Below are 133,780 nucleotides of genomic sequence, written 5' to 3'. Positions count from 1 at the left end.
ACAAAGGCTTTTATCCACTAAGACTTAACATTCCGAGGATAAACGATTTACAAGCAGTTTTGTCTCGACGTGTTAAGACTTTTGATACCGAGTTCCGTAAGCGTTTTCCAGCAGCGAACCCGATAATCGGACGGTTCCCAGAAAAATAACCCAACCGTTACGTGCCAGTGACATCTTAGTCGGTTTTAAAAATTAAAGAATAACACAGTCATATACATTGGCAGTTACTCATACTTCTTGACATTTCGAGCGCGTGTAAGGTAATAGCCAAAATCTGCGAAATCCAATGAAGAAACCAAAACTTTAACTGCAAAGCTTAAGTGTCCGACCGATTTTGGTATCGTTTGCCCGTGTCTATTTAAAAGAGACACCGAAAAGCTTTGATGTGGTAAGATAACTATTTTAACAAGTTTACCCGTTCGCAGCACGGCGCTGCTAATTTCTTCGCGGTTTTCTCGAGGAAAATTTACAAATTGCTTAATCTAATCCAAAACCGCTTGCCAAGGGATACCTGTGTTACGTCATAAGATTGAAGCAAGAAATGAAAAGCTGTAATGGCGCTACTTACAAATTTCGTCTAAAATCTATCTACAGAGCAATAAAAGAAATAATTTAGCCCGTATTAGCCGCCAGTTAAAAGACCAGCAATTGTTTATGCTTCTTAAACAGCTTTTTTCCTGGCTGGGGTAATCAGTATAATTAGATTAGCCAGGCACCAACGAGTTGTTAAACTGGCCAAAATATCGTGAGGTGAAAATCGATTGTTAGCTAACAATTAAAATAATTTAATTTTCCGGGCTAAACTCACATAAGCGATTTTGCTCAGCACAGCGCTAGTTTAGAAAAGTAATTAAGCACTTTTCACGTTACTTTTGGCAGTTTAGTCTTTTTGGGCCTTGTTTTTTTTAAGTGAATGATCTTCTGCGTACGCAACGAACATTTATACATGCATTCGAGTTTGACCACTTTCAAACTACATGCGTTGTTCTCAGGAAATTGCCGTTGAGCTTCAAACAAAATGACTGACAAGCTACAAGTGACAAATTTGACAGAGAGTGGTCAATCAAGTCACAGTACTGCTTGTACTACAACTCTGGAATTGGCCCAATTGAGCGGTAGATTGACCGAATGCGTAAAGCGTTGCGTAAAACCTTTTGGTGTCATCGTCACAGCGTGAATTTTTGTCAAGGTCGACCTTATGAACCTCATTCGCGGCTTGGGACCCGGCGCCCCACTGCATTATGACGTAACACAAAGCACGGTTTCGTCACGCGCGAACTCATGAATATTCGTTGAGGAATTCAGAACTGAGTGAGTCGATTTGTAAACAAAAAGTTTAAAGCAAGTTCACAACCTGTGTTATTTGCAACGGCTTGACGCAAGTTGCCACGGACTTTATACCCATCTCGTGCAAAGGAGGGTTATTCAAGAAATGTCAGTTGAGAGGCTAAAAACGGACTTTCCGTTTTCTGTTCTTGTTGTGTTTGGTTTTGTGGTGTACGGTTTAATCATATATCATTTTATATGTAATTGGATTTTTTGCACAAAGAGGAAAATATGTAGATAACTGTACATTTCATAACCAACCAGCTGACCTATCATTATTTCTTGAATGTGTTAATTAATTGTAAATGAAAGTTTACTCCTACGTTAATTGTACAAATATTTTTACAATTATATGTCTCAGTTCGGAATCAACAGGTAACGTACATCATTTCTCGCGCAAGTGTCGTAAAGACAATTCTTTTTGTTGAAATGTAAAGACTGTAAATACCCTATACCGGCGATTGAGTATATTGAAACTTACCCACAAACGTCGTTATAAAATCTTTATTTTTGTGTACGGCAAAGACACCTCTGCGAATTTTCGGCCGGCGATCTTTTCCACCTCGAAGACGCTTTTCAATTAAAAGCTTCCGTTACTTGTTGGTATTGAACAGAGAATTGCTGCCATGAGCTGTGCATGGATACCCTACACGAATAACCTAGACTTGACATCGCAAAGCAAGCAAAGATTGTTTTCACAATTGCAACTGCGAAGCGTTGGCACTTTGCGCGGTAGGTTGAACTTGCATGACCGTTTAACCTTGATAAATTTACTTGTCAACAACCGTGCCGGCTCTCCTATCACGTGACCGGAAGCAATTCTCACTTGGAGAAATTCGATAAGAGCAATCGACAAAGTTCACCGAACCCGTGTCATCCCCGCAGATATTCCCGTACTCACATATGTTTTCATCATAAAAAGTCATTAATAAATATGAGCGCCAATGGTGTACGTGCCTACACTACGCGAGTGAAAAATTATCAACTCATCAGCATTGCTTCCTATATAGGAAATACAGGCCATATGGCGCAATCAGCGCGGTTTTTTTCTTACCAAAGCATGTCAAAAACAACCATAAAAGCAAGTTTGTCTCTATTCATGACCTGACGAATACTACATATTGAAATTGCCACATACTCCAGTAAAAAGTAGCCATGTAGCTGCAAAAGGCTCAACGAATCCGGATCACATTTTGACAGCGCATGAGAAAGACAAGAATCGGTTTATCGAATACTGCGTCAGAGTTCAATATCCTTCGGTCCAACATTTTGCGACAAGCTATTATTATCAGCCAAAACATGTTACAAGCCGGTATCCTAACACGAACGTTTCTGTATACGTAATGTTAAGTCGGTAGGGACGATGTAATACATTATCTATTTCAAACAATGTCACCTTATTCTGATAACTTACATTGCGCCCGCAAAACTTTGGGTGAATTAAGTATGGTTAATTGAGGAAAACAACGTAAATAGCAGAAATAATACAGTAAAACCATTCTTGAACTGGTTAATGCGTTTTGTAAAATATTTCCGGCGGAAAACATATTTGCTCAGGTTGGCAGGAGAAATAACGCAGGAAAACAATAATCAGTTCTAGAGGCTTCTGTAAGCATGCGCAATTCCACATTCTAGCATAAATTTTTCGTTTCAAACAACAGTTCTAACCGTTTGATCACTCTTGACAAGGGATAAATTTTTCTCCTTCTGCGGCGCCTGGCTCCTGTCACGTGGTCATAAATGATTATGATTAACGCTATTTTGCAGTGAAAATTTATCGAAAGTCGTAACTTTAGTCATAGTTGTGAGACGTCGTGAAAGTCGCGAATTTATGTCTCTAAAATCCTTTTTCAAATTGATTCAGCTCATAGCAAATAAAAACTGACAGAAAAGGTCGTTGTGTTCTACGTGGTCCAATGTCACTACCTATAATCATTTGAAATCTTGTAAATTTGTACCTGCATCGTACACTCACACGTGCCAATGACATTAATAGGAAACGGCATTGACCAGGAATACGTGCTAGCGACGCACACCACGCGCAATATGTCGTACAGGATATGACAGGTATCTAAAAAGCAGCAAAAACAAGCACCGCAACACGCTTACAAGGCTAATAAACGTAAGGCCGTCACCCAGGCTATATACAAACATTTTGCCTTGTTATGGGAACAAAGTTGGTGGACCTAAGTTCTAGTCATATAGATTCTATTGCCAAGATGTTGCTTTCACTTGCAATATGAAGCGAGAACGTGGTCGTTTAGCTCGATAACTTTCGCAAGACCGTCGCCTGCTGTTGTTTATGGCCTTACAAATCAAGTGGACGACACATTTTCGAATAAACAATCATAAATATAAGGACTAGATCGTCGAAGCTTAACGACCGTCACATGAGGTTGCCACGGATCGTTATATACCGCGTCAACGCGTTGGTCATCAAGCTTAATTTATATGTTTAGTTTCAACTATTCTCTTTTCTTCTGATGTCATTTATCCGAGTGGAAGATAATGCAAATACTGTTATTAAAGCTTATTGGTCTTGTTCTCTGACGAGCACAAATCGTCGTTAAGTCGTAAAACTTTGGCCGATCAATGCTGCAGCTCTATCTGTACGTTATTGTTGAAAATTACGTGTAACTTATAGGAAATTTTGCAAAAGTGGTTTGGTGTGCTTTACTTGTAGTTTGCAACCTACTTCATTAATATGTTATATAAAATCCGTAACGTGGTTTGTTTATCTAATCACAACCAACAATTTTGTTGTTGTTTATTGCCTTAGGAAATGCTGCAATGATTTGTATGAATGAATAACCAAACGCTCTTAACTCAACCTACTTTATATCTTTATTTTAAGTTCTTTTAATAAACAAACATATTATTCTTTAGCGAAGTGAAAGCATCGACAGTTTTTAGTGTCACGCGGACTGATGAACAGCAGAAACCCGCAAAATGTTTGAAATAAGATTGCTTAGCCAACGATTATAGCGACAGGATCGCGCTGTTAATGTACAATACGTGTCGCGGCCGATGAAGCAACATTCTGTATTTTCCATAAATTTCAAACTACAAAGAGCTCGACACGATGACACAACAAAGAAAGGTAGAAACAGTAGACAAACATCGATTAAAGCTTGGGTAAGCTTTGCACAAAGAACAACCATTGACGACCATACCGACGTTAAATTCTGCTCAAACGAAAACGAGATGATAACCGTACATCATGCCAAGTAAAACCTAAAAATAGAGCTATAAATTTGGTGACCTTTTCGCGAAATAAATTAATAGAAACGCGTAAAAGGGGCGTCGCGGAAAGCAATTGTTATTTATTGTTTCCATGTATCTAGGAAGAGGTGTTTAGACAGTCACCACTAATATGTCTTACTGGCAATTAATCTTGTTCCAATCGGAAAGAAAAGGGAATGTCGGCCACATTTCAAAAATGTTCAATTATTTTGAAGGAGGCCGCATTTAGATTTGCCTTTTAAATTTAGATTTCTTCTGCTTATAAATGTTTGTAAATACGTCTGCGAATATGGGAATGATTGTTACAAATTTGCAAAAGATATTACCATATTCAGTTGTTACTTTTTTCAAAAAAACGTCTTCGCGTTTTCTTCAAAAATTCCTTCACAATTAGAAGCAACGGATTCCAAAAGAAAATGAAGATAATCTTTGATCCATTAATTGATAAAAACACCCGGCTTAAATTAACCTTTGAAGCAGACTTGCCACGTCAAAAGCTGTTTACCCTTTATGCACATGGCGGTAGTTCAACGTAATTAAATCGTTAACCCTCATAAAGTGAAGAGTTTTATGGAAATAAATCATAGCAATATTTCTCGAAAAACATTTCCGCATCGTTTGATGTTGCGGGTGTTATATATCACGTATATGATTTATTCATAAACGCCCGTTTCATTAATAACATACCTAATCGATGACCTCATAATCGATTGGCTGGGCGGGCGCGACAAAGAAAGGGGGCTCAAACACGAATAAAAGACAGGATAAAATTTGCATTGTCAAAGTTAATTCACACAGTTATTTCTAAAACTTATTAATGTCTTCAAATATTTTTGGACATTTACATTTATCGGTCAGTTCAAGGAAATCTCACACATCTGCTTTATGTTTAAAATAACACAGGTTTTTCCACCCCAGCACAGCGTTGCCCACTTAGCTGCTGCGGTTGTCGAACTAACAAACACTAAAAGCGTTGTAATCGTTCGTTTCCATCGAAGTGTGATAAATAACCTATTCGCGGGCAGTCGGCAAACATAAGATTTTACGGCCATCTGACACGGCTACGTGTAAATATCGGTCACCAGTATACGCTACCCTGCCTTGCGTTGCCGTAAAACATGTCCAACCCGATAATATAATTTACGCTTCCTCTGTTAACTGACCTAATGGTGGGATGCCTTCCATTATGGAATTGAAGTATAAGAAAGGAGGTATAGGAATTTGAAGAAAAAAGCAATGCTGGAAATCCATTGCAAGCTTCCCGATGTAAGTGTTTGCATTAATCTTTGTTTTGTACTGTGAGTTGTTTTATTGGTTTTATTGGTTTATGAACTGTCAATTGTACCAAAGCATATTTTTTTTGATGTAGATAGTATATATCACAGAAACATATAATATAAATTTAAAAACATATTTGTATTTTTATAATATGTTTCACAAAAGAGTGAGCTAAAGAAGGCAAAAAATGCAAAAAATTTCCTAATAAAGCAGAACTTTTAAAATAAGTTTTACTTGACAAACGCAAATTATTAAACTAAATGATAAACGCAAGAAAACCCGGTTTGTTTTACCAAAGAAAAAAAATCGAGAAACTTATCGGAAATTTTAGACAGCCTTAAAACAAAGCAGCTGGTGTGAATGGCACTTGCGTCACTAGGTCGTTATAAATTTTTTAGGGGGCGGAAGCAGTAAACTTTAGAGCTGGAACAAACGTACACACACGCACATAACCGAGCACGAAACGTCCGACAAATTACCAACTATACTTTAACAGAGGCACACGCCAGTATACGGGCATTAGTAGTCACAAAAACGAGCAAAATGGTGGTGGTTAGCCCTGGAGAACAATAAATGATTATAAGGTCGAATATAAGAAAAATGTCGTTTTATGTACAGTCGTAAACTACTCTGGTTACGAAATAGTCAACTGGTTGCCTAGCCACCTTCAGTTTACATAAGTTAACGACAAAGCTTATGTTTGCACCATCCATTCATCTCCGACACAATTTACAAAGCAAGGTACAGTCTCAATGAAGCAAATGATTCGACGCCATGCATGCTTCGACGCGCCGGTGATTTCTTTTTTTGAAGTTTAAGGTTGTTTAGAACTTTTGGAGCTCCCAGGCAAAATAATTGAAGGTATTAAAAATCACTAAATTAAAAATGTTCAAGATTAGCCAAAACAATCACCTTTGACTTTAATCTAAAAGTCGCATTTAGGCTATAGGCGTGGTGACAATAATCAAAATAGGCTATATATAAAGTTAACTAGATTTATATGAAATAGGTGACAGTTCCTTACATTGGGTGTAACTCATCTAGCATTGTAAGTCTTTATTTAGGTTCAGTTTACCTGCTGACACCTTGGCAGTTCGCATATTCCTGTTTTATGACATCATAAATAATACCTTTTCGTAGAGTTTCTCCATACTACAAGGCGGTCCTACAATTTAATAATGATTTTGAAAGGTTTGATCTGTACTTTGTTGCCTAAAATTGAATAATAAATCTGCCAGCTGGGCCTTATTACACTTTCAGCTATTTTGCCTTTCCACAAGTATTTGTAATCTAAAGTTAAACAAACTTTCAAAAAATTAGTTAAGATTACGAAGCATTGACGAAAGCCCATATCACTTTATTCGGCGAACATTACATTTCAAGAAAGTAACGGGCAATCTTTTTGACGGTTTTTGGTATTTGAATGACAATTTAAGTGATAACGAATTCAACTGTCAACCAAATGAAAAGCATCATAATTTAAGTTAAGTTTCGATTTGAAGTCGTTTCTCTAATTACACAAACTGCAGTTGCATTGGTCAACAGGGAAATGCCAAGAACATTCTTTCCAGTATTTTCTAGCATTCAGGATAGTAGGGAACAGTACAGTACTGCAACATTGTGAAGTATTTTGAGAAATAATGTAGAGTGCTGTCTATGCAAAGCAAACGAGTTACCATTCAGGCTATTTACAACCTTCGCTACAGCGTTACGTATTTCAGGGTTCGTAAAAATCGTATAAAAGGTTAAAATGAGTTTACGCAATTAGCGTTAAAAGCAACAGGCATTTTGCAATTGCATTCCGTTGGATTTGTTTAATTACGACTCCCTAAATTTCAATTCTTATTTCCAGTGGACCATGAACAGGTTTTATTGGCTATGCAGTTGATTTTATCCTCACCGCGGGACTCATAAAACGGCGCGTACGCGGCAGTTAATAACACAAATGCGAGTGACTTTTGTACCCTCTGCGACCGAGAGTGATTCCATGTAATAACACCATCACGCAAAGCCGGTAATCGCTTTTTTGCCAGTTGACTAGGAATAAACGTAACACAACAAAAATTTGAAACTCTCTGATATAATTCTGTGAAAATGATTAGTTTGCGGTTGATGGTGGATTTCGCACTTTGCAATCGACAGAAATTACACCCTGTCGAAAAGATAATGTTAAGTAGTTACGCTGGGTAACTGCTACAACTTGCTCTTCCAAATTTCTTAACCGTTTGCCGTTGATTAACATATAAAATTAGCAATACCCCGCGTGGAGGTGGCTCATGTCTGGTATGCTGGCTATTGTACTGTAGATACAAAATTATTAATTAAATGTAACCTTTATACTGCATCTGTAACAAAAGAGCAATGGTTGCTTACAAAGACCAACAAGAATTTGTTTAATTGCTTTAACATCTAATTTGTGTTCAGAAAAGCTTAACAAAAATTATTAGGTAATGACGCATGAGCTTTTTCAATTACGCGCGGTTGAGGAATCACTTTTGCAATAAACTTTTTGGTTTAAGTTACTGTTACCCACACCAGTCTCATTAGGTCTTCGACAAGCTATAACCAACTCTATAATCCATCAAACCGTTCATAGTAATGAGCTCAACAACATAGTTAGTGATTTCGTGTTTATTTTCCAGCACAGCTTCAGTTTTGGGTAATTTATAAAAACAGCTTCCAAACGACATTTTCTCACCTAAAAATGTTTTTCCCACCAGGAACATATACACAGTGAGCATATTCCGTGTAAGGTGTCGAGGAAAATAACCTTTCTATAATCGGTTGTGGTTAAAATTGTGAAGCGAAGTGACCAAAGTTATTTTTGATGCCCGATATGTTCGAGTGTTGGTTCTATAACCGCTCCAGAATAAATATTTCTTCAAGAAAGCCAATCTTGAATCGATAAGTGGGAGGAAAATTACAAGAGCGGGAATTAACGATTTCCAATCGAACGTGGTGCGAATGTGAAATGACTGGGTAATTACACCGATTATAGGATGTGTGTTTGTCCATTATCGACCAAGGGTATAATTGAAAAAGACGACATGACGCTTGTATCTGAATTGTCAACCCGGTAGCGACAACATGAACGTGTTGGACGCCTACCAGACACTTGATTGTAATCAAAATGTCTCTTCTCGACATAAAATTAAAAGTAAAGCTTGGATAGTTTATTGCATAAGTTTCAAAAACTTTGCTTACTAACCCATTAAGGTGTTTTTTCTGCGTAAACCATAGTAAAGAAGCAGTAAAATATGTGAAAGATTTTAAAATACGTATAGCTGTTATAAGAAATAAGGGTGAATTCAGTATTGGCTTACATTGCTGGCCAACGATACAACAGCAGCGCCAATTTTTCAAGAAAGCATTACAAATTAAACAAAATATTTCCCCATTTCACGCTCCCGGTCTATCGGCTTATTTGCACGTTACACTCCTTATCTTGGCCAATCCAAGCGAAGGCCGTATGGGAGGCGAATTAAACGATTAGTCAAGTGGCCTTGTAATATTCGTCAATAATTTAAGTCGTGCTAACGACATTTTAATTGAAACGCAAATCCATTGGTCGGATATTTTACCTGGAAATATTAACTGGTATTACAATGAATAAAGGTCAATTTCGCACGTGCCAGCAAATGAAACAGAAACAAATGATAAATTATTTTTTTGAACGTTCCATGCGGAGTAATTAGCGGTGTATTAAGCATTTATCTGCTGGGATTTGTTGTTGTAATGAAAGGTTTTCATCCATCGGAGCATCAAATCTCACCATCAGCGTTTTCAAAATGCATGGCAGTATTTACCGTCAGTAAATAAGCATATAGAGTGAATCATGGACGTTTTATACGGCTATATTTAATGCGTGTGGCCCAATTGAAATTAAAGCCTTTGACAATTACACATAGCCGTGCTGTATTTCACTTACGCGTTGTGATGCGTGCTTATCGTTTAAATTAAGCGTTTTGGTTCGCTAAATGCAGGTTCCTACTGCATTTCCACGTACTGGCCTATCGCACTAATTAAAGAACCCTGGGTATAGTTCTACTTCCGAACCAAGGCGCCAATCACTGTTGAACACGTCGAAAGACTTTGCCAAATACGCTGCCGATACGCAGGCATTAGAACGTTTCAATACAATGTTTCAATTTTTGTGGCTTTCTTTACTCTACCCGTGTTTGCAATTATGACTTTCACTATGGTAATTGTCAGCTGGCATATATTAGAATTAACCGCTCAAAGAAACTGTTTGCTTTCATTTGACCTATGTATTTGTATGTGCCTGTTGCCACAGTAAGTGTTTGTAATATAATCTTTTGTATAGTGTTGAAAAAAAAATTTGACAGAGAAGGTTACAAGCGTTAATCAAAGCATTTTTGGATTTTTCAAAATGTGTTCATATGAAGTTTAGACTTAGTTTGAAATGATGATTAGAAATAGAACAAGCACTAAAGACAATAAACTCACAGCATAAAGTTTAATGCTACAACACTAGAGGTCACTACAGCGCTAGATAAAATCGGTGCCTTGGCAGAATGAGCTTTCTACTGTTTGAAAAACACAACTAGGAAGGGCTGTGCCATAACCTTAAGTTAATGAGCGAAAATTGTGGTGAAATCGCCTAATAAGGTACGTCATATATCAGGAGATAAGAAAGAAAAATATTTTTAGCAGCTTATTTGCAAAAATATCATTTTTCCTACTGTTTATTGCAGACCATATCAATCAAAAAAGTTAGCTATAGGCTAATGAAAACCGACGCTGATGGGCAAATGACAGAGCGGAAAATTCTACATAAATCACAATCTCTATCCACAACTCAGACTCCACGACTTCACTCACCGGAGTCGGCTAGCTGCATGTTTTCATAGGATAGATTAGCTCTTTACCTAATCCTACTGACGCCTCTATGACAAAACAAGCGATTAAAATTTTCGAGATAAAAATCACTCGGAACGCGTCTAACCAGCAGGGAGGTTACCTGTTAGTTTTTTCCTTCGTCGGGTTGGGCAGCGGCAACCGTTTAACATTTTTGGCCAAACCTCTATAAGTCTATAGCTTGATGCAGTAGCAAAAGGGTTAGTAAGAGCCTTGTCGAGGAAAGTGTTAGATATTAAAGAAAACCCGGTTAGCGGCGTCAGCCGGTCTGCCTCTGATCTTAGTTCGACGCCACTTTCATCTATCAAAGCACAATTTAACGCCTCGCTGCGCTTTATCCTAAATGACGTCACAATAAAAAGGCGTAATTTGCTCCTTGTTACAAGTTTATGCTCACAACCTGGGGAACAGTCGAATAAAAAAAATCGGGATGGAAGGGCTCCCGCTGGTTATGCTTTCTCGCTAAACAAACAGTTTATTCGGTAATTTTGTCAAACAAACAAGCTAATTTCGGTGAACGAAATCAATTTATTCAAATAATGTGCCCAAAAGCGGCAAAATTGGGTTCTGGTCCTCATGAGGAAAGCTCGAAAGTTGATACGGTAATTTGTTTTTGTAGAAATCAAGTCTTTTCGATTTTGCTGCGAAATATATGGAATAAAATTATGTAGACATCGCTATAACTTCAATCTGTAGAGTGAAAATATTTCTTTTAAAAAATCAATTGTTATAAACGTTAATTGTTGATGACACCGTTTTGTAAAAAAACGCTATTGATTTTTGTCGAAAACTTGTTCCAATAATTCGTTTGCTTTATTTGCTGAATTAATGTTATTCTTCAATGTTTGCCAAAGAAAAAACGAAAGAAAATGTTTGTTTTACGCATGAGCGGCTCTAAACAAACCTCTGTGATAAGCGTGGCAAGTACATTCTAGAACATGCCATACTCGCGAACGAGAGAGAGGGCAGCTATGCGCGGTGCAAAAAGCAAAGTGCATGCTGCGTCGTGAGAAAAAAAGAGCGAGCTTCGTCTGTTCGTAATTGCGAATTCCCGACACTGGCTTGGTCACTTTCTGCTTGATCGCTTGGAAGTCGGATAGAATCGGCTCTACCAGTCCAGATACGCGAAGTTTGCTCTTACGGTTCGGACAGCTCCATCAGTTGCTTCTATTTGTGCCGTTTTAAGACAAAATTTTTCTTTTAGTAGGTTATTAGGTTATCTTCGAAAATTTCGTCTTAAATTTGAATAAGACAGAATTTGAGGCAGATGTGACTACAGTGGTATAGCTTACCAATACCACAAATTAAAGAGCTATCTTTAATAACTTTGATTTCAATCATAAGAAGTAAGCTGATAATGTGGTGTGTATTTATAATAATCGATGTAGTGTGGGATGCGGTGTAAACGCAACGAAGTTCCCTGTATTACAAGTTTAAGGAAAAAATTTACAAGAAGAATGCAAATGGTTACAGAATTTATTTCTAAACTTTGTATGATGAAAAAGATACAAAAATGATTGCTCTTAATCAATTAGTGACTCCTGAGAAATTGTTTCCTGTTTAATTTCAAAAAAGAAATAATTGTAAAACTGTTTTTTGTTTGTAGGTAAAGGTGTGTAGTTAAACGTGGGAATTTAAAATCACCTAACGATCAAAGTTGCCAAGGAAAAAATATTTGATTCGCAAAGATCCTGATTTGAGGTCTACACTTGAAGCAAATTATATCGACTACTCTATAGCAAGCTGAATATGAACTAATTTGACCAGCACGTATTTTCAACCCTATCTGAATGTGTTTAGAAGATACCAGCAGTGATAACTCTTATTCACCTGGAACGCCAGACTACGAAAAGACTTTAATTTTACATCGTTATCCCGAGGCTACAATGATACACGACACAATGAAACCGGGGCCCATTTCACCCTTGCAAGCGGTTATGACCGCATACAATCAAGGAAGCATGATCCCGTCGCGACCAGGGGTCGATTTGCCATTTTTTCCGCCGTCGTACCTTCCTGCAGCCTTGTCAATGACACACTGTGCATCCTCACTGATATTTCCCAAAGGCATGCCACCAACTGGATTAGGCCCAGGATTCGATCGAGCGGTCTGCGGAAATCAAGGGCACGATTTGTCGCAAGGAAAACTTTCTGACCCCGTCGACAACGAACCCGACGACCCGCAGGTGGATCTTGAAAATATGGAATTGTGGGAACAATTTCACCGACGTGGAACAGAAATGGTGATCACAAAAACTGGGAGGTAGACATTAGTTTGATTTTTAAATTATCAAATAGAACTGACACAGCCATATGATTTTGACACCACACATACAACTTAAGCAACAGCGATAGCGACTCTACACATCAATTAAAATTGGCGCCGTTCAGTCGGAGTTGGAATAAAAAAACAAGCAAATAAAACCATTTAATTGGCCAACTTTTACTATCAACAATTGAAGCGTTATCAAGCAATAAATCAGTGACGAGTTTACATAAGATATTGTATATAAACTGGACATAGTTTCAATTTAGTACAAGAGGGAATATTTTTCTGTATTCAATTCGCTCGCTCATTGAATAAATACGTCGGATCTTGCACGGTAACGTAGGCAGAAAAAAGCTTTGAACAGTCACTCACGTAGGGAGTGATTTTGATTCCATAATACTATTGTTTTACCGTGCCCATCTGAACAAACGAGCTTTCCAATATTAACTTCTAACGCCAGCGGCCGATGCACTAACGAAGCAAACACTAAGCCTCATATAAGGCCATTGCTTGTTAGAAAACGGAAACAGGAGTTTGTAGGCTTGAGTGTGGGAAGGTGGGTAAACATTGACTGACTCTGGCGTAGGTGTCATTGTACGGTTTGAAAATTGCGCGCTGGGTGACCAGAATATCACACCTGGCCCGTCCGTGACTTTTCCTTGCAAAATTAGCTGGTTCCATATTAATATTGCGATATGTGTATCTCAAACAGGTGCGTTTGTTTTCTATTGTAGTTGTTTGTGACGAAATGGAATCAAGTTATCGGTGTTTGTTGCGTCACAAAGCACCTGCGCATATCGCTAGTGTGATTGGTTGATAAGTCCTTTTATTTGGGTTTTTATCATTTTACATATTTTGAATAACTTTGTCGTTTCGAGTGCATGAAAAAGATTTACTCTGCTATATGTGCAACGTAAAATTGTTTTTTTTTGAACAAACAGACAGTTTGAACGTAGAAAATTTAGGTGTATGTCTTCGAAATTTTTGTTTCTTTCCGTTACAACTGGAGCAATGTACAACCATCGTCGAAGTTACAATAAAGTCCGCTTTTTCAAGGGGGTCAGCCATTTTGAAATTTTTGCAAGGGCGTCAATGAAATATTGACCGACTTTGCGCAGACCAGATATCGGCTGGTCAAAAATGTTTTCTCGATTAGATTTGCAATGGCGTCAGTGTAATACGAGAAGGCTGAATACGGTGTGACTCTTTAAACGTTAATTGTTGCGCATAGTTTACCTAAGGGTAACAATGGTGATGGTACAGATCTTATATTTGTACAACGAATAATGTCATGCTGGCTGCTAACACCTTACTTACACCATATCATAATATTTAGATGTTCGTAATTTGAAAACTATGCGCTACCAGAAATCATGTCATGATATCATAAATCAATCAAATTTAGTTTCTTAATTCAAAGTTTTGAAAGAAAAACAATAATAAATGCGAAAAGCATGTAACACTTCTTCTGGGTAATTTAAAGTAACTAGAGATTTAAATAAGCACTTTTCGATTCCTAGTCCTGACATGGAGATTATGAGTCATAAACGTTATTATGATGTCATAACCTCGTGTAGATACGAATCGTTACTGTGAGATTGATGGCTATTAAATAACTTGTATTTGAAATAACGTGACATTTTCTTTTGGCAATTACAGGTCTTGGCCAAAATGTCTTGATATTTAAAAATTAATCGTTTTTCTGTTCGATTGTTAACCTTATTCCATATGACCACAGAGACGCCATTTTGAGGCGTCACAATAATTCGAACAATGTACGTGATATGGTCTGTATGTATCCGAAGTTTCGCCTAAATGCGCTTTATGTCTCAAATTATTACATTTTCAATTTGGCCGTAGCCGCTAATTTCACGACAAAATTCTAACTTTTAAACAATCAACGCTGCTACTTCGACAATTATTATCATGTAATCGTGAGGCACATCTACCGCTATATTGACGTCATATTGAAAAAACAGCCAATTAAAGCAGATCAACTACGATATTAATTATTACCTTTTTCCTATAATTATCACAGCTTTGGTAAAACTGTCGTGTGTTTGTATCACGTCTATAGACAATAAATGAGCCATTTCTTGACCAATTAGAGGCAATAGTAAAAGCTAGTGATCTTAAGTGTCTGTGATTCTTCTGTTATTAGCCATTACACATCAAGTTCCTATTACTTCTTTTTTTTAATTCAGCAGGAAGAATTAATCTACACATTTTAAATTTAAAATTTTTTTTTTGTTGTCCTTTTACCCACTGTTTGTATGATAATAACGAGAACTGGTGAGAATTAAAATACAGTTTACATCAAAATAATAGTATATCTCAGCTAAAACCAACAAATAAAATGAAATAAGAGGAAAAAGTTGTTCCAGCATTTTTAACCGAACAACTAAAGTGGGAATTACGAAAGAATGTTACTTTATTCTCTTTTTCAAATTAAACGGTGAAATTGTAGTAGTTGGTAATAATGTCTTAATTAATTTTTGTTTTAATTGGTTAATTTAATAAATGCAACAAAGATTATACTTTTAATACTATCAAAATCGTTGTCATGCGTAAACGTTTACGTAAACACGTCACTGCTTGCGTAACCTTGTTCGCCCAGGCGACGCAAAAATTAATTTGTTTGCTTACTCGTTAGCGCAAGTACTTGTTAAGACGAAGGCGCTTGAAAAAAGTGAAAGGTGGTTTTCTTGTTTAATTTGACACTCATCCATTGTGATCAATTGTGGAAAGGCGCCACGCGGCCTGTCCCTAAGAACAATGACAATAGGTGTTGTTTTAATCCTTCATTGTCTTTCGTTAGAACGGCGGAAATAGTAGAAAGCCGGTCCTTGTGCATTAATGCTGGCGGGTGTCTTTTTTGTTCAAGACAACGCTACAATGTAATAGACAAGCGCAACGTGCTATTAGCGTATTAGCCCCCGTTGCAAATTTCACTCATTACTTATTCATGGTCGTATTATGTCCTTCCCCGACGCTTATCTGTTAGCCATGGCCCTCAATTGACGAACTTTTATCGTACAGACAATAGTAATTTGCCAGTGTTAAGACAGATATATAACTAATCAAATAATAACTTTAAATTTTTCTCTGTCGATTCAATAAACGAGACGTTTTAAGGCGGACGTTGTTGAGGTTAAATACACAATGATAAAATCTTCTTTAAACTTGTTCAAATTTGACGGATAGAGACTAATAGAAATGCATCAGTGTCAGTTCGTGTCAAGATGATCTCTCGACGTATGTTGTGCGGCAACGAACGTTTATTTGCCATTCACGCTAAACAAGGTTTGACCCCCTTGACCTCGAGGTCAGTGAACCTTGTTCAAGTGAATGACAATGTCCACTTGCTAACATCGTAATGTCCAAATAATTAGCTTGCAATCAAATTTGAAGATGCTGCTTTGAACATGAGGCTCGACATATCTATAGAGATGTTTTTCTCGCAGGGTAAACAGAAATATTTAACGCTAAGTGATTTCATTCATCGAGCTGTCAGGTTATACAAAAGTGTGTCAACAAAACAGGTTAAATCATTAACGCCTAATCCATTAAAAGAAACTTCCATCTCGGGCGCGGTGTGTTTACTTTTTGTACATTCTGTAACAGTTACTTGTTTGAAGATTATCTCGGCTATGTTAATTTTGAGACTATCAGTGTCAAACTTTTTCTGTCAGGATTTTGTTGTTTTAACTTATTATCAGTTGTCGTTTGTGTTGTAAGCCATGTCATGTTTCGGAGGCAAAATTGGTAGAAAAATGCTCATCCATCACTTAGAATGAACGCTGCAAAAACCACTTCATTAGTCATTCGCATCACGGCCCGATATAGCGGCGAGTAAAATATGGTCTTCGGTACAGCAAGAATGCCCCACGCGAAAATGCCATTATTCTGTTTACGGCGGAACAGCAATCGGTTATATAAGGTATAATGCACGGTATCTTCTGTCGAGGCAGACGCGACCCAGAGGCGCTAAGAACGGCGGATTTCTCGCTTCCAGGGCGCGATTACAGTCGTTTATCGCAAATAGCTGACGCCAGAGATGGTCTAATCTCGCCGACGCCAGCACTTTAATCAACGTCAATTGAGGTTGTAGACTGGCCACTGTACTGCAAAGTTTTGGATGTTTTGTAAACCGACTGATGCTAAACAGACTTAACCGGTGACTATAATTAGAATTTTTGGCCCGAAACAAAGGGTTTAAATTAAAAAACAGGCTTTGCCGACTTAACCCCTTAAAGACAAATTATTCTACAGGTATTGCGAAAGAAGTCCACAAATATTGTAGGAGATACCACTAGCAGAATTACCAAACTAAATATGTACACTTTGCAAAAACTCATTTTAAAACTCAAATCAATGTTTTTCGAGCGCTCACGTTTTTGCCGTTGAAGGCAGCGATCTTGTACGCGGGTCAAATTTCGTTCAATGTAAGAGAACCGCCAATTTGGTAGGTTCCCTGAGAAATAGCGCTATATACACCGTCCGGAGACGACGCTATTTCCTAAGCAATGTTTTCATTCCCTTGTTCTCAGACGTTTATGATTAAGCCGCTATCTTTCACACGGTTGATGTCTCATTGTCGTCAACTCATGAACAGAAAACCTCCAATTAGCACATCACTTCAATCCAAACGATGCAGTAAGTGGCGACCACGAATGTACTCATTTGCACCTTTTACATTGGTGGATGCAGTGAAACCTACATCCAAGGTTTTGGGTTTTGAAGCGTTTTGCCAACATCCAGCTGAGCAGTGATAAATGTAAATGTAATTGGAGTAAACTAACTTTAACACGATCCGTACAATTGTTTTCAAAATGATTTAAGCAAACGTTGTTGAGATTACTGAGTATATAAGCGGTCAGTCGGGCAACGACCCGCGTCTTATAAGGGTCAATGAGGAATGTCTAGTGGTCACTTTTATGAGATCTTCAAAACCAATTACGACAGGTCAGAAATTACATTGACGTGACATTTCTGGTGGCGTTTTGTAAATACAGAAAAGTTTCATGTTTCCAAGTCCCAATTTCCATTCAGGATATCAGTCACGCCTTTAAGGTTCAATGATGACGTCATTAACAGCAATTTGCTAACTATTAACAGCCAAGCAATTGTGATGTAATTGTTAACCAAAGTCATGTAAAACATTGTGTGGGTTACAGATAGACGTTGTTTACGCCTGTATAATAGCCGCCCTTAAACGATTTAAGTGACCTACTTACAGAGATTTTCAGATAAACTTTACACCAAAAGAGCAATCAACACACAAGTGTGATTATCACGGCATGGCAGTCGAGTTGTCGAAAGTGTCGGGCGGACAATTTCCGCAAACGTCCGCGACGATTAAAGATTTAATTGACTTCGTAATTAAGTGATTATTGCGTACACGTTTCCCGTATTCGCGCTGACGGAACATATGTGAAATTAGGGTAAAATTTACAATTCTCACTCCTTCGGGGATAACGTAATAATGTACAAGGTGGTTATTATTGGAGTTGGAGAACAGTGGCTTGCTTGTTCAATAAAAATCCCGCTTATATGGTACAAATGGCGATAGAAATGACTTTTACACAAAGCTGCTGATGGAAAATCGTTTACTTGAACAGGCGAAGTTTTATTACATATATTGGTAAGTATGAACGGTCCCGTGCGAACCACAACAAAAAGTGCAGCAGGGCTTAGGCTGAAAAGTCATTGAAATTTTTTTACAAGTTTATACGAAAAAACTCGTAATAAAAAGTGAGACAACTGATAATTGTCGTGTAGGCAAAGTCACACGATCGCGCTCTTACTTGACTGACCTGGGCCTGTTAACCTGCTGAACATTCACAGCCTCCCTTATCAAGTCTCTACATCAAACAGGGTTTATTTTGTCCACACAGTTCAGAGGTAATACTGTTTAAAGTCGTTTCCTTTCCCTGCACACGTCGCTGTCGAAAACTCGCAAGTTAGTTTAACCCCGATGTAAGCTACGGCACGTTGCTCTTCATACAGTCTTTGCAAGAAAATGATTTTCCAGACTGTGACTGCCGCTGGGTTTGGTAGTTAGAGCATTATTATCAAAAGCAATCAATTTTATTCTACTACGTTTAACCGGCAAAGACTGTCATTGTTTCTTTAACGAAGATTTTATACTTTAACAATCATGCAGAAACAAATATCAATGATAAGTTCTTCTGCTATAAAGGGATTAAAACCATCTAAATGCGGTTGTTTGTGGCAATCGGTGGCGGTCTTGTTAAAACAGTGTATCGGACCTTTATCATTCACCATCATGCCGCCTGTGTGGTAGATAAAATCGGGAGACGACGACGTATTCGAGTCCGCTTAAGTCAATCAAACGGGAGAAAACTGAAGAGGCCGATTAAACCATCCTTTTGGCCGATAACGGCATTTACGCACATATTAAGAGACAGCTTATTGCTTGTTTATAGAATTAATTGCCGTTTCTAATTGAGGAATGACGTACGCTTAATTTAGTCGGCTATTTTTTGGCGCAATTAAGCCATGTATAATGAATGTTGTAAGACAAAATGCCCATTCTTAATTTCTTTCCTTCTGTTTTTTAAACAAACATCCGAAATCCGATCGCACACTCGAGGCGCCAAAACAACTAGGCGGGTCAACCGAAAAAGTTACTCGAATGTTTAAGGTCTCCGCAAAATACAATGCAGCGTTACAAGAACGGGTCAAAGGCAGATCAAAGATACAGCACGTAATTTCACGGATAATTTGTAGGCGTCAAGATCGTTTAGATTAGTGACATAGTCGTGTAGATATGCGCAAAAACTTGCTCTTCTTTGAAAATGCTGGGTTTTTCTACAACGTCATACCAGCGAAATACGAAAAAATGAGAGATAGTTTTTCTGTCGACCTAAAATCGTTTTTTTTTAAAGAAACACAAAGGCCCTGGCTTCAAGAGCGATGAAATCTATAGATACGGTAGACGTTAGCTTATAGATAATTAAAAATTAAATAGTTAAGCCCATACATTTTTTATCAACTTCTTCGCTGTGAACAGTAATTGGACACTTGCGGGTGAACGCTTAGAAGATATTGGGAACTCATTACCAAAGAAATTTTGCGACTAAGTATCGTAAATTTTTCGGTTATTGCGTGGTGAAATCATTACATAATACGTGTAACTGAGGCCTTTGTTACGCGAGATAAAGCAATATACTCCATTTCAAAATGCCTAAACCTCAAAGTGGAATACTGGCCATCCTTTATTACTGCTGCTTATGCAAACAACCGGTACGGGGAAATGCAAATGTATGTAAAGCTAATGGGCTTGACGCATTGCCACACACATCGCTGATGTGTCTATTTCCTTCGGATACATACTTTAAGCGGCACGTCCTGTTACTTTTCAGACCTAGCGACACCTTTCCGCTTGTGACCGAACGTCCGGGGTTACTCTGGTTCAAGCAAAAGTTCAATTTTTGTTTTTATAGAAGGGCGTCACGATATTTTAAATGGAATTATCTTGATCTGAAAGTAAACTAGACGGATAGAAGTGCGACAAATGAACGTATTATTTCTCGGCTTTTCCATTCTGGCCTCGGTAATTCCAGTGTCGGGTCAGAGCGTATCTATGCATGCTCAAAAACACAACGCGCCACAACAAAGACGACCACCTCATACATAATGTCGCTTCTTTCATAAACTCATTGCCCTAATGGGGTCATATCTTTTACAAGCAAAATATCAGCGCAACTTCAAGGGTGACGGCAGCATGTGCACTATTTTTAACGAATTTATTTCTTTTCTATTGCATTGTGGTCGTTTCTTTTGTGTATACTTAATACGCTCATAGAACGGCATAATTACTTGCAACGTTTCGTTCCCCGATGCACAAACATATTTTTTACTAAACAAACAAGCAAGAAAAACAGACAGTTATACAAAAGGACCGTACCAACTGTTATGTTATACGGTGAAGAACTTGAATAGCTCAATCGGCGCCAAAACAAAATAAAGTCATCAACCGACGCAAGAAAAATGGCTGCGGTATTGTTAGCGGCCATCCCTGCAATTTGCTACAGAGAGGAGCGAGCTGTCCCGCTGCGAATTCTAATAAATCACCAGATTCAACAAAGCAAAAACCTAACAAGTTTCCTTTGTTTTCAAGAATTTTACTAATCGACTTTTACAATTCGAGGCCTGTTTCTACAAAAGTTGATTTTAGTCTCTTATTAAAACCGCTAAAACAATGACCCCGCAAATAATCGTAATAGGATTTTTTTGTTCCGCTATATGTATATTAAATGAAAATAAGCCCTTGCCGCTTGTATAGGTTTTTATGATTGAGAACAAGACTTAATGTAATTAAAAGCACGTTGCAGACAGACCAATAAACAAATGAAGGTGATTTTTAACCATGAGAAAAAGCAGATATAATGTAAAAATTTTCAAGACAAACAATTAATTTAAAACAACAATGGAAAATTTAAACAAATTGAAACAAGAATCAGAGATTTTATACCAACAAATGGCTCTTATACGTTGCATCTCATACAATGCTCACAGGTAAGTGAGGGAAAATCTGTCTCGTGGTATAATTTTCCGTCCACATCACACGACAGATCTGGTATGCTGGGCAACATGTTAGGCAGAAGTAATAGTTACAAACACAGAACGTCGTAAATCAGCAACATGTTACGATTTCGTTTTAATTCCTGTGGGAAAGCTATTTAGTCGTTGAAATTGACAGCGCGATTTGCAATTGTGACATAAATCGCATTGCGAATTAGATAATCCTACTGTGGAGGCATGTTGGTTCTGATTTATCCAATGTTTCTCTAATGGCGCCCCAACAAACACGATTACAACGTTATCTCATCACACAGTGGGCCCAAGCGACTCAAATCTATTTACTTTAACATCAACAATTCAGCGGCCCCGTCACTAATATGTGACAAGTATCTATCGGATTGACGAAAAAAACGTCTGACGACAGCGTATATACGGTTGAAACGTAACAATTAAAGCTTTAAAACACCTTTATGAATAGATTGCATTAAACGAAAGAGGTATGTTTTTACAAACTAAAACTAAATTTTTCTTTTTTCAGACGCATGTTTCCGTCTTTCAAAGTCAAGGTGAGCGGCTTGAGCAAGAAAGCAAAATATACAATGCTGATGGACATTGTGCCAGCAGACGACTGCCGGTACAAGTTTCACAACTCAAGATGGATGGTGGCTGGGAAAGCTGACCCCGAGCTGCACAAGAGACTGTACATTCATCCCGACTCTCCCGCAACCGGAGAACAGTGGATGAACCGTCCCGGGATCTCATTTCACAAACTCAAGCTCACAAACAACATTGCTGACAGCAATGGACATGTAAGTAACCTTATCGAAGTAACCTATCACATCGCAAACGGAAAAGACTGTCGACTGACTCGCTCAACCGGTGTTCAGTTGACAGCTTAAAGTGTTTTTGTTTACAAGGAACATGGGTTTCTTTTTGTTGTACAGATTTGCTAAACGCTTGCCTGTAAATGGACCGAGAACCCATGTTAGCCTTGTTCTATGCGATATACGAAGCGTGCATAATGGTTTACAAATCAAATCAGTCCATAGCTCGCAGTTATGTTCTCAGCTACTGCCCGCTTCTGATCGATTAATTAGGGGGTCACTTTGAATTCGTCCTGGTTAAACCCTTGGCAATCCAATTAGAAAGAAGTGAAGCGTAATGACAACAAAGGCGGAACGCCAAGGGTGGGGGTGGTATGGGGTACACTAGGAGGGGGTCACGAACCTTCGGTATGAAATACTTAATTCTCGGTCCTAGTACCGGATTTCACCGGTGAAGTCCAATAAAGAGATCCGATATGGTACATACTTTTCTGCTCTTTTACACTACAACCATAAACCAATCAAATATAACAGCATATTATAGTGAGCATAAAATATTATCTCTCCTAGCTTAAGACCGAAAGCTTTGATAAACCTTATCTGATGTGGTTGTTGGGGAAAAAGCAAATCATCATCTGATTTTTGGAGGCGTCTGAAAGGCGAGCCTTGTAGCCATTATGACATAACCAGTTAGTTTCCTTAACTTGACAGAAGCCCAACCTTAGGTGTTCATTAAATACACAATGTTGGCGGCAGATGTCTCGAATTTATAAATGTTATACTGAAATATACAATATTGATATTTTTACATAACCACAGTAAAAAACAATACTCGTAATCTGTCCGTAACTTTATTAAAATGTGTTTTTCATATATCGAAAGAATCTTGCCATTCTGTCTTCGACAACGGCATGTCACTGTTACAGTTAAAATTTGCGGCACCCTGTCGCCTTTGTCCATCAGGGATTTCATTCAATGCACAGTGCTATAGCTTTCTGTCAGTTACTGGAACATATCAATTGTCACCTTGTCATTTCAGCTTGTGGTGTAATTGGTCAATCCCGTGCGGGATATAAAACCAGAATTTAAATTCGGTAGCATTCATCGTTGTTGCGGTGACTTCTGGACGCCTCTGCCGCTGTCATATTTTAAGTGGAGCACGTTAGACGGGTCATAGGCAGGTAGGACAAATTAGCGAGGCGCCATGATTTATTAAACGACCACCGCGAAGGAAAACTTTGACTCTCCCCAGGGATGAACCGGGGAGGAAATAATCCCAAAGTTCGACTTGCGGCCAGTTAACTTTTTAAGATTTTGATTTGATACATTACAAAAAGTCTTTAAATTTGTTTCATTTGCAGACTGTCCTCAACTCCATGCACAAGTACCAACCGAGATTTCATATTGTGAGATGTGGTGAGGTAGGCAGACTCCCTATTACGCCGTTCAGAACGTTTTCCTTCGCCGAGATGCAGTTCATAGCTGTTACAGCGTACCAAAACGAGAAGGTAATTTGCACATTACATTCCCCTCAAGCGTTTCCTTTTTAAATAACTAACATAATTTCAATCAGTGTATAATGCCACTGATGTTGAAATTTACAAGCGCATATTTGCGCTATATATTACTCAAAATCAACTCAGAAATGGAAATTTCCAAAATACATTTGCAAAATACACTTTAGCAGAGTAAGCGTTTGGCGGCGGGCAAAGAGTTAAATTACACCGCTATGCATATAAAACGACTTCCATTTGAAAGCTCGCGCTAAACCCAGCGCTTAGAGTTGACGCCAGGTAAATCCAAGTGCTTTTTTATAAACTACACCACTTTAACCGCTACTTATAGAGGCGCCGATGGTCAACGCGACATAAACGACATATAATAGGGCCAGCTATTGTCACTACCCCGTATAGAAAGAATGCGGGAAGCCAAAAATGCTGTTTTATATGTTGGATGAAGAAGACTACTTTTCCCTGACAGTAATTGGAATGGGAACTGCATAGACTTTGTATGGTTCCAATTATTTACCACATAGATAGTAAAATTAAACTTTTCTCGCTGATCTCGGAATAGCTGGAATTTTAATCACACTATGCGCGCTTTTATTTCGCCTTCGTGTGGCAAGGCAAGGAGCGTGGACAAAAACAACAACCTTGAATAACACAAAAGATAGGCGAGGGTCGCACAAAAAATAAATTAACACTTAAAGAGACCTTTAATATAGACCTGGGTGTCGTAAAAAGTCTTTGATCGTATGAAAGGAAAATATTTTATCGTATTTTTTGTCACAGGAAAGAAAATGAGATTTTATCAAAATTTACGTCTGTACAATACGATAAAATATTTTTTCATAAACCAGAGAATGTGTCACTGTTTGAAGCAATTAGAGCAACTGCGAAATATTTGCTTCGTGAAAGTTAAGTTTATCTCAGTTTTAACAACAGGTTTTCCAACTTGCAGTTAAAAGTATAGCGCTTAATAGCAAATACTAATTGCACTTAAAATTCTCAATATATGATAAAGAGACCAACTGACAAATGAGTGCGAAAAATAACACCATAGTTATACACAACTAGTGCAAACCGCCGTAAAGTGTAACGGCGCCAATGTGTTAAGATTTAAGTTGTTAGAGTTGAGGTGTTCAAGTCGGAAAATGATTAATTACTGAAATCACCATCATAAGGGTCCTAAGCAATTTTAGCCCGTAGCACATTTTAATGGTCGTTCAGAGCCCAGCACCGTTGCGTTACAATTTGACGCCATTTTCAAGGCACAGATTGCATGAGCGTCTAAGACATCTATAGTCACTGGTCTGACCGCTTTAAGCCGATTTTGAAACGGGTAAATAGACAGACAGTCAGACAGGCGTCGCCATTACAAAACACTCAGCATCCAGAAGTGAAGAAGCAAGATTCATATGGAAAATACATAAAAATTGAAAATATGCGGTACGCGCAAAAGCATTAGTAGTTTGCGTGCCTTACTGTATTTAAAACTGATGTAATCCGCGCTACGACATTTACCAATCGTTTAAGTACAGTCACTTGGTCAGTGGTGTGTCCTTGACCTTGGTGAGACTTTTTAGTGATAACGTGAATTTCAAATCCGCAATGTGCATATGCGCGTTGTGTAAAGACCTATGTAGCCTATTGATGCGCTAAACCGGATAACGTACAAAGAAATTGAAAGGATTCACAGATTTGATCTGGTATTTATCAATGACCTGTACATAATAATCAACGGGTGATTCATGCGAAAGAAAACGAGCTGTCATTGTGCAGTAAACAGTTTCTACGAAATGCAGCGACCTTATAAAGAGTTGGACGACGTCTGTCAGAGTACTATATGTATAATATTCTGAGATAAAAAAAAGTCATAAAAAACGCTGAGAAATGTCGATATTCAAGTATAATTAAATACACGTATAATGATTACGAGTGCCAACGTATTATCACATTTCCCAGCCGCGTTTGAGGAGCATCATTTTCGACTTTCGCTTCAACTTTCACTCGAAATTAGCGACTCTGGTATTAGGCAGAGATCCCGTATCGCGTCTGTTCCCATTTAGCGCGGTCGTGCCATGGCGTCAATCCGACGGATTTGCGCCATTATCACCGAACGCGCGACATGGTGCCGACGCCACCGTGCGTTTTCGTAATCGCATTTATTCTTCATAATCTGAGCGCCTGTTGTGAAACACTAGTAGCCACCTAGGAGGTCCCAGAGATTTATAAACCTATTTGTACACTTTACGCGGCTAACAATTCCGCTAGACTGACTAGAAAAAAGATACGACAAGTAAAGCAAAAACTATATTAGGTTACTCGTCAAACACTACTACAGCCGTTACATAAGTTAAGACATATTGTTTTATGTTTATAACTGCTTTACTTTGCTTCACTGCTTAAAACAGCTGCTTTGGTTCTTTTTGCTGAAGTCCAGATTTTCTTTTTAGATTACTCAACTGAAAATTGACCACAACCCTTTTGCAAAAGGATTCCGCGATTCCGGTAGTGGAAAGAGAGAAAAAAGGTGAAGTTACAATTACCAGCTTATCAGCAATTATAACCGCATTTCAAAAATAATTCGTTAGGTCTAATTCGGTGCTGAAGACTCTTACCCAGAGACAAAACGATATCTAATGTAAACTTGTTTCAGAAGGCAGCACTTTCATTTGCAACAACAGTTGCTTGGCAACCAGACAAGTGATTCGCCGCCAAGGCACAAAGAAAGTCATAGAAGTGACAGCCAGCAGCAAAATGGCTTCTCGAAAGGTAAACATGCTTTGTATTGGATCAATAGATATAAAGATTTAATGTTCTACGCTCGTACTAGGTATTCTTCGTTGATGAACTGCGATGATGTTTGAAAACAGTAGATATATTTAAATTTCAGATCGAAAGCCTTCCTTGGATGAAGATTCGCGTCAAACTCACAAGGCAGGAAGAATCACACCTCCACCAAGCGGAGAGAAGCGAAAAGCTGACGTCACTTCCGATGATCGCAGAGCAAAATGCAAACGTGAAAACGTTGATGACGATGCAAGCTTAAAGGACGAGAAGCATCGCTCCTTAAGAGAAAGCTATGAATCGCAGAGCTGTCGGGGGTACACGTCTCCTTACCGCAAGTCTTCCGAAGGCTCTTCTCCTGTGGAACACAGAACATCGACGTCTCCTAGCAAAATCATTAAGGACAGTTCTGCACCAACTAGTTTGACATCACCTATACAGATCCATCCCAATTTGCCGGGATTGGCTAATTACCCCAACGCTTTTATTCCACATTTTTCAGGTGGATATCCTTTTCTTCATCCGGGACAAATCAGTGTCCTTTCCACTGCTATGGGCAGTAATAACCCATATTCACACATGGGGGGGTCTTTTAACCCAGCTTTGTTGCAAGCAATGGCAAACGCCGGAGCTGTTCCAGCTACCCCACCCTCCCGCTCAGACTCAGCGCCCTCAGCACATACGTCCCCCTTTCTGAGCGGATTAGGGATATCTAGCCCGTCATCCGCCTCCCCTCTTTTCAATAATTCTTCCCCCCTGTCCTCCTTCAACCCATACGCTGGTCTATTCCCGTATAACGTCATGGGATCAGGCTACGCCCCAGGCTCAGCAGGGTCCAGCTTGTCCGCTAGCGGAAAAGTTGACGTCCCGGGAAGGTCACTCTCTCCACTGTCCTATGCCAATAGACTGTACAGACACGCTGCACTCGGTAAAGGAGATAACTTGCCACCGCTCAAGATTCCTGCCATTTCTGCTCCGTCAACGATATTACCCCCAAATCCACTTTCTCGGAGCGCATTTATGAACGGCAGCAAATCCCGCTTTTGCCCCTACGGTGTCCCTCCGTTTGGGTTTAACCTGGGGTCACATTTTGATCCTCTTCATCATTATGGAGATCCCTTGCGCCATTCCTCTTTCTATCGCCCGAGAAGACTGTCGGGAAGCGCGTCTCCATCCACGTCGGCAACTCCTCCTCCAGCTCCTACTAGAGCACGAACAAACTCCGACTCTTCGGACGCGCAACAGAAAAAGAGTGAGTCAACTCAACCTAGTCCTGTGGGCTCGGCAATGCAAGAGCTACGCAACATGCAGAATATGGTATCTGGGCTTGATCGTACGAGACAGTATTGTGACAGCCTAGAGAAAGCGTAGAAAGCTCAAAAGAACACACACTTTGACCATTACACCTTTCAGAGCAACAAACGGCTGGGCCATGGGACTGTGAAGGCGCATGCAGAGATCATACATACCTCAATATTTTTGTTTTATTCTTATCTTATTTTAATCGAAAAAAGTGTCCTCGGCGTGCGCATGCGCAAAGTGACACCAGACAAGACGTTATGGCGCGTTTTGAATTTAGCTCGGTGGTAGAAAACATCTACATGTTTTTGTTTAATACCTCATCCAAACAAATTTCTACTGACTTTACTACCAAACAGGTTTTCAAGTATAGGAATTTTTAAATTATGAAAATCCTTGTGTGTAAAAAGTATTTGCTATGAATGCCACCATACACACTTTATGGGTGTTGTTACAATTATCACAATGTTCCTCAAATGTGTTTGTTTTGTTCTATTCATCTGTGTCTATTCTTTTAGAAAGTGATTCTTTAATTATGTTTATTATTCACGTTTTAATTTTTAGTCATTCTTGTTTCCTTTTTCTCGTATTTAATATTTTGCTGTGTACAAGTTTCCAGCTGGTTTCGTCAAAAGTGGATCTACATATGTATAAAAACAGCACATGGTCGTCAAATGACAATTTGTTAAACAGCTTATAGTAAGTTTATTTATTGCCTTTGATATTGTATAGATAAAACAATGAAAGTGTATTCTGGCAGAATATTATGGCAATTTCTTGCAAATGTACTGAATCACTGTCGTGCAATTATATACCGTAAAAGCATCGTTAAATAATTTAATCTTTATTATAATTCTGTTTCAACGTGTGCAGTCTCATCGAATTTTATTTGTTGGTAAAAGCAATACATTATACTCAAACGATATCAAAACGACTGCAAAATTGATCTGGCACCGTTCGGCCAACCCAAGACTTTGGCAAAGCTTGATACCGGTTAAGATTATTATAAATTTAATAGGCCCGGATAGGCTTATAAATGTACATAGGACATGTTGAGAAGTTTTCCCAAAGGTGAAAATTTAAAGGCAAGGCGCCACTGCGACGGAATTAGGATGTCAAAATGTGCGTGGCGTAACTGACTTCTGACGCAAAGTAATTACAAACTATATTATGTTATCGCGGAATATTAAAGCGATGACAGCCATGAACGGGCAATGAATAGATGGCGAAGGTTAAAACGTACGAGACAAAGAACAAAAATATTGTTCTTCTAAAACCCACAAGACGACGTACACAGACCAAGTGTCTGAATACGCGAAAGACGTTTGTGAAAGCATTACAGTTTGCTTCGTAACGATTACCCATTCTTAATTAGGATATCTTATCTGACATGTGTTTAACACCTGACAAAATAACAGGACGCAAAGTCGAACTAAGAAGCCAATCACAAGTTCAAAACAGGATGGTAGCGGTTTTGCGGTTTCTTACGATTGGCCTGTTTTGTGGGAATACGGTTCGAACACATCTGAAAATAAACACTAATCTAGGCTGCAAATACAGTCGTCAGAAATGCCACATAACACTGTACGTTGGCTTTGGAAAGTGAAAAGATATTCTTGTCGCTGATTGTGTACTTATAGCTGAGAATTTCGTTCTTTTTGACGACCGACGAACGCAAAATTATAGACGACTTGTTGTTCCTTACAAAAGCATATAGATTCTCACACTTGCAGAAAATCTCTCTCAATCAACATCTTTTGATTGAGAAAGTTCCAGTTGTTCAAGTTATTCATACTGTTGCATACTGCCAAAAAGAATGTAAAAAAGTCATAAAATCGACGAAGCAATAAGAACGGAGAGCTTGTTTATAGAAATCACTTTTTACGATGTGGAAACATTACACTCACTTGACCCCGTGTAGCAAAGCGAGATAGACTGCTTGGTGATTACAAAATTTAGTTTAATTATTCTTTGAACCGTCTCAATAGTTTAACAAAATATGACCACTGTCAACAAACTGCAAAAAACTTCGCAAACCTTCCAAGCCACGAACGAAGCTAAGACTATACCTAAGACCAGCGTTAATGTCAGGTTATGCAATGACCGAAAAAATGTCGGTCTTAGGAGTACAAATACTTATACACAACTCAAACGTATAGCTGGAATCTTTCTAAAGTGGCAGGTATAAGCTACAAACGGGGAACACAAAATGCATTCAAGCGCACCTTACATCCACTTTGGATGAGAGGCTTGACGGGAAGGACAAGTGATATAGGATTTTTATTCCAGGCGGCAGATTTTTTATGCTATGCTTTATAAATTCGAGACGGAGGACTGTTTAGATAAACCAATGTCTTCGTTCACATTCCAATATATGATGTTTTCTTTTGCGGCCTATTAAAACGGCCATCAAAGTTGATTAAGGTCGACAGTTAAGTGCCATAATCCCCAAAACAAGCGCGCCAATTGATATGGAGTTGCTGCTGGAGTAGGTGCTTAGGCTCAGCCGAAACGAAGTTGTAAGCGGCCTTGCCACGAGCATAAACGATCCTAGGACCGTTGAAGGGTTTTCTAAGGGTGCTCGTTACTTATTTGAGGCTGTTGAGCCCAGACAAACGGCGCCAGAGGTGTCAGAACCGCAAGCAATCAAGTTTTAGGCTTCTACAAGGTGATGGATCACCAACAATCCGATTTGAATCTTTTAATTAATTAGTTGACTTTAAAGTGAGAATGGTCATTACATTAACTTTCCCAAATTACTACAGATGTCCACCGCGCTAACGAGCCGATGTAGAACAGTTTATTATCGTAAAAAGAACAATTCGTGTAATTCGATATTTGAGCAACAAAATCCTGTGTACAGTATACGTCATGGTTGTACTTGACATGTTTGCTGTGACCGCTACAGAAAATCCTTCGTTTTGACAACAATCTCACGGAGTCTTTGACAGCGCACTAGTTCTCACACTGGTTTGCTTATTTGCATTTCACTTGCAGTAATTTTGTCCAAAGACGTATTGCTGCCGTTTTACTTTGTTCCTCCCCCGGGTAAAAATCATAGCATAGTTTTACAAATAACTGGCAAGAAATAGACATAACAAATTAGAATATTATTTATGCGTTTATTGAAAGGTTTCTATGATATAAAAGAGATTGAAATTCAAGCGATATATCACAGAAAAGGGCGGTGGTGTAAAAAGTGCGCCAAGTTTGCCACGATCGAGGCTCGTCTCTCTTTTTGGCCGTCTCCTTGGCGCCACTTCGAAACTCTCGGGACCAAAAATTAGTGCTAAGGTAAACCAACAAGATATACAATAGATGGTTGTCCTCGGCATGCTGGTCGACTTATAACCGTTTTTACACCTCACCGATTGTAATAGATGTAACCGTATGTAATAGATTGTATAGGCGATAACGACGATTACGTCGCTACATGGAAAGCTAACAATCTCACTTAAATTTGGTGCCACTCAAGTACTTGGTGTATAACATCTTGTTTAGGAGGGTGATTGAGATAAAAGAGCGCTATTTTAAGGCGATAAACCAGCTTGGCCCTCTGGACTTCGACAGACAAACTCACGCACTTGCGAGCAGAAACGTTACCTTATTATAGCTTGATATTTAAGACATGTTCATTAGTATTGTGATATTTTGAGAATACAGAATGAGCAAAAAACTTTATTCTCTTTTAATGGGATAAGCTTGACGCCGTAAACAATTATTTTGACAAACTGTGACGTTTGGTTTATCCTAACTAACGCTTTAAGAATTACGGCAACAAATTGCTGGCGCCGCCTTTCACTGAGCGATAAAACGGCGCCATAACCACTACAAGGGGCCGTTAATTAAGAAGTCTAAGATTATATTAAAGACAAAAGTTACAGTTTGATAAAACCCTCCATCGGGACCTAAATGGGAATAGATGGACCAAGTTGGTTATGACATCACAAACGTTAAGCTTAATACTCCACTAGTGACATCATAAGCTAGCGAGGAAAAAGCGAATGGCTGTTCAGTTTATTAAGAGGTTTCGGCTTGGCGCCGGCCGGTCTCGTTAGAAGCACTTAGAACGTGACAAGGACCATTCTGACATCCTCGCATTAAAGCCTAACAAAAACAGAAGGTGTGAAAGAGTTGTACACCAACGTTGTTTCACCCCGTAATTACTTTTAACACATTGGCGACGCGAAAGCCGAAACAAAAATAAACGTGACCGATGAAACTCGAACATTCGTTTCTGTTTATACTGCAGTCGTATTTTCAGTTTTGAAATTGTACTGTATTCAACACCCGTTTTTGAATCGGTGCTAAAGCTTGTCCTGATGCGTAAAAACTAATGAAGACTCGTACACAATTATTTCTAGGCATCGTCATTGCAAAAATAATAAAAGATACGGTTCTCTAAAATAATAAAAAGCTTACTGCGTATAGAGAATTTAACTCATATAACCAATTAAAATTACGACAAGTTGTCGGCGATTCGTGATTCTGTTTTGCATTTGGCTTAGCTTGCGTAGCGTCTCGGTAACATCACAACGGGAACTGGAATTAGCGTCGGCATTCTAAAAATCTTAACATGTTGTAATCGGGTACGTTAACGCGTGTCTTGGCGCTCCTTATTTACTGAACGCTGAAAGACGAACGAAGAGAAAACGCCGAATAACACGGCTTTTCTCTGTATGACTTTCGAGTAAAACATCAAAGACTCAGCCATTTCACACTCCTTTTAAAGCAAAATAGTTTTCGAGCTGGTGAATTTAAAGTTGTTAAAGTTATGGCGAATGATACTTTCGATTTTGACATAGCCCTTGTTTTTAAGACTTAGTAGCTTTTTCGTACGTTGACTATTCGTGGATACTACAGCGCTGTTGTTCGAAGTTCTTTAATTTATTCATTTTGCCATGGCTGAAAATGATTGAATACAAATATTTATTTCTTCATATGAAATTCGAAATTCATCATTCAGTGGATTGGCTTGTTCAATTTAATTCTCGTCATTGGCGTGGTGGTGAGGAAAATCAGTGCTATGGTTGATAGTGCCACGTAGTGTAACGTAGTGCCAGCAGTAAACGAGATATGGGACAAATGCGAATGACTCGAAGACCAAAAACGTGCGTGGAAATGATGATGGTATTAACTTGCTGCTGACAACAAGCAAGGCCGCTTAACCCGAAGTCCATCAATATTGGGACCGAACTCAGCAGCTAGCAGGCAGAACTTTGCAGATTGCTCTTGCTCGCGTTTTCTCTGCGTTCGCCTTTACTTAAAACAAGGTATATTGAAATTTGTTTTGCTCAGGGATATTTTTAGTTTCGTTCCGGCTCGTACAATTGCTGGAAGACAAATGTTGATATTTTAATGAAAACGACTGCCCCATAACACTGTGCCGCCCACTAGTGATTAAGGTAGGATAAGCTTTGTGCTTACGTATAAGCAAATAGGAGAGATTAATGAAACTTCAAAAAGAATTTAACAAGAAACATTTACAGCAGTTGTCCTATATTTAAACAACGTGATAAATGTTGATCAGTTTTTGTCGATTTAGCTCCAGATTTTCATTGATGTCTTTCTCCTGAATAAAAAAAATCTTCTTCCAACGTGGCTCTTTGGTAATGTTTATGATGGAATTTCAAAAAAGTTCTTTGAAGATTGAAAGTTATTATAGGGACATAATAAGGTCGATATTTTGCACTTTAGTCATGAAATTACACCATGATTCCGGAAAATTGTCCGTAATCGTACCACAATTTCAATTGGCGGTAATTACGTAAGGAAAATTTTCGGTAGCGATGAGACGATCTGGTTAATTTCCACGTAGTTCAGGCAATTCAGCGAATTCAAGTGTCTGACAATCACTTGGTTCGGTGAGATGTGGAGACATGTTTATGTGATGGCTGCTGCGAGTAACTTCTTAGCTGTGTTGAAATGCGGTTCGACATGGTCTAAGACTCTAAGGTAAAAGTTCGTTTTGTTTGTACCATGTTCGAAAATTGCACATAATTTATAAATTTTGTCATAAAACTTTTTCTTTCGTTCTGCAAACAAAGTAACTTTGAAGAAATATAAAACCGTTTTTATAGGAAAAAAACGATTTGGTTTCCTATGCAGGAAGTAGGAAGCACAGAAAATACTATAATATCATTTTCGCAGCCTTCTAACCGCACACTTATGCACCTATCATGTCACGTTTGGAGTATATTTTCAAACATAATTTCTCATAGTCTGACAATGAAGGCGCCTCAGCCACTCAAAAAAAGCGTGTTTCTCGCCCGACAACGCCTCAATCCTCTTTGTCAGATCAATAGTTAATACTTAACACTCCCGGCCGACAAGTGGAAACAACCGAAGAGGTATGTTTATGCTGGTAATATAAATGTGTTTACATGACATGAACCGTCGATAAAGTTTGAATTCTTTCAGTATAAACGTCGCGTAATGCTCTGGGGCACAATATAATTGGTAGTCTCCACGTTATAATTTTGAAACTTTTTTGATCTGGAAACAAATTAAGATGTTAAAAACGGACCCGGGAGCCCAAATTGACAACTGTTAAGAAGATGCTCGCGCCTGAAATTAATGAAAAACCGTCATAAGTTTTAGCGTATGGTGTGAAATGGCAGGACATATTTAACCACGTTTAACTTAATCGTCACGACCCACTTGACAAGGCAGTAAATTAAACGAATTTCAGAAGCTTTTCTGCAGACCTAACCCGAAATGCGGTCTGCCTCGTGGTTTTATAATTCAAGAAGTTTTGCCATGCGCTGACAACTATGTAACCGATTATGGAAAAAGTTGGACACGCGCGGTAGGTTACATTCCGACAAAGCTGGCCAAAAATAGCACTGTGTTAATGAGCTGAGAAACCTTGATTTCTGTTGCATTAATGAAACGAAGAACGTGACGTAGGTGATTAAATAATGTGTGTCCAGTACATGCCGAATTAGGGAGTTGCGGTCGAATGAACCTGATTGCGTGGAATACACTTATACTGTAATGAGCTGTTGGCATCGGTGTGCTTTGAATAGTTCTCACAATTTCAAACATACGCAACCAATCAAAAAAGGCATAGGCTATATTGGATAAAAATATGTTGGCGCCACGTCACACATAAAACGTATATATTTTGCCAATGTTATACCACAATTTTTGACAAAAATGGCACAATCTCTTTTATTTAATAATTTTTTTTCAATGTCGGTATTAAATTAAATTAAGCAGTTACAGAAACGATTGTAGAAAGTATATTCTAGCATAGTGGTAATAATAACATGCGAGAAAAGCATTAATATTTACATTATTGACATAAACATATAAACCGTTTAGTAGTGACGCTATTGACACAGAACCACAGTTTTTCAGTGAATAAAACGAAATTAAGTTTTCTCGCGAAGGTTTTAAGTCACAGTTTGGGCATAAAGCATCCCCGCGATATCAAGATTGCGAAGTTGATTAAAACTGCGACTTTTTGCACTTTATTAAGATCTTTGTCCGAAAAGTGACGATACAGTTTTATTGTCGTTGCCAATCGCTTGAAATATCCCGGCACATTGTTGGGTAACTCAGTCACGTCTATTTAAAAGCAAATGAAAATGTTAGAGCTTTAGCATTGTTTTGGCGCAACCTCTATCTAACTCAATCTTATTTAAATGTTTGTTTCGGATCGAGTTATAATGTCGGCAAAATGGTTGGAAAAGGTAAACGACCGTATATTGTAAATTATCGGTCGCCGTGCGAAGTAGTCCGCAAGGCGCCAGTCTATTATTGCGTTTCCATATATTACGATTATCATTATCGCCACAGATATCTCGATACGCGAACCGTTTATCCGCATCTCGCCACATCGCGCAAATTTACTTCGCTTCAATTCTATACGTAGAGACCAGAGAGACATCATCATCGCAAACACAACAATGCAAATAAGAGATATATATAGTTTATGATAGTAACGTACAGAAACGAGCTTCTTAACGAGTCACACGCCGTGAAAGCGATGATATTTCGTGATACAAATTCACAAATCACCAGAACTATCCACGATTTATCGGTTTAAGCGAAAATTTAATTGCCCGTGAAATTGTCTAATTAGTTCTCCGTTCCCCAGATACCAGCGTCAAGGTCAAGACGCGCCGGCCAGGCTGTGGCAAAGCATATTCAAGTCACAAGAGCGTCATGTCTATAAAAACAAGGATCAGATAAGATTCCTGCATGGAAGATGCGAATACAAGATGAAGCACAATAACTACAGCGTATAGTCTTTTGCAAAGCAACAGAAAATGAACATCAGTTAACGCGTACCTACCGCACCATGAGCCGTGAGGGTTGTTGTAAATGTAATGGGGACAGCACACGATGAGGGGCTAGGACGATTGTATCAAGTTGCTGAAATTTGTTAGGCAACATTTCCTTGTTGTTGCTATTAAATTCTCATCAATCATAACTGGCTTAGACAGACTGCGATTTTTTATTGGTCGGCTGAACTAGACGTACAACGATTACTGGCGACAAAAACTCGTGTTTTGCATAGGCTCGATGTGGCGCCTTTAAACCGGAACGCGCCAGTTTAAGCGCGTCTTGTTTACGTATTTACTAACTGCGGTGTTTGATAGCCTTAACAGACCACGTAGCTCCGGCATTCACGGCGTCATGAAGTGGGCCGTCTAAATCTAACGGCTTGAAATGACAGGGAGAAGTATTTGTATGAAATGTACTGGCTTATCACACCAGCAGTGTCAGAATTACCTACGCGCCTTGAAGATCAAACTTGCGGTCTTGTCGACCAGGATTAATAAGTTTCACTTCAAAAAAAGGTTCTACATTTGACACCGAACCAGAGCCACATAAACCTGCTTAATCTTGTACCAGCAACAACAGTTGCGCCACCGAGGAAAGCCGAATTTTGTAAACAGTGGCGAAGGCCTGAGGCCCAAACTAACAAAGTTTACCAACTCGTTATCAGCGGAAAAATTTGTTATAAGTGTAAATGATTGGAACAAGGTGTCGCATGTTGAGATGTTTGCCTTTTCTAGTCGTGTGAATAACGGCCTTCACAAAAGGTATGATTGATAAAATCAGCGAAAGGCGTGACATCAACCCTTTAAAATTCCTCCTGTGTGAGTGCATCGGACGCGTGCTTCTCTTTACCATTAATCGCAATACGTTGTTATTTGGACAATATGTTTTTGCTTATATAGTCTTGAGTCGCTCCTGAGCATACCTGCAGTGAACTTAAAACAATTTCTTTTAATTCAAATCTTTGATTAAATAACAAATGTCTTTGTTCGCTAGCTCAAGGCATATAGCGTGTATATAATGCAACAAAAGAAATTTGCAATACGGTTAAACAAAATTTTATTTTGCCCATTTTCATAAAAGTGTTTTTTTTTTATATCGAAAACAAATAATAGTTTAAGTGCAGTGCAGTATAATCCAATTTTAAGTGCAGTTTTGCCCCAGTAACTAAGAAATGCTTTTAAAAATGTTTAAAATTCATCCATAACGCCATTTTGCCAGGAGCAACTTTTGGTCGAAAGGCGCTACCATGCGATGAAATGTTCACTTCGATAAAATTTACAAAATTAGACAAAGAACACATGAGTTATCATACCAGCAATTTTGTATAATGTTTATAACAGCTTCTAACGGTAAATAATATTCTTCAAAAGTTTGAAGAAAGAGTTATTTTTACACTAGGCCATTTAATAAGTACGTCAGTGTTTTAAAGTGCGTCTAAAATTTAAATTCTATATAATTAAAACACCAGCTTGTGGATTTAAGTAATGCTGCACATCCTTCACAAATAGTAATTATTGACAAATATATCGGAGGCTTTTTAACAGAGAGTGCCACATGCATTATTAGCTTTGGTTTCAAACCAACAATTTGCACTGAAGGTAGCCGTTAAAACGCATAAACCTGTTGGTCTTAGTGTGAGAGCCTAATATTATATTACATCATACAGCACATATGTAAAAGAAAACAATTTTGCTTTTAGAGGCTCGCAATAGTCTATAATGACCATGCAAATTTTAATAATGTATTTCTTAGTTCCGAAAAATATTTAAGTAAATTGAATATAATAAAGTGAATAAACGTTTTCTAAAACACCAATTAAAATAAACTTAAACAACTGTTCAATATGCATTAAACTGTATCACAAAGTGAAGAAAATCATTTTTATGAATTTGTATTTGCGAAAATAAATTAAGACAAAACTTATAAATCCTCGTTCAAGTGACAAACTTCCGAATAACATTTACACGTCCGTTGACAGACGGGTTCTTGTTATTCTTTACGTCATGAAATTGCAAATCCCTTCCCTCAAGCCAACACACGTCAGCTGCTATCGACATAAGAAGGGGAGCTTAACGGCAACAGTAGCTTATTAAGAAAAGTAAGCACGCACCAAGAAAGACACCGGGCGCCTCCTAGACGGAGTGATAAGTGGCTGGCGACGGGGTAATGGGATTAGAAGCCAATTCACACATATTACGTCGCTGGCGGTCTTGATAGGGGCAATTACCACACAAAGTGCTGAGACGGCAACCAACTCGGCATAATACACTTTCACCTTTTTGTTTATTGCGAAACCGCAGATGGCACCAAATGGCTCAGTTTATCGCTTATGCCGCGGGACCAAGAACACATTTATGCTACTTCTTGAGTTTGCCAGCTAAGTTGAACTGCATTTTAACTATTAAACATGTTTGTTTTCAGAACTTCATTTTTTGTTTATTAACGTTGTATTTAACCTTTGAATATCCGGACAGAAATCGGTCTGTCCAGTTCGGTCAAGCGTTAGGCAAAAAAACGAAACAAATGCTCTACTAAAGATAGAACTACGTAAAGTATTCAGCTTAAAAAAATTGATATCCGAAAAATCCAAGAAGATACGATTTCACGGAGCAAAAGTTCAGAAAAGCCTAATTGTGCTTAATTGTTTCAAGTTTAGGATAGGCCAAGAACCTTTTGTGTTAACTACACCGTACCCCTCTATTTACCCCCAACCAGCTCAATTGTCAACTGTAGAAGGCAAGGATAAGGAACAGCATTTAAAATGACGTCATATTATAGAACGTTAGACAAGCGAAGTATTTCTGGGTGGCGACCTTCTTGACTTTAGGTTTGTTGTTTCCTAAATAATGATCAAAGCCCTTACGGTTCAACTAAAACATCACTAAAACATCACACACGCTAGCGACAGAGAACTGAGGTGTTTAATCTTTTGAGGTCAGACGTATAGTTTTAAACCATGAAAAGAAGAAATCGGGACAGTTTTTTTTTTAATTCTGTGTTGCTCAATTATCTTTTATTATTATGACCGGTAGGTGAGAGAATAAAAGTTTCTTAGTAAAAAATAGTGTATTCTTAAATTTGGCGACATCACTAAACCACCAGTTAAGATCTAAAAAGTTGTTTGGTTTTTCTGCTACTTGCTTTTAAGTTCTCTTTCGTTTTTTTTCCTTTAAGTTGGTCTGCAGACCTTTAAGAAACTTCCAAAATATATTAATTTCACCGATTGAATGTTCCATGTTGACTGATTGAGGTTGGTGCGTTTAACAACGGTTATGTATGATCAGCAACACACAATACCGGACACGACAATGTTTTTGAAGAAGTAAAAACAACGAAGTATACATATTTCTGATGGAATGTTGTCTTTCCAACAACTTACCCGACAAACCAACGGCGTCGTTTTTACAAAAGCCGGTTCGTTTGGCGATTATGTTATAAACGAGCTTGATTTTACTCAAAAGTTTTTTGTATGACCTATTAAAGAAATACCGCAGAAACAGCAGGTTTTCTTAAGGCGTAGGCCGAGAAAAATTGCCACTTGACATCATTCACACTTGCTTTGAGAAATCAACCGAAATTTGCCTGTTAAAACAACACGAGACTGCGCAAGGTACACGTCGCGCTGAGGAGGCAATTGACAAGGATGGCGACACAATAAGTATTATCGATTTTATGATTCTAAAAGAGCGGAGTTGTGATTTTAAAATACAATTGGTGATGACTGGGAAGCGTGCACCGGGGGGATTCGCCAACTATTTGTGTCAGTTCTATTAAGCGGACTGGCAACAGCAGGTGGCCAATTCGAGCCTCAAACGAAAGATATGAAAGTTTGAGTGGCAGATTGAAAGTTGCTTAAAACATTTCCATCCGGCGGGTATGTGAGCTAAATTTTCTGACCATAATGAATCTAATGTTGTTATGTTAACTAAAGCATTGCAAAATCAACTACCCTACAACACAATTAAACTCAATATTTAGTTGAACGGCAAACGTCAGGGTATCACGAACTAACAGGTAATTCATGAAGGTCACAAAACTCACAGAATATTTTGTTAACAGATTTTGCTTATGCCTCTTGCTAAGCCTCTTCTTCACAACAGCACTTGTTGCCATGAAAATGGTTTTAAAAACAAGACAGCGAATTTAGCTTTTCAATGCCACCTGCGCCATAGAGATAGGCGGTGCCGATCGTCGAAGACAGACTGACCGCCATTCATCCCTGTCTTGGTATTGACAAGATAAGACATTGATTGCATAAATATCACGGCAAAGCACGCTTCATCAACGTATTATGGTTTTGCCTTGTCGGTACAAGTGACAGGTGTATTTGTCGATGATGCCACCGTACTCATTATTACCTTTCGCGTCATTACACGAAGAATATGAAGGCGTTGGTAGATAAGCCACTAACACGCTCTAAGTATTGCAGGTAACCTTATTAAGTAAAGTTCTGTGCCAACGCACCTTCACGCTCTTGTGTGTGTTATACATAACACATGCAGCTATAGCTCTACCAACACCCTGTTGACAAATACAATTAATAATGTTAACTTCAGATTTGGTAGTTGGAAATACCAAGCTGAATATCAAGCAAAGATCAAATACTCTTAAAAAATCTGCGCAATTGCAAATTTGTTGTTAATAACTTATTTCTGCAATCTCACGGCATTTTACGATAGCGAACGGCTCAGAAACCCCATCTGGCGGAAGAAAACGCTCTTGCATTAGTACGAAAGGCCAAAACGTATAGTTTTGTTGACGGATTGCTACGTAGAAGCTTTGAGTTATGCTTTGTAAGAAATATAGCAGATAGTCCATACAATACAAGTCAGAATGAAGCAGGATTATCACAAATAATTGAGTGCAAATTATTGGCTGCATACGAAAAGGTACGAAAACAAAAATGATTGACGTTTCGATTGAAAGTTACGTCTATCATGCCACTCAATGTATAGCAGTTTAGTGTATAAGTGGTATCTAAGTGAATGGTTGTAAATCTTCAACGCAAATTGCCTTACAAAAAATACGTTTACAAATACCTCGACGTTCTTAAGTGGAATTACACAATCGGTGGAGACGTGTTAGCCTCACATTACATCATTATCGTCCTTAATTCACGTTTGGAAATCTGTTTTGTCGTGTACAGATCTACAACAAGTGTTACTAAACGTTTCTCATCTACTCCTAAATTCACTGTCTTATGTGTATTGTCCTTATTCTGTTGCTTCTACTTTCTCATTATATCTAACGCGCACAGTTTGTTCCACATGCCTTGTAAGTCTCTTTATAGACATGGTTGCCCTAATTGTTCTTATTTCGAAGGTTTGCGTCTTAAAAATTATTTTTGTCCTTTTTTCTAAGAAACGGGCAGAAGTTTCTATTTTGGGCATTTCGAGACCTTTAGTATACCATTTTGTACCAAAGAGATATCAAAATTAAAAACATGCAAATAGTATCTCGTTTTTCTTTTCTTTTTTAGGACATTGATTACCTTCTCCTGTTGTGCACGGTTTAAGGTAGGATTCTTCTTTCGTTTCCTGGTCGTCCTTATTTTTGAGTTCAGACCGATGGCAACCCTGCTTATTATAGGGTTACCTGTATGTTGTTAGCATTGCACTATAGGTCTTACCAAAGTCTAATTTAATATGAGAAAATTCAACACGGTGGCCAACAAAAATGCCAACAGAAACAAATGCACGATCACTGGAAAGTAGCCAAGATGTAACAGGACGTAAGCCACACAATCATATCCCGAACAGTCATATCCCAGAGACTCCTAATTAATAAACTTAGTAAAAATAGTAAAAAACAGTAATTATCTTTCCATCACTGCAGGCATGTAAGTGTCACCGGATGTATGGACAAGAAAGTATGACGTGTACACATGCGTATGAACGAAAGTTCGCTCAGTATCAACGCTATTCAATGATTCTACAGCACTGTAAGGTCCTACATAACGCAGCAGCTAAAATAAATATGAAGCTGATCTACAATTACTATCCTTGGCCTGAATAGCAACAAAACTCCAAATTAAAAATACATTTGTGAATTTTCGAAATGAAGCTGCGGCGTACTATGTCTTTGGTGTATTTTGAATAAATTAAAAAAGAACTTTTCAGCTGTGGAAGACATTTTAAAAGTCAGTTCATTTCGCTACAGTCAAGTGAACATAAAACTCCAGAGCAATTTCAATCATCTTCATCGGGTAAAGTAACGAAAAGCAATTTTTGAAAAAACAGGTTTGTTCGTACTGAAAAGAAAAAAATGTGTATATGAAGAATGTTGACTTCTGAGCATCATAATAGTGTAGCATATAAAATCACTATCAAATAAATAAACACTGTACTATTTTACTGAAAAAGAAAACAGCATAAAGAGTTATTTGTGGTATAAAATTATCTGATTCATTATTGTTTGAGTTCACTTACTTATAAACTTGCTTTTTATTCCAAGATGAACGAAAGGAATGTAAAAAGCAAAACCGGCTAATATAAACAAGACGGCGTATAAATATTGTATCTGAGGATTGTCAATGATTGGCGCAAGTACCAAGCAAACCGCCGCCAAAACCACCACAATGGGAATAAAAATGGGAACCTGTAATAAAACAATCCAAAGGTCTAAGCTGCACGGGAAAATTTGTTCGTGTTTGTTCCAGTCTATCTTGTAGATATAAAAATACAATTCAAAACGACTATAGATTGTAGAACCATATACGGTTATACTTGAAGAAAGTTAACAAGACTTATTTTTTGCTTTAAGAGCGGTACAATGTCTATCTCGATACATTTTAGAAGTGTAAAGACCAATACAAACTACGTATGACCAAAATAAGAAATACCTTGACTGGTCTTGGTTGATCGGGTCGTTTATATCGAAAATAAAGAAGAGCGGCGCATGTTGATCCGTGAAAGAGCCACATAGAGAAACTGAAGTAATCCAGCAGAGTGTCGAAATCATTAGGAATTATCATCAAACAAGCTAAAATTCCCTGCAAGATGTTTGTATCTTTATACCTTGGCGTTGCGCAGCGGTAAAAGTGCTTATTCGCTTTAAACGAATTCTACACTGCACTACACTGCACGCAAGACGGAAGGAAACAATGTCCACCACGTTTTGAAATATTGTTAAACTTAAACTCACATTTAAAATGACAGCTGGTGCTGGTGTTAATTTTTTAACATGAAGCATCGCAAGAACTTTGGTGAACTGTCCTTCCCTGGCAGCCACGTATGATATCCTGCCGGCTGTGAAACAGGAACCCAGGCAGGTGCCAAAAACAGACCAAGACACGGCCAAAGGTATTATCCACACAAAGCTTCCCAAAACTCGCTTTCCAAACGTCTACGAAATTTGAAATAAATTTTTTTTATATGTTCGCTGTCATGAAGGTTACTGTATAAGTGAATTTCCTTACTTACCGCCCCAACAGCTGGAGAAGCGAGCAAAGTAGGCAAGGACATTGTACTTAAATAGGCCACGTTTGTTAACATATACAAGCCGGTAACCAACAGTAAGGCGATTACAATTGCTCTAGGAAGATTAACGTAAGGGTCCTGCACAAAACAAAGTCTTGTTAATATTTTTTTTACGGAATCAAAGCTCTCTATGTTTAACTTTTTCTGTACCAAAAACATTTCTTAACCTTTAGTTCTTCGATCACGTAGTTCAGTTGGTTCCATCCATCAAAAGCCCATAACCCTTGATAAAACGCTAGCGCCACCTCACGGACACCGGGTTGTTCTCCTTCAAAGGCGTTTTGAAAATGTTCTGTATGACCTTTGTAAAACCAAAACAATGACTTTTAATTGAAACCAATAGGCTTTGAATTTCATGCAGCTTTTATAATAATAAGAAGAACTAAAATCGTATATTTAATAAATATCATAGTGTTGGTGTAATTGGATTACACACTTTGATTACTCTGATATACCATGAGCCAGCATAACGATTCCTCCAACAATAATTATAAGCAAGCTTAAAATTTTTCCAAAACTGAAAATTGTCAGGAAATTTGTCGATAACTTAACACTTGCGCAGTTCACAAGTACGACGATCATAACAACAACGACTGCCGTAAGCTTTACTGCGATTTCAGGTGGATGACCGCAACCTAAAAAGTTAAAATTGTGAGATAATTTACAGGAAAACAGTGGGAAACATTTCCTTATGTAACAAACATTGGTTTCAATTCGAGGCTGTAATTTTAAGCAGAAAAATACTGGAAAGCACCGCTTAACCTATGCCGTCCATTGCCGCCGCCAAAGCGTACTCCGCGAATGTCAGTGATAATAAAGCTAAAGCAGAAGGCTTTAAGATGAAACTGGATGTCCAAGCGAACATGTACGATGGAATGGACCCGAAAGCTTCCAGTAAGATTGGAAATTCTCCTCCCGATTTTGGAATCATTGTCCCAACTTCAGCGTAGGAAAGTGCGCCAAAAGTGGCCAAAACACCGCAACCCAGCCAGATCTAAACAATCAAAGATGTCATTCCTTAGAATCCAAATTCTCTATATCTATCTAACGTCGAAACACTGGGCAAAAATTTTAACTCGACAAAAGATAACATTATTTGATAGGGATCGTGAAACATTGAAGATGAGCATCATAAGGATACAGCCTTACCAGCAGCCCTGTTCCGACGCAACCGGAATTCCTCATCACTCCCTTTGGCGAAACAAAGATCCCGGAACCTATCATGGTCCCAACGATTAAACTGATCCCGGAGATCAAGTTGACTTCTCTCTTCAGTTGAACCTTTCCCTCTGCAAATAAACTGTTGGTTGATCCGTGTAAAAAAAGGATGGGAATGCACGCATAATATTTCCTATTCTTTCAGGCTATGGTTTGTTAGGAATATTTCTTCCTCATAGACATGAATAATAAATAGCAAACTGACCTTCCTTGAAGTCACTGTTGCTGTCCGCATAATTGTAAAGATTGTTTTTTCTGTAAATATTATATATTTTCACTTTGAAATAAAAATACAATTTTATTGAAAGCGAACATTGTCGGAAATCTATTCACATCAAAATCGTCATTGAAAAGCTATTCAAATGAAACCATAGGAATTAAGATAAAGCAGTAGGCGTACATGCTTAGAGTTCAGTCAAGATTGCATGCTTGTGGTGACGGCGATTAATGGTTCTCACGCTAACATACCACGAGAAATATACAGATAAATGAAAAATCTTTGAACATAATTTCATAAAACACGTGACGTGCTGTTAGTAACAGAATTTATTTTTTACGATAACTCTAACTTCATGAACTCTAAAACAGCGTTCAAAGAGACATTGATACTTTACAGTAGTTTAGATTATTCTAAAGTGTGCAGAATGTACTACATCACTGTACAAAGAGGAGCCAACGCCACGTAATAAGGTATACAGCATATACTGCATATAACATATATCCTACAACCAATTCGCAACATCAAGCTTACAACTGTCATTGAAGTGGGACATCGAGTTGTTTATTTAACGTTTACAACTACAACGTAAGTGTCGCTTTTGGTGTTTGTACAAGTATATTTTATACGCTTATAGACATCTGTTTTCCTCTAACTTTAAATGATTCAGAGTTGCATCATTTTGCCACGTAAGTCAAGTCAACAGAATGTAGTTAGTTACAGCTTGATTGATGTATTCGTTGCTATTATAAGGTACAACAAATTACCAAGCCATTTACAACTTGACATCATGTAATTAAATGCTCATTGAAAAGTGCATGAAGCATGAAGGCAGTTGTTTTAACAAAGTAGAAAACTTACTTTACAATCGGTCCTTCCCGTCTACTATTGGTCATCGTTTCAAAGTTAGTATAAAAACTTGCCAGATACTACAGGAAGACCTTATCTTTTGCTACTAGATAACCCTCAAAAGCCTTCACAAGGTTAAACCTGCAATAAAAATCGCACCGGATAAAGGCCTAGTCAAGACTTTTGTAGACGATGCCCTAAAGCACTGAATAACGTGACTAACGGCAATGATGATATCGAGGATCCAAGACCAAATCACGTTATACTTTTATAATTAGTACTATGAACTTGCTTTCATCTTTGATGACAGTGAGTCCGCTGTTGTCAACGGCACAATGAATGAGTCAACCTTGTTGTCAATGAGTCCGCGGTTGTCAATTTCGACACCACTTATACGAAGGCGTCAAAACAACAACTTAGTAGTGAATGTCTACGCATGTAAACTTCATACGCCAGATGTTTATAAAAAGTGCTCCTCAACATTAAAAGTATAAATCTAGCGTTTAGCGCTTCACAGACTAATTTCCTTGGTTACGTACGCTACACTATACTAGCCATGAATACACAATGCAACTGAATTATGGTCAACAAAATAATATGCATGGTCGACCGGCTTCTTGCTGCGACGGAAAGCGTTGCAGACGGAAAATAGCAAGATGTTTGCAAGCTTGGAAAGTATAATTATTCAAAAACATGTAATAAACACAGGAAATGATTGGCGGCGAACCATACATGCTTACTTTCAGCACTTTTTTATACAAGTAAAAATTTGTAAACGTTTTTTAAACTATAGAGTTTCTACCAGTAATAGTACCACAACCACAACTCAATCTTATTATTGTAACTTCTAACCAGGACTCGAAAACAATTTCAAACTAATATTTGCCTCTAATATTCCTCTATAAAATTATCTGATGTACTCGAGGTTACTACGGTTCAGTGGTCATCGCCTGCACACGCCTCCTGCGTATTATCCTGAATTGGCTTCAAAAAATGTTTACACCTCTTTTCCAAAAGCTCGTACCCTATGCTTTCCCAAACAGCACAATGCACTATAGTCACTGGCAAAAAGTATTACAGCATATTACGCGGTGCTTAATTATGTTGTCGTCCCAAAATCCAGCAGATCTTACAACGTCAGTGCGGTTCCAAGAATAAGGTGAAAGAGTTGTTTATTTAAAGACACAAAGTTGTAGTTACGGGGTATCATTAATCATTATACCAAAAGCACAGTAATAATATATTTATTACTTTTAACTACAAGTGACTTTTAGTTCTAGTAGTCGGAAAAACCAAAGATATTTGTACATGCAAAACTAAAATGATTGAACTTGCTTGTCTTTAGTAAATACGAATTAACTCACAAACTAAGTAGATATACTGTACTTGAAACTATTGAAATCGATTCGATTGGGTATGCAAAACTTTAACGCTGTTCTGTCAGCAGCCTGCTCAAAAACTATGTTCGTTTTTAAAATTAAATTAGTATTTTTTTCGGAAACAATCAAAAAAAATTACAACGTTTTTAAAATGAAACGTTTTGCTAAAAAAAACTGTTTATACTACTGTAGAAAGACTCTTTAAAAAACGCACAAGAACGTTGAACACCACAATTCGATACACTTTTTTATCAACCTGCTGGTAAAATTTCACAAACGTTGTTTCGGCTGATGCAATGTTGAATATACGGCGGGTACTTTAGAACGTCGTTCTACGATCTATTCCACGCTGTCACGTCTGAGCTTGAATGCACGTGATACATTGTCGCTTTTCTATTTAATGTGATGTAAGCGTCATTGTTACTCAGCATATTTTCTATAGGTGACAGGCTAAATTGTAACCCAGCAAGCTCTGTAGATTCTATTATAGTTTACACTTTACACTGTACAAAGTTTGCCCTCTTCTAAAATAAAAAAGCCTGGAAAATGACTGTAAGTCGATGGAGTGATATTATTACCGAGACCAAGTGTTTGCCACAGTTTGTCGAAATATCAATAATTCTAGTCTATTAGCTATTGTATTTCAGTACACCTCAAACTATATTACATACCTTACTCACGCATTTTGCTTCCCGATAATTCCTTGCGCAAAAAGGGTTTGGCATGAGCGGTTTTATTCCATTCGTCATTCTGACTCAGCAAATATAAGATGAAATACGGAAGTACGTAATACTTTCTATTATTATTGGGGGGTGTTTCATCGTTATATCAATATGAACGTCGCAATTATGCCGCAAACAAAAACAAAGTTTATATCTATCACCTTGTGTGAACAGATTTCACGTTTAGCTGTAACTAGTTGTCGTGAGATGTTTTAGTATATTTTTGTCACTTTGAGAAATAATGTACACAGCGATTTTGGCAATATGATACTTGTATGATACCAATTTTGTTTCACCAAGTTAATAATGCTAGCTAAATTTAAAATTCCGCTTTTTTATCCGCGATTTTCTTGGCGCAAAGGCTGAAGTTTAAAGGTTGGAGGCGGTGTAACATCGCTTAAAAAGTGTGGTGGGGTCAAATTACCTCACAGTCGCGATACTTGAGATATGCACAAGATATATGAGACCCTTCAGCTTTTTTCTCACATCCACCGTATGAGGCGTGGGTCAAAGAGCACCATAACAAAGTTCCTGAACAGTTCCTTGTTTTAGTTTCGGAATGATCACTTTCTGTTTACGAAGGTAGCAGTTGGAGTACTTGAGTGCAACAGCGAGGTCTTGGCGGTCGTAGTTAATAAAATGCAGCAATTGCTGGATTAGTAAAGTTGTACTGTACAGTATAAGCAGTTTGTAGCAGGTGTATGAAAAGATTTAGGAGTTAGAAAACACATAAAGAAACGTTTGTTCGATTGACATCATATCGTTCCAATCATTGTTCATAACATTGAGATAGTTGCAGGCCGTTTTGTACTTTACGCTAATACCCAAATAGTTGTCATGTAACGACATCGTACAGTGACAAAATCCCACCACATAAAACATAGTAGCAAAAGATTGAAATTCCTTGATGTCTCCGATGATTTCTAACCGACTTGGTGTGAAAAGTATATACGTAATATTTGGCAAATGTCCTGACATCGGCTTACAAACTGAAAATCACCTAAGTTCATCTGCAGCTAGGCCTACACGGATGCGGTTTGCCATAGGTGGGCAGTATGGCGGTTCTATAGTACCGAATGATTGTACCGCGGCACTTACTCAGTCCTGTCGGAACTTTTGAAAAAAAGTACCGAATCTGTGAACCGAATTCTTTTTTTTTCAAGAAATTTCAGTCGGTCCCGGTACTCGGTACTTTTTACGTGATTATTTCAAAATTTTAACAAATATGTTTTAAAAAACATGTCAATTAATTAATTAATCAAAGAAATTAATCCTTAATACCAAATTTAACATCTGTTGATCTTTATTAATTTAGAAATGTTAAGTAAAATTTCAAACGAGCAATGTCACTTATGCTTTGACGTGGAATACCGAATAACCTTACCGGGGGCATATTAACGGCAAACATTCCACTTGCTGCAGCATCTTTTACACAATAATTCCCGGTACCGAGCCACTGTTGTAAAACAGTACCGAATAACGGAACCTTCGGTACATTTTTTACCAAGTACCGGTACCTGTTGCCGACGCTACTTTCAAAGTACCGACTGCCCACCTCTGCGGTTTGATATACAGATTACAAGCGCCCATACTTATAGCCGAACATCGTATAGTAACAGCAACAGATGACGATTTTAGGATCACGAGTAAGCATACATATATGTGCATTAATTAAGACAATGATGTGTATTTGGCAATAAAAGACGGTAACTTAATATTATAAAGCTGTTGGAAAGCAACAAAATCACCATTTACTTCAAGGTGTGTATGTATGCTTTCTTCAATTTCTAATTCAAGTAACTAAATATTGTAGCCGTTGTAGCGATTGGTCTCGCCTGGCACTTGATAATAATATCCAAAGAGATGTACCCGATTCACACGTCAGTAATTGTTACCAATAGTCGAATATATACACTAATAAGCTGCGTAGACTTCGCGTTTCTGGTGCCTTTTTGAAGTGGTAGCGGCAAGCAAGACGCTACAAGATACCGTACACAAAATGTTGGAGTACATATTACATATTATAATAACTAGGGGCACGGCTATACAGTAGGTTCGAGACTGACAGTAAGCATGAAACATATTGAAAGAGCTACGTTTCAATACCAAACAAAATGGTTTGTTCTGAGGTTTGAGAAACACCCAGTTGTCGGCCGCTTCAAGCAACAGGCAGTAAGTGGTTGCTGATCAGTGAAGCGAAGGAGGCAATCTATTACAATAGCACTCTCGAATACAGACATGTTTGTGTTAATCTAACAATAAAATCAGTATCGCATTACGACCTGAAACCTTCCAAAGAGGGAAATTTGGACTTAGTTAGTGATATAACGAAACTGAGGCAATCTGTCAAACAAGTAAGCTTGCAAATAATTGTACAAGGGCGCTATCAGCGGCAAGGAATTTTAAGCCAGCAAAAAATAATGACGTTATTGCAACAAAATGTTTCTTTCCTTCTAAATTCCACGTGTATGTTATTTTTGTGCAGGTTATTTGTGATATTCTGTTCAAACGAGCTCTTTGACTTTGTTTGCAAACAAACTTTTTAAAAATGAAAACTATTCTGGAAACAAAGCTGTCTGAAAAAGAAGACAGACTTGCTCAACAATTGAGGCAAGCTTGTGATAAAAATGGTAAAGAGATTGATTTTAAAGAATCAGGGAGGATTTTTCATCAACTTGGTCGAATTTACAGACAGAGAAGTCCAGATAAATTCAGTCTGATTAGAAGTGCAGGTCTTTTCAATGCCGCTCTCATCAGACAACCTGGCAACGAACAAATTCAATCAGATTTGGATGAACTTTGCAATCACGTGTTTGAACTTAGTCGAGAAAATCAATACTCAAACAACTCGGAGACTGATTCGGAAATGCCAAAACGGCTAACGTGCATATCGGCTGTGGTCGCTAAAAAAGTAATGGAACTCAGAGATGAAACGAAACGACGTTTGAACCAAACTCATCCGATTGATGACATCGTAAATATTGAAGAACAAAAAGAGTTGGAAAAAAAGAAAATCGCTGAAATCGAAGAAGTCCAAAACATGATAACACTACGTTACAAAGAAATAATTCAATCCGTTTCCCAAGAATGCGTCGGTTTAATTGGTAAAGCGCCTTGTGAATTTGCACTTGTAGGTTTGGGTTCTCTTGCTAAAAAAGAAGTTACACCATATTCCGACTTTGAGAATATCATTTTGTTGGAAGAATTTCGATCTAAAAATAATATTTACTGGGCAGCAGTTGAATACTTTCGTTGGTTTTCTCTGCTTTTTCACATCATTCTGATAAACTTGAAAGAAACGATTATTCCATGTTTGCACATTCCTTCGCTCCGTGACGACAAATATGAAAAATGTTGGTTTTACGATGTTGAAACCAAACGAGGAATTTCATTTGATTTAATGGTATGTCCGCTTGGAAAACCGCCAACATCCAACAATCACGAACCATTTGAATTAATAAAAACTGTCAGTGACATGTTTCAGCATTTGGAACCGGAATTTAATGAAAAGAAAGGTTACTATTTGTCTGAATTTTTGACAAAACCGTGTTTTATTTACGGCAATCAAAAAATCTATTCGTCTTACTCTGAAGAAGTGAGTCGCCGTATAAAGTTATACGTTAATCACACAGCAGTTTCACAGCAACTGAAGGACGACATCAATAATTTTGACGCTTTTACAAAGTTTACACTGGCGTTAGCCGTAAACAAATGTAATGTAAAACGTGTGTTTTATCGAAGCACAACTTTATTTATTTCTGCTGTCGGCCAAATATGCAACTTAGAAGGTGACTCTTGTTTTGATATTGTGCGCCAGTTATTGGCTGCTGGTAGAATAGACGCGGCGAATGCACATAGCCTTAAGTACGCTGGAGCAGTGTCGTGCGAAGTTCGATTAAAGGTTTATGGTTCTTTTGGTCGTGCCGCCGATGACTTGGAAAACTTTACCAACACACATCAAAAGCATCTACAATCGCTTGTTGGATTAAATAGTTTGATCACGTGTTTAGAGACGGCTCTTGCACTGCAGCGCTCGATTAAGGAAAAAGTGTACTTTACTCTTTATACCCCTAAAATTAACTATATCTATTTTTCTCCGTTTGTTTTTCGATGTACAATTTTGAACTCACTTGGTTACAACCATCGTTTACTTTTCCATTTTAGCAAACTGTTATTCCGTGACTTGAAAAGTCTCCAGTTTACTGCATTTGTTGAAAGGATAATCGGATTTTTGGGCGTTTGTTCATTGTACTATATTATGTTGTATGGGTTTTTAAACCAATTACATGGCTCTCCGTATAGCAATACCAGCAGTGCTTCTGTCCCATTTTGGGTAAATATCTTACAAGTTGTGAGTAGCACCGGAGCTGTGGTTCTAGTTGGGATTAATGCTAGGCATGTAATAGGAACATATTTGGTCAAAGTATGGTATTCCCTTCTCTGGAAAGCTTTCTTGAAATGTAAAAAAATCCATTATGCCTGTCTAGGTTCATATCTATTGTTCTGGGCTTTAACTGGTAATGGGATTTTGCGTTTAACGTTTTCGATAATATTCTTAACTTTTTTTTTAAGCCTTTGGCTTATAATGATTTACGCATTTTATATTTTGTTTCGTAATGATGCTATTCTATGTATTTGCATAGTGTGTACCACACTCTTTTCACATTGGCTTGGCATGCAAACGGCAAACAAAATGCCAGAAATCCTGCCCTATACATTAATTGCATCAAGTGGAAATTGTGGCAACTGGGCTTGGTTCAACATCTTCATGGTTTTGGTATCTTCAGCTACCAGCTATGGTCAGTATTTACCCGAGTGGTTGGTACCTTGCTATGTGATAATTCACATCCTCGGATTTTGTCTTCTGATCGCCTTTTATGTTTATGATACTTTACGTGGAGTTAAAAAGGAACCATTCCGAATCAACTGGTCCAAAAATCCCTGTTAGATGTTTTTTTGATGGCGTTTTTATTTTTGTGTTGTTTATTTTTTTGCCATTGACTCTGGAGAGTAAAAAATATGATACTGACCTCGTTGTAAACTGGCCCAACAAGAATTACGCTTTATTGAGTGTGTTGTTATATTCAACTGCACAATTGAGAAAATGCAAATTCCAGGGATGTGCCGAACGCGAGCCCCAGCCTCACTTTCGTACACAATTGCTTATTTTTTAGTCAGAAAACACAAGTTCTTCCAGTTCATTTTTACGTAGTTTGGTTAGGCCTACTTAAACTTCTTACAGGTTTGTTTGGTACAGGACGTCAGGTACGGTTAATCTTGCTTCAGAATCAGTTGTATTCCAGTTCATATATAGGCCTACATGAATATATAGGAGATGTTATTATTTCCTATGGGAAAATGATTTAACCTGCACTCTTTCCGACGTAAAATATTTTGGTTCGTTCGATGGCGATCGGTGCCTCATCAAAATAAGGTTACAATTATAACCATAACGTCCCACGAAAGTCAAGGTGAGACGAGGATGAAGAAACCAAAAAAAAAACAGCTGAGAAGTATCTGCTTTGTATCAAGTGGTAAAATATATACAAAATCTGATTTTTTGGCCCCTTGTTCAGTTAAGGGTTGAATTGGTGTATCCCGAGAACTTTACGCTTTTCCATCTTTAATTTTCGGATTCAGAGTTGAGTTGTGGTCAGTACAACCCAAACACTCCAAATGTTTTGGATAAATTTCGATTTTTATTCTTAATTCTTACGTAGATTACGCGACATTCCGTTTTGCGCATTCGGTTTGTTTTAACCCCAGTTTTATGCGTACGAGTTACCAAGAAAATCTTTAAAGGTTCTTATTTGTAGAACACTGAAGTTTAGATTAAGTTGGTGTTGATTCTGTATGTCAACTAGGAAGGAAAAGCAACCACACGTACAGAAATCAAACAGCTTAAATGGAGTTTCAACATTTACTGTAGTTTCAATCAATATTGAGTTGTAACATTCAGATACTCAGTTTGCTGTAGAGTCATTGAAAGCCAAATCCTTCAGACAAAACCCGAGAGCCCACAGTTTTATAATAAAATTACACGTCCGGGTTCCCGTCAACGTTAAGATCAAAAACTCGGATTTTCACAAGCTCGAGCTTTTCTCAATTTCCCAAACTTAGACCTAGTTACTGTTTTCACTATTCACCGATTTAACTTTTGAAGATATTATTGGCGTGAAACAGCTCTCCCCAGCTAAAGCACAGCGATCGAAAATTTAATTCACTGACTTATAACCACACACTCTGTTGATATAAATCAGAAAAAACGAAAAACCGAAACGTTTGTTGCTTTCGTTTATACACTACCGTATTGGAGATTTTGTTACCACTGTTAAGATAAATTACCTGTAGTCGACGCAATTTACTACTCAGCGTTTTATGATGGAAACGAATCTTTCATTTGTTTGACACTTGCTAAGACATTTTGTTTAAAGTTAAGCATAATTGACATGCTATAATGAAACGCGAATTGAGGGGTTGCGTTCTCTTGATTCAACATATACAAGCTACATGCCTGAAAGAACGTGAGATAAGGTACAATGTTATGATTTTCTATCATTGCAACAAAGTAGAATGTCTCAAAAAGCTCATTTCAGCTTTGTATGTTGAAAATAGATCCCCTCAGAAATTCCCCTTATTGCTGTCCCCAAACGTTTCGTCCATATCTCGTCAAGCGTATACGAGTACTTTTGTATCAGTTACCATTTTCTTTTATTAACCTTGCGGGTTTTAAGCGTCAGGAGAAGAGAAATGGTTCAGCTTATAAAAAATTAGTCAGTTAATTTTCCGAAGGTTTTCTCATGAGAGCAGATATTTGCAGCCGTGCACGTTTAAGGCGTTAAGAGAGAAGAAATCTTGAATTTTGAACAACCAGTCAGTTAATTTTGCAAAACGTTTATCAGAATTATGAAGTAGATTATTTGTTGTTGATTGACCCTCTTTGCCTGGAATTAACATACAAGTGATCGATTACTTGGGTCTAGATAAGGCGACCGTGTGTTAAAACTTGATGTGGGTTAATACGTTTAACAGAAAGGTTTAGTTTTGCCTTCAAAGCATAGCTTCCCCGTAAAAGTGATCTGGATGTTAAGGATGCTGACCGTTTGCTACTTGAACTGTAGAAGAGCTGATTAACTAGTGATTATGTTTTATACCACGTAATCCTACCTTGTTTTGATCCCAACGTTTGGTCAATTTTGACTAGTAAAAAGGTTAACCATTTGCGTAGATATACCAAAAAAGTGTAGGCCTACCAGGAAAGACATTTGACAAGGATTACTGGCGCATGACGATAGCTCCACGTCGATTCAACCGAAGACAACTTAACCCAAGGACGACCCAATCAACGCTCTGCTGTAGGGTTGAATCGTCCTCGAGTAAAATTGTCTCAAGTCTAATCGTCCGTGGGTTGAATTGACTAACTAATGCTGCGTTGTATGTGCATTGTTCACCTGCGGGTATGCTATCTGTTGTTAAGTGCCGTTGCGAGCAGCGTTCTTTTATAGCAGGGTCAAGGTGGCGACAATTGTGACCCGATGGTATATATCAGGGGTGGGCAAATTTGTTCAATGAAAGAGTCACTTGCGGAAAAATATAAACACCAGCGAGCCGCAAAATCAGTAATGATTGTCAATTTGGTTATTATACTATTAGTAGTCATTTTGGGATATTACTTTTTAACTAAAAGACCCATAAAAACATGTTGGTGAGGTGCATTTTGACAACCTTTGCCATAGAGTATAGAATCTATACCTGAAAACAATGTCGGAATCGATGTCTAGTGTTACGTCATAAACGAAATCCTGGCCTAAATAAAGAAAAACTACACAGAAACTTTCATAAACGGTACTCTTGGTAGCCTTTACATTTTTTGGAATTTTACGATTCGACTAGAAGAGCCACAAAAAACATGCCGGAGAGCCGCATGCGGCTCGCGAGCCGCAGTTTGCCCACGTCCGGTATATATATTCGGTGTTGACGTAATTAAGGCGAGCCGAGTTGTAACAAATTTTGACGATATGATGAGTTTGCGACACAATTTGGGCCCAAACCTGTGTTCCCAGACCTGGATAGCTTGTCATCGTAAGCGAAATCAATGTTTTAAATATTAACATTTGGTGTGTAGGATTAGAAAACTGTTTTCTTCTTGTAAGGTAATTATGTTTAGGTTATTTATAATTGGGACACACAAAACTAGCACTTACACATCAAAAATGACCAGCGAATAATTCGATTTGAATATGCAAAATAAATACAATTACTGGTCATTTGTGGGACCTTTGTGAAATAAAAGTCGTGGCCAGAAAGTAGTTGTGGTGAGCATTCGTAAGGGTGACAGCTTAAGCGTAGCTTGCTTGATGAGTCAAACCAATAACTGAAAACATTCTTGAAGAAATAAATTTGATTTTCCATTGTCCTCAGAAAGTGTATGTTATGAGCTTGACATTAAGATTTACAGTAATAAAAGGTTTATTTCCAAATTTAAAAAAAAATAAAACATATCCATCTTAATCAGAGTTTACCGTTTGGTTTATATACCGTAGACTACTTCTACAGCTTGGTAGGAAAATATTCAGCTTTCTATAACTAACTTGAGTACTCAAAATATGACGTTAGATTGGCAAAGTTTTCTGGAAACAGATAAGGAAAAAGAAAAGAAACTTGCTCAACAATTGAGGCAAGCTTGTGATAAAGACGGTAAAGAGATTGATTTTAAAGAATCAGGGAGGATTTTTCATCAACTTGGTCGAATTTACAGACAGAGAAGTCCAGATAAATTCAGTCTGATTAGAAGTGCAAGTATTTTCAATGCTGCTCTCATCAGACAACCTGGCAACGAACAAATTCAACGAGATTTGGATGAACTTTGCCACCACGTGCTTGAACTTAGTCGAAAAGATCGTTTCGATGCAAATATCTTCGCTCGGCGTCCATTATATTGTAAAAGTTTATCACAGATATCCACCACCGTGGCCAATGATATTGAAAAGCTTCGGGATGAAACACAACGACGTTTAGATCAAATTTATCCAGTGAATTACAATTTGTGCGTTGAAGAAGAGCAAATCTTTGAAGAACGGAAAATCACTGAAATCGAAAATCTTCAAATTTTTATAACTAAAAGCTTTAAGAATGTGATGAAAAATATTGCTGAAGAATGCACCGAATTAATGGGTAAAGCACCTTGTGAGTTTGCACTTGTAGGTTTGGGTTCTCTTGCTAAAAAAGAAGTTACACCATATTCCGACTTTGAGAATATCATTTTGTTGGAAGAATTTCGATCTAAAAATAATAATTACTGGGCAGCTGTTGAATACTTTCGTTGGTTTTCTCTGCTTTTTCATATCATTCTGATAAACTTGAAAGAAACGATTATTCCATGTTTGGACATTTCTTCGCTTCGCGATGAGAAATCTGAAAAATGTTGGTTCTATGACGTTGCAACGAAAAGAGGCGTTTCATTTGACAGAATAGTATGTCCTCTCGGAAGATCGCCAAACCATCACAATTCTAATCTAGTTGAATTGATTAAAACCGTCAGCGATATGTTGATGTATTTGGAACCTGAATTTACTAAAACATGCGGCTATTATTTGTCTGAGTTTTTGACAAAACCGTGTTTTATTTACGGCAATCCCAAAATATATTCGTCTTATTCTGAAGAAGTGAGTCGCCGTATAAAGTCATATGTTAATCACACAGCAGTTTCAGAGCAATTGGAGGACGACATCAATAATTTTGAAGTTTTTACAAAATTTTCACAAGCGTTGTTTCTTAACAAGTGTAATGTAAAACGTGTGTTTTATCGAAGCACAACTTTATTTATTTATGCTGTTGGCCAAATATGCAACTTAGAAGGTGACTCTTGTTTTGATATTGTGCGCCAGTTATTGGCTGCTGGTAGAATAGACGCGGCGAATGCACATAGCCTTATGTACGCTGTAGCTGTGTCATGCGAAACTCGATTAAAGGTTTATGGTTCTTTTGGTCGTGCCGCTGATGACTTGGAAAACTTTACCAATGAAATTCAGAAACATCTGCAGTCGCTTGTAAGTTTAAACAGTTTAATCAAATGTGTGGAAACAGGTCATGAAATGCAATCTTCTCTTAAGAAGAAATTAGGTATGCTAAACTTTAGCAATTATTCTCCGTTTGTTTTTCGATGCTTGATTTTGCATTCGCTTGGTTATCATCATCGCGTGCTTTATCATTTTAGCAGATTGCTGGTCCGTGATTTAAAGCGTTCCTGCTTTACTGCGTTTGTGGAAAAGATTGTTGCCTTCATGGGAGTCTGTTCAGTTTACTATGTTATGTTGTATGGGGTTCTGAATGTTCTTTACGGTTCACCGGGAGATATTAGTTCTGTTCCACTTTGGATAAAAAGCCTATACGTCATGGGATTGTTCAACTTTTTGTTTGAGGGCGGACATATTGTTGGAGCTATGCTACAAATATTTCAAATCATAGAACGTTCGTCTTCGTTCGCGAATGCTATTTTAAACTCCAGCAACAGTCAGTGTGGAATTTTTCTTTTATATATTTTGTGTTACAAGTTATCTGGTTATAGTATTTTAAACTTTACTTATCACATAATCGTCGGCTTTTTTTTGGCCGCTTACATGCTTACGCTGATATACTGTTTTGTGACCTTGTTTCAAAACGACGCCATTTTATGTACAATCCTAGTGTGCTCAACATTTTTCTCACATTGGCTTGACATTCAAACTCGAATCAAACTACCTGCACTCCTGCCCCTTACGATGATTACAATGACCAGAAAACGCGGCAACAGGGCTTGGTACGCGCTCTTCACGGTTTTGGTGGCTTCAGCCGATAATGTTAACTATTATGTTTCCGCATGGATAATACCTTATTGTGTGGTGGTGAACGTCCTTGCATTTTGTGCTTTGGCAGCGTTCTTTGTGTATGATAAATTCTATGGCGTTAAAAGGCAGCCGTACTTTATCCGCTGGCCCGAAAATGCCAGTTAATGGATGTGTATTGATATAAAAAGATGATTGTCCAGTTCAGCGATTGTGATTTAATAATTTAGTCTTGCATTATCCCAATATGCGCCAATAAACTATACTTTGCTTTCAATGATCGTTGCATTGCATATTCGTCATCTTTTTGAGCTGAAGTGAGGCTAAAAACTTTTATTTAAGAAGCAACTGAAAGGCAAACTCTTGCTCAAGCAAATTGGAAAATAAACAACAAAACCCTTGAAATCACATCCGCTGACAACAGGACTCCGAAGCGGCTATGACCTGGTGAATTGTGGCTTCTTCACAGGGAGTTGGGGGGTGGCAACAAAGGCTTCTTTTTAGGCGGCAAGGCTGGTTTCTGCGTTCAAAAATCTTTCTGAAAATAGTTTTACCTTTTCTGATCGAACACTAGTTTTGATGATTAAACCAGAAAAAATATAACTGAGACACAATTCGTCACCACCTACAAGTTTGAAAAGTAATATTACGAACAAACGACTGCGTGTGAGACATTCATGTTTTTTCCTAATACCTGCACTACGTGGGCATTGCTGACGGGTGCTGCGAAGTTGTTATTGCTACTTTGGTACGAGTCCATCGACAAGGTCTTTCTTCTGATGTTTTTATCAGTATCCTTTTACAACAAATACACTAAAATTATCATCTCGTCGGTGCTAGGTTAAACCACTTTAAGATATTTTAGAATTTGATGAAATTAATAAAAAACAAATACTTACATAAAGCAAAGCATAAGAAAATTATTCCACGAAACGCGGCTATAGCCTAAGCTTTCACCTGTGTTAAGTCATCATTTGTTAACCGCCTGGTAAATTCACGAGGCCTTCCACTACTGAGACTCTTCCTGTAGCGTGACCTCAGCGACTTCAACCACAAACTTCTCACCGACTCTTGTCTCACGCAGTAAAGAATGAAAATCGCAAAGCCCTTCAAAACGCAGAAGATACTCGTCAAAATCATGATCGAAGTAGCTTCCAACCTAACTTGTTCGAGTTATTACTTTTATAAAAGCGAGTTAAAACGTTGAAAATATAGAGTGTAGCTTTTTTCTTTGATAAAGATTTTGCCAAAATTTTCTCACCTGAAAAGCGTTAAACACTGTAAATAAAACAGAAAATATTTCCTTCGTTTGGTCGTCGTTTACAAGCAGCATTATGTAACCAAACACCCATGGCAAGCCTAACACAAACATGACGCACAATGCTCTTTTTAAGGCCTGCGAGAGTCGCTTCTTGTCGATGTTCTTTCGAAAGTGCTGGAAAATAATTTTGATAAGAAACTTTTCAATTCAATCATTGTTTTAAGGCATAAGTTATGGAAATTTAAACATAACGTGAAAACTACAGCAAGACACATTTTGGGTTGAGTTAGCGTTTACCCAAAACAATTATTCGCATACAGCAAACATCTTAGCCGAAAGAAGATGTATAAAATCGGCAAGTTGCGTTTATAACTGAATGAATCAAACCTTAAGAAAGAAGTCCCAACCAAGCTGATGGGCATGTAAGTCTGAACGCAAACTACACTTACCCGTGAGCGCAGTGTGATGCTGTACATAATAATTAAAAATATAACGCAGTTGATGGCAAGAACGATCCCGACCGGTATAACAACGGAGTAGAGGAGAGGGTCCTGAGACAGCCAGCAGTACCTCGAGCTCTGGTAACCTGTCATTGACGTCATCACCACCGTGACAACAACAACGCCCGGAATTACTGCGAACAAGACAACGATATGGTGTCACATTATACTCGGCTTATGCAATTTGCTAAAAGTAATTAATCTTGAACACAACAACTTAAAAACCCGCAAATAAAATGAAATTTTAATAACAAATAATATTATTGTAGTCGTCATAATGTCTACGAGCTACATTATTTGCAAATATTCTACAGTCTAACCCGTAAAAGTCGATGTGTTTCATAAAATAGTTAATTGGTTAAAAATTGTTGAAACATTCGTAAGACCGTCATATGGTTTCTTGTATCATCACAAAATGTTTACACAATATTTTTTAACAACTTTAAGACGCTATCCCTCTCAAGAAAGTCTTCGACCATAGAAACATGACGTCATATTCATTACGTTGGTAAAAGGTGATTCATGCCATCTATGTCTGTGTATATCCCGCCTAATCCCGACTTAACTCCCGTGCAAATACAGTTATAGCAACAGTGGGTAAATTTAAAGTAACGTGTACTTATATGCATTTTTAAGGCATGCATTGCTCATAAAACAAACATAGAAAAGGAAATGCAACGCATCAAGTAAAGGCATCACCCTACTGTAATAACCGATACACCGATACACCACTCATTGCATTATATATATAATATTGTTGTCTATATTGCGTTTATTTTTGCTACTTAATGGATAGCGAGCTTACTATAGCACAAGGCCGCCGTCGTCCATATAAAGCAAGCTCCAGAACCGGCTCCCGTTGTGGAGAGGACAAGAGTACGGAAGAGGAAAACCCCCTCCGCCAACATCCAGGCCCAGGAAAGGAGGACTGCGTAATGAAGAATGACGGAAATGACGAAGCAGAAAGTTTTTTCCTCGGTTTTATCGATCCCAATGAGGAAAGCAATATTGAGAATAAGCAAGCTGATCGAGATGTGGATCAGGACTTTCTGGTGAAGCTTGTTCCGGAGCTGCCTGAATAAATCCAAGATAATCACAAACGCATATCTAGGCTCTGAGTACTTTACCCAAGGACAATATTACAGTATACTGAAAATGACGGTTTAACCAAAACGTTAGCAAAAATAGTTTGCGTTTGCAATGATTTATCGATCAAAATTTAAAGAGTTTGTTATTATTTTAGTTACTTGAAGGCAAGGTTGGTGACTAAAGTTGCCAGCAGGCAAATGATTGAGATAATACACCCTGCGATTGTAATGTAAGTCACATATTCCGGCGCATAAAATGCAGACGTGTCCTACAAAAAATAACTCTGATGAAATGCAATTAAATTGCAACAGATAAGTTTTCAAATTAAACATTATAATTGAATATATTTTGCTGAAGAAAAAACATAAATTTCATATCGCGTTGAGCAAGAATTTAAGTCAGAGTTTATGAAACTATTTCTGACGTGACAAAGGAACTAACAGCGTAACACACAAATGGCTTCCAACGTACTGTAATTACCAGGATGACGGCGAAGTGTGTCATGTGATTGCAAGAACATGCAACCTCTGTGTTGTTAACATTTGAAGTGATGTTGGTCCGAGAGCATCCGGCATCCGACCAATCTCCTGCTCCGTCTTGCATCCGGAAGTCCCAGAAAACGCATCGTAAAGTCATCTGGTAACGGATGTTTTCGTGTTTGTAAACGGTTTGGCCAGAAGAAGTTAGACTCTTTTTATCTTGAAGACCGAGGTTTGCTTGGTCTGGACTTTTCCATGTAAAATTAGGCATCAAATGATTCACCGTCACAGGAGAACGTAGGTTTTGCATCGTTACTCCTTTTACATCCACGGAAACGACATGACTAATTACAGCGGTTGGGCTTCGTTTAATTGGTTTGTCTCCAAATGTGAAAGTTGTTTGGCGGTTCTCTCCATTGTCTTGTACGCCAACGCTTGCTGACTGGAAAAGCGTGGGTTTTCTGAACACGACCGCACTGACTTGCAGGTTCTCAGTGTTGTTTATTTTAGCAAACGTTTCATTAAGTAAATTTTTGCTTAAGTAGACGGAGCTGGCCTTTGTGTATCCTGCTTCTGTTCGATTTTCGCCCAATTCAAGACCGTTATCATATTTCCTGAGATTCACAATTTCGATTCCGACGTTCTGACGGTTGTGCCAATATTCGCCCTGCATCGTCAAAGACAATCTGAGTTACATAACGTACCAGAAAAGCAATGCATACGATGCAACATGATTTTTTCTCTATCGTTTATGCATATAAATTTATAGGATTTTGGTAACTGGAAAGATATCAGCATTGCCTGTATATTTACTTTTGAGACGTTGTAAACATTAGTAATGTCATCAACCGCTTTAATGATGTCATTCACAGATGATGACGCAGAACGAGTGAGGTCGTCATCGATATTCAAAAAGGTATCAAGCTGCCCTGCCAATTTGTTCACAGTGGCTGCGTTAACCTCATTGTAGTTTGTTAAGTTCAGAATAGACTCAGCCAAATGCTCTACGGCGTCAACCTCAAACGATTGTGGATCTGACATACAAATATCACGTAACAGATCTGTTTTAAGGCTGCGTTGTCAAAATTATAGCGCTTATATGAGATACTTGAACAGACACAAAAATAGACTACTTTTAAATATAGGCCTATTCGTTGTAGGCATACCATCTGTTACCAAACATCTGCATTTTAAAGTATCGTTAATTAAAATATACCCAGATCTTCGCAAATGTAATATCTATGGAGGTCGCAGTAAGTGTCGTCCCATTCCCAGAAGTAGGCGCGCCAAAGCTGAGTGCAGTTTGCACGAGCAGTATTTGGTTCTCTTATGGCCCATTTTGTGAAACTGTTTCATGCAAATGGTAAAATCACAAATTAATATACAGTAAATCTACATTTACTTGTAGCTTTCAGTTTGTAATGCTGGTACCTGATGCATCGTGACAATTTTTAATATACGTGAATAATATTTTTGCCTTTTTGCTTTAACTCAACTTACTTATTTTCCCGACTGTACTTTGACCCATCGGACCAAATGCCAATCGATTTATCGGCCAAGTCTAAAACCAGTCCAAACCACACCCCGTGTTCTACATGAGCGGGGTTGACATAGTTCCTTGCCATTATTCCCGAAGTCTGAAGCATCGACGTGATTACGTTTGATACGTTGTCCGAGTCGATAACGGCAAGCTTTGCGTTGTCGTTTATACACCGCCTAGTAGCTTCATCGTAAGAAACCTGCTGATACGACAAACGAAATCGGCGATTTCTGTAAACTGCGCTCTCCGTGTACGTTGTATCTCCTTGTGTAAGCAGGTTACCAGAGACGGCATAATTTCCTGCAATAAAAAAACAATTTCTTGATTTGTCACGGTTTGGTTTTAACAAAAAACAAATACTACAAAAAACAATAAATTTTTTTTTATCAATAACAATGTTAAGATTTTGAGCTTACATTAGAACTATAAGACCAGGTTTTAAAAATGGCAAATATGCTTTGTACAAATAAGTGGCTTATTCTGTACAGTAGATATAAACGAGTTCAACTAATAAATTGTTACTCAACTTCCTGGGCAAGTGTAGTTAAGCCTGCTCATAACACACGCAATAGCTCGAAAAACGAACAAAACTTACCTGATAGCAGCAGGAAAAAGATCAATGAAAAAATTGAATTAATTTTTGAAAAAATCAATAGCGAAAACATGGTTCGATCAAATGTTTGCAATGTTCAGTTTTAACTCGCTATTCGACTGTGCACTTAATTAACACCGAAACAACTCTGCACAATGAAGACAATGTAATCCGGTTTAAGATAGCAGCTTAAAGGTATTACAAGTTGCAGCAGCTTCTTATCTCTTACATTATTTCTTAAGACGTCGCTAAGCCGTTTTCTTTCGGAATAATGACGCGCATATAACAGATGACACTAATTAATGAAGAGAGTCATTGTTAGGAGGGTTAAAGGAAAGGCCACCTCGTTTATACGTACAGTAGCTGACTCACCTGCTGAGTAGAAGTTGCAATACAATAGGAACGTGTTTCCTATCACATCCGGAGCTAATTAAACAGTAGCGTAAGCAGTTATTTTTTCACTTACCAGAAGCTGCTACCGTTTTAAGTGATGTGTTCGTTGACCTACTCTACGGTTCTATGGTTCGTGACTTAACACGTGATATCCAGATCGTGGAGGTTTTTCAAGACGTGGTATTAGTTGCGAAGTGCTTGGGTCAACAACCGTGAAGGTAGAAACTTTCAAAACAGTTATAATTTCCGTATCATCTGTTTTAATTTACTAAATAAGCAGTTATTTAAAACAATACCGCATGGCGCTCCCTGCAATCTTGCGTATAGACTAAATATGCTTAATCACTTTTTAAAATTCTGAAAAAAAATCACATATTTGTAACTTTGCAATTGCTTGCTACATTCATTTTAGGTCAAAATTACATTTGTTAAATTTCAAACATGTTTTTACTAAACATGTGCACGCGATCTGAAAGTTGGTTACGCAACATTTGCTGGGATAGGCCTAATTCCTAAACCATACTGGTCTAACACTCTTTGCGGTTTCTTTTTAAAGCGCAACGTTGAAGCCCGTTTTGATAGAAACCGCGATATTTTAGGTTCGATGGGAATGATGAGTTGTCAGAAGAATTCTTTATTCTGGCTCCGCAACTTGGCTCCCAGAAACGGACTCGTTTTAACTGGCCGTCCAAAACTTGTGAAGTACGAAGTCATTTCAGCTTTCTTTACACAGCAGAGACATCTTTTAAAACAAACAACACTGTCACGTGGAAGTCGATGAAAAGCATTGGTCATATCTCAACCCAACGACCGCCTCGTAAAATATGTGAGGACCAACAAACAAACAGTTCTTATTCTGTAACGTTTATCAAAATGCTAAATTTGCTGCACAAGTACAAATATCAACGTGGGTTGTGCGTGAAGAAAAGAACACGAAAAAAGTGGGTACCTTGATAATGTGGTAATAAAACATACAAGATAGAAAAGACGAATACAGCAAGAGCGTGTACAAACCGACACAAGGAAATAGTAATACCTCATAATAAATGAAACATCATGTACAATAAGCAAAAGCGCGGTATACGCCGTACTGTGCATTTCATTAGGGGTACAAAAAGAAGAAAAATTTAAAATGCAGTACAACTGTTACACTTCGTAACACAACAATGTTTTTATACACATCGATGTAAACGGCAGAAACAAATCATTAGACTATAATTGCACTTTTTATTGTTGTCTATCAGATGGTTTTAATGGAAATGGTGTGAAACTTCAAAAGACACAAATCAAAAGTGAATCGCACTGTCAATGTGTTCATTAAAAACGTTGGCAAAAACATATCTTGGTTTTCCCTGCAATTGTTATTGAGTATAGCGTTGAGAAGTATAGGATCAACGCAATGACGTCGTTCTCAAAAAAAAAGCACAAAAAATGGACAAAAACTGCAAAGCTACTAAAGTGTTTGCACTCATATAATGGGAAAAAGATCGATCTAAATACTGATAACTTGACACTACTTCTAAGCACTGCAGTTCTTCATCCATCATGAGAAGCCAACAAGAACAGCTATCAACAGTGCTTCAGGGATAAATGTCAAGGTACGATGTTCCTGTCCTCTTCTTGGGCAGGTATGGAATTAGAAAGGTTTAAACTTGACCAACACAAGCTATTTTCAGAGGAAGACAATGTAAAGATGATAAGAAAACAGAAAATGAAAATTTTCAAACTGGACGATTGCTGTTGACATGAATTCTTCGGACTCGGTGGGTTCTCACTGACTCTTCAACATCGTCATCACTTTGGCAGTTGTAGGCGGGACGGACGCTGTCTGAGGTGTTGCCGTCTGTGTGTGCAATCACTGGTAGCGAAATTGAATGGGGCTCGTACAACAAGATATTCAACGTTTCCTCATAAATACGAGCTTCAGGAAACTCAACCTGGAATGTGATGAAAGATTTGTAGAAAGTATTGACACATGACAACAACTTTGACCAAATGAATTAATTATTTTCGTGAAAATATTCTTATTCAAGGTATACAGTGTAGCCTAACCCTAGAAATCGAAAATAATCCAAATAAACTTTAACATACCGGTAATAAAAAACATACATATAATGCACTAAGACTTCACATCTTTTATAGCAACATACGATAGGATGTACTAAAAATTATTATCGTTATTAGAGCAGGTTGCCAACCATAAAACAATGGACAAGAATTTACAGTAAAGCAAAATGATTAGGTAAGTTGTTAATGATTTACTAAATTACTAACACAATTGACTTCCTCCACAATACAACATGAGATCGTCACATAACCCACATTCACTTGAATGATTGTGAAATTGGCCCTCCTTCGCATAAAGCTTGCATGGACAATTCAACATACCATACTTACATGCATAATTGCAATACTAATGCAAATGTACATGCAATTCATTGCTTATGGTTTTTAAATAATATGCTAGGCTATTATTAAAAAATTTGTATCGACAAATTCAAAATAGGCTGATTATAGCACAACAGTCATTTAGAATTTTCTGAGTACAACATGGGAAAAGTATTTCTGCATGCAAAAATGCAACGATTACCAAATACCAACTGTGGTACTACTAACATCTAATGCTCAAGTCACCTTAGTCTGTTTCTTTTCCGTGGCATAGACAATAGAGGTGCAACATATCTCTGCTACTTTTCTCTGGTGTCCATAAAACGACCACACACATATTTCATCTCCAATGATATCTTTCATGAACAAGATACGTCCATTGAAACGAAGGGAGAGCTTGTCAAATAGTTCAATGTTTTTAAGCATGTTGTCATCAGATGAACTAAAAAAAAGGAAAGAGCATAGAGCCAAAGTTGGTTCAAATCTATGACAACTTGACTTAAATTTTAATAAAATTGGTAGTATTCGTGCGATGTCATTTTGTCTAATTCCAGCCAGTTACTGCAGCAACTTTATTTCAACTTTTATTTTCTGATGTTTGCCACTTTGATGACTCACTTACTTTGTGTAAGAATACTTGTTGTTGCCACGATTGTACATAAATTTCACAATTGGGCGATTGCATTTTTTGACCAAGTCTTGCTCCTCTTTGTGTGATGTAATAATAGGAACACGGCAGATTGGATCAGCCTCCGCAGCTTTCTTCTCCAGAGCAGTTTCGCACTGAGTAACCAGACCTGGATAATGTAATACCATATGAGAAATTGGCAATACACCAGTTATTTTACTAAGAAATAGCTCAACTCGACACATGAAAGCTAATGTCCAAAAGCATCATCATGAAACACAGGTATCTGTTATTCTGTTTGTTGTGTGGTCTTAGACTATACCTTATTTCTACTACAAATGATAACTTTAAACAAAGATACATTTTATAGTTTAATGGTTAGCATAAATTAACATACGATGGTATAACACTTACAAATAATTTATCGACAGGATCAACTTTGAGTAAAGAAGCTTTACATTATATATACCAGTAACATTACAAAAAAGCTACAACCTACAGTTTTAAATGCATCTACCGTACTAGCAAAACTGCAGTGTCAATAAATATTTCATTACAGTATATAGATAAAATAATACAGTATAGTAATATATATCAAACTACTTTTTGTGGATAAAAATCAAAGAGTTGTTCTGCTAGAATATATATGTATGTTGTTGCATTGGAAAAAGGAGTAAGAACTGTAATATATGTATACATAAAGCTTTCCTTGAAAATAGGCCTTGAAGGGATATTTTGGTGCAAAAAATGTAAACCTGGTTTTCCTTTACAAAAAGCATGAGTAAGTATGGGTAAACTGAATGTGATGTTACAGTTTCTACTCCTAAGTTTTAACCACTTTAAAAGCTAAATTTCACTTGCAAAAATATATGCACTAAACCAGGAGTGTCCAACTCAAAACGCAGTGGTGGGCAAATATACATTCTGTTAATTCATTTGCCGATCCAAAAATGTTAACAGTTTGTGGAGTAATGACAAACCTATGTTGTCACACTTCCTTAACTTTATCTTGCTCAAGAATTTTTGAAGATGGTATTTCTCAATGCTGGGGTAGTCGAAGCACCAAGTTTACTAGCTTGTAGCAAAAAAGATACAAAAAATAACAATGGTTTTTACATGATTTTTACAAATCAGGTGATAGGATAATTTTTAGACAAAGTCAAATTAAACTAAGTTTCTAGTATTGCTGGCTTTTGTGCATTTATAATACTTGTAGGCAATGATAGGAACCGGACACTCCTGGGCAAATTAAAGTTTCAAAATTAAGGCAGTTCAATTAAGTCATAGCTCACACTTAAAGATGACACTGGCTTATGCATATGCAACATGAAATATCTCTTTGATGCAAAACTAGCAGCTTGGCAAACTTCTCTTTTGGTTATGCTGGGAGAATTCCATATTAAGTAAAGTGATTGCAATATGCATCACAGAACCTAACAGCAATGGAGAAAAAGATCGTTCTGGAAAAAAATGGTAACTAGTGGATATCTCCTTTTAAAAATACGCAAGCTTTGAATTTCAAAAATTTAGTTTGACGACGCTGCTGGCGTTTCACTGTGAAATGTACAAACAAACAATAAATAATATAAGCTAAGTTCGATGTTTCTAAATTCTACAATGAAACATGAGTTTAACCTAATTTTTTCAATCAATTATTCTCCAGGTTGCCATTTTCTATGGCGACATATTTTGCATCCTCATTTGTCCAAGATTTTCAAAACAAATGTTTGTTGGGTTAGCTGGGTTGTTGTTGGGTTGGTTCATTTATTATGATTTGTCAACAATTTATTTCGACATTAAGTTTTTAGATAAGCCTGGGTTAATTTAGGCATTAAATAATAAATAAACCTAAATGAATTTAGGCATAATATTGAATAAATTTCCAAAACATTTTATTTAGGATTCTTATTAAGACTTTGAATTATTCTAGCAACCGGTTTAAAGTAAAACATGTAAAACAGCCAACCTTGTATTAAATAGTATTTTGCTTCTGCCAAAAGTTCGGCTATCTCATACCGACTATCAGGTAGAATTATTGATCCATCACGTAAATAATTTAGAATAGCACTGAAGTGTTTTCCACATCTGTCTATCAGAATCCATCCTGAAAATGTAAATGATACAAACATTGTTAGGGTTGGTCTGCAGTACATAACCTCCCAGGTGGTTGCATTAAGTGCAACAAAAGGTGACTTAAACATCGTATTAGGGATGGTCAAAGCAAAATATAAAATCCTTGTGAATTGAAAGCCTAAGGTATTAAAATCCAAATTGCTCAGTTTATCGAATCCTAAGATTTGAAAGCGAATGTGTCAAAAACAACACAGTCAGCAGCTGATCAAAATACAAATGTGACGCATAGCAACATGTTATGGAATAAAGTAATCTGACGGCAAATACAACGATGACCATTACAAATATTACCGTAGTGATAAATGGTGTAAAGATGTGTAACATCATGCTGAAGAGTTTAATTCCACCAAACCTTTTATTATTAACCGACATTGCTTTAATAAAATATATCACATCCCAAGTCCTAGGAAATTAATTCAATGTCAGTTGTAATACTGTTAATTGTATATAAAAAAAATTTTCGAATTTTTTTTAACAAAACGAACTTAATTAGACAATAAAGTAATAATAACTAATCAATGTAAAACAAGCTGTTTGTTCAAAGTAAGTCAATTAGCAAACGATGTCATGGACATGGTGTTTCCTGTTTTTGTCCATGGAAGCAGTAAGCAACGGTTCAGTACAGAGCAATTACTGAGAGATGTCTTTCTCACTAATGACAGCAACCAAAGGTACTCAATATATCCTGAGTTTTTACAGAAGTGCTTACTAAGAAGCTAAAGGACAACCGAAAAAAGAAGATAAAGCATCTTATAGCACTATGTTACATAATAAACAATTTAGTCAGAAGATTCAAAATGCTACAGTCCAAAGTAGAATTTTAGAAACCTTTAGGGTTCTTCTACTAAGGCCACCCCTACAATGCGGTCATATGAAAAGCTAACACACTTTAAACATTTCAAAGAGTTCATCTTTATAAAAATCAAAGATAAGGATTGACTCTGTGCACCTTCACTGTCGGTAAGAACAACCATCCTCCCACTGAACATGGCACGCAACATGTTATCTTCCTTCGTTAAAGTGCCCATTGTGGTGTAATGAAGAGATCCACCAACATTTAGCTTGAGATATTTGTTAGAATTTATCATATTTGATGCAGAGATATCTAAAAATTACGAGTAAGTATATTATTAACAAACATATATACATGACAAAATGTGAAGAATCATATAAAAGCAATGTTCCTTTTCTTCTTCTGTGATGATCTACATAAAATTTTTCCGAGATAGTTTTTAAACTTAGTTCACTTAAAATTTTATCTATATATATCTATATATATATTTAACTAAAAATAGCCAGCCAAAAAGCGTTAACAATAAAACAACTGTCAACATTGTATTAGCAAAAATTTTACTGTATGCAAATAAATTAAACCTTATTGTATGCATATATTGTATGTATATATGTATAAATGCAAACAATATTTTTAACAAGCAACCTATACAGCAATTGAGTTTGAATATTATACAATTACATGGAATGTACTGACATAAGTCAAAAGATACACTGGCAAAAAGTCATCTTTAAGAAGTAGACCTATTTACTTTTACAAGTGCCATATATTCATGTTAGCAATACCGAGATCTATTTGTAAGGTAAGTTAAGATTTGTATTAAGCTTAATACTTCAAACCATTGATGATGTTTTACCTGTGGGTTTTGTAGGTGACAGACCATGATTGTGGGGATATGCTTTTTCAACAATGCTAACGGAAGCTGATTGCGTGATACTAGCACATGGTATATGTTGGATGGAGTTCGCTGGTGGTGGAATAGTAACTGTTGTTGGCTCTTTGAGTATACCAGCATTGTGATTCTGAACGTTTACTGGAAATACAGTTGAAGTAGCTTCATGTGAGGCCATGGTGCTTAGGCCTAACAGTCAAAAGATCACTTATATTTTAGAAGATTATGAACAAGTCTAAAAGAATAAATATTGTTAGTAGGTTGTACAAAAAATATGTACAAAAAGAAATTTTCACAACAGCCTCATAAGGCTTATGCATTTACCATTCTTGTTTAATACTGCGGTTGAAACTATCTTCAGATAAAAAAGAGGCTGAAAAATGACAACAAATGATATCCTGTTTACACATGAATGCACAATAAAATAAACACATGCAAGGGCTTAAAAACTGGGTGCCCCTGGAAAATGTTGGATGCCCAGCTTTGTGAAACTGTGGGGCTATAAACAATGCGTACAAATAGAATTAATAATAGTTAACTTTTTGTGTGACAACTCAAAACTGATAATGCAGACTTGCTGCATATATTTTATTTAACATATCTTTAATAAACTCTAAGTTTTTGTGATGCTGCCTCTCTTGTTCTAAACTCTTCTTCCTGTTGGCAAGCTGATAATGTCAACCCAGTCATCAAGGCTTGGGCTAGCTGACATAAGATAAGATATACATAGTATTATGCAGTTAGGCCTAGACGCCATTTTCTAAAAAGTAACCAAAGACATTTATTGGTTCATTCATTCTGTTAATAGCCTAGGTAGAAAAAGCCTAGAAAGCTTGAATGAGAAACGCTTGAAGAACATGAGAAAACAGTGGCATACGAACATGGTCACTACATCTATGAAAAACAGTGATTATCTTCACACTACATTGATCATATAGAACTCTAGATCTATGAAACTTTTTTTTTTATTCTAGATGTAGAAGCAGTAGGTTACATGGTCTAAAACATACTGACATAAACTTGACTAAATATTAAATCGGAAGATCGGAGGCTTTAAACTATGGCCCAAAGAAACTAATTTGGGTACATTTTTTATGATTTTTTGCATATTTTTTCTTGAAATAGTTGCCAATCTTTTACTTTCAAATGATATACTAGTACTAGGTTAGACCCATCTCAATTTTTGGGTCTAGTATAGGCTAGGCTATACAAGTGCACATATGAGTGAAACTGTTGTTTAACTCTGACTGTATGCTAAAAGTGGGATGCCACCAAAATACACAGAGTCACTTGGATCGCTTCAACTGCAAATTAGAATTGAAAGTTTTGGTCTAGTGCAGAAGTGCGCAACCACAGGTCACAGCATACATTCGTATACTAGAACTAGGCCACAGTTACTCAAATTGTGACGTCATGTGGTCGTGCACTTCTGTATTAGGCCCAGCATTTGAATGTTCAGCCTGGCACTTCCTGGTGCTCACTTAGATAGACAAACAAAGACACATTATTCTGTCGTGGCAGTCAATGTTGGTAAACACTGCTTTATAACGTACACATTCGATGTCATACAGACATACACAAATGGTGGATTTGAGCTGTCATTTTTGATAGAATTGCTAAAAATAGACAAGTGTTGTGTAGTGATGCGTGACGAAAGCAAGTCATAGAAATCGGTTGAACTAATTAAACTGGGAACAAAAGCAATACCCGTGGTCAACTTTCCGTAAACTTTTCATGAGAGCTTGCGTATGATGTCATCACAAAGAAATGTTGGCAGATATACGACAATCAAAAAACGTTACACATAAATAAGACAGTTTGTTTCATATTGATAACAAATCGCTGAGATCGCTATAAAATCTGAAGTTAGCTACTACTGTGTTTATCTCGGAACTCTGAGCTCAATATTTGCAAACATTAAATGAAGTAAGATACAAAACAGCTAGCTAAAATGTTAAAGATTAAAAACATGCATAAGCTTTAAAAAGCTTTTTTATAACATTTAAGGCTTCTATTTTAAGATTTATTTTTGATTCAAAACACCCAAACAAGTTAAACCTTTGTACACAATTTTTATAGTGATAATGGTATGTATGTTTCTTAAACGTTTATTTAATTTTATATTGAGATGACTATTTTCATATTTCCTCTATTAACTGTGACTCCCATCTATCTACCTATTCTAAGAAGGGAGCGAACTCAGCCTAGAAAACTCTAGGCATCATCCAATTAAAAATGACAATTATATTAGCTTTAACACACAGTATATCAAACTAACTTCTCCAACTTTACGTATAATTAATCTGTTTAACGTTCAAGATAAAGATATAAGATGCCAAGGATAACTTGTGACGATTACGTCACGAGTCACGAGTTGTTTTCCAAGATGTTTGAAATTTAATTTAGAATCCCGTAATTCAGTTGTTGACCAAATTTGTGTTTTCCTTAATGACGTCAGATAATTTCCTCGCTTGAACTGGTGTGTCACATATAAATACTGATGTAATGTTTTCAATCTTCCCTTTTTTTATGTGATCGATTTCACTGGTTACTACAGCGCTATGTAACAATCCGTAAGCTTTGCCCGAAGGTGAAAACCTTTGTGTTATAATAAATAAAATGGGAACTTTATAAGTTAGTAATTTGTATAGACAGAATCAAGCAACTAACAGCATAGTCACGCAAATTTGAGAAATGAGAACTCATCAATCGAAGCAGAAGTAAAACAAGTCACCAACCATCAACCGTCCTCGCTCATATACAAACAATTACCGCCAGCATATGCGGTCTTTATGACAGAGATGTTCGTTGTGTAATACTTCACACGAGTAGTGCACGAGCGAACTATTAATTGTCATAAACTAACACATATAAACTCTGTATGAAAACCTACAACTTAGTATTAGATGTCAATGCGAACCCAGTATGTTGCTGTAGAAACACCAACAGCCGTAAGTTCAGGCTTGGCGGAATTCATTTGATTCTATGGTTTCTTTATTTATTAATTAGGCTACAACAAGCCCACAGTTCAAACGACCTGGAAACGATGCGTTTATGTTTAATACATATCAGCATTTACCGGAACAGTCTTTTATAGACTCGATTCTGAAGCTAGCTTGCCTACTAGCCTTGATTGTTGTGTAGTTATAGCTTGTAAAATTTTTAGTTTTTGCTAAAAACCTAGTCTTGCCGGAATGTAGAACTGTTTACCATGACCACCGAAAAGAAACAAAAGTCATGTCTTGCACTAGAACATTATAGTAGTAACACAGCTATATAGATAGCCTAGCTTATTCAACAGTAAACGCAAATTCTCTCATCATAACAAGCCTAGTGCTCCAGAGTCTAGGCCTTTAGACTATAGTTGCTCATTCGCACCAGCAGCACACAGACAAAAAATACTGTTTTCTGATTAGTGTAGTATTGCAATTGATTAGCCTACGTTTTATTTTGTGCCTTTAAGCACACATGTTTTGTATAATTTGTGTATAATATTAACGGCGGATGTTCACCATACTGCCATAGGTTCAGTATTGGTTTGATAGGATACAACATCTGAAAATATGTCTAAAAAAAGAGGAAAAAGTGCCTCTGCTGCCGGACAAGGCCGATGGGAGACAGCCTTGATGTCATATGCTTTTGAGGAGGTAATAGAAAACGTAATGTTTAAAAAATAACTAGATTAATTAGATTATTCTTTTATATTAACTAAAGGATATCTATAACTCACGCATTAAAAAGAAGTCTTTTCATGAGTGAATATAGTTCATAGGCCTATATAGGAACATACTTAAACGTTTTTAAGTCGGTGTAATGCGCCGGGCACTTATGTACAAAATATGGCCTAAGCTTTGCTTTGCCAATATCTTTGTAAAGAAACAAACTGCTGACACTTCATTTAGGAAACATGGAAAGCAAATATAAATTTTGTGGTTGAAAATAACATTTTGGACGCCGCACATATAAAAGCACTGGCAAATGTTGTTAAAATACCCCAGAGAAAACTTTTCAGCTACCTCCATAAAGATGATCTCATGGAAATGGTAAGTGTCATGTATGTTTGAATTCAAAATTTATTAACTTGTATGACAACCTGGCTTGGCAGCATAGATTATTTTCTCAAGGTTTTTTTTGCAGGTCAATGAACTGGGAAATCCGAAAAATAAGAAACCCGCAAAAGTTCCGCAATTTTATGAAATAACTGAAATTATTTTTGGATTGATAAGCGCTGGCCAGGAAATACCTTTACCGCTTTGGGCAAAATTAATTAAATTTGGTCTTGTAAACATAAAAAGTAATGACATGCAACGGAGGGAGGGAGAATCCAAGTCGAAAGATGATAGAGTCAAAGGATCGGGTCAGTTCAAGTTCAGTAATTTTCATGGAGCATTTAAAAATAATTTTGTGGTTGCATAGTTTTTGTTTTTATGCTTAGAAAGTGTTACTTATCTTTAATTGATTTTTATTTTATAGCTAAAAAGAGGCCAAGAAGTAAGTCACCTGGTAAAAAAGGAAAAAAAACTCCGGATCCTCAGCTCCCAAAAAAGGACTGGAGCACTTTAAAAAAGCGTGGGGAAGAGGATGATCAAAACAAATATATTGGTTTGTTTTTTTTTGTTTCTGGTTATCGGTACATTTTTTACTAGTTTTACTCATCTTAGAAGCTATTATTGTTAGAGTTATATCATTTAAAAAATGCATTTATGGTTGTTTAGATGATGAACCAGACGATGGTCCCCAACATTATATATTCATAAGCGGTTTTAAAAAGGCTCAGATTTTACCTATTCTGAGTGAACTGGGAATAAATGTAAATGGAGTTGTAAAGATTCAGTCAGAATCATATGAACTTCTTTCTAAAATGGCTGAAGAAAAATTAGCCTCAGAAGGACTAGATGGTAAATGTATTAAGATATTTTTAATTGTAATTTCAAACCTTATTAAGTGCTCAAAAGGTTAATACTGGTAATACTTTTTATAAAACCTTTTGCATGAAATATTAGCAATTTTGCAGTTTTTGCTAACGGTTTTTAACAGCTTTATTAATATTATTAACAAAATATATAAGCACTAAGCCACTAACTCATTTTTAACAAGAGAGGTTATTTAATTTTGCTTGCATGTAACTGTTTATAACTTTGCAAATTTTCACTTCAGATGATGCCCTCGCAGTTACTCAATCTCAGCGTGAAATCGATACAAAAGAGCTTGCCTTGTTTTGGGAACTTCTACCCATTGTTCTACAGAGAGCCTCACCAACCTCCAAACTGCAAGATCTTGGCCTACACCTCTACACAGTTTTGAATATTGCTTATCCTGGAGATTGGGACGATTGTGATAATATGGTCATTTTTGTTGGTTTTATTACCACTTACATTAACAAATATGCTAAGTAATGACACTAAACGCCCTCTTGTGTAATTTTTGTAAAATTGGAGAACTATATCAATATATTGGTAAAGGTTTGGCAAATTTGCTATAGGGTACTCTATCATTTGTTGTACCACAAATGTAGATATCTATAATACGTAGATTGGTTTTGGTACTACCCTTTTTGAAGACATGGCTTGCAAAGTATATGACTCTCTTGATTGGGAACGACAGTATTTAAATTATCTGAAAAACGTGAATCTGCTTCACGTGCCAAAGTTTGGTGATCAAGAGATGTCGCACTCAGAATCAAGTCCGATTGAACCAAAAACAGTACCATCTGCTACAGGTTTGCTATGAATTTCTAGTTTTTCACCATTATTGCTAACTAATAGACTAACTAACACAATTTAATGATTTCAGGTAAACGAGATAAAACAAAAGCATTACTTGAACCTCAACAAGCAGTAGACGAATTAGTCCCACCGATAACTCCACCTGCACCAATAGAAACCGATACTCGATTTTACCGAGACTTAATGGATTGTGTCCCAATGGAGTCCGTTAGTGTTCCTTTGATCCTTCACTGCATGTTAGAACAGGTATGTATGAGCAAATGTAAGCAACAATAGTAACTTATCACTTTCTTGTGCTTATTTGATCTGTACATATACTATTGGTAACTGAATTTTTATTATCAGGTTGTTGCAACGGAACAAGATAAGATTCCTCCCAGCGAGGTAAATGCTCCTGCAAGAGCTGATGGCATCCATCTTGCACTTGCAGAATGCATTGCGGATGCTCTGGAAGGACTTTGCTTGTCAGAAGAAGATGAAACGGTTTGTTGTTCAAGTCAAATTGCAATAAATTTAATACTCTTTGAATAGATGTAATATCTGCTCGCAATATGTAGGAATTGTTCACTTCATGTTTGAAAAGCAAAAGTTTTGTTCAAGGTTTTGGCAAATGACTTCCCACAATTCAAGCGCAAACGAGAGGCTGAAATTGAAAAAAATCGAAAGCCGGAAGGTCCAGTCCTATTGCATTATGGAGATGATATTTCGGTCAGGACTCACCATTTAGCCACTTTTGATGGCTTCAAACCTAAAGATGCAGAAGAGGAAATGTTGAATCGAGTTCCAAATGCAAAGTAATAACTACTGAAGTACATAGTGTGAAGTAGACTCTTTGACACACACTACCAAACATATCCACAATTAACAAATTGATATTAATTAAGAATTTTTACTTTTTAAGGTTGACATCTTTTCAAACAGCTTCTGCAAATGTTATTTGCGAAAGAACCTCTCGCCTTCATGAATTGTATCGTTTTATAACTTCCGCAGTGAAACCAAATTCTTCAGATGTTTTTTCCACGTCTGAAGTGAATCGTGCGTTGCAATTATTTGTATTTGAAAGCATGGACATTGCTGAGGTTGACGAAAACAACACAGTTAAACATCCTGCACATAGAACAGGTTGGGTTATGTTTGGTTGCTTAACTTTCTTAAATGCTGGTGATGTTTCAAATACGGCATTTACATGTTGGGTATTAGAAACAAGACAAAAGATTGCTTTCCGAAATTTTTTGGTAATGTTAAAAACTCTGCATAAGAAAACACTTATTATTGCTTGTAAAAAAACTTGCCATTTTAAGGTTAAAGATTTGTAGAAGGTTTTCATTTTGGCATGTGACTTTGCGTTTATCAGTAAATCACTAATGATTTTTGAATGTTTAGTAAATCAATAATTAGTTTAGTAAATCACTAGTCATTTTGTATGGTTTTGAAAAGGCAATGTATGGGATGATCCATACACACTGGCTGCAAAGAGAGAATTTCATCAGATAGCCCAGGAACACAATGGTGTTTTACAAATTGGCCAAGGTACTGGTAATATTTGGTTAATTTAGGTCTGTTATTGTAACTAAATTTAATATAGGTATAAATTTTTTGCTTGCAAACATTGTTTCTAACTGTTACCCTATTGGTTGAAAAATGTTGATTTAATCTTATACTGTAGCTGCAAAGAACAGGAATGCATATTATATGTAATGTAGATTACTATAGCATCACACATTTTAACTCAGACTATTGTAAACTCGGTAAACTTTTTTAATTCTAGAAAAAGGCATTGAAGAAGACCCAGAAAAATCTTCAACTACAAAAACAAATAAAATGGACCAAACTTTTTTGACTCCAAAGCGCAATCTCAACAGTTATACCTATACAGAGAGTTTTAAAAGTCCTGTTCTTCTTCAGGTAATGACTAATTTTGTATTTCTGAAGTATCAAATTATGGCTTATACTACTATATCTCATTGTACTAATTATGATTAACTTACAAAATATGTTTGCAACAACTTTTTAATCAAAGCTCACGGAAAACGGAATATCACACTTTATATTTATACTATGTAACTTAATGGTAGATGCTAGGGGAAGCCAACGAAAACTACCCTTGCATGAATACATATTACAACAAGAGAGACAACTCAATTCTGGTCATGTTTCATTATCCAATGTCAGATAGCTTACAGGGTGCTCAAATGTGGTCTTCAAGTCTGCATTCTGATGTTGGATTTAGGTAACTAATTCGTGGACACACCTTTCTTATAAATAGACAACGTCGCAAAGAAAAATGATCGGCTATTTTCATTTTATGTTTTTTTGGAAAATGTGCCTTGCCTTCTATAATAAAACAAAATATAAGCTGGCACTTTGAAGGTTAATTTTTGATCTTCAGGTGTACTATGAAAAAAAAAAAAAGTTTTTTTCGTAGCACACCTGAAGAAGCAAGCTTATGTTTGCGAGAGCTCGTGTAGAAAAATCAAAAATCAAATTAACCTTCAGAATGCCAACCTGTATCTTGTTTTTTATTTTACTATAAACTCAGGTTAACACGGTTCAACCACCACCTACCTTGTACAGTATGTTAGGGTCATTGTTTTGTAAAATTTGATGCTCCATGTGCTGTTTGAGAATTATATTTCATGTGTGGCTATTTTGCCAACAATAGAGACATGCTTGCTTTTTGACTAGAAATTATCTGGAGTATGTGTCTGGAGCAATCTCAGATTGGACTAAAGATGAAGAAGGAAAGTATCAGGCCAATGTGGTTGCTATGGAAATGGAAAGAGCAAAGCAAGCGGCCGATGCTTTAAAAACCGCCACGGAAAGCCAGACAACCCCGCCCTCGACAGCAAAAAGACCACGTTCTAAAAGCCCAAAAAAAGGAAGTTAGTAAAATAATAAGTTTTGCAAATTATTTTTTAAAGCTTTTCTCTTTATTACATCTAAGTTTTGATTTTATGATTTACATTTAATTTAAAATGTAAATTTGCATATTCTCCATCTTTGAAAAATCAATGTAAAATTTATTCATTTTACAGTAGGCGTACATTATAATGGGCATGTAGTTGCACTAATTGTCGTGATTAGCACATGATATTTTATAGCTGTTTGATTGTGATATGTTTGCAGGCCGACGTGGCAGTGCCTCTCGTTCATCAAGCAAGGTTGGAACATCAGAAGAACAGAACTTCAGCTCACCATTTATCAGAGCTGGATCACTGAAAGCAGAAAGCGAGATTCAAGCCAAGTTGAAAGAAGAAGAAGATCGAATTAGAAAAGAGAAAGAGTCAAAGCAATCAACACGAAGGAAATCAACTGAAAAAGTTAAACCAATAAAGTCAGCTGCAAGCAAATCTTCCCAGGATGGAAAAAGACCGGGTTAGTGATTTTTTTATTAATTATTTTTTATGAAGCTGCAAGCTTTGATATTTTTTTTAACTTTTCTGGACTGTTATTTTGTTTTAACAAAATAGTAGTTGGAGATTGATATGCCGGAGCAGTGCAAATTATTTATAAGTTAATAAACCTATCACTATTCATATAGTGTTTGAAGCACCAGCGGTTTCTTTTTTCACCTTTATTGTTTTCTTCCAGCTTCCGGTAAACGTCCTAAATCAGGCCGTAAATCTAAATCTCGCTCTAGGTCTAGATCAAGTAGCAGTGAAAGGGATAAGCCAAAGGAGCCGGAATCTGAAAAGCTGAAAGAACCAGCTCTACCTTTCACGGGGTAAATTTAAATTATTTGCTGTCTATGTAATTGTAATGATATTTGATGTTTTCGTCGAGTAATTCTTAAATTTGGCTTTAACATACAGTTATGATGTCGGCAACAATTTGATAAACATCCAAGGCCAGACATCCTTTCTCTATCCCTGTGATGGTGGAACAATTAAAACTGAAAAGATTTGTTTTGAACAGGGTAAAATTACTATAAATGTAGAATTGTAGCTTCAACTCTCTATTGGAATCTTGTCCTTATGGTTATGTGACAATACAGAACTGGAGAAATGGCTGTTTTGGTTTTAATGCCTACGCCTACTTTTCAGGAGAAACATCTGTTAAAGTAACCACCTACAAAGATGGTCACGTTTTTATGCTTCATATTCTTGATCCAAAAGATATGCAAGCACAGGCAAAACTTAATGATCTGATGACCCCCGTAGCAGATGTCAAAACTAAAGATGGTGCAGAAAAGGGAGAAACTGAAATACCTGAAAAGGATTTAATATTAGGTGATAAACTCCTTTTTAGGTTAATTTATACTGCTCTGGCTGTATACAATGAAAGTTTTTGTTTTAGTGATTTTTCATCGGGTGGGATAATCTGTACATGAAGCTCAAGAAGCTGATTTTAAATAATTTTTGTACAATATCGTATTTAACTTTGTTCTGTACAATGTATATCTTTAAAAAGATTCTGAACGACCATCAAGTGCAGAACTTCTTCAAGGCAAAAAAGAAGAGAAAAAATGTCATAGTTTTTTCGGTTCCTGGTGTGCCAGTTTGTGTGATGGAATGCTGTTGTCGTTGAGCTCAAATGGTCCAGATGGGGTCTGCTTGGCTGCGAGTAATTAACTTAAAATAGAGTTTTGTCAGAAAATTTGCTTAGTTATTGCAAGCAAATATTACATGCAGTTTCTACTTTGTGTTCATACAACAAAACAAAAACAACTGAAATAAGTATACATGCCTAAATGTTTTACTGTTACTATAATATTTCTTTTCAAAGCAAAAGCAAAGGAGAAGTTGCTGAAACTACTTGGGGAAATTCCGCCAGCTTCAAGTCCAACCCCTTTACCCCCAGGTATGGAAACACCAGGAAAGAAAGGCAAAAAGTCTCCCCGAGGTCGGTCCCCCAGAGGCCGGTCTCCTCGTGGGAAAAGTCCAAAGGGAGGTAAAAAAGGAAAGGAGGCTGACAAAGAAGCTGAAGCACAACGACTTGAAGAACTGAGACTACAGGTAATTACCTTCTTATTACTTTATTAATTTCTTTATTTGCTATATTTATAACTGCTAATGAGTATATCTTTTTGGATATTTTTAGCGGTTTTATAAAATTTATTTTTCCATTTTTAACAAATGAAAAAATGTATACTGTAAAAAATGTATGTATACCACCTTTAAGTTTATTGTATTTTTCTTAAACTAAACACTTGATTATTTATTTCTATATGAGCAATTTATAATTTAACATATTTATATTGATAAAAATATCTTAACCTTAAAAATGCTAACTTTTAGTTCATAATTCAAAAGTTAGCATTTACATTTTTTAGGAAGAGCTTGAAAGAAAGTTGCTGGAAAATCAGGAAGCAGAAGAATTGGCAAGACGACAGAGTCGGATGCCAAAATTTCCTCAGCTTTACACTTCTTGCCCAGACGGACTTTCAGTGAGATTTCAATTGGATCCAACTTCTGCAGGTTGAATTAAATTTGGCAATCTTTTTGTAGCCATTAGCTTTTGGATAAATTTATGTCACTTATTATTCCACTTATTTCATAATATATGCTGCTATGCTGTTATGCAATATTTTTTATTATTTGACTTTGCAAAAAGTTCTAGAAGAAACATTCAGAAATAGCATTAATACAATTAACAAGCAGTTCTCAATGTTAGCATAACAAACATCCATGTGGCGAAATGTGCTGCTATTATAACAATGTCTGCATTTATGCGTGCCACTCCGTTGCCACTGTTATCAGTTGCCAAAGGCTCCGTTTTGTTTTTGGAAACATCACAGTCAAATAACTGTATGACAAGTGCCATGTCTTTTTGCTGGAACTTTTCCGGTGTTTGGCATATCATGTTGTCGTGGAGATGTAGCTTTTGCGCACCACTTCCTTTTGTTTGTCGTTTTGAAATTTCGCCAAAACTTGAACAAACTACATTCTCTTCACATGACCAGGGATTGTAGCCTAGAAATAGATGTGTCATCTTCGGTGCTACACCCATAAATGATGCATCCAGCTCGGTGATTTTATTTTTACTAAGGTCGAGAGTTTTTAGTTGCTTCATCTTGCCAAAAACATCTTTTGCTATGAAAGCAATGTCATTGCTTTGTAAGTATAATAACTCCAATGTGTCCTTAAATGGCTGAAAGATGCCAGTTGACAGAACTTTAATCTGTAAGTCACAATAAATTTGGTTACTTTAAGGTATATTTTGATAGCAATGAATAAAATTGTAAACTTGATAAAAGATTTTTCAATACTGTACACTAAATTAATAACCTAAATTATTAAATTGTGAATCCATATAATTTTTACTTTATTATTGTTGAGGTATAGTCTATGAAGTCTGCTGAGGCCAGCGAATGTATGTAATGTAATCTCTTCTATTTCATTTGAATTGAGGAATATTGAATGCAAGTGATGCAACCCCTTGAATGAGTGGTCTTCAATTAAAGCAATCTCATTTGCTGATAGTTGCAAAGTTTGCAAGTGCTTCCTGAGTGAAAAATAACTTTCAGAAAAGAACAACTTTTAGAAAACAATTGCAGCCATGTTGGTACCGGTTATTAGTTTTTCCACAATTTGGTATGCTGTGAACTCACATGCTTCTTTGATCAAAATCTTTCTTTGTCAATTTCTTTATCTTGTTATTTCCAAAATCCAAGATTTCATATCGATGATGAGTTGGAAAACTACCAATCTTGGTGACATGTTTATTTCCACACTCCACCTGACAGGTAAAAAATATTGCAAATGACATACAGTATTAAAGATTGCATGATAGTTTTAAAGGTTGCAATCTCATTAATACCTGTAGTGGATACTACACTGTCTATTCAATGTATTCAGTCTGACCATGACATACTTACTTCTCCTCTATAGCAATCACATGGACAGTCAAACGCTTCACAATGGTATGAGCAATCTCCACTGACATATGTCAAATATACAAGCAGTATGAAGCATATCACCGTACACGCTTTCAATTGCACAATGTTTGTCAACATACTTTTTGCTACAAACTAACATTTAAATTTGAGTATCTGGTTGGTCATTTCAAGCTATCTGGTATCTGTCTACTGATGCTATGACCTAAAAAATTATTTTCAGAAAATAGCATGTAAGACATGCCCTTATAATTCTCAAGTGGTTACTCATAGGTCATGGTGCCTGAAATCCTTAAAAAAACAAAGGATTGTAGAGAGAAAGTCGTGTTGTTATACAGCAACGGAGGCGACACAATTTGCACAGCTGCTTATGTAAACACTCATCTTGGTGACAAGCTTTAAAGTGTCTCTTGTTGTAAGTAGACAAAAATGAATACTGGCCACCTGGTTACGGCGCATTGTTTTCGGAATGTGCTGTGATTACTTCACAATTGTTAAATGAGTATAATTTATCATTAATGCCCGGTTTAATAAAAACTTGTAGTTTTAGGCTGGTTATTGTTAACCAGTCTTTCCATTGCTTAAAAATCACAAAATATTTTTTGATATCTCTTGGTTGTGCAGGTTGTCTTTCCCAGTATACAATTAGCTGATATATTCAGTTGTATGCTGAAGGTGAGATATAATAAAGTAACTTGATAGGTTAAAGCTATGTAGAACAAGCGGCACTGACTAAAACCTTTGATATCAACCAACTTGTTCAGTTTTGTTGATTTTGTAGCATATGTTATATGAGCTTTTTTCAATTTTATTTATTCAAAGCTTCCTTGCAAAAACTTTTTCAGAAATGTAAATTGTCATCTTCATTTTTTTTCATGACATCATTTAAAACAAAATAAACTTTTACTTATTCATTCAAACAATAACTCTTATCAACCAGACAAAATGAGTTGGAGACCAGCATGTAACAGTTATGCTAAAAACTTAAATGCCAACAAGCACAAGTAGCACAACAACACATTAAATGTATACTCTCACTTTTTAGCAAAAGCTTCAAGTGCTCCAAAACATTACAATGTGATAATAATGAACAAAAAAACAAACAAAAGGTAATTTTCAACCCGATATAGATAAATTGAAAGCAGTGGGAGACATATAAGACATTTTTCTTTGCATTTGACGTTGTTCATGCCCTGACTTTGCTGCTTTGTTCAGCATTTTCATAAAAATTTTTTGAGGTTTTTCGTTAGAATCTTGTGAAACTATATTAACTCTTGTTTGAGTTCTTTTCTCCCACGGAGATATAAATTCTGGAACATTTTCAGGCAAATCTTTTAACGCAGAATCAGTATGATGTCGTCTTTTTCCTTTCTCTGTATCATTGATGTAATTATTTTGTATTGCATATCGTCGCATGGAATGTCTATCTTTTTCCATTACATGTGTTGTTGAAACAGTTTTGACTGTTTTACATTTTCTTTTTTTGTGCTTTCTTTTTTCCTCATCAATTTCCTCCCAAGCTTGTCGCAGCATCCGAGACATTTCAGGATGTACACTGCTTGCATGCATAGATCCCACCCTTATAACACCTTTGGAACAAAGTACTCCAAATACCAATCCACACATAAAAAGTGTTCCAATTATTCCACCTTGTGCAGCAGCTATCACAGCATTTGCAAACTCTTGTCTTGTTATTATGTCTTGTAGATTGCTACTTGGTATCGCAGTTGAACTATCTGTTGTGTCGTGTGGCTTTTCATATTTATTGTTTTTTCTTACTTGCAATTCTTGAAAAGTAGTGGTTGATTTTGTTGTTGTTGGATTTGTGCTTACGACAGCAGGCAAAGATGAAACCAATTCAAATTCAGCAGAGCTATTTGTATTATTTTCATAAAAAGTTGTCAAATTTTTATTGTCTGCAGTTGAAATTGATGGTTGTTTTGAAGAAGAAACTGTGTTGACCTCAGTGTGATCAGAAGCAGTTCTGCTGCTTGTTGTTGTTGCATTTGGAGTGGAGGTGTTGAAAGTGTTGTCTAAATGCCAAAATATTATCATAAACGTCGCTTTCTACCTAACAATTTTTACAATTTCTTCTTAGTACTAAAATTTAACATTACTACATTATAAATACATGATTCAATTTTGTGCAAATTTCATAACATTGCCAGCCCACGTTTAATGATGACTATAGTTGGCATCTGGTTTTCATATATAGTTACTAATTTCATAACTTTCAAAATTTATATTGATTGTTTTGCAGGAAATCAGTATAAAGCAATTAAAAAATGCGTTAAAATGATATAGTGTGTTTTATTATAGCCACCTTTTTCAGTCTAGTAAAATGTATTATTTCATCAAACTTACCTGGCTCTGTTGGTTGTATCGATGTAGACATTGTATTTCCATAAGATCCATTTGTCATAACATATATTCCATGATAAAATATCTGTTTTACAATAGTCCTGTATACTTTTGTGACAACTTGCATTCCAAAGACTGTTGTGTTTTCATTGTTTCCAGTTGTGGTATCACTAAGACGTGTTGTACTTTCCGCTTCTGCTACTGCGTGCATCAAAAATAATAACATGTTACAGTATAAGCCATTGTTGAGGCAAATGGGATCCAGTTAATTATCCCTCCGGCCTTTCCCCCATTCATTATACTTTACTCAACACGGTATTACACAAAGAACATATAAAAAACTTATCAACTGTTTATGTGGAACCTACGACTTAAAATCATACTTTGTGGATATGTCAGCTTCTGTGTTGTAATCATTTTCGTGAAGTTTACTATTTTTGCAATGTCTTCAGTGATATTCATGCTACGAGTTAAATTAGGTCCATCTGTTGAAACTTCTAGCTCAGTTGTGAGAAATACTTGCAAAATCAGCAATGATAGTTGAAATGCCAAATTTACTGCTTTAAAGGGCATTTTCTAAATTTCATGCCGCTTTATTCTTGTTTTTACATCTTTGAGAGTATTCTACCCTGAAATAAACATTTTAAGATAAGAATAAAACTTTATACTACTCAATTTGCAAACACTAGATACTAAATAAATAATTGAACTGCGTAAGTTATTTTGAAACAAACTGGTTTTACTATGCACAATACCAGTACCGGTAGCTCATTAGTACTAAGTATCCTTGCTATATTGTTTCACTGAAGTTCTCATTACGATGACATGATACCGCTACTTACCCAAAGAGCCCTTGATGTCCTCTTAATTGCTTTTCCATTCAGCACTTTTCCTTGGTCTTTTTCTTAAGTGGAGCTATTTGAAATTGGATTACAGGCAATTGGTCGCAGTAATTGCTGATTTCAAAGCATCCAAATCCAGCAATTTGGTGACGAAAAGTTATTTGCTTTAACAGTGACAATTATTTGAAAGAAGTTATAATTAAGTTTTCATTCCGGTTGTGACTCATTCGCAGATGACTGAGATTCTACTTTTATGTTTTTCACCAGTTACTAATCCTGACACAGATGAAGATGAGTATCGTCTGATGGTACGCCAGAGTTACCCATATAAAACATCCGGCCGTCAAGAAACAGAAAAGTCACGTGCAAAACCAGCCATGAACGAAGTTTCCAGAACAATTCTGTCAAATGGGACGGTTATCATATTGATGAACGATGGAAGCACAAAGGTATAGCTTTTCGACATAAGACTAATGTTTTGAGGTCATTTTATAAGTGAGACCCTCACTTTTCTTTGTCTTCGTTTAAATTTTTACAAAACAACCACAACAAAGAGTACAGGTGAACAGTAAAAAATATGTTTGATTTTTGCATTTTATATAGATCCTTTATGGTAATGGAACAGTTTGTTACAATGCTGGTTCTGGTCCTATTGTTACGGAACAAAAGCTTCCGGTTACACCACATAGTCTCCCATCAGGAATAAGCCAACAGCAACAATCCATGATTGAAGAACAAAGAAGAGCCCCATCTGCTGGAAGTAAAAAGGGTATGGAAACTTGGAATTTTTTCACATTTTTATGCCAAGTTATTCACAAGTGTTTTACGCTTTTGGTATTTACATAAAGATATAATTTATCCAAGTTCTATGTTTTCCTTTAACGTTAACGTACGTTGTTGAAAAGTCATGTTTTTGTCTAAGGTTCAAGGGGTCGTAAATCAAGCGGAAAAACTAATCCAGAAGCAACTGCAACAGCAACTGATCCATCTATCGCTGGAACAATCGGTGGCCATGGGGCAGCAGCAGGCTTAGAGGCGGAAGCTGGAGCCAAGTAAGTTGATCCCCAATGAACCAGAAAAGATGGAATAAATATTCATTGGAAAAGTTGAGGGCAAACTTGCTTCGTTTCTTAGATCGGAAGCAGATCAGGAAAAAGCAGCCTCCTGGTTGACAACTTACATATCTGGTGAAGTTACGCTTACAACACCGAATGGGAGTGTCACACCACAAGAACCTTTACTTTGTTATACTGCCACAGACCCTATTACCGGAGAGGTTTGTGTTTATTGGATTATACAACAAATAGAATCCTTGCTTGTACCTGGAAAGGCAGCTACTGCATCTGTACCCACAGGTTATGTTCTCCCGTGAAGACAAGGTCATTCATGTAGATCGCCCTGATGGCAGCTCAGTCTGTGACCATTCAGATGGGACTCGAATTACAAGATATTGTCGAAATGACAAAGTTCAAGATGGGGAAGAGCAAGGTAAGAACATTAAGGGCTGTAATAATGGATGTTAGTTTATAATTGGGTTATATTTGAGCATTGGTTACATTAAATAAAAATTAATTATGTGGATTTATTACTTTTTAAGTCATGTTATATCAAAAGTTTATGTGATTTTGTTTTGAGGCTGGAAGGTATTTAGTATATTTTGTTTTTTTACTTTAGGCGATTCTGGTCCATCCGATCCTGTCTGGTTTGTTCGTGTTGAGTGCTCCGGTTACGCAACTGTCACTTTCAACATGAATGACAATTCTGCTGTTGCTACATTTGGAAGTGGTTCATCTCTCGTTGGAAATGTAGATGGCACTTACCAGGTGAAAATGCATTGCTGTGCATCATGCCTGTTGTGGTTGTCCAAGTTTCATAAAGCTATGTCGAATAAGACTGATTTCGAGAATCTTTTTTTTTTCAGCTTGTACACTGGAGTGGTGGACGTCTGGATATAGCAGCAGATGGCACCGTGATGTACACGCCTCGTCCTGACAATGATCTTCTTCTAGCCGCGTTATCAGGCTATGAGATGGAAGAAGGTGCAGCCACTACCTCAAACCCTTCAGTTTCTGAATCTATAGGATCATATCTGATGAGGCACAATGCTGAAGTATGTTGTGAAGCTGTCGATCAAGAAGGAAACGTTTTTCAGGTAGAAAACACTAAGATTTGAAATTGATTGGACTTATTTAGTCAGGTGGTAAGTGTACACTTCTCATACAATAGCATCAGTTTTTATTACTGAAGTTTTTACTGTGGTGGTTTTTGGAATCTCTATCAGGTGAAAACGTCAGGTGATGTAAGTGTTATGAATCCAATTTCTACTGGGCATCAGTCGGAAAGTGAAATCCAACCTGATCCTCAGCCATTTAAATCTAATCCAATGGAGCATCACCCTCCCAGGTGAGTTAAAAAAATATCCAAAATTTTTAAATAATACAATTTGGAGACAATACCTTCAAAAGCCTTAAACATACAAACCAGACAACCACGAGATTTTTCTGTGCACCACTTAATTAGGTTGTTTGTGATCCACAATGATGGAACCGGAATTGAGTTGCTTCGTCACAAAGACGTGCAGGATTATATTGGAGATGCGCAATTAGATCCAACTACAGCGGTAGTAAGAGAACCACTACCTGAAGATGAGAAAGCTGTTGGTGAGAGCACACTACACAACCTGCACACTGAAGAAATATCTTAACAGTGTTTTTCATAATTACAAAGAGACATGTTGGAAAGATAATCTTTTGTAGGAATAACGATTATGCGGCCTCATTTTGGAAACAGCGGAGATGCATGGATTGTACAAAAGGATGAAGCAGACATTATCCCACAGCATCTTAAGACCAGGGATTTGACATTCTTTCCACCCAGGTTACTGAACTACATAAATTTGAAAAATAACTTGCAATACTCAGTTGCTGTGCCAGTGTGTAGGAAGTTTGTAAAATTCACATCACGGTCGTAATCAAACCAAGCTTCTAGTGTATTTTATCCTTTGTAAGAATATAATAACCAGGATATTAGAAAAAAAAGGTAGCAAAAGTTTTTTTCTATTTTGAAACATTATCAGTGCTAAATTAAATGGCGCAAGCTTTGTTTCTACAGCCTGGGTATTTAATGAGAAAAGGGTTATGACATTATATTTGCATGTATTCTGGCTATTTTATTCTTATTCAGAATCATAAGCCGCACTAAATACTATGCTTCACTGTGTTGGCATAGTTGTATGTTGTATAAATATCATTTTATTGGAACAGTGAAAACAAAAGGTCTGGTCCAGAATTTGCCAAGACAGTTGGGAAGGGATTAGCAGTTGGATCTGCCCCCACACCTTTAGCCGTGCCAGCAGCTCCACTGTGTCCCACCGTTCTGGAACTGCGACAATTAGTTCAGCACCAGCCAATTTCTAAAGGTTCGTTATAAGTGTACTTTGCCTACTTTTGTATACTTCAGTCTTCTACTGACACACCTAGTTAACAATACAGATTTGAGTAATACAACCCAACTTTCCCTGGTGCATCGTTTTAGTGTTGTCTTGTTTATGCTATCAGACATGAGACATCACTTGGCCACAAAGGTAATGGAATACGGTCGAGCAGCATGCGAGCAAGAATTGCAGAGAGAAGCGATGAAAGTTCATGACCCTCGCACAGCTGAAGAACAAATGAGAGCCAGTGACCTACTCAGTCTTGTGCTTGAGTTTGATGAAGAAGTAAGTACAAATTGAGGAGCTTATGATATCGCTTTTAATGGTCAAAATTCAAGCAATACTTTCAAGATATATTTCTACTTCATATTAATTTACAGGTTTTAGGTAGAATGCGAATGTACAAATAATTTCCAATATATAAAGTATTTCTTGGAGTTTATTCTTTATTGTCTGATTTCTCGGATTACCGGTATTTGAAGGGAACACCGAGATCACCAAATGTTCCTAATGCACAAGCTACGGTGACTCCTGTGCCTTCTACGGGAGTAAGTCATCCCACTGTGATCCCTGATGAGCAGTTCTCTTCTCACGTGAAGATAAAGTATGAAGCAGCAGTTGCACCTCCTCCTCCACCAGTTGTCCCACCTCCTCGGAAGAAGCTGACCCAAGCTGATTGGGACCAAATTAGGTAAAGGGAGCCCAACCAACGTCATCTAATTTCACACTAAGTAGTATTTCTGGTTTTATCAAATTTTAAAGAAAATGTGGCTGAAAGAATACAAGGGTCTCTATTGTAGTTAACTAGCATTGCTTGCTACAGCAGTTATTTTTTTTTTGCACTTTACTATGCTTATGAATTAACTTATAGGCGTGGAAAAGAAGATGAGAGAAAGGGCAGGGAAGCGCTGAAAAGCAAGGACATGCCTTCTTATTTCTACAGTCATCAGGGCAAAGCTTGGCTTTTAAGCCAAGCTCCTGACATGAAAAGTGCCGGCATGCAACTTGCCCCTGATCCCCGCCGTGATGGAACCGAGGCAAGAATGTATGGCGCCAATCAGCAAAATGGTGACAAGAGCAGACACGCTAGCTCCACATCTCCAGCTCAAGGTACTGCACTCATCTTGTATAACGTTCAAGTTTCGTTTTCAAATTATTTACTTCACTCCATGTGGGAAAATATATAAAAGATTTTAAAAAGTTAGTTTGCTGATTTTTTGAAATAATCTTGACGTTCATTGTTTCCAGGTTCAAGGGCAGGTCAGGTGTTGGACGCTCCATCAAAGACCAGACCAACCAACCCGACTCCGGCCCATGCATGTGGTGGTGGTACACCAACAAAAGTGAGACCTGATAACCCAACACCATTTGCTGCAGCACAACCACGAAATATGAGACCGAGTATGTTAAAAATAGCTTCCAGAAATGTCCTAAAATTAGCAAAAGTATACGTTCAAATTTTAATTATCAGCGTTTTGTTCTTGACAAGGCAATCCAACTCCTAGTCATGCTACAAGTGGCAAGCAAGATGGTCCAGCACCTCAACAGTATCAGCCATCTCCTATCCCAGAGAATCCGTCCTCTGCGCAGCAAAGAGAAAGTATGGTATAAGTGTCAGGAACACAACCCATTTTAGTTTTGAGCCAACTGTTAACTTGTTGTCTTTAATGCTTGTTTATTTTACTGTAAGATTCTTTTTCGGACTGTAGATTGAAATTGGACTGGGCTAAACTTTCAAACAAACTGGTCTTAAAATTCGATCAGGCAAAGCTCAAAAAAATGGATTGGGCTCAGGAATTGGATGGACTGTGCTCAAACCCATTTACTCAGTCACAACGGTGTCTTTCTTTTACAGACCAAATGTCTCCATCATTTAATCAAAGTGGAGAATATTCGGTTCATGACTCTGATCATAGCAACATATTGCCGTTAGAAACAGAACCATCTGACCTTGTGTTAACACGAAGCTTGATGTACGATGTGACCGGAGAACCACGAAAGGAAAGAATAAGATTGCCAACTTCCATTCTCAGTGATAAACCAGGGGCTATTCCGAATGCAAAGGTGACTTATAACGTAAATAAAATCATTCTCACCTTACTATGCTGTATTTTTAACCTGGGTGTAGCATTGTGTCAGCTGGTAAACAAAGACGTTTTAACTCATATTCATAAAAGTATGAGTATTGAATATCATTACGGTACCAAAGTACCATAATGTTCACATATAATCACTATGTTGCGGAATAAAACTGACAAAACTCTACACTCAATGCTTTGTAGTTTATCAGTGTGGAAGACCCAGTGAGAAGAAAAGTAAAAACTTCATCAATTGCTGGTGGAATGGTTCAAGGCTACGACAGAGTCACTGCAAGGGGATTTCATTTGTTTCCACCAGAGGTGCTGGAGTGTTACACCGTGTTTGCTCTATTACAATGTGTACAAATATTCACCTCAGTGTATAACTTGACAATGCTTTCCTGTGTCTACAGATCGTGTTTGGCGTTTTGCGTGAGGGCAGTACTTATTCATTTACGGTGAGATTAAAGAACACCGGAATCGACCTTTGTCGATTTAAAGTACGACAACCACCTCCCGGCACTGGCATGAGAGTGCAATACACACCTGGACCAGTGAGTTGATAATTCAGCTAAATACTCGATCTTTATTTTTTTTCAAGTATGCGACGTGTTTTGGCTGAATACAGAAATTCTCTTTCGTGATTTGCAGTTTTAGTTAGTTATCCGCATTGTACAATCTTCAGTATGATTTCATCAAGGTTGCTGCTGGCATGGACACTTTACTCGAAGTCCACATTTATGCGATAGCAGTTGGAGTGGAAGGTGATTCTGGTGTTGGTACAATCAATCATCAGCTCGAAATCATCACCGAATCGGAAATTTTACATCTTCCCATTTCAGCAGATATCCTTAACATTTGAAACATTTTTGAATGAGATGTTTGATGCAATAAGTGTTATACATAGCAAACAAGAATTAATTATCAAGATATTTTTACACAATTACTTTAACAAACTTTTTTAACCTTAACTGTTGCTTCTGTTGGTATTTACTGGTTCTCCCGGCTCATGATTATGATAATCGCTCCGATTCGATGCCGCCTGGAGGAAAAGCTCCTGGAGTAAAACTTTGTTCAGACAAACCTCCCTCCAGAGATGGGATAGTTCGGCCTTTGAAATTAGCTGCTAACTAATTGCAAAGTTGTTGTAAATTTCAGTAAGTATTTGAAGTAAAATATGCAATTACTTTTATATTTTCTTTAGGTTTGGCTGCATTTTAGTATTCAAACTTATTTAAACATTATTTATAAAATTTATTTACAATTACAAGTAGTTTTGAAATTGATCATAAACACTACTTGATTTGTTTGAGTTTACTGTTGGTAACTCCTAAATCTGAATATTTTTCAGATCTCTTGCATTCACATTCCAAACTGAAACATTATTCCTTTAAGTCTTATAAAATACATGTTTTATTAACTTTGTAACATTTTCGTTCATGTTTTTGAAATTGAATGTTTATCACTGTTTATCTTTCACTGTATGATTTATACAATATAATTGCAAATTGCATATTACACATGCGAGTGTTTCAAAAAAGTCACAGGTTATGTTAATGCAATCTTTTATTTACAATATTACTTGACAGTTGGTAAAGGAACAACAAATTCAGCAATATTAAGTTTAGTTTGCATACATGTTGCAGTTATAAAAACATTGGGTTAAACTTAAGTTACAAACTATTTATATTAACTAGTTCGTTCATATTACATGATACAGTCCTTTCATAAGCAAGCATTGCAGTAATGGCCAACGTAGACAATGTACTTTGAAAATACAAACTTTAGGTTTTTACGTACCGATCACAGCAAAAATTTCAAAACTTGAGTGACTAGGAACACTTTCTTGCCAAAGAAGTTCAAACTATTTATTGGTAACAATTGCTTTAGTAAGTTTAACATGTTTCGCGAGCAATAAACACAAAAAAAGCATTGTGCTTTCAATAGCACCGTGATATCATTACAAGGAAACCACAAGCATTAACAATTATCTTACAAGATCAAATACACCTGACAAGTATATAGTACTTGAACTTGACATCTTATAGGATGAGGTTGATGTTGTATTGGTCGGAACAGAATAAGTGACAATAATTCAACTCATCAAACCAAGCTTGCAAAATTTTCCCCCCAAAAAGGCAGTACTAATCTAGCATCATCATGGGGCAAAATAGTATATGAAGTCACCAGCAATTTTATGCAAGAAAAACGTTCATTTATATAACCTACAGGTTTCAACTTCGATCAAACAAATACAAAGGTGACACTTCAGAAAAACGACAAATGTGTGATTAAGACGAATGAATTATTGCAATATTGTGATTACAACTGTTTTTTTTATTACAAATTTACTGTTAATTGAAGTATTTAAAGTGACTACAAAACTGAATAAAAGATGTAAACCACAACAACGCTAAAAGGGAAACAACCACAAAACAAAGCATGCAATATGTAAAACTGTCATATACAATTTTTTGTAACAGTATATTAGTAAAAAATCAGAAATTGCCAAAACTTCTTAGTGGAAGCAAGTTACTGCCATTTCCCCAATGCATTACGGGCAAGATTGCGGAAAACTCACTTTGCCCCGGGCACCTGTCTCAACACCTAAAGCACAAATATGTTCAGGATGAGTAATTTTAAAGACGCAGAGATTGTGCCCAAGATTTATGCCTAAATTTTAAACTGCCTCTTAGAGTTAGAGCTGCCTCTGAATCTTCTGGATAGTTTTTTTATTTTCAAAGCAATGAAGACAAAGTACTCCAATTAAGCCACCAGTGATGCAGGCATGTTTGCCAACTGCTCTGGATAGCAAACTAACTAAGACTTTCAAAATTATGTGTTATAAAAAATATTGTTGTTGTCCTGAACACAATATATTTAATTATTTATCATAATATTTAGTTAAAAAAAAACAGCAATAGGCAGCAAACTAAACTTACTTTTGAGAGATCTACACCAGTAACCGCTTGAACAGCAGGAGGTAGTTCTGCCAACAGTCGAGTAACTTCTGATGTCGTTCGATCCGAGTCTCCTCCAAGCATCACAATCTCATCAACACGAGACAACGGCGCTGAAACTTCTGCAGCAATCTGGAAAAATTAATCAGCATAAACCAACCAACCAACTTGGCATTTTTGTAATTATTTTAACAATCAATTTGTTCTCGTATATGAAAGCCATTTTATTTTAATTAAGCTTACTAAAGTTATATTTCGATTTACTCAATTCTCAAGGACAGGTCTCATTATATGTTAGGAATCGAGTCGTTTTAGGCTTTGTTATACAGTACAAGGTGTTTATAATTTTGAAAATGTGCGACGATTATCGTTATAATGGACCCGTACTCGAGAGGATAAAAAATGTTGTCAAACAAGCTGCGTTTTTAATATTCCGAATAAGTAAAACTTTTACTGTCTCAAAAAAGGAATGTGGAATTTCATGATCTTGATTAAAACGAGAGCAAATAAATAAACTGCCAATTGGCATGTGTCATACCTTTGGTAACGATTCAAGCACAAGTGACATGAGGGCAGCATCACCATATTGTTTGTAAGCAGTGGCCTTCTGTCTCATGCTTTCAGCTTCTGCTTTACCAATAGCTTCAATGGAACTGGCCTCAGCAGCACCAACCATCTTTATACGTTCGGCATCAGCCCGAGCTTGCTGCACTGTCTTGGTTCTGCAAGATGACAAGCAAAAGTTAAAACTCTGGCTCTTTACTTTCAGTGGTAATGTAAATGCCTATTACTTGGAATTTTATCCGGATTATTTTTTTCGATTACAGTGGAATACATTACTTTAAAATCTTTTCATAACACGTTATCTGTCTTACAAAATTTTTTTTAAAGCTCATAATAGCTGTCGTGGAAACGATAACCATTACCTCCAACTACGTTTAAATCTTTAAAGTTGAATTGCTTAATTAAGCGTTTTATTTTCTTGTTACCTTTTGCCTTCAGCAAGTGTTTTGACCTTGTAGGCCTCAGCCTCTGTTGGACGACGCACAGTTGCTTCGAGCTCACGGTCTTTCCTTTCAATTTCCTTTGCTTCAACATCAATCTGTTTGCGACGTTGCACAACTTCAATTTCAATCTCTTCCTTTCTTATCTTTTGCTTTTCTTTGGCCGCTTGAAGTTGATAAGCCAGCTGGGCTTCGGCTTGCTGTAAAAAGAAGCCTATTTCGTTGACAATGAGTTAATTTCTTTCTAATTGGTATCCAAATTTCATTATATAGGGAAAAATTAATAAAATATTCAAAAATCTGTGGTGCAGTAAACAAGAGAGTAGTTTAAAACACCTTCCACTTACAGCAGTGTTCACTTCTCGCTGGTAAGCAGCTTGGTTCATCTTAAATTCTCTTTCCGAATCCGCAACTTTTGTATCGGCATCAAATTTAACATCCATCAAGGCTTTGTCGCATCGTGCTTCCTGTATCAAGCATTGCAGTGAAATCGATACCACAAGTAACAATGCAGTTGACAAAATAATGAGTAATTTTCAAGTGCAAATCTCAAAAGATCTGGACTTCAAGCGCCAAACCTCTATCTAATCTTTGAAATTTGATTTCTTTTCTAAGAAAATGCTATCAAAATCGTCAAAAACTGCTAGAGTTCTCAGAACACTTTATGCATGATTATATGCATGTGACATGTATTACACACACATTCATAATGCACGATCTATCAAACCACTCTGCAAAAGTGTAACACGCATGATAATTCAAACAGCCCATCGCAAGATTGAACAAGGGACAGATTTATGTTGTTGACAAGGCCACATTGACCAGATTTACATATGGCAGCCATAACCTGCAAAAGTGCATGTAAGCACTCTTCATTTGTTAAAATTGCAACACAACAGTTAAACACTAAAATAGCATTCATAATGGAATATTAAAATGACTGCTGTCACCTGTCAGAGTAAAAAACTGGAATTTAATTGTGGCAATTCACTATGCAAAAAATACCTCAATGATACAGGCGATGTAAGAATAGCTTCTTGTATTGTTTTGGTCTTTTAACTTATTTCTTTTAACTTTTGGTTATTATCGATTGTTTTTAGCTATTAATAAGTAATTTTCAACATAGTAATGTTCAGGAGAATAATTTTCAGGATGTCTTTCATTCATATGTACTGAAAATTTGAACTAACAGCCAAGAGTCTAGCGGTTTCATTGAAGATGAGAGTAAGCAAAGCAGAAGGGTGAAAGCTACAATTCAATATCCACTTTTGGACTTGAACATTTTTTGCTTTCAAACTACCATTATCTTAGGATTTTGAACTTAGATTCAAGAACGACTTTAAAGTTCTAAAATAGTAATTTAGTTTATTATGGGTAAATGTGCAATTTTGAATAGAAGGCTTTATATAAAAGATAAATGGCTACTGCATACCACAATGCCAGAATCCCTCTCAGCTTCTGCGACACCAATAGCTGCATCTTTTTTGACAATGGCGCTCTGGGCACGACCAATTGAGCTTAAGTAATCCACTCTGTCAACAACATCTTTGATGACAAAACTGAGAATTTCAATGCCCATACGACCGACGTCAGGAGCTGCCACTTCGCGCACAAGAGCAGCGAAGGTTTCACGATCTTGGTAAATTTGTTCCACAGACAGTGTACCTAGAGTCAATAACACATTGTTTGCTCAGTGAGTAAATCCAAACACAATAAAAATTTTGAAACAAGTTTCATGAGGCAGTGCTTTTGCTTAAGAGCAATGAGAACTTTGACTAAAATCAGTTCATATATATACATATATTGAATAAGCCAAAATGGGTATTTGGCACGTATCTTTCTAAACTCATTTCAATGCATGATACAGCCACACAACGGGCGAGGAAATATACCAGCCCACATACAGGAAACAGGATAAATTTGTTGCATTATGCGATCGCATTTCAAAGGCTTTTGTAGACTACTGGTACTGTTATCCGAATTGTGCAATATTGGATACTGCATACATCAGTTATTTTCTTACATAAATACACTGCAATCCTTTACAAATATCTTTAAAGGTACAATAAAACATATATGCAATATATTTATACAGTGGACTTCATATGAGGAGTGAAAAACTTTCTTAAGGAACTAGCTTTGATATTCTGATGAAGTTTGCTTTTATAAAATGTTCTTATATCCCACACCAAAGTTCAGCCTAGACTAATTTTTTAGTCAAGCTATCCTCAATTAGCCTAACACCACTAACAAACAGTCAGTTTTAAAAAATTGGGCTTCCACCACCATGCATCTGCGGAGGCTAATGCAGCAGATGCAGAGCTTATCTGTCTTAACTTATGTTATTTTGACTTAATTTACCTGCTGAATTAATTGTCTGACTCTATTGTTGCGTGCGGTTAGAATTCTTAGGTTTTAAGTAGGTTTTACTTGATAATTTATTTACAGTGAGACTTCGTTAATCCAAACCCCGAACAACCAGAATCCCCATTAATCTTACACAAAACTGCAAGGAACAGATTTCTTCTTATGCATTTTACCCCTTTAATCTGGAAACGCCGCTGTCCGACTCCGACACAAAGTTTTGGAACAAATGCGCTAAATAAATAGCAATAAAATCCGATAAACCGGATTATTAAGAGTGAAGCGAAAATGATTCATGATTGTCCTATACAGTAGTTAGTTGACAAAAACAATAGCTGATTATCTACGAATAATAATGTTGCAGTTTCACTCAAACTCCTACGCATACTTTGAATTGGAGTAAGGTGCATACTGCTTTTTGAATACAGTGCTGCATTTGCAAGATTGATTGATTTTTTGCTTTTCGATAGTCCGAATACCCCACTAAACCGACATTCTATGACGAAACTAAGTGGTCTGGATTAACGAGGTCTGACTGTACATACATATGTTAACAAGCAACTTTGAAATAGATAATAAAGTAGTTAGTTTAGGTTTAGGGATGGGCTGATAAGAATTTAGAATCCAGACAGGTTCACTGATTAATTATCGTTTGTGCGAAAGGTTTGTGCACAGACGAAAACTAACACACTGGTAGACCAAAATACTATATAACCCATAAATTGACTAACTTTCGTAAAAAAAACAATCTAAATTGTTGTTTTAGTTTATGTCAGGACAAAATTTCTTACAATAAAAATGTAAAAAGTGATATAAACCAGGGTCAAGTCTTTAACATATCTTAAAATAAAAACTTATTGATTGTATCATAAAATATAAACGAAGCAACTTCTTTACCAATTGTGTCACATTTTGAACAATCAAATTGGGCAAAATATTGGGAAAATTTTATTCGGTCCTGATACAAATAGATTCAGGATTCATTTGTGTTGAACTTCATGAATATGGCATTTGTGTTCTTATATATACAAATGCTTGATGAACACTCATTATAACAAAAACAATAAAAAGACACAGTATAGCAGCAAAGGCATTCTATACTAATATCACAAAAACTGTGAAACCCATAGAATACTTTAATTTAAAAAACTTATACCGTGATAATTTACCTAGGATAGCTCTCAGGTGACCTTCAAGTGTCTGAAGAAGAATGTTTTCGATGTCATGAACATTTTTGCCCAAAAACTGTTCACAGGCAGATGCAAGAAGTTCTTTTTCAGTCATGACTTTCACCTAGGTGATCATAATCAAGTGTTTATGCATGAAAATGAAATGTTACGCTTTTTGGAAATAACTAGAAAAGAGGAGTTTGTATCTAGAACAAACTTTTAAGACTGTATTTAACACTGTATTAATACTTTTACTGTATTATATTCACAACCAAAACTGCATTTACTGCTTACAAGTATTCATAGCTTTCAAAATCTTTTAAATATATCATGAGAACTTGCAACCAATTAATATACTAAAGAGAAATTTAAATTGTTGCGAAATCATTTAGGAAGTCTACCTGAGCAACTCCAGTCACGGTAAGGGGAACGCCTTCTGCTGTTTCTACGCTTGAACATGTTGGATTGAGTGTCATGACTTCCAACGACAGTCTGCAAATGCAAAAGTTTACACAACAGGTTAATTTTATAACTTAAAGTAGCAGTTTAGGCAAACCTGAACAGTAGTGTTGCACGTAATTGCTAACAATTACTAAAATTATGTAATCGTGTAACTGTTACAGACGTTTGAAGAAGTTACGTAATTTTTGTACTGGACTGTAAAGGGTAAATTTGTTAGCGACGCAAATTAATTTTTGAACCGTCACTTGTAATTTGATCATGCCCGCAATGTTTTTGCCCAATTTCGCAATCGGTGTATCACCCATTCACCCCCATTGTTGCGCAAGCTCCATCATAGCCTCCAACAGTAGTTCAAAATTGCTGCCAACTCAAAATTGCACAATCAGCAATCCGTATCATGACGTAATAATGATATCTTGATAAACGCATGCATGCAAAATACGTTTGCAGTTTGCCAATTCTAACGATATTGCTGTTTTATTTATGAGTTGAAACTCACAGTTTAAAAGCATATAATGACCGACAATATAGTAACGCAGGAAGTAAATCAGGAATCTGCTGATGTAAGATGGTCAGAAAATAAGTGTTTCGGCAAAGTATGGAAATTTTTTGGCTTGAAAGAGAAAAATGACAAGTCTCTTGCTGTTTGCAAGTCTTGTCTAAAAGATGCGCGATGCTGAGGTAGCACTACAGCGTGTCTTTTAAGCCATCTTTGTTGCAAGCATGCTTTGCAATATGAAGCAATCAAGACTAAGGGTAAATCAAGTAGTAGCAAAAGGCAAACTATCTCTGAATGCACAAATAAACGCATTTTGTATGCTAAAGATAGTCAAAAATGGCAACAATTGAAAATTGACGCTGATCCTCTTTTGTGGTGGAGGGAAAAAGAAAATGTGAAGGAGTTTGTACATTTGCTAAAGATGGCAAAAAATACCTTAGTGTATGTGCAATTAGTTGCCCAAGTGAGCAGCTTTTTGGTACAGCTGGTCTTGACAATACTCGGCATTGTAACCTGAAGCCAGACAAGCTGAACATGCTCACTTTCTTGACGAAAAATGTTTAAGCTTTTTTTACTTTGTCCGTATGTGGTTTATTCAAAATTTGTTGCAACAAAGTCAGACCTTTATTATGAAGACGAAGACACTATTTCATCGTAAGAAGGTTACACAGACGGCTGTTACAGTTAAGCGATTCAGTTGAAACAGTACCGTTACGAACTTATACTTGATGATCAATTTAAGTAAGGTGTAGATTTTTATGGTGCCATACGCCCTTTAAAGTTGTGTAAAAAGGTGAAAAATATGAAACGAATGAGTGTACTGCACAAACTTTTTAGGCAAAAGTAACAGACACTTATTGGAAGAACTCTCGTCTGATCAAAATCACAGCGACACAATTATGTCGAGCTTGAAGGAATACCATAAGTTTCTATGCACTTCTTTGTTTGCAAAGTACACCAAAGGGCACACGTCAATCATAATGAGAGCCATTTTGCGTAAATGATGGTAGTTAATGCTGATACAGATGGTTCGCACGCAGTAAACAACAGAAACTCAGTGCCGGCTTTTAATGTAGTTTCAGTAATAAAAATTACACAATTATTTACGACACAGGCGCGCGTAAATTATGTAATCAAATTCTGTTTTACGTGCAAACCGAACACTAACATTGGTAAACTCGAATACAAGATTACAAGTACTCGTACTTATAAATTTATCGACTTGTGAAAAATTTTGACCTAGGTTTGGTGTTTTGCTCAAATTGGGACAACAATAAAAGTCATTTATCAGATGAATTAGGTTTCCATCATGATTTGATGATATTTTTGGAACCAGAAAAAAACTGTTTCGCGATTGCGTCAAAGCCAAATTAGGAAATTTTATGACTTCATGCTGATGCGAATAGATTCAAGATTTGTTCACGTTAACCAAAACGATATTCATGTTCGCATGAACAACTTTGCTCTTGGTACATCCCTACTTAATAATCAATTCAAAGAGTAAAGCAACAAATATGAATTAAACTATGTTTCACCAAGAAAATTTACTTGATTTTTATGTGAATAACAAATATATTTTGGCTTAAATAAAATGCAAACATATTGACAAGCAAAAAATCTCAAAAAATTGAAACTTGAAGTACCAAAAGTTATAAACTGCAAGACTGATCGTAGGTAGAGATAGACAAATAAACAATCGACTTTTGTTAACATTGTAGTGTTCTAAACTAATATCTTAACTCTCCAGTACAGGCTTTGTTGTGTCACACAGAATCCTAGACCTATGAGCCTTTGCGCGATTATAACCGTCAGCCCAAGGTTGAAATTCAGAGTTTCGTTAGCAGGGTGTACCAAGGTTCACATTTTATGGGTCATGCAACTATTTCATAATAAATTGCATGACCAAGTTACAAAAAAAATTCATATTCAAATAAAATTCTAGGTATTGGCTGAATGAAAGTTGATTACCTATATATATCATATGTATAACGTAGGCTTCTATACGATATTTACAGATAATTAGCCCGACATACATTGTATATGCAAATATATACTAAGCAAATTATTTGGTTGTAAAAAATCTTAGCAGGCAAGCTGCATAATCACCTTTGCACCTCTGTGACACAGGCGCATGCCCAAGCCCATCCACCAATCACATATTTTTTACCATCATTCCCAAAGCAGCCACCTGTCAAAAGAAACTCAAGTAAATCCATAAAGTGGCATGCATTAATAATGTATGCTTCTCACACTGACTACAAAGCTTGCAGCATGCAAAAGATGCTAATTGTTAGGTAATGTTATGACTGTTTAAACGTTCAATTAATTTATTTTGTTGCTGAGGATATGTGCATAAAAATACATACCGGATACTACCAATGCTTCGTTTGGTCCTACAGTGTGACAGTTTCCCATGTTGGCCAATCTGAATTAAGTTATTTTTGACACAATATCTAAAATAGTTCAATTAACAATTATTAGGTAGTGAAGCCTATAAGAACTGCCGCAATTCACAAACAATCATAAAAGAAGTACCAGTGCATATCACGGTTTCCACATTGAGAGCTTTTCTAAATGTAATTCACAAGCACTAGTACAGCAAAGTAACTATTCAGCCATTCAGGTATATCTACTTAAAGGTTATTCACATAATAGGCTATATTTTAAAAACTGCTCACTGCTAACCTACGTAACACACTAAAGAAATCAACATACTAACTCAATCAACATAACTTTTAGAGCAGAAAACAATAACTTACTAGAATTGCAAAGATCCTAAAACAAACAAATCAGAAAAACCATAGATGCTAAGAAAATAATAAGACAGCAAAGAATTTTGGACAATAAATTTTCAACAAACGCCAGGATAATTGTATGTATTTTTTTCTGAAAAAGCACTTTTAAGCCATATTTTAGCATAGCACATTTTAATGGCATTTTGTAAGGATTAATTTTTTTCTAATCAAATAATCAATTATACATATATATACCTGATGCAATCACAACATAAAATTGTTACCATTATTGAAATTGAAAAAACAGTAATATTTATAGTTGCAGTTTAACCACAAATTTATTCTTTTTTCTGATTCTTTTTCTTCAATGCTCGAATTCGAATAGAGTTATTCAGCCTCTTGGAAGCCATCATGTACAAGGACTCAGGAATCATGCTAAACATCGTTCCTTCAATGGCATGGGCAAAGTAACCATAACTTCGCTTTGCCTTTCCTATTGTTTTGAGTGTGGAAGAAACAAAAGTATCTGGGTTTGGTACAAGCATAGAAGATCGACGTATTTTTGAGAGCTTAGTTGTAACGTAAAATGGCACAATACTTTGAATAATTACACCTTGCTTGGCATATTCAGCATTCAAAGTTTTAGAAAAACAATCTACAAACTGTTTTGAAGCAGAGTAAAGAGATAACAATGGTGTAGGTTTAACAGCAGCACCAGATGACAAATTCAGAATAACACCGCTTTTCCTAGACACCATTCCGGGTAAAACATATTCTGTCATCTTGACAGTGGATCTAATATTAACTGCAATCATCTTATCAATAGCGCCTGGTAAGTCTGGTATATCGAGAAAATACTCTGGATACTCAAATGAAATGCCAACATTATTTATCAATACCCCAATATCTAAGTCTCTAAGTTCAGCAAAAATTGCTTCATATATATCAGGATCAGTAAAGTCTGCAGCAATTACAAGAGTTTTTACATTAAACTTGCTTTGAATCTCTTCAGCAACAGCGTTCAATTTGTCTTTGCTTCTACTAATCAAAACAATATTCTGCCCAAACTTGGCAAGCTTCTTTGCAAATGCTAGTCCAATTCCATCCGTAGCTCCTGTTACAACTGACCAGCTGCCGTACTTCTTAAAATTAGGATATGATCCAAGGAAATAGATGTTAACTAAACTCCACAATGGACACAATACTCGCAGAGCAAGATATGCACAAAAGCATAACCCGAGATATTTCAAGCAATCACACTCAAGAAACATTGTGAGATATATCTTATGGTTCTAAGAAACAAGTCTACAGGGTAATAACTGTTACCACTTGATGGTATAACACCATTAATACAATGACATAACACCATTAATACCCGAGTTGGGCCACTAGCCCACTACTTCTAAAAAAGAACATCACTACCGCTCTTGTGATGATAAAAGGAGCATCGCTACTTGCCGTTGCCAAGCTAATACAATCAATCAATCATTTTATTTTTCATCATTGGCGCAAAGCCAATGGGAACGAAAAATCAGCACTAGTTGGTCAATAGCTTAGGCTAGTTCACAGGAAAAAGTGACAAAACCTGGAAGGTTTAAAATGTGCATGAAAATAGTGATTAGGCTAATGGTGGTGTTATATTTCTGATATAAAAACTACACCACAGGCCAAAAGGCACACTACCACTAAATATCTTGCAGATCTAAAAACTAACTTTTCGCTAATTTTTAAAAGCAGCAGGAGTCTGAAAATGCTATGTTGGTAACAAACTAGGTTTAACAGAACAAAAATGTTGAGAACTATTGCTCAATATGGACACGGTAGAGTAGGCTAGAAAAAGAAATATATATACATCAATTATAAACAAACTTAGAAATTACTTGGCATTGGGTAGCGACAGCGAAGAACTTTACTGCCCTACGAAGATCCAAGTCTGCCGCCCTAGATTCTGTAATATAACTAAGATACAGAATACACAAATTTATGGCAGTAACAACACTAATCAGCGGAAGTGAGGAAGTAGCGACACTAATCTGTGGAAGTGAGCCTTACTAGAAAATATGACAGTTTTCGAAAAGAACTCGTGCATGCAAAGACGTGAATTTTGGCATGGTGTTGTGCATTGAAGCCTCAATTCTTTGTTTATTTATTATAAATTTGCATGAAGATACATATCAATATTCACGTTGATGAACCTCATGCATGCAGCTGTCAAACTTACCACTATGAGAAGTGAAGAAGTTTCGGGGGTTATTTACCTGACTGGATAGTACTACAGTTTTCAACGAGAAATCGTGCATGCAAAGATGAAATTTTGGGTGCAATGGCGTCCACTGAAGCCTTAATTCTTTGTTTATTTATTATAAATTCGCTTGAAGATAAAAAAGTTTGGCGTGCACAGGTGCCATACTTTCCACTATGGGTAATTTAGTCATGAAAAATGACAGTTAGGGTCGATGGAGATTAGTTTTAGATTAACTTAGTGTTAGATTAACTTAGTGTCTTTCGCATTTCTGTGGATAAGCGTTGTTGCTGCAGTTCTTCTGGCTCAATGACCGAGTGCTGGCCTCACAACAAATGTGGCTGGTAGTGTTCTGTGTTCGATACCCAGTGGCCCCATACCTTTGTAATGCCCTTCGGTAAAGCATTAACGACATTTATTCCTGTGCAGTGGACCTGGTGAACACTTCTAAATTCCGGCAATACTAGGCTAGGCGATTTAAAAACTTTAAAAAAATGTATGACAATCAGAACTTGCCCAAATGCTAGCTCAGTAGCCAGGGCTGGAGCGATGAGCCATACTGCAAAGTATGGCAAGAGCACACCCGAGATTTATTTTCCAAAGTAGCATTGCACACCAGGGCAAACCGCTGCATGTCTCCAAAAAAAAAAAGGGATACACTGATTTTTTCCGACCTTACCTGCACAAGTCCCGGGCAACCATAAGCCACGAGTCGCAGCGCACACCAGCTGCTTCCTTGCACACCGGCACACCGGGGCTTTGCTTCTGCATATCCGAGATCTGCCATACTCTGCAGACGGGGCGATGAGGAATTATCGCCAGGTTTAAGTCGGGCAAAGCGGAAAAGAATTATCAGGGTCTAGTATGCTAGTGAACAACCACAGGATGCCTTTGCATAGTAGACCCCAGCTACTCAAATAGTGACGTCATCTGGCTGTGCACTTGTTTACTAGACCTAATTTATTTTCCATTACCTCATAACTCCTTCACATTCAGGCCTTCAAGTCGGAGTGCAAAACTATGAGCGACACCATTTATCTATAGGCCGAAGTTTTAAAAACAAAACTTACTGAAGCTGAAATTTATAGGCCATAAAAAACAAACAACACAATAAGTGCAATCCCATCTAGCACATGACTAAAATTCAATCCACCGCCCCAGGCAGATTTCAGTTCCCCAGTTGCCAAGCCTATTTTACGGATGGATGCACTTTCATATGACGTCATACGACGGTCATAGGTCACAACTAGAGACGCAGTAATGATCAAAGTTAATGATGAAAACCACGCAGCATGACACTGATACACTACCGCCGTAAAACTTACCTAAAAAAATGTTTGCTTTTGTATAAACTTTGGTTAGAATAGCGCGCCCTATGCTCACGCGATTGTTGAACATGACATCATACAGCAGAAGTGCGTATGTGAAGTGTATGGCACGTGACGTGATACGACTAGGGTGCATACTCATAGAGGAATTTCAGAAATGCTAATGTACTGTTCCTTTGATAACTTTTCCTGTGTTAACAATTTTTGGTAAATCCTAAAAAAATAACGTCGGAAACAGTTAGGGGTGACCGGGGAGGGTTTTACCCGTGTTAGTAATTATTGGTTATTCAATAAAAAAAATTGGAAATATTTGCAATTATTGGGAACAGGTTTTGGCACTACACCTGAACCCCGACCAAAACTTGTCCTCCCTGTGACCTCATAAATTCAAATCCAATTATGGTTTTGACTCAGCAGAAAATGAGCTGTAACCTGACTAGCGGCGAGCGCAACTGGCCGAGTGGGGTATTGAACACTTCGTCCCCCATTCTTTCTAAGGCCTCAGCAGTTCTTTCTAACAACACCAGAATTGTGATAGGAATAAATACTGTTGACTGCAGAGCAAAATATAGTTGTTTGTTAGTTTAACCTTATTTAAAGTTCTTTGACCGCTTACGCACTTATTATGAAGACGTTATCCAAATTTTCAACTTTAATCTTCAATTTGTCTGAATTTATCAATCAATCAATCATTTTATTTTTCGTCAAAAGTGCAGTAGAGACGAAAAATCAACCCAGTTGTTACTAACACGCGCCAATGAACAGGATAAAGTGACAAAGCCGAAAAGGCTTAAAACGTGCTCAAGAAAAATAACGTTAATAAGCTAATTGCTTGTAACAACTAGACTAGACTAGACTAGACACAGCCACTAAACTTATAATTAATTAAATCCATAAACCATAAGTTGAAAAAACGAAAATTAGGCAGACGAGCAGGTGATGTGTTCAAGCAAATGATGAATGAAAATTGCTTCAATGCTGTACATCAGTGGTAATAAGTAATATGTCAGTGTTTAATATACGCTAAAATTCACATCTTTGCACGCACGTCTTCGGTGCGTTTACATGCCGGATGGCAATTTCCTGTTCTTTAGTTTAGTTTAACTGCATCCTTTATCTGTAAATGGAAATAAACATTTGGAATTGCCTGACACTTGGAAAGTAACTAAGGTAGCCTATTTAAGTGTAAGTTTTTAGTGGAAAACAATATATTTTTTACAGATTGGGGATAATAGGAAAAAGCTATAGGCCTACTTTTGTATTGTGTACTTAAGGGTGGCAATGAAAACTAAAGTTGCTTTACTGGTGTGTTAGTCAATTTGTAGTTTTTAATACGCTACAACACCTTTAAAGAGCATTTAACTTCCAGCGGCTTATGTGCCATTTTCCACAATATTACACCATTTCTTGCAATGTGGTTTCTAACTCGTGATTAACATTTATCAAAATGTTTTTGATAAAAGCTTGAACTGATGATTGATATTTGATAACTTGCTTTGAACTATTTCGTGTGAAAGCGAGTTATCATGGAGTTATATTTCGTTACAATCTGTAGCCAGTTGACAGCCACAGTGCTATAGAGTATTCTAACAGCACGCAAAAACTATAAAAATTCTATTAGCAGGTTAATTTAGTAAAAAAAACTGTTTGAGCTCCAGCACCTGTTCAATCTAAAAACAGCTGCTTATTGCCAATAAGGACACTGTAGTTTTTCAGGTTATATCTTTTAAAATAAAGTTTATTATAGCCTATGTTACTTCAGGAACAACTAACAGTACATCATAAAGAGTAAGACCGTCGTGCCAAATGGATTTCAGCGATGACTGTATGGTTTCCAAAAAAGCATAACGAGTTTTGGGGAAAACATTTTATTTCAGTCAAGTATTTAGTATTGAAAATCGTTGAAAGTCTTTTTACATTTTCTACTCAGAACATCTTCGTGTTTTGTTTGAATGAATCTTATGTCAGTATACTGTAGGTGGTTTAAAAACTGCAACGGTATAAAGGTTGTGACCAAATGTATGGGTTAGGATTGGAAGCGCAAGACTTCTTAATTAGTTGAAAGCGAAGAGCTGTTTCCGTGATGAAACAAGTTGCGGCGAATGAGAACAAAATTCACACAACACCACTATCATACAAGTGCAGTGGCCAAACATAATAATAATATTTTTTATTTTCGAATAAGTTTTTGAGATGAAGAGTCTATGTACATATGATAAGTTTACTTTCGCCTCAGTCTACTAATTATACTTACAAACATTCGATCGTAGACTTAACCAATTCACCTAGATCTTAAGCAAAACGATGGGTACATTTGTGTCTTTTGTCACGTATAAAATTCAACATTTAGAACCAATCCCGGCACAAAATGTTGTACGTTTCTAACTCCTGTAACAGTTTAATTCTTCGCTCGAATAGAGCGACTTAGAATTAATGATAACCTATTAATTACAGTATATAGTGTCACTTTTTCCTATGCATTAGCACGAGCTATCATTGTCAACTACGGTAGGTCTACATAGCTCTGTTTTTGTTCTCACCCCCACAATGATAAAAAATAGAATGAATGAAGCAAAATGGATTAATGATTAAAGCTTGGTGATTAGTTGATTACAACAGTAGTTTCACAGAGAAAAAACTTACTTAAATGACAAGTTACAGTATGTTTGAGATATATCCCCCTGTGACAACCACAACCACTTTTGAGGTTAAGCCTCAAGGCGTCAGGCTCCTCTATACATATACAAGAGTAGGCTATCAACCAACAAGAATTATATGCTAATACACAAACAGCACAAATCTTGTGATGACTATAAATTTGTTTTGTTAACATCATAAAAACGTTATTAAAGAAACTTATATAAATGTACGAGTAATATGTCGTTTCTAACTTATGTAGCCAACAAATCAACGTCATTAAAGTTGCTCATAAACACTTCGGTTATTGGTTTTTACACAGCGAAAGACTTTCTTAGATTAAATTCTGGACGAGCTTTCCATTATTTCTTTTCCACTTTATGAAAAATCCTGTTATGCAGACGACTATTGCTACAATAACTAAACCGAGCAATATGATTGCTTGCTGGTCTTCTACTTTTGTGATTTCCGCCACTTCAAACGTTTTTTCTACAAAGATAACATTGAAACCAAATTAAAAATTTCGTAAGATACAGATACACACTTAAGCTGAGTTTATACATATCTTTGAAATACAGTGATTGTTCAATATCTTTCTACCTCGACAGATTTTTCTTCCAATGTCGAGCACTCTTCCTTCCAGGCAAGAACATATTACATCTTTAATACGCATTTCACATACGTCACTACATCCACCGTTTTGCTGTAATCAGTTAATGTATTTGCACATTACTACTATAGATTATGAGATTGTAAGAACCATTCTTGCTTTGTTACAACAAAAATTACTTCATAGCAGGTGTCCTTCTTTGACTGTCTTATGCGCAAGGGCCCAGATGAAACGACTTGGGATTGAGATTTCTCTGGGATCCAGTCGCGTCGGCGTCGTTTGTTGCAAACAGGCTATGGTATAAAATATTTTCAACAGCTAAACTTGGCATGTTTTAAAACATTCTTGCTCATAAATTGCTTTTAAATTAAGACAAGCAAAGGTGATTTTCTTAATGAACTATAGGTTAGCATTTACCACGGATGGACATTGGTTATTTTCACTGTTGTAGCAGATTGTAACTTGACAATGAACATAAATATCGTCATCGATGGCTCCTGTCCAAACAAAAGAACGAAACCGAAAGGCGGCGTAATTAGACTGGTAATTTCTATCGATTTCAACAGCATCACTCGGTTCGTTGGCATTGATATCCGGGCAACTGATTTAAAAATTTTAGTGTCGAAGTGATACACAATATAATAGTTTTCAAAGACTTATCAGTTACATTTTGTTTTATGTTAGCGAAAAGCGCTCAGTTTTAGTTCGATTCTCTCTCACCTGCTATGGATGATTGAATATCTTGGATTGCTATCAGAGTCTTCAGTCTGAGTCGCCCAGCATTGCGTTACCTGTGAAAGTAATAATTTATGTTAATAAAAAATACCCAGCCCTCAATTGCATCTTTTCCTTGTGTTGTTTTATATGCGTAAGCTTTATGACTTGGTACCGATTTACAGACAAAAGCGTTAAACTTGCATCCCCGCATGTGATTTGCCTGTCTAACCTAATAGCATTAAAGTCTTGTTATCTAAATAGACCTGCAGGAAAAAGGAAAAATTGACTTCCGCTGTTGTGATTTCAACCTTCGAATAGACGTAATTCGGGACGGTTATGACAACATTATTTTCACTTTCATTAGAATAAGTTTCATCGGTGAAAATGAGCTTGGGTAGAATTGTTCCGGTTCCTTTGACTTCATCAAGACTTTGTTTTCTAAAAAGGGTGGAAGAACAAATCAAGGTAAACGAAAGAATCAGAATTATGACAGGTGGAAGTACAGGTAACGTAAACGTAATATAAGTAAAAGTAATTTTCGTATTCCTCACATTATTCGAGGCAGAATTGCAGAAGAGTTAGTTACTTCGGTCAAGTTGTACTCGCATTCGTATTTGATGCATTTGCTTTCGTAGCGTTGAATTGCTGCTGTCGTTGTGAAATTTTGCTGGCAACGAACAACTAGTTCTATGAATAAGGTGCCGTTTGATGCCTTAATCAGAGAAATATAGTTTGGTTGAAGTAAATGTTTAATGATCGGTGTTTTTTCCTAAAACTAAATAAAAAGATTATGTATAGTTTATTCATATACGTCTTCTATTACCTACCTATATCAATTATACCTAACTTCATTAATTGCATAACTCGATATTAACTTATACATTTAGCCGAGCTGACATTTCTGTTTTTCACAATAGTGCTTCAATTAAGTTTTACTTGAATAGTCGTACAGCTGGAGGTTAAGTTATTAAAATAGAGGTCAAAGTTCGGATTGCTTGCGTTGGCAACACAGGAAGGGTCCAGTTCGCTGAGATCTTCAACCAGGTTCGGTGAAACGTACAAATCGTCTTCACCATCAGAGCAGGACAACGCCACCAAAGAAGCATTTGATATTCTAAACCGAATTCAATGCCATTAAAACCGATACCGATACAGTCATATAGCCGGCGATGTATCGTGGCTTGCGAAATCGCGGAAACGTGTCGTGTATATTTAGTTCATGCCAATCTACCTACATTTTCAGCTAAACTAATTAAGGATTTTCGACTGCGCCTCGTCTGTAAGGTCTATATGTACTTTTTGTACGATAAATTGACAAAATTTATGACAATGGGCCTATTGTGCTTGTGTTACCTGATCTCTGCTTTACCATCTGGCTTGCATGTCAGCTCTTGTTCAGTGGTCGGTGGATTAGTTGTTGGTAAATCTTTCACTAACATCCAATAAAATACAAGAATGCTTTTGAGTTCCCTATCGTATGAGATATTCTTTTAACGAAAATTTTTTTTCACTAGCCATAGCAATGTTTTAATGCAAAAATTAAAAAACAAACACCAAACCGAAAACGCTCAAACAAGAGCTACTGCTTTGTTGTTTAATAAAACGTACCAAAAGCGATGTTCATGCTGAAACCAAATATGACTTGAATATCGTCATTGCTGGAAAATCGAATTTTAATTTCAGTCCCATTTATAAAAAATGGACTAGGCACCGATGACGGAACAGGCGGTAACAATGTGTAGGCCAATGCTGTGCCACCATCTGATAATATCTGGCAAAAAACGTTAAACTATGTTTAACCAAAAGATTAATTTTAGGTTACAAGCTGATTTAAACTGGCAATACAGCAAAGCAACCAAAGCCCCTTATAACACTTTAAGTTGAGGATGATTAAATATAATAAATTTCCTCCTATTGTGATGAAATGGATTATATTGATTTTGCATTTTAGTCAATGTGTCAATGTCATCACCTTTAGTTAAATCCGGTTGCATTTAAAAATCGTGCCAGTCACATACTCACGTACAACCAGTCGGCTGACTGAAGAGCAAAGGGCGAATTAAAGCTGATACTGTATTCGGCCGGAACGGTGCTCCTTAAGACAGTTTCTTGCAGGTGATTTTGTGGGTAGTTAGCGGGGTGGTTAAGTGATGTCACGGTAATGCTTGTCTGAAGGTCATTGACTTCTTGGGTGACGAACTCAACTGGAAATTTATAAATTGCCAAATCCAATTTACATTTTCACGTAATTACTACTGCTTAGGTATATATAGTTATTTCCAAAGGATACGCTCTACTAACAAAACATTATCATCATGGGAATAAGTTCGAAATAAATCAAAAATTTTCATTAAATTGGTGAAAAAAGTTTTAGTATTTTTTCCAAACTAAATTTAACACGCGGTCGATTTTATTCTATTTGATAATAGTTTTATTTAAATATTTTTTGATTTTGTTTCAGTGATGAAATTAACATGGGCACTCTTACTTCAATTACGGATGAAATTTCAGGCAGATATCAGCCTGCCAAAAACCAGAAAGGCATAATAACTATCGCAGGCAAGATAAAACACAGTACATATAGTTAAATCGTTGACTTGACTATACGGTCAAGTAAAACCAACAAAATTACATCTAATATAATGTTTTGTTTTGTTTTAACTCGATCACTAAATACCACGTTTATAACCATTGCGCAGAATTCGATATTAACCTGTTTGAACGGCCAAAGCAAAACCTTGGAAAATTTTGAAACACTGAAAGGTGAAAACTGTTACGCCTGTTGGAATTTCGATCCAAAAAGTGCGGTTATCGTTGATTTGTCCTAAAGGAATATCCACTGACGTTCCTTCGTACACCTGCAACAATAAACCACAAAACCACTTTGGTTAATAAAAAATGATCAAAGTTGCTTATTTTTTGTAGTAAGTTATTCCATATTGCCATCAATGATAATCTGAGTAGCCAAATGATAACAAGTTTTTTGTAGTATACTCCGTTAATGTATACCACGACTGTTTTATATTGTCTTACATACCGTTGTACAAAGCAGAATATTTTATGGTATTGATATGTAAAAGGTGAGAGTTAATCGCAAGCCCAATGACCGGATGAGTGTCAACCGGGTTGAGGCGCAAATCTTTTAAGAAGCTCACAACTTCACAAGGTTAGTGTATATGCTCAGTCTACGTGCATAGAACAAGGTAATAAACGAAACTACTATTCAAACTATTGAAAACCAAGCACAACTTACAAAACACTCAGCACCCACTGCTGCAGAGATGTCCAAGTAAACCACTGTGCGTCCAGGCAACGATCGTGTCAGTGACCGCATGTATGGGCTGCAAACTGTATCTGCGGACGTTACTTCAAAGCTTACAAATGTTTGGTTGATCGACTCATTGCCCGTACACTGCTGTGCGTTAACTTCAGACAACATAATAACAAACAAGAGCAGGAAAAAATCTATTTTCTTCATTCTCTTCACCTTGCTAATATGCTACTTAACAGTCTTAAAGCATATAAGCTGTGATTTAAGCAGTTATAACTCCACGGTATATTGTTAACGCCGGGACTGATTACAAAAGAATTGAAAGGAAATGATTACATTACAACGGAAACAAACATATAGCTTACCTTATTTTTATTCGATCTAACAGGATCGTGCATTATTAAACTGAATGAGTGATTCTTATAAATAACGATATAAAATGAAGTCGATCTGCCACTATAACGTTTGCGAATATGATTGGAAGATTCTGCTACATATACACCAATTTATTTAGGGTTCCCATATACGCTGTGTTAGAAGGAGTTTTGAGAAATTTATTTGACCTTTAGTTCAAAAGTTGCTGTAAGTATAAACATTGGTTAAAGCTCCCACACCATGCCAAGTTTAACGAAGGTAACCAAGGTAACGGGCTCCAGGCTTCAACTTATGGTTATCGTTTGCTTATTGTTAAGCCTCATACTGCAAAGAACCCAAACAACAAAGGGATAGCAAACAGAGAGCAAACGATTTAGATCATGCATATGCAGAATCATCGCCGCAGTTGCCTTATTGAAAACAATAGCAGAATCAACGAATGAGTCAGCGAATGAATATGTTACTATCAATTGGGGATGGACGGTCTTTTTCGTTGTGCGTATTTTCCAAATTCAGTATAGTAACATACTGTGCTAATTATTGTGTCTTGGATAATGTCCTTCTGTTATCATGATCGAATTCAGAATTGAAGGCCTATGTTAAACCAGGGGCATCTGAGATTACAAACAGATTCCAACATAAAAAGCCCCACTAATGATAATAATTACTGTATCTAAAAGGACCCACGTCATGTTGTAGTACTGCTTTGTCGCCTCAAACATTGATCATATTGCTTACTGCAAGATATGTGGTAAATGTGACCCCAAATAAGGTCTTGGTCCTACACATTTTTTCGCTGGTTTTTATTTTTATTTAAGTGGTGGCTTTTGGCAATTTATTTCTATAGATTCCTACATTAAGCAACTATGCGTTTACTCCAAATATAGGGACTTGTTTGGCTGAGTATTACTGATGTTACTGTTGCAACTAGATGTTACTGATGCTTTAACGAAAGTTTTTTTTTTTGTAAGAAGGATGACGTTAATTATTTTGTGTAACATGAGTAAATGTTCAAAATTCGAAGTGAATTGTGAATATCTTGAAATTATTCTGCTGCTGTTTCCTGTTTTACTCATATTTAGTCGCACGACAACTGTATGTTATGGGAGTGTTCATTTAAAAAAAATATTGTTTATTATTACTAATGTCATAACGTAAAAACCTAAGCTAAGAAATATCCACTCATGTGAAATTTCTTAAGCTAATGAGTTGAAGCAGCGTAGTTGAAGAAATTAAAAAATATTATTAGCTGGATAACGTCCTTCGAACTCGGATCGGACGGAATATTAGCTAGGTTGCTGAACCTAAACCCGGAGCGGAATGAATGTGTGCACCCGATGCAAACCTGAACCGGAATAGAACCGGTAAAATAAAAATTTTGCAAAAACTGAACCGGAATTAAACCGTTTACCACTGCGATTCGACTCCCTGATTTTGACTTCCTTTGTCACGTGTACAAGTGCCAAACAGTAGGCTACTAGATTTCAAACTAGATTGTTATGAAATTACGCTCGAGAATTTAGACAAAAACGTATGAGGCAACTACTGGTAAACCGTATAAATTACGTATAACAAACAATATATTACATGAGTGAACAAAATACCTTCGAAAACATCTTGCATCGTATTCAGTTCTGAAAGGTTGAAAGCATCGAATTGAATTATAAGATTTCTGACCATTTATTGAAAGAGAAAAGCCCGACAGTCTACAGTGATGCGGTGTCATACGTGATGCTGACTAGTGACTAACCTCTTGAGCATTACGTCACAACTCCGCAATTCGCATGGCAAGACCAGCCAATCAAGTGACGAATGTGGGAAGAGCGATTTCGTAGCTTGTTAGGCCAATAGTTACACATTTAACTGAACTGTCATGGTTTTATATGTGTGGAACTAGATTAGAGAGTAGGCCTACCATAATTACTACTAAGTTACGTAGTTTAAAAATTAAAATGGCAACCACGGTATATAGCGTATTAACCACATAATGGCTAAGTATATATCACACGGTGACCTGATGAAAACTTCAAGCAGTAAAAGCTGCGTCCTCCAAAATTAAGGGCTTTGTTTTGTTACCCATAGGCAAAAGAGCATGTTGCATAAACTACTTTAGATAGCACTAAACAGAGATTTAAGAATCGAGTTATTATTGTTTAGGTATTGGTTTTAAACAATGAAATAGGGCTGTCACTATCTCATCGGAAAAGCGTACGTTCGAAGCTGGTTTTCCCAATTTCTTGTTAACCTTACTTATATGGTAGCCTATAACATAGTTACCTAAATCTAACTTCAATTAACCCTATTCTGCCCTTGGATTTTTAAAATTTAGATTGCCTGGGCCTGCGACCATTGGACCCACAGACTTTACGCGCAAGTTAAACAGTTACTGTCTGACCTATAGCCTGTACCTCCAATGTTTCGCCAAGTAGTGCAGAATTTCATATTCTTTAGTTTGGATATTTTTAATTTGTTTCAGTTGAATTGAGAAGTTCACAAATTGGTATAATGGTGAAAGGTGTCGATTTTGCTAATTTAGAACTGTTTTTGTCACCATGTTGATGTGATGTATGACGGTTGACAAGGCATGACCTATTTTGACGGTCCTTCTGTTTCCGCCCTACAGAGTAAAAGAAATTTTATAGCGAACTTCAAAGTTTGTAAGACTGGTATGTTGTTCTATGTGTAACGATGCGAACCCTCAATTTCTGATGCAGTTGTGCGAGTTTTATCTCTCCAATTTCCTTGCAAGCTTATGTAAATTGTTTAAGAATGAGTAAGGTAACAGGTGACAAAACACTAATTACAACAGCATTATGTACTTTACAACCTACAATTAATGAGTTATTATTGTCGATAAGCTAAAGATTTTCAGGAAATGTCAAATATTTTAGTTTTATAGCCTATTTATTTAAAAAGTTATCATCTTTTAAAAATCGTCTGCGTCCATTGAACCCAGCACAACCAGGAAAAAAGGGAACCCTAGAGTCCTAGACAACCAACATCAACATTTTTGCGTACCCATTCTCCTATAAACTAATTGTCTAACTTTGACAAAGGCTGCGTGAACTACTTTCGAAGAAGTAGTCACTCTCATAAAATTTACATAAGGTAAAGTGAACAATTAAAAGTTAACAATCATGAAAGTGATACTTGCCGCTTATTCCAAAACTGGTACGAAGTCTATGGCTGCGGCGTTGCGAGAGCTTGGTCTCGTTGTCTACGACTATATGGATCATTTTTGGTATCATGACAAAGAATGGAAGAGAATTTTTGAGAAAGGAGCAACAGATGAGGATTTCAGACAGATGTATGATGCTGTGGATGCCATAACAGCAGTGCCGATATTTCATCTTTGGGAAGGAATTCACCATGCTTTTCCCGATGCTAAAGTACGAGTTTCTGACTGAAAATAAAATTTTTGCTGCGTCATTTGACAGTTAGCCTAGCAAGTATGTACCGTTACATCGATCTCAGATACTGTGTTAAATTTTTAGATCGTTCTAACCCCCAGAGATGAGGAAAGCTGGTATAAAAGCTGGAGTAAGCAAGGTGATGAACTCGCAAGGAACAAATTGTACCAACTGGTCCAAATACTGACTTCTACAGGCTGGCGTTATTTTAAGTTCTACCAAGGCTGGAGTAAGGAACAGTAAACTTAGCTGATTGAATTTTGATCGTGAAAGAACTGTTAAACATTATTCATCAATAACCTATTTGTTAGTAAACCAAACCAATTTGGTAAACCAATTTTTTTACCTAAAAGTTCAAATTTTAACTTTATAGTTTACAATTTTTTATCGATTGCGTAATGCGTTTGCATGTCAAATGCCAAACACAGAGCATATGAAAAATCAAACCATTAGGTGATAAATCCTTTTGTCCGATAGAACGTAACAAAAACCAAAAATATGGAAGACTCAGCGACACCTGAGACAAAGAACAAGTTACGGAAGTCACTTAAAAAGCACTAGAGAAAAATATTTAGTGTCTTTAAGTATTGTGAATTCATTGAAAGGGTTCGGTAGTGTAATGCTTCAACATCAAGTTCTGCTATTTTTGCCGTTAAAGTCCATATCTCTTGCTAAAATTTATCTTAAAATGCAGAAACATTTTTTTACTGATGCAAATGATTCAAAACCCTAGATTGTACCTACCTAGCCCTTAATGTATTGTAATCTATCGTCTACAAGTGGGCAAAACCAACCAATATAGATTATTAATTCAAGATTGCAACTATATATTAGGTATGCGTTGTAACTTTAACAAAAAAATCTTGCTAAAAAGACTTAACGATAAATTTTGACTTTTTTGTCATAATAACTTTGGAACCTCTCATCATATCAGCTTAAAAATTAGTTTGTTGCCGTCTACTCATTAGTGTCATCACAAGCTCATAATGCAAAAGTTGTTTTACGCAGTGCGAATGGTGTATGGGCTTTCAGTGAAGAACCCCTTTGATTTCAGTTCATTCAAAAACCCAACATTGAACAAAGTAACCTTCCGTCACAACCAAGCATACTGTTTGCAGGTATAGCGTCCTTCAAGGTTTAAAATACCGGTAAGCTAGATTAACGTAAAGCTTACGTTCGGGGAAACGAGCAATTCGACTTTCTAAATAGCATGCATTAAGGTAAGCGATGTGCCGTAATATCATTTAATTCGGAAATTATTTTGAAAGCGTGTTTCACTTCTTTATTGTTGTCCTCAGAACGCCCCAAAAGACAAGCTACTTGTGTATGACGTAAAATTAGGTTGGGAACCGCTCTGTACACTTCTTGGGAAAAGTATACCTGACAAATCCTTTCCACATGTCAATGCGAAAGGTAAAATAATGACTGATCTGATGAAACTCATCCAGCGTTCCATCAAATGTATAAAGAAACTCGAATTACCATCAGCATTTTGCTTTGCGTTGGAACGTTTTTTCTGTATTGGATTTGTAAATATTTCAAATTTGCATAATTTCTGCTTTAAGAGTTGAAAAGATTTAAAGATTCAATGTTTTTGCCTGCAACAAGATGTTTTACGGGTATGTTTGAATAGTACCTGTCGCTTGCCTATTTGTTGCCGTTTTTATCAGTTCTTATTTACCACTATAGCCAATGAAACAATTATATGTTCTTGTCTCGTGTGCTACCATTTTGCTGGTCGCTCGCTTGTTCCTTCTTATAATTTTATGTGAACCGCTTAATACAATTTTACTGACTTACTGCTTAATTTAGTGACGCTATTGGTTCACGTCAAGCTAAATGTAAGGTTTATATTCTAACTGTTTCTGATGCCGTGCACTCATTGTTTTTTCCGTGTTGATAAAGTACTGTAAAACAAGAACCGTCCTTGCAAATGTCATACTTCTTGGCTTACGCGGCTATATCGTAAATAGGACGCTCAAACATTTTGCTGTTCAATTCGACAATGGACATCAAACAATTTCCATTGATAGGTTGAAACCAGGTCATTATGATGTAGTGGATCACTTCTACGTTTCTTTTAATACAAAAACGTCTCATACCTGGAGCATAAAATGCAAGTTAAAAATCACCGATTTGACGTTCGACCAGACTATTAGACCACCATACAGGCTAGGTTGTGCTGTTAAATCATTTTCGTTTGTGTGCAGTTTTCTTGCATCCACTGCGTAACATTACGCGCACTGGTATTATTTTCCTTAACAATTTTTTAGCCTATTTATTAGCAATAAAGTTTTCAATCTCTTAATTTTATGACATAAAGTAGATTGACATTTTTTAGTCCCCATCTAAGTCTTATTCAATTTTTAACTGTGCTTCCTCGAGCGTGACACGCTTCCAGTGCAGTGACTTGCACCTGTCAGCAGTGCTATAGAGCAGCCGTTTTGTGAGTTTTGTGAAAGTGCATTGAGTAACGTGTGTATAGTTGTAACGAAATCTATTCTGTGTTTTTTTCATACATTGTTTTAATTAGAGGTGGCCGGAGCTAGTAAAAGTTATTGAACTTTCCTTTATTGCACATTTATGCCATGCGAGAGCAGATAGCGATTTTAGTTTCTTGGGAACACCAGTTATTAATATTTAATCCAAGACAAACATATCAAATAGAAAATCAAACATATTTTTCACTGTAACATATTGCCTCATAGACAAAAATTTGATGCAGACAACGAAGCAATTTGTTACATACAAACTGCTTTATATGAAGAAAAATCTGATGAGAAAATAAAGCCATATTAGAGAGCATTTGGTCAAGCAAAAGTCAGCAATCGTTCTTGTTTTTTGATTATACCTGTTGCCTCGTGGCAGCCAGGCTCTGACAGGCACCAGTCTAACCAACCCTCCTCAATCCATTCTGACCAGAATTCTCAATTCTGCATCATTATCGGTTGCAAAAAGTAAAACTTTTTAAATGTATGCCTTCTAGCTATTTGGCATTGGGAAGAGCAATGTCGACAAATTGCTGTTTATCAAACATACAGCTCGTTTGGCAAACAACCATGCACTTAACTCTATCCCGACAAGTTTTTGTTAATTCAATATACACGGTCATTAAAAAGTTGATTGCAGAGGCATGCCTTTACGTAATTACGAGAATATTTTTGACAAGTTTGGAAATGTTGAAGCTATCAGGTTGTGTTTATTTTTATAAAATGTGGTTAAAAGTTTTCCGAGATTTGAACGCATTTATAGAAGGTTACAGTCTGGTTTCATCCATGTTTATTTAAACCAATAAATCACTAGTCATTTCTGATTCACCAACGGCATCTTATAGATGACAAATATAGGCCAAAGTGGGATGGCGACAGTTTAGAGAAAACTGTAAAAACTTTTTCAAGTTGAAATAAACGGTATTTCCAACAGACTATAAGTTTTAACACCAAAACATCTGTACTGCAAGCACAGAACCAAAAACAATTTTACTACCGATTTGTGCAAATGCGGTTATTTTGACACGCAGTGTAAGGTATAATGTGTCGATTCGATTCACACAAGAAGTTTAAGCGAAGTCAAGATTCTTGTTGGAATAGTGTAAATTGAACTGAGCCAATGTCGTAAGTGTAGAATTGAATTTGAATAAACTGCAGTTACTATTCCATTCAGCCAGTTTAGAATTTGAAATGAAAATCACCGTACTGTATTATTGATACAAATAATGACGACATATGATCATGTCGTGATTTGATAAGTTTCATTAGCTTGGTGTAATTCAAAGTCGCGTCCTTCAATATTATAAGCGCACGACAAATGCATTATTATGTGGACTACAAGAACACAACACTCAATTTTTTATAAGAAAATGTAGAGGCATAGTTGTGGAAAGCTATGTAAAAACTCTGGTACAGGTTATCGGGTGAACTTAGTTAAAAATATTTTCCCATTTGCTACTTACACAATCGGTTGTTGTGGAGGTTTCAAATGCGATGTGTAAATTTGCAAAGAATTTTGCAGAAAACTTCAAATCAGTTATTTTTTTAACTAATAACAGCTAATTGGGAATTTACTTAGTGAACGTTGCTTCTAAAACAAGTTCAGATTTTGAAAGTTTGAAAATCGTTTATTTCAAAAATTGTGCTCAATAATCAAAAAAACTAAAGACTAAATTATTAAAAGCCCCGACTCAGACTTAATATATAAAAAATGATGTGTTTTGAAAGCCATAGAGGAAATGGCAAATCGCACAAGCTGTTTTGCAACATATTAAAATAAAATTTAAAAAAACCTGTGATTGCTTAATTATATTGATTGTAAACATATGAAATTAAGCTACTAATAAACGTTTACAAAAATGAAAGTAATACTTGCCGGCTTCTCTAAAACTGGTACAAAGTCTATGGCTGTGGCATTACGAGAGCTTGGGTTCATTGTCTACGACTATATGGATCATTTTTGGTATCATGACAAAGAATGGGAGAGAATTTTTGAGAAAGGGGCAACAGATGAGGATTTCAGACAGATGTACGATGGCGTGGATGCTGTAACAGGAGCACCAGTTTTTTACGTTTGGGAAGAAATTCACCATGCTTTTCCAGATGCTAAAGTACGGTATACTGTCGAAAATATCGTTTGTTGTGCCATTTGACAGTTGTTGTCTAATGTGAAACATTTAACGTTTAACTCTATTTCAGGGATTGTGTAAAATGTTAGATCATTTTAACAAGTTATGTCAGTTTACAATTGTCTTCATATAAGTTATAAACAGTTTATCTTTAATTCTATTTCGGATATTGTGTTAAAATTTTAGATCGTTTTAACAACCAAAGAAGTGGAGCGATGGTACAGAAGTCGGTGTAAGCAAGGCACTGAACTAGCAAGGAACAAGCTGTACCAATTGGTTCAAATACTGTCGCCTACAGGCTGGCGGTATTTTAAATTCTATCAAGGATTTGGTTAGAAAATTTGATTTAAACGCTTTGACTTTCCATCTTGTCGAAACTTTCTATCGTCATCACAACGCAAAAGTTGTTTTATGCAGTGCGGATGGTGTATGGACTTTCAATGAAGAACCCATTTGATTTCAGTCAATTCAAAAATGCCACATTGAACAAAGCAAACTTTCGTCACCATCAAGCTTACTGTTTGCAGGTATAGCTTACATTAATATTTGAAAATGGTATAGGCCTATTAGCCCTATTCTTACAGTAGCCTAACTTAAAAGCTTTGTGTGGCGTAAATGTTTCATAACAGCTTGCAGTGTACAACAGTTTTATTTATTATGAAAATGTTTATTTGAACGTGTTTTATTTTTTTTCATTTTCACCAGAATGCCCCAAAAGACAAGTTACTAGTTTATGACGTAAAACAAGGTTGGGAACCGCTCTGTACACTTCTTGGGAAAAGTATACCTGACAAACCCTTTCCACATGTTAATGCGAAAGCTGAAATAATGACCGATTTGATGAAGTCTCATCCAGCGTTCCATCAAATGTATAAAGAAGCTCGAATTACCATCAGCATCTTGCTTTGCATCGGAGCGTTTTTACTGTATTGGATTTGTAAATATTTTAAGCTTACATGATTTCTGCTTTACGACTTAAAAAAGTTGAAGATTTTTTCAATGTTTTTGTCTGTTACAACAAGATATTTTACATTTTTTCAATGGTATTTGTTGATGACTTATTTGTTGCTGTTTTTATCGATTCTTATAGTTACCATTATAATCATAGAAACAACTAAAGTTTTGGTCTAATGTGCTGGCATATTGTTCCCTTGCTTGTTCCTATGTATGATTGCATCGAAAATCACTCTAATCAATTTTACTGCATGGAGTGAGCAACAGTTATTAACGAAATTCAAAGCACTATTTAACGTTCACCACCTTGTCCGCTAGATAGCGGCAGGACACCACGTTTATTTGCTGAAAAAGCCATTGCGTTTTTTCTCTATTTCACGTTACGCATTTCAAGTCAGTCATCTTTTAGACAAGGAATCATAAAGACGCTCTTTTGAGACGTCTCTACGTGTCAAGCTATGCCTGTGCTTCGTCACAAGTTATTTGCCAATAAAATAATATCCAAGTTTAACATCCAACCGCATTTCTGGATCAGGACCAGTTCAATATCATATAAACAGCGTAATGTCTTTGTTGCCCTATAACTATTATTGTTCTCATTTAAAGAAACACTGTAGTTTTGTTAACAAATCTCAACCTCATTTGGAAGGAAGTTAGAAGTAGTACGCTTAATTTACTGACGCTATTGGTTCACATCAAGCTAAATGCAAGGTTTATATTCTAATTGTTTCTGATGATGTGCACTCATTGTTTTTTCCGTGTTGATAAAATACTGTAAAGTGTAAAACAAGAACCGCCCTTGCAAGTGTCATACTTTTTGGCTTACCCTATATCAGGTATATTCAACAGTGGCGATATTGTCTATCAAGGGGGCAATTATGACAATTTTTGAAGTTTTGAAGAAGATCACTACGCTATATCGTGGAAAGAACGCTGAAATACTTTGCTGTTAAATTCTATAATGGACATCAAAAAATTTCAATTGGTAGGTTGAAACCAGATCATTCTAACGTAATACATGACTTTTAAGTTTCTCTTGATCCAAAAACGTCTCATTCCTAATGAAAGCTAAAAATCACCGATTAATACGACCAGAGTACTAGACCACCATACAGACTAGATCTGCGGTTCTTCACCTTTTTCATCTGTTTTCTCATTTACGCCACTACCAAACTCAAACTTCCCACCTTTGGTTTTTAACAGTTTTTCAGCTCGAGCTTAAGTTATTCTCATTTCTAAACATAATTGAATGTAACAAACCAAACACTTCAATTTAACGAAATTGTTTTTATTAAATCATTACATTTGTGATGCGTACCACAAATACAAAATATATGCAGCGTAGTACTATACAATATACGATTATATTCTTACTACAAATTCAACTGTAATTTCGACACACCTCTTTGGATAGGCCTATATGAGATGATTGGGCAGTGGCTACAATGTCAAATGCATATCAAACTGTTAGCTAGGGCGAATAATATATGTTCATTTACAACAAACCTTTTTTCATGAGTATGATCTGTGTGTACAAAAGCTATTTAAATTTTTTATTTCTCACCTGAACTTGTAAAACTTCCCATCGGTTAAGAACTGCAGGACTAAATCGTGTTGTTCAACCAATTTCTCTATTATGTGTAATTTGCTTGCAACCTGTGTGTAGCATTACGCGAATTGGTATTATCTCCCTCAACATTTTTTTAACTTATTTATTAGCGATAACATACTGAAATATCTTAATTTTAGTGTATAAAGTAGATTATTATTGTTTAATCCTCATCAACATCTTATTCAATTTTTAACTGTGCTCACTCAAGCGTGACACACTCTCACACTTTTAGGCTTAGCCTACTGACCTGCAAAGTTGCACTTGTCAGCAGTTCAGCAATACTTTTTCGTGTTTTATGTGGAAGTGTGTTGAGTAACGTATAAATAGGGTCGGGTAGCCAGTCTACGAAAGTACCCAGTGTACGAAGTTTATCTAAAAATTGCTATTTTAATATTAATTTTTGGTGCAATTTCATGGAGTTTTCTCAGGTATTTAAACACGATTCTTCTAACTGTAACCAAACTTCACTTCTCTATGTACAATACTTTTCAAGTTCCATCGCACCAAACTCGTGGTCTTCACAGAAACCTGATTTTCAAGCCTGAAATGAAATTTCGGTGTCCAGTACAAAAACTATAATATCTAGTGCAATAACTGTAATATTCGCGCTCTTGCGCATAAATTCCTCAATATTCTATGTTTTTTTAAAATTTTTTCTGAGCTACCTTTTCAATAAGTTTCCTTTTTAACCACGTTTTTTGGCTCGGGTCTGACTTGTGTTGCAGAGTCAGTGTACAAAAAAAAACTGTTCTGGTAAAGTTCATTGTTATAGATAGCAAGTTACGTTACTTGATGTCTATATGAGAGTTAGGATACGTTTGAAAAGATATTGATATAACGATTTACATTGCAAATATTAAAATAAAATACTTACCAAGCGCATTTACTTCCCTGTTGTCATTTTCCTTTTCATTGGAAATATAATTGAGATGATACACAAAAGACATGACAACTATCTTTTTCATGTAGGATAGATCTTGATTGTTGGTACGGAAACAGGCAGAGAAAGCATGCTTGGCTAGTGAGTTTGCATGTACTGTCGATTCTAAATTATTTCCAATCGACTTTAGCCTAGATACAATTATTTTGTTTAGCTTGTCTAAAGCAACTTTTCATCATACAGCTTGCTTTCGCAAATGCTATACGCATCGGAGACCGGATGTTCAATCACTGCATAGCTACGAAGATTTACTTAGGTTTACCTGACATTGGCTGGTGATATTTGAAAAATTATTTTGCAAAATATGGCTGAATTTACCAATAAAACTCGTCCAAAAATTAAATAAAAAGTATTTGGTGGCTATGTTTTAAACCAATCAGAAAACAGCAAAATCAACATGAATGCGTATGAAATTAAAAAAATTTGTTTGACAGAAATTACATTGACTGGCTCCATTTCAAAAATAATTAAGTCCACTGCAAAAAAGTTACAATTATTGTATGCATACTTTTAAATTGTTGGCTACACAACGCAGTTTAAATGTATATTATGCAAGATGAAATACTGAATGTGATAGCATAAATTTTGTTGTTGTACGTTGTGTATAACTTGTTTTATTATTATTTGAATCAGCGGGATAGAGTGCACTTTTCCATACACAGGCTAAGCGACCCTAGTTTCTTAGGAACACGGTTTATTAATATTTAATCCAAACATATCAAATACAAAATTAAATATTTTTTCTACTGTATCATCTTGCCTCGTAGAAAGGAAAATTTGATGCAGACAACGAAGCTAGTCAGAACATACAAACTGCTATTTGTAAAAAATTCTGTTGAGATCTCATTTCAACGATTAAAAACAGCCATGTTTTAGAGCATGTGGCAAAGCAAAAGTTAGGAATGTTTCTGACTACATCTGTTGACTCGTGCCAGCCATGCTTTTAAAGGCAACCAAACGTCCTCAAACCAGGTTAGAGAGTTTGCCCTGCGGAAATGTGTATTTTACACGCAATCCTCGAAGCTTTTCCTTGAAAATCTGTGCGAGATAATTAAATCTGCTGGTTATTTGTAACTACTACTGTGGTCTTGGGATGCTTAAACTAGATATCAAATAGTGCTAACACAAGTCCAAGACTTCAAACAACTCCACTTTTTCTTAGCGCCATCAATTCTATGGTATGATATCAGTTTTATCGGAAAGTTTCCACAGACTTTTTGGTACAAATGCTTGAAATTCGAAAATGTCTCTGGAATTGTGTTTTTATGATCCAAACTTAATATGTTAAACCTGAAAAGTGTTAGAAATATTGCATAACATAGTAAAGAAAGAATAGTGTACAGTCGGGGTGCCCAACGTTTTGGTGCGCAATATTTTAACACGTTCGCAATCTGTTTTTAGGTACATTACAAAAACTACCAACTACTGCGAAATGTTTCTATTATTGGTAGGACTTTCTATCCACGTTTTGTTACAGAAATTCGGGGAACGATTCCAGTTCAGATTTAAACAAACACAATTGAAATTGTCTAATTTAGTACCTACCTGGTTGGACTATTTTTTTGAAGTAAATTTTGTTCAGTTACATTCCGATTTATTTATTTCTTTGCTTGGACTTACTATGGCCTTAGACATTTTTTTCAAATGACTATGTCATTAGCAATTTGATTTTATTATAGCACCACTTGCTATTTGTACTTATATTATGTTTATGATTCTATCTTTTTATACTTTGCACTTCGTATCCAATCTAATTTTTAAATTAGATGATACACGATAAGACACACATTTTGTTCTCCTGTTTTTTATTATGGTCATGGCGTCTGCCGTCATGTCTGCAAATGTATAAGTTCAATTTCTGTAATAGCCTTGTATTTAAGTCTATTTAGTTCTCAACATTTAGTGTTATATTGAAATGCGTATGTCCGGCGTCCAAATCCCTTGACCAGCAATTTACTGTAACAAAAAAAAAAGAAATTTGAACATGTGTTTGTCAGCAGCACAAGAACCCAAATGTTATTTACAAAACTGCTAAACTATGTTTAAAAGTTTGCAGTAAACTTCAATTCCTACTGATAGCAGGTTTTAGACTTCGCTTAGTGAACGTTGGTTCTAAAACAAGTTTATTTCTTGAAAGTTTAAACACTTCTTTTTCGAAAATTGTGCTCAATCGTTGAAATCTAAAGGCAAAATTTCTAGAAGTTTTAACCCACAAAATGGTATTTAATAATATTATATCCATAGGCGAAATTGCAAGTCACACAAGCTGTTTCATAAACTATTAAACACGGGTTTGAAAACTAGGCTATTATTAGTGTTACACAATTGTAATTATAGGGTAGTAACAACAATTAACAGAAAATGAAAGTAATACTTGCCGGCTTCTCTAAAACTGGTACAAAGTCTATTGCTGTGGCATTACGAGAGCTTGGGTTCATTGTCTACGACTACATGGATCATTTCTGGTATCATGACAAAGAATGGGAGAGAATTTTTGAGAAAGGAGCAACAGATGAGGATTTCAGACGGATGTATGATGATGTGGATGCGGTGACAGCAGCACCAGTTTTTTACCTTTGGGAAGAAATTCACCATGCTTTTCCCGATTCTAAAGTACGTTATCTTGGCAGAAATTTAGCGTTTGTTATGTCAGTGTACTATTTTTATAACATATAAACAGTTTATCTTTAATTCCATTTCAGGTATTGTGTTAAAATTTTAGATCATTCTAACAACCAAAGAAGAGGAACAATGGTACAGAAGTCAGTATAAGCAAGGCACTGAACTAGCAAGGAACAAGCTGTACCAACTGGTCCAAATACTGTCGCCTACAGGCTGGCGGTATTTTAGATTCTACCAAGGCTTTGGTAAGAAAATTTGATTTAAACTCTTTGACTTACCATCCTTTAACTTTCAGTCGTTGTGACAATGCAAAAGTTGTTTTATGCAGTGCGGATGGTATATGGACTTCCAGTTAAAAACCCATTTGATTTCAATTCATTCAAAAATGCAACATTGAACAAAGTTAACTTTCGTCACAATCAAGCTTACTGTTTGCAGGTATAGCTTACATTAGAAGTTCATGTAGGGTAGGGTATGAGCCTACATGATCTATACATGCAGTAGCCTAACTTAAAACTTTTGTGTGGCGTAAATGTTTCATAACAGCTTGCAGTGTGCAACAGTTTTATTTATTACAAAAATAACTATTTAAACTTTCTTTATTTTGTCATTTTATCAGAATGCCCCTAAGGAGAAGCTACTTGTTTATGACATAAAGCAAGGTTGGGAACCGCTCTGTAAATTTCTGGGGGAAAGCATACCTGACAAACCCTTTCCACATGTCAATGCGAAAGGTAAAATAATGACTGATCTGATGAAATCTCATCCAGCGTTCCATCAAATGTATAAAGAAACTCGAATTACCATCAGCATCTTGCTTTGCGTTGGAGCGTTTTTACTGTATTGGATTTGTAACTATTTTAAGCTTACATGATTTCTGCTTTACGACTTAAAAAAGTTGAAGATTTTTTTGCGAGATTCAAAATACTTAACGTGCGCATTTGAATGGTAAAGTACAGTTGTATTGCATTGTTTGTTTATCGCCATTGACTGCGCAGAACGAAAAGCATAGTGCCAACATCGTTGTGGACTGGTCGAGTAGGAAATACGCTTACAAACAATCAATGAACGGGATAAAGCGGCAAAGCCCTAAAAGGCTGAAATGTGCAAGATGTAAATTGCAGTGGTGACTGGTGACAGAAAGTTAGCTTGGCTACCAAACCCAGAATTTTATAAAATTAAACTAAAGCAAACCAGAACCCATAAGTTATGAATATTTACATCAAAAACATTATATTCAGAGAAACGTTGAGGACATGCTTAGGAGTTGTTATTGTGCATGTTTTTCACAAAACATTTGACACAAAATACGTTGACTCGAGCATTGATTCATGAGCACCCATGATATGTTCACTGTGTGCCGGTAGCCTAACTGTCCACTTTTAAAGTAAAATAAAATAAACAAATTTGCTGAAGATCTCTATAAACAAAGTTGAAGTCAGACGCATTTTGATCACCAGAACTGAGATTTTTACGGTAAGTCAACATAGAAGAAATAGGGAAAAAATATTTGTCATTTATTGTAGCCTATATAGGCTATGCAGGTTTATCCTGCATACAGCTTCGGTAAATCTTATTCTTTGTGTCTACTCTTCATACGAATTCTTTTACACGCAACCGAGCTGTGGTGTTGAACTCAAGGTTCTGCGCAGTGCATGTCTCTTTGAGTATGGGACATTCCAGCAGGTTTTGCATGGATGTTGATGGGAATCTCCAGTCGTAGGCCTTGCTGTTGAAGCCCCGTTGGTATACAGCCTCCTTGAACTACCATGAAACACTGTCCTTGGACGGTTAAGACAGCTTAGCTTTTTCAGAGTGCATCCAGAGCTTGGGGTAATTTTGCTTGACGAAAAGTTTGATGGCTTTCGCGGCGCTGTCTGTAGACGGTTTTGTTCTATTTACAGATAAATACTGGTGGAGATAGTATCTTTCTCTAGAGCTGTGTGGTGGTTAGAACACTTTTCCTCGGAATAAGCCGACTGCGTAATGGGCTTTGGTTGTACTTCGTGTGCTTTGGGTCATTGTTGTCTTCTTTGTGCTAGCTATTTTCCGCCGAGAAAGTGGTGGAGCTAATCCAGGTAAAATGTACATGTGGTTTGAGGCTTTGAGCCATCTTGGGGTACAGCGGCAACTACTGATCAGTGCCGGTTCCATCCTTTTGGCGTGAGCTGAACACACCCGAGCTGGGAAGGCGTAAATTAAATCCGCAGCAGGGTTCTAAGTATGTAGAGCTATTCAAGTGAAGAAGTTTGACTTATTCTAGGTGACATTGGACACCACGTCATTTCCATCCTTCGCCAAAAGTTAGTTGTTTACTTTTGTTTATTGTATACATCGCGTCTTGTAACTTTATGTAGGCTACTCACATCATACTTCTCGTAGTATTTTCATTTTCTCTATGCGTTATAAAATTTTGTTTTATTCAAGATGGAAAGATCGTCATGTTATCATGCCTATGTTGTGATGTCTAAATCTTACACTTCTATGATGTTTATGTTACAGACAGGCGTTAAGTGACAAACTAAAAATTTGATTTTCCAAACATCCCGTTTGAAGAGAATCATTTTGGCAAAGAGTCCCTCCATAAGCTCCATTGTTTTTCATTTTCGTGATGAATACTCGACGCCCAAGTCGTCCGGGAAAGCATACTTGGACGTTAATGTGCTCGGTATGGATGCTAAAAAGGAGAGGTGGGACCGACTCACCCAACTCCTGTGAGAGAACGTTTTTGAAGCATCTTAGTCTGCTTTGCTGGCTGTGACCAGTGGTGAGACACTGAGAGTAAAGCTTTTTTGCAGATCGGTTCTATATGACTCCTGCAAGGCCGGTTGGTTCCACATGGTGTCATAGGCAACTGTTAAGCCTACTTCAATGTTTCACGAGTCATGAGTAACAAGTAGACTGAAGATATAGGATTAATGCTTATCTACACGAATTCACCAAGTGTTTCGAAGTCATTTTAAAGAGCAAAACAGAGGTAGGCTATTGGGCTGTATAATTTTTGGTTAGTTTTCTAGTTTATTTCGGTTGTTGAAAATAATTTTACGTTAATGCATGCAGGAAAATTGAATAAGGCGCTTCCAGGGAAATTACGGATATAGGAACAAGCAAGCAAACAACATAGTAAGTTATACTGAAAAACGCAGTGTAAAAATCTTGACAAACTTTCAGCCTTTTTGTTGAAAAATGTGACAACAGTAGACTAGTGCAAGGACAGTACTAGTACTAAGGCAAGGACTAGTGCTTATCAACGAAATGCACACGATAAATACTTTAAAATAAAAATAGGAAAATAAATAAAAAGATATAAAGAAACATGTTTAGATATTGAAATTCATGATGAATGAAACTGGGGCACAACCCACGATATTATGACAAATAATAATTCGTTGCTGTATTCCTTGTGTGAAGTAGGCCTACTGTATTACACAACAAGCATCTTCACCATAAAGACCGCGTACACTGGCTGCTATTGTTACAATATGAGCGAGGACGATTGAAGATAATAACTTGCTTTGCTTCTGCTTCGATGATATGAGTTCTCATTCCTCAAACGGCGTGACAATGCTGTTTAGTTGCTTAAATTCTGTCTTTACATATTACTAAATGATAAAGTTCCTATTTTATTTATTAATTGTCAGACAAAGGCTTTCACCTTCGGGCAATGCTTACTGAATGTTACGTAGTAACAAGTGAAAAAGTAAAGGGGAAAAGGAACATTGTAAACATTACAACAGTATATATATGGCACGCCAGTTCAGGCGAGGTAATTTATCTGAACGCCATTAAAGAGAATTTAAGTTTGGTCAACAACTGAATCGCAAGATCCCAAAATAAAATTTCAGTATTTACAAAACAACCCATGACTCGTGACGTAACCGTCACAATATCATAGATTATATTATTACTGTATACATTAGGAAGCTTTACTCCGAACGTAGGTTTGGACCTTACTTAATTTCGGCGACTTTTAAGTACCTACTCTCCTTCCCTAGTGCCGAATCGACACTGAATTTCAGCAAACGCTTATCTATGGTCCGGATCGTCCGCCAATAACGTAAATAAATTCCGCATGGAAGTAATCACTGTATACATTTCGCAACATAGCCAGCAGTCCAGCTGTTTCCTTAATGAAAACTGGCAGTTTTTAATTATTCCGGAATAATCAAAATACACGTGTTATATTGTTCTGCAATTTATATGTTTTTGATAATTGCGTGTTGTCGACGATAATAATTAAGTGTATCGGAAGAACAAATGCTTGGACCAGCTAGGTCTAAACCGCAGGAGCGCATAGCTGCAAGATTTGAATGGCCTATTTAGAGGTTTTCGCTGTTGTGTATGTCTAGTA

General features: G+C 36.7%; 13 protein-coding genes across 17 annotated transcripts; 5 read left to right on the top strand and 8 right to left on the bottom strand.

The window, feature by feature from the left end:
• Window positions 1–5,697: 5,697 nt before the first annotated feature.
• LOC143446191 (uncharacterized) lies at window positions 5,698–28,824 on the top strand. Of its 3 annotated transcripts, none has more exons than XM_076945725.1 (7): window positions 5,698–5,835; window positions 12,332–12,988; window positions 22,083–22,353; window positions 23,730–23,876; window positions 26,324–26,400; window positions 26,530–26,642; window positions 26,764–28,824. In XM_076945725.1, exons 2-7 carry the CDS (start codon window positions 12,516–12,518, stop codon window positions 28,026–28,028), a joined length of 2,346 nt encoding a protein of 781 aa, XP_076801840.1. In that variant the 5' UTR covers window positions 5,698–5,835; window positions 12,332–12,515; the 3' UTR covers window positions 28,029–28,824. The 3 variants fall into 3 exon arrangements, with proteins under 3 accessions (XP_076801840.1, XP_076801838.1, XP_076801839.1); XM_076945723.1 differs by having other exon boundaries at window positions 26,527–26,642; XM_076945724.1 differs by lacking the exon at window positions 5,698–5,835 and adding an exon at window positions 11,921–12,071 and having other exon boundaries at window positions 26,527–26,642.
• A 13,052-nt stretch (window positions 28,825–41,876) lies between these two features.
• LOC143447088 (b(0,+)-type amino acid transporter 1-like) lies at window positions 41,877–46,487 on the bottom strand. 2 transcript variants are annotated; one of them, XM_076947024.1, is made up of 12 exons: window positions 46,306–46,487; window positions 46,026–46,154; window positions 45,153–45,202; window positions 44,879–45,018; window positions 44,492–44,723; window positions 44,185–44,364; window positions 43,897–44,030; window positions 43,673–43,807; window positions 43,395–43,595; window positions 43,093–43,242; window positions 42,680–42,848; window positions 41,877–42,501 (listed from the first exon to the last, which is right to left on the bottom strand). In XM_076947024.1, the coding sequence occupies exons 2-12, from the start codon at window positions 46,058–46,060 to the stop codon at window positions 42,440–42,442; spliced, it is 1,488 nt and encodes a 495-aa protein (XP_076803139.1). In that variant the 5' UTR covers window positions 46,061–46,154; window positions 46,306–46,487; the 3' UTR covers window positions 41,877–42,439. The 2 variants fall into 2 exon arrangements, with proteins under 2 accessions (XP_076803139.1, XP_076803138.1); XM_076947023.1 differs by lacking the exon at window positions 46,306–46,487 and having other exon boundaries at window positions 46,026–46,240.
• A 12,722-nt stretch (window positions 46,488–59,209) lies between these two features.
• LOC143446748 (adhesion G-protein coupled receptor G2-like) lies at window positions 59,210–64,873 on the bottom strand. 2 transcript variants are annotated; one of them, XM_076946525.1, is made up of 12 exons: window positions 64,402–64,723; window positions 63,767–64,106; window positions 63,483–63,613; window positions 63,080–63,300; window positions 62,268–62,933; window positions 61,946–62,055; window positions 61,504–61,772; window positions 60,648–60,832; window positions 60,199–60,372; window positions 59,895–60,044; window positions 59,632–59,733; window positions 59,210–59,457 (listed from the first exon to the last, which is right to left on the bottom strand). In XM_076946525.1, exons 1-12 carry the CDS (start codon window positions 64,469–64,471, stop codon window positions 59,401–59,403), a joined length of 2,475 nt encoding a protein of 824 aa, XP_076802640.1. In that variant the 5' UTR covers window positions 64,472–64,723; the 3' UTR covers window positions 59,210–59,400. The 2 variants fall into 2 exon arrangements, with proteins under 2 accessions (XP_076802640.1, XP_076802641.1); XM_076946526.1 differs by lacking the exon at window positions 64,402–64,723 and adding an exon at window positions 64,771–64,873 and having other exon boundaries at window positions 59,213–59,457.
• Window positions 64,874–65,639: 766 nt separating this feature from the next.
• On the bottom strand, window positions 65,640–71,856 carry LOC143446655 (BTB/POZ domain-containing adapter for CUL3-mediated RhoA degradation protein 3-like). Its single transcript, XM_076946397.1, has 6 exons — window positions 71,590–71,856; window positions 70,890–71,045; window positions 69,774–69,911; window positions 67,802–67,976; window positions 67,426–67,621; window positions 65,640–66,728 (listed from the first exon to the last, which is right to left on the bottom strand). Exons 1-6 carry the CDS (start codon window positions 71,801–71,803, stop codon window positions 66,513–66,515), a joined length of 1,095 nt encoding a protein of 364 aa, XP_076802512.1. The 5' UTR covers window positions 71,804–71,856; the 3' UTR covers window positions 65,640–66,512.
• Window positions 71,857–75,090: 3,234 nt separating this feature from the next.
• LOC143447273 (sperm-associated antigen 17-like) lies at window positions 75,091–94,418 on the top strand. Its single transcript, XM_076947294.1, has 44 exons — window positions 75,091–75,272; window positions 75,528–75,668; window positions 75,763–75,982; window positions 76,099–76,227; window positions 76,341–76,523; window positions 76,783–76,970; window positions 77,158–77,344; window positions 77,419–77,597; window positions 77,697–77,834; window positions 77,952–78,145; window positions 78,253–78,473; window positions 78,789–78,881; window positions 79,120–79,256; window positions 79,427–79,581; window positions 80,037–80,233; window positions 80,478–80,726; window positions 80,943–81,075; window positions 81,164–81,267; window positions 81,395–81,580; window positions 81,762–81,914; window positions 82,077–82,306; window positions 82,624–82,768; window positions 87,657–87,838; window positions 87,993–88,158; window positions 88,312–88,441; window positions 88,524–88,665; window positions 88,745–88,877; window positions 89,064–89,212; window positions 89,311–89,541; window positions 89,671–89,792; window positions 89,910–90,049; window positions 90,146–90,266; window positions 90,653–90,807; window positions 90,947–91,107; window positions 91,305–91,513; window positions 91,694–91,932; window positions 92,071–92,223; window positions 92,312–92,422; window positions 92,678–92,886; window positions 93,105–93,221; window positions 93,314–93,454; window positions 93,601–93,745; window positions 93,895–94,057; window positions 94,252–94,418. The coding sequence occupies exons 1-43, from the start codon at window positions 75,189–75,191 to the stop codon at window positions 94,032–94,034; spliced, it is 6,942 nt and encodes a 2,313-aa protein (XP_076803409.1). The 5' UTR covers window positions 75,091–75,188; the 3' UTR covers window positions 94,035–94,057; window positions 94,252–94,418.
• Window positions 82,871–84,471, bottom strand: LOC143447276 (uncharacterized). Its single transcript, XM_076947297.1, has 4 exons — window positions 84,169–84,471; window positions 83,902–84,029; window positions 83,615–83,795; window positions 82,871–83,471 (listed from the first exon to the last, which is right to left on the bottom strand). The coding sequence occupies exons 1-4, from the start codon at window positions 84,304–84,306 to the stop codon at window positions 82,941–82,943; spliced, it is 978 nt and encodes a 325-aa protein (XP_076803412.1). The 5' UTR covers window positions 84,307–84,471; the 3' UTR covers window positions 82,871–82,940.
• On the bottom strand, window positions 84,917–87,202 carry LOC143447274 (uncharacterized). Its single transcript, XM_076947295.1, has 3 exons — window positions 86,931–87,202; window positions 86,551–86,748; window positions 84,917–86,219 (listed from the first exon to the last, which is right to left on the bottom strand). Exons 1-3 carry the CDS (start codon window positions 87,118–87,120, stop codon window positions 85,303–85,305), a joined length of 1,305 nt encoding a protein of 434 aa, XP_076803410.1. The 5' UTR covers window positions 87,121–87,202; the 3' UTR covers window positions 84,917–85,302.
• A 30-nt stretch (window positions 94,419–94,448) lies between the features above and the next one.
• LOC143447275 (flotillin-2-like) lies at window positions 94,449–103,811 on the bottom strand. Its single transcript, XM_076947296.1, has 10 exons — window positions 103,725–103,811; window positions 103,465–103,546; window positions 100,799–100,889; window positions 100,398–100,521; window positions 98,297–98,529; window positions 97,212–97,331; window positions 96,850–97,064; window positions 96,399–96,582; window positions 95,843–95,992; window positions 94,449–95,507 (listed from the first exon to the last, which is right to left on the bottom strand). Exons 1-10 carry the CDS (start codon window positions 103,771–103,773, stop codon window positions 95,478–95,480), a joined length of 1,278 nt encoding a protein of 425 aa, XP_076803411.1. The 5' UTR covers window positions 103,774–103,811; the 3' UTR covers window positions 94,449–95,477.
• A 1-nt stretch (window position 103,812) lies between these two features.
• On the bottom strand, window positions 103,813–106,995 carry LOC143447277 (very-long-chain 3-oxoacyl-CoA reductase-like). The gene has a single exon (XM_076947298.1). It carries the CDS (start codon window positions 105,362–105,364, stop codon window positions 104,432–104,434), a length of 933 nt encoding a protein of 310 aa, XP_076803413.1. The 5' UTR covers window positions 105,365–106,995; the 3' UTR covers window positions 103,813–104,431.
• A 2,823-nt stretch (window positions 106,996–109,818) lies between these two features.
• LOC143446046 (uncharacterized) lies at window positions 109,819–115,214 on the bottom strand. Its single transcript, XM_076945495.1, has 13 exons — window positions 114,881–115,214; window positions 114,341–114,485; window positions 113,650–113,831; window positions 113,236–113,398; window positions 112,981–113,059; window positions 112,564–112,741; window positions 112,179–112,339; window positions 111,891–112,065; window positions 111,631–111,701; window positions 111,328–111,511; window positions 111,090–111,203; window positions 110,901–111,003; window positions 109,819–110,789 (listed from the first exon to the last, which is right to left on the bottom strand). The coding sequence occupies exons 1-13, from the start codon at window positions 115,103–115,105 to the stop codon at window positions 110,635–110,637; spliced, it is 1,935 nt and encodes a 644-aa protein (XP_076801610.1). The 5' UTR covers window positions 115,106–115,214; the 3' UTR covers window positions 109,819–110,634.
• Window positions 115,215–118,061: 2,847 nt separating this feature from the next.
• On the top strand, window positions 118,062–120,570 carry LOC143446542 (uncharacterized). The gene is made up of 4 exons (XM_076946208.1): window positions 118,062–118,662; window positions 118,768–118,912; window positions 119,692–119,801; window positions 119,982–120,570. The coding sequence occupies exons 1-4, from the start codon at window positions 118,411–118,413 to the stop codon at window positions 120,252–120,254; spliced, it is 780 nt and encodes a 259-aa protein (XP_076802323.1). The 5' UTR covers window positions 118,062–118,410; the 3' UTR covers window positions 120,255–120,570.
• A 575-nt stretch (window positions 120,571–121,145) lies between these two features.
• Window positions 121,146–124,873, top strand: LOC143446098 (uncharacterized). The gene is made up of 4 exons (XM_076945587.1): window positions 121,146–123,283; window positions 123,488–123,632; window positions 123,719–123,828; window positions 124,007–124,873. Exons 1-4 carry the CDS (start codon window positions 123,032–123,034, stop codon window positions 124,259–124,261), a joined length of 762 nt encoding a protein of 253 aa, XP_076801702.1. The 5' UTR covers window positions 121,146–123,031; the 3' UTR covers window positions 124,262–124,873.
• Window positions 124,874–126,144: 1,271 nt separating this feature from the next.
• Window positions 126,145–130,403, top strand: LOC143446975 (uncharacterized). The gene is made up of 6 exons (XM_076946861.1): window positions 126,145–126,295; window positions 126,837–126,888; window positions 126,991–129,420; window positions 129,530–129,674; window positions 129,758–129,867; window positions 130,049–130,403. The coding sequence occupies exons 3-6, from the start codon at window positions 129,169–129,171 to the stop codon at window positions 130,301–130,303; spliced, it is 762 nt and encodes a 253-aa protein (XP_076802976.1). The 5' UTR covers window positions 126,145–126,295; window positions 126,837–126,888; window positions 126,991–129,168; the 3' UTR covers window positions 130,304–130,403.
• Window positions 130,404–133,780: the final 3,377 nt, after the last annotated feature.

This window comes from Clavelina lepadiformis, chromosome 2 (assembly GCF_947623445.1).
Source record: "Clavelina lepadiformis chromosome 2, kaClaLepa1.1, whole genome shotgun sequence".
Lineage (NCBI taxonomy): Eukaryota > Metazoa > Chordata > Ascidiacea > Aplousobranchia > Clavelinidae > Clavelina > Clavelina lepadiformis.
This window is presented reverse-complemented; position numbering and strand designations above follow the sequence as displayed.

Coding starts and splice junctions, on each gene's coding strand:
- LOC143446191 (XM_076945723.1), top strand. CDS start 12,516: ATGTGTTTAGAAGATACCAGCAGTGATAACTCTTATTCACCTGGAACG. Junction 22,354..23,729: donor TTGCTGACAGCAATGGACAT/GTAAGTAACCTT, acceptor TTTCATTTGCAG/ACTGTCCTCAACTCCATGCA. Junction 26,643..26,763: donor GCAAAATGGCTTCTCGAAAG/GTAAACATGCTT, acceptor TTTAAATTTCAG/ATCGAAAGCCTTCCTTGGAT.
- LOC143447088 (XM_076947024.1), bottom strand. CDS start 46,060: ATGACCAATAGTAGACGGGAAGGACCGATTGTAAA. Junction 43,596..43,672: donor CTTCTCCAGCTGTTGGGGCG/GTAAGTAAGGAA, acceptor CAAATTTCGTAG/ACGTTTGGAAAGCGAGTTTT. Junction 42,502..42,679: donor AATAAAAAGCAAGTTTATAA/GTAAGTGAACTC, acceptor TTTTCTTTTCAG/TACGAACAAACCTGTTTTTT.
- LOC143446748 (XM_076946525.1), bottom strand. CDS start 64,471: ATGTTTTCGCTATTGATTTTTTCAAAAATTAATTCAATTTTTTCATTG. Junction 62,056..62,267: donor CACACTTCGCCGTCATCCTG/GTAATTACAGTA, acceptor TATTTTTTGTAG/GACACGTCTGCATTTTATGC. Junction 60,373..60,647: donor GCATCACACTGCGCTCACGG/GTAAGTGTAGTT, acceptor ATTATTTTCCAG/CACTTTCGAAAGAACATCGA.
- LOC143446655 (XM_076946397.1), bottom strand. CDS start 71,803: ATGGCCTCACATGAAGCTACTTCAACTGTATTTCCAGTAAACGTTCAG. Junction 67,977..69,773: donor AAAATACTATTTAATACAAG/GTTGGCTGTTTT, acceptor TACATTATCCAG/GTCTGGTTACTCAGTGCGAA. Junction 66,729..67,425: donor CGGAAAAGAAACAGACTAAG/GTGACTTGAGCA, acceptor ATCACATTCCAG/GTTGAGTTTCCTGAAGCTCG.
- LOC143447273 (XM_076947294.1), top strand. CDS start 75,189: ATGTCTAAAAAAAGAGGAAAAAGTGCCTCTGCTGCCGGACAAGGCCGA. Junction 81,076..81,163: donor CCAGCTCTACCTTTCACGGG/GTAAATTTAAAT, acceptor TTTAACATACAG/TTATGATGTCGGCAACAATT. Junction 82,769..87,656: donor ATTGGATCCAACTTCTGCAG/GTTGAATTAAAT, acceptor GTTTTTCACCAG/TTACTAATCCTGACACAGAT.
- LOC143447276 (XM_076947297.1), bottom strand. CDS start 84,306: ATGTTGACAAACATTGTGCAATTGAAAGCGTGTACGGTGATATGCTTC. Junction 84,030..84,168: donor GTGATTGCTATAGAGGAGAA/GTAAGTATGTCA, acceptor TTTACCTGTCAG/GTGGAGTGTGGAAATAAACA. Junction 83,472..83,614: donor TATACCTCAACAATAATAAA/GTAAAAATTATA, acceptor TGTGACTTACAG/ATTAAAGTTCTGTCAACTGG.
- LOC143447274 (XM_076947295.1), bottom strand. CDS start 87,120: ATGCCCTTTAAAGCAGTAAATTTGGCATTTCAACTATCATTGCTGATT. Junction 86,749..86,930: donor GAAGCTGACATATCCACAAA/GTATGATTTTAA, acceptor TGATGCACGCAG/TAGCAGAAGCGGAAAGTACA. Junction 86,220..86,550: donor GATACAACCAACAGAGCCAG/GTAAGTTTGATG, acceptor TTTGGCATTTAG/ACAACACTTTCAACACCTCC.
- LOC143447275 (XM_076947296.1), bottom strand. CDS start 103,773: ATGGGAAACTGTCACACTGTAGGACCAAACGAAGCATTGGTAGTATCC. Junction 103,547..103,724: donor CGAAGCATTGGTAGTATCCG/GTATGTATTTTT, acceptor TTCTTTTGACAG/GTGGCTGCTTTGGGAATGAT. Junction 98,530..100,397: donor TCACCTGAGAGCTATCCTAG/GTAAATTATCAC, acceptor TATTGACTCTAG/GTACACTGTCTGTGGAACAA.
- LOC143447277 (XM_076947298.1), bottom strand. CDS start 105,364: ATGTTTCTTGAGTGTGATTGCTTGAAATATCTCGGGTTATGCTTTTGT.
- LOC143446046 (XM_076945495.1), bottom strand. CDS start 115,105: ATGAAGAAAATAGATTTTTTCCTGCTCTTGTTTGTTATTATGTTGTCT. Junction 113,060..113,235: donor CAGCATGAACATCGCTTTTG/GTACGTTTTATT, acceptor ATTGGATGTTAG/TGAAAGATTTACCAACAACT. Junction 111,204..111,327: donor ATAACCAATGTCCATCCGTG/GTAAATGCTAAC, acceptor TTTATACCATAG/CCTGTTTGCAACAAACGACG.
- LOC143446542 (XM_076946208.1), top strand. CDS start 118,411: ATGAAAGTGATACTTGCCGCTTATTCCAAAACTGGTACGAAGTCTATG. Junction 118,663..118,767: donor ATGCTTTTCCCGATGCTAAA/GTACGAGTTTCT, acceptor TTAAATTTTTAG/ATCGTTCTAACCCCCAGAGA. Junction 119,802..119,981: donor ACCAAGCATACTGTTTGCAG/GTATAGCGTCCT, acceptor TGTTGTCCTCAG/AACGCCCCAAAAGACAAGCT.
- LOC143446098 (XM_076945587.1), top strand. CDS start 123,032: ATGAAAGTAATACTTGCCGGCTTCTCTAAAACTGGTACAAAGTCTATG. Junction 123,284..123,487: donor ATGCTTTTCCAGATGCTAAA/GTACGGTATACT, acceptor TTAAAATTTTAG/ATCGTTTTAACAACCAAAGA. Junction 123,633..123,718: donor TAAATTCTATCAAGGATTTG/GTTAGAAAATTT, acceptor TGTTTTATGCAG/TGCGGATGGTGTATGGACTT.
- LOC143446975 (XM_076946861.1), top strand. CDS start 129,169: ATGAAAGTAATACTTGCCGGCTTCTCTAAAACTGGTACAAAGTCTATT. Junction 129,421..129,529: donor ATGCTTTTCCCGATTCTAAA/GTACGTTATCTT, acceptor TTAAAATTTTAG/ATCATTCTAACAACCAAAGA. Junction 129,675..129,757: donor TAGATTCTACCAAGGCTTTG/GTAAGAAAATTT, acceptor TGTTTTATGCAG/TGCGGATGGTATATGGACTT.